Source organism: Sinohyriopsis cumingii, chromosome 10 (assembly GCF_028554795.1).
Source record: "Sinohyriopsis cumingii isolate HCF-2022 chromosome 10, ASM2855479v2, whole genome shotgun sequence".
NCBI lineage: Eukaryota > Metazoa > Mollusca > Bivalvia > Unionida > Unionidae > Sinohyriopsis > Sinohyriopsis cumingii.
In genome coordinates, this window is record NC_142970.1 from 82,131,820 (window position 1) to 82,275,998 (window position 144,179).

General features: G+C 33.4%; 1 long non-coding RNA gene across 3 annotated transcripts; it reads right to left on the minus strand.

Moving 5' to 3' along the window:
- Positions 1-34,104: 34,104 nt before the first annotated feature.
- On the minus strand, positions 34,105-80,426 carry LOC149790477 (uncharacterized). Of its 3 annotated transcripts, XR_016423618.1 has the most exons (5): positions 80,300-80,381; positions 78,612-78,679; positions 37,184-37,266; positions 34,770-34,797; positions 34,109-34,125 (listed from the first exon to the last, which is right to left on the minus strand). It is a non-coding gene; the product is annotated as an uncharacterized LOC149790477 (long non-coding RNA). The 3 variants fall into 3 exon arrangements; XR_016423617.1 differs by lacking the exon at positions 34,770-34,797 and having other exon boundaries at positions 34,105-34,125; XR_016423616.1 differs by lacking the exons at positions 34,770-34,797; positions 78,612-78,679 and having other exon boundaries at positions 34,105-34,125; positions 80,300-80,426.
- Positions 80,427-144,179: the final 63,753 nt, after the last annotated feature.

The window sequence follows — 144,179 nt, forward strand, 5'->3', positions numbered from 1 at the left end:
AATCTTTAAATTTCAAGTAAACCATTCTGTTCACCACTTATAACTTATGTCAGCAGCTCTCCTGTTCGTAACAACAAAATATTCAAGCACAATATCACAGTAGCGACGACCAAGCAATGACTGGCTTTATTTCTATTTCTAAAGATGTGTAAATATGTAATAAAAGAGTTCCAAAATATTAAACAGTGAATAACAAGAGACATTGATCAAATTTTCAATTTTTTTTGAGTGTGTCTCTGATGGCTATAGAAAGTATTAGAAAATGTGGATTCATAATACTTACGTTCTGTTTCTGTGAAAGTGGTAATGGAAAGAGAGAAAAGTAAAAATAATAGGATAGAACCAATTAATATGAATGCATAAAAGAATAAGGATGAAATAATATATTGTTCTTTGGAATGTATTTCAAAATTTCTTATTGAATTTTTTGACTATACAAAAAACAAATGTCCACTGCATGTATTGACAACCTATCTATGGTTATATATCTCACACAACATATATGTCTCTATGTATCATAACACGAACGTTGAAATCGACAGTTCGATACTCGTTTCGGTATGCATTTGTGGATTTATTCAAAACAAATGTGTTGAGGTAAGTGCTTTGGATATTAGTCACTTTCAGCAAGTTTATATGGTTAATGTTGGATATTAATCGCAAATGAATCGATATATTTGTAGTGACTTGTTATACTGCTGGAAATCATTCAAGGTTTGGAAATTATTTCAAAGTTATCAAAATAGACAAAGAAATTAAATTATACAATCAATCTTTAAATTTCAAGTAAACCATTCTGTTCACTACTTATAACTTATGTCAGCAGCTCTCCTGTTCGTAACGACAAAATATTCAAGCACAATATCACAGTAGCGACTACCAAGCAATGACTGGCTTTATTTCTATTTCTAAAGATGTGTAAATATGTAATAAAAGAAACTGATTACCATACACTGGGATCTTCCTATATCTTAACCGTATTTATGAATTCTTGTACCCAAAATATATGTATTGTGAGATCTTTATTTTATCTTATTTTATCTAACTTACTTATGATATTAGTATGTAAAATTATTCAGACATGAATCACTACATTTGCAAGGATTTCATATACTGCCCTATAGCACTCTCGTTTTGGAAATTGGTTCAAAGTTAGAAAAATGAAAGGGCAAATTGCATTTTGCAAAGAATCGTCATATGTGAACATAGTTTTCTTATTTGTGATAATGCCTTTACACCAGCTTAAAATTCTAATTCCAACAGTATTGCCCTAAAAGTTATCTATGATTTGTTTCTCATCTATTGCTTTTCTATCATTTCAAGTTTCGACCGCTACACGAGAGAGAGAGAGATATATAGTTCCAAAATGTTAAGCAGAATACCTAGTGATATTGATCACATTTTCAATTTTTTTGAGTGTCTCTCTGATGGCTATATAAAGTATTAGAAAATGTGGATTCATAATACTTACGTTCTGTGATAATGGAAAGAAAGAAAAGTAAAAATAATTAATACGATAGAAGCAATTATATGAATACATGAAAAGCAAAATGATGAAATAATATATTGTTCTTTGGGATGTATTTCAAAATACCTTATTGAATTTTTTGACTATACAGAAAACAAATGTCCACTGCATGTATTGACAAACTATCTATGGTTATATATCTCATACAAAATATATGTCTCTATGTATCATAACACGAACGTTGAAATCGACAATTCGATACTGGTTTCGGTATGCATTTGTGGATTTATTCAAAACTAAATGTGTTGAGGTAAGTGCTTTGGATATTAGTCACTTTCAGCAAGTTTATATGGTTAATGTTGGATATTAATCGCAAATGAATCGATATATTTGTAGTGACTTGTTATACTGCTGGAAAGCATTCAAGACTTGGAAATTATTTCAAAGTTATCAAAATAGACAAAGAAATTAATTTATACAATCAATCTTTAAATTTCAAGTAAACCATTCTGTTCACTACTTATAACTTATGTCAGCAGCTCTCCTGTTTGTAACGACAAAATATTCAAGCACAATGTCACAGTAGCGACGACCAAGCAATGACGGGCTTTATTTCTATTTCTAAAGATGTGTAAATATGTAATAAAAGAAACTGATTACCATAGACTGGGATCTTCCTATATCTTAACCGTATTTATGTATTCTTGTACCCAAATATATGTATTGTGAGATCTTTTTTTTATCTTATTTTATCTAACTTACTTATGATATAAATATGTAATATTATTCAGAAATGAATCACTACATTTGCAAGGATTTCATGTACTGCCATATAGCACTCTCGGTTTGGAAATTGGTTCAAAGTTAGAAAAATGAAAGGGCAAATTGCATTTTGCAAAGAATCGTCATATGTGAACAAAGTGTTCTTATTTGTGCTGCATACCAAATCATTCCGCAGATAAACACAAACAAAATTAGAGCAACAAGAAAACAAAATCCTTATACATTATTCGAGTGATATTTCACTGCATCATTCGGATCATCTTTACGTCATATTGTCAGACAGTGACATCCAATTCAGTGGACGATGCCGTTATTACTTTGCTTGACTATTATTGAAAAGAATTACATTAATGCCTTTACACCAGAAAAAAAGGTTAATTGCAACAGTATTGCCCGAAAGGTTATCTATGATTTGTTTTTCATCTATTGCTTTTCTATCATTTCACCTTTCGACCGCTACACGAGCGAGAGAGAGAGTTCCAAAATATTAAACAGTGAAAAACAAGAGACATTGATCAAATTTTCAATTTTTTTTCAGTGTGTCTCTGATGGCTATAGAAAGTATTAGAAAATGTGGATTCATAATACTTACGTTCTGTTTCTGTGAAAGTGGTAATGGAAAGAGAGAAAAGTAAAAATAATAGGATAGAACCAATAAATATGAATGCATAAAAGAATAAGGATGAAATAATATATTGTTCCTTGGAATGTATTTCAAAATTTCTTATTGAATTTTTTGACTATACAAAAAACAAATGTCCACTGCATGTATTGACAACCTATCTATGGTTATATATCTCATACAACATATATGTCTCTATGTATCATAACACGAACGTTGAAATCGACAGTTCGATACTCGTTTCGGTATGCATTTGTGGATTTATTCAAAACAAATGTGTTGAGGTAAGTGCTTTGGATATTAGTCACTTTCAGCAAGTTTATATGGTTAATGTTGGATATTAATCGCAAATGAATCGATATATTTGTAGTGACTTGTTATACTGCTGGAAATCATTCAAGGTTTGGAAATTATTTCAAAGTTATCAAAATAGACAAAGAAATTAAATTATACAATCAATCTTTAAATTTCAAGTAAACCATTCTGTTCACTACTTATAACTTATGTCAGCAGCTCTCCTGTTCGTAACGACAAAATATTCAAGCACAATATCACAGTAGCGACTACCAAGCAATGACTGGCTTTATTTCTATTTCTAAAGATGTGTAAATATGTAATAAAAGAAACTGATTACCATACACTGGGATCTTCCTATATCTTAACCGTATTTATGAATTCTTGTACCCAAAATATATGTATTGTGAGATCTTTATTTTATCTTATTTTATCTAACTTACTTATGATATTAGTATGTAAAATTATTCAGACATGAATCTACATTTGCAAGGATTTCATATACTGCCCTATAGCACTCTCGTTTTTGAAATTGGTTCAAAGTTAGAAAAATGAAAGGGCAAATTGCATTTTGCAAAGAATCGTCATATGTGAACAAAGTGTTCTTATTTGTGCTGCATACCAAATCATTCCGCAGATAGATACAAACAAAATTAGAGCAACAAGAAAACAAAAACCTTATACATTATTCGGGTTAAATTTCACTGCCTCATTCGGATCATCTTTACATCATATAGTCAGACACTGATATCCAATTCAGTGGACGATACCGTTATTACTTTACTTGACTATTATTGAAAATAATTACATTAATGCCTTTACACCAGCTTAAAATTCTAATTGCAACAGTATTGCCCCAAAAGTTATCTATGATTTGTTTTTCATCTATTGCTTTTCTATCATTTCAACTTTCGACCGCTACACGAGCGAGAGAGAGAGTTCCAAAATATTAAACAGGGAATTACAAGAGACATTGATCAAATTTTCAATTTTTTGTGTGTGTCTCTGATGGCTATATAAAGTATTATAAAATGTGGATTCATAATACTTACCACCTGTTATTGTGAAGGTGATAATGGAAGGAAAGGAAAGTAAAACTAATTAATTCGATAGAAGCATTCAATATGACTACATAAAAGAAAAATGATGAAATAATATATTGTTCTTTGGAATGTATTTCAAATTTCCTTATTGAATTTTTTGACTATACAAAAAGCAAATGTGCACTGCATGTATTAAGAAACTATCTATGGCTATATATGTCATACAACATATATGTCTCTACGTATCATAACACGAACGTTGAAATCGACAATTCGATACTCGTTTCGGTATGTATTTGTGGATTTATTCAAAACTAAATGTGTTGAGGTAAGTGCTTTGGATATTAGTCACTTTCAGCAAGTTTATATGCTTAATGTTGGATATTAATCGCAAATGAATCGATATATTTGTAGTGACTTGTTATACTGCTGGAAAGCATTCTAGATTTGGAAATTATTTCAAAGTTATCAAATTGACAAAGAAATTAAATTATACAATCAATCTTTAAATTTCAAGTAAACCATTCTGTTCACCACTTATAACTTATGTCAGCAGCTCTCCTGTTCGTAACAACAAAATATTCAAGCACAATATCACAGTAGCGACGACCAAGCAATGACTGGCTTTATTTCTATTTCTAAAGATGTGTAAATATGTAATAAAAGAGTTCCAAAATATTAAACAGTGAATAACAAGAGACATTGATCAAATTTTCAATTTTTTTTGAGTGTGTCTCTGATGGCTATAGAAAGTATTAGAAAATGTGGATTCATAATACTTACGTTCTGTTTCTGTGAAAGTGGTAATGGAAAGAGAGAAAAGTAAAAATAATAGGATAGAACCAATTAATATGAATGCATAAAAGAATAAGGATGAAATAATATATTGTTCTTTGGAATGTATTTCAAAATTTCTTATTGAATTTTTTGACTATACAAAAAACAAATGTCCACTGCATGTATTGACAACCTATCTATGGTTATATATCTCACACAACATATATGTCTCTATGTATCATAACACGAACGTTGAAATCGACAGTTCGATACTCGTTTCGGTATGCATTTGTGGATTTATTCAAAACAAATGTGTTGAGGTAAGTGCTTTGGATATTAGTCACTTTCAGCAAGTTTATATGGTTAATGTTGGATATTAATCGCAAATGAATCGATATATTTGTAGTGACTTGTTATACTGCTGGAAATCATTCAAGGTTTGGAAATTATTTCAAAGTTATCAAAATAGACAAAGAAATTAAATTATACAATCAATCTTTAAATTTCAAGTAAACCATTCTGTTCACTACTTATAACTTATGTCAGCAGCTCTCCTGTTCGTAACGACAAAATATTCAAGCACAATATCACAGTAGCGACTACCAAGCAATGACTGGCTTTATTTCTATTTCTAAAGATGTGTAAATATGTAATAAAAGAAACTGATTACCATACACTGGGATCTTCCTATATCTTAACCGTATTTATGAATTCTTGTACCCAAAATATATGTATTGTGAGATCTTTATTTTATCTTATTTTATCTAACTTACTTATGATATTAGTATGTAAAATTATTCAGACATGAATCACTACATTTGCAAGGATTTCATATACTGCCCTATAGCACTCTCGTTTTGGAAATTGGTTCAAAGTTAGAAAAATGAAAGGGCAAATTGCATTTTGCAAAGAATCGTCATATGTGAACATAGTTTTCTTATTTGTGATGATGCCTTTACACCAGCTTAAAATTCTAATTCCAACAGTATTGCCCTAAAAGTTATCTATGATTTGTTTCTCATCTATTGCTTTTCTATCATTTCAAGTTTCGACCGCTACACGAGAGAGAGAGAGATATATAGTTCCAAAATGTTAAGCAAAATACCTAGTGATATTGATCACATTTTCAATTTTTTTGAGTGTCTCTCTGATGGCTATATAAAGTATTAGAAAATGTGGATTCATAATACTTACGTTCTGTGATAATGGAAAGAAAGAAAAGTAAAAATAATTAATACGATAGAAGCAATTATATGAATACATGAAAAGAAAAATGATGAAATAATATATTGTTCTTTGGGATGTATTTCAAAATACCTTATTGAATTTTTTGACTATACAGAAAACAAATGTCCACTGCATGTATTGACAAACTATCTATGGTTATATATCTCATACAAAATATATGTCTCTATGTATCATAACACGAACGTTGAAATCGACAATTCGATACTCGTTTCGGTATGCATTTGTGGATTTATTCAAAACTAAATGTGTTGAGGTAAGTGCTTTGGATATTAGTCACTTTCAGCAAGTTTATATGGTTAATGTTGGATATTAATCGCAAATGAATCGATATATTTGTAGTGACTTGTTATACTGCTGGAAAGCATTCAAGACTTGGAAATTATTTCAAAGTTATCAAAATAGACAAAGAAATTAATTTATACAATCAATCTTTAAATTTCAAGTAAACCATTCTGTTCACTACTTATAACTTATGTCAGCAGCTCTCCTGTTTGTAACGACAAAATATTCAAGCACAATGTCACAGTAGCGACGACCAAGCAATGACGGGCTTTATTTCTATTTCTAAAGATGTGTAAATATGTAATAAAAGAAACTGATTACCATAGACTGGGATCTTCCTATATCTTAACCGTATTTATGTATTCTTGTACCCAAAATATATGTATTGTGAGATCTTTTTTTATCTTATTTTATCTAACTTACTTATGATATAAATATGTAATATTATTCAGAAATGAATCACTACATTTGCAAGGATTTCATGTACTGCCATATAGCACTCTCGGTTTGGAAATTGGTTCAAAGTTAGAAAAATGAAAGGGCAAATTGCATTTTGCAAAGAATCGTCATATGTGAACAAAGTGTTCTTATTTGTGCTGCATACCAAATCATTCCGCAGATAAACACAAACAAAATTAGAGCAACAAGAAAACAAAATCCTTATACATTATTCGAGTGATATTTCACTGCATCATTCGGATCATCTTTACGTCATATTGTCAGACAGTGACATCCAATTCAGTGGACGATGCCGTTATTACTTTGCTTGACTATTATTGAAAAGAATTACATTAATGCCTTTACACCAGAAAAAAAAGGTTAATTGCAACAGTATTGCCCGAAAGGTTATCTATGATTTGTTTTTCATCTATTGCTTTTCTATCATTTCACCTTTCGACCGCTACACGAGCGAGAGAGAGAGTTCCAAAATATTAAACAGTGAAAAACAAGAGACATTGATCAAATTTTCAATTTTTTTTCAGTGTGTCTCTGATGGCTATAGAAAGTATTAGAAAATGTGGATTCATAATACTTACGTTCTGTTTCTGTGAAAGTGGTAATGGAAAGAGAGAAAAGTAAAAATAATAGGATAGAACCAATAAATATGAATGCATAAAAGAATAAGGATGAAATAATATATTGTTCCTTGGAATGTATTTCAAAATTTCTTATTGAATTTTTTGACTATACAAAAAACAAATGTCCACTGCATGTATTGACAACCTATCTATGGTTATATATCTCATACAACATATATGTCTCTATGTATCATAACACGAACGTTGAAATCGACAGTTCGATACTCGTTTCGGTATGCATTTGTGGATTTATTCAAAACAAATGTGTTGAGGTAAGTGCTTTGGATATTAGTCACTTTCAGCAAGTTTATATGGTTAATGTTGGATATTAATCGCAAATGAATCGATATATTTGTAGTGACTTGTTATACTGCTGGAAATCATTCAAGGTTTGGAAATTATTTCAAAGTTATCAAAATAGACAAAGAAATTAAATTATACAATCAATCTTTAAATTTCAAGTAAACCATTCTGTTCACTACTTATAACTTATGTCAGCAGCTCTCCTGTTCGTAACGACAAAATATTCAAGCACAATATCACAGTAGCGACTACCAAGCAATGACTGGCTTTATTTCTATTTCTAAAGATGTGTAAATATGTAATAAAATAAACTGATTACCATACACTGGGATCTTCCTATATCTTAACCGTATTTATGAATTCTTGTACCCAAAATATATGTATTGTGAGATCTTTATTTTATCTTATTTTATCTAACTTACTTATGATATTAGTATGTAAAATTATTCAGACATGAATCTACATTTGCAAGGATTTCATATACTGCCCTATAGCACTCTCGTTTTTGAAATTGGTTCAAAGTTAGAAAAATGAAAGGGCAAATTGCATTTTGCAAAGAATCGTCATATGTGAACAAAGTGTTCTTATTTGTGCTGCATACCAAATCATTCCGCAGATAGATACAAACAAAATTAGAGCAACAAGAAAACAAAAACCTTATACATTATTCGGGTTAAATTTCACTGCCTCATTCGGATCATCTTTACATCATATAGTCAGACACTGATATCCAATTCAGTGGACGATACCGTTATTACTTTACTTGACTATTATTGAAAATAATTACATTAATGCCTTTACACCAGCTTAAAATTCTAATTGCAACAGTATTACCCCAAAAGTTATCTATGATTTGTTTTTCATCTATTGCTTTTCTATCATTTCAACTTTCGACCGCTACACGAGCGAGAGAGAGAGTTCCAAAATATTAAACAGGGAATTACAAGAGACATTGATCAAATTTTCAATTTTTTGTGTGTGTCTCTGATGGCTATATAAAGTATTATAAAATGTGGATTCATAATACTTACCACCTGTTATTGTGAAGGTGATAATGGAAGGAAAGGAAAGTAAAACTAATTAATTCGATAGAAGCATTCAATATGACTACATAAAAGAAAAATGATGAAATAATATATTGTTCTTTGGAATGTATTTCAAATTTCCTTATTGAATTTTTTGACTATACAAAAAGCAAATGTGCACTGCATGTATTAAGAAACTATCTATGGCTATATATGTCATACAACATATATGTCTCTACGTATCATAACACGAACGTTGAAATCGACAATTCGATACTCGTTTCGGTATGTATTTGTGGATTTATTCAAAACTAAATGTGTTGAGGTAAGTGCTTTGGATATTAGTCACTTTCAGCAAGTTTATATGCTTAATGTTGGATATTAATCGCAAATGAATCGATATATTTGTAGTGACTTGTTATACTGCTGGAAAGCATTCTAGATTTGGAAATTATTTCAAAGTTATCAAATTGACAAAGAAATTAAATTATACAATCAATCTTTAAATTTCAAGTAAACCATTCTGTTCACCACTTATAACTTATGTCAGCAGCTCTCCTGTTCGTAACAACAAAATATTCAAGCACAATATCACAGTAGCGACGACCAAGCAATGACTGGCTTTATTTCTATTTCTAAAGATGTGTAAATATGTAATAAAAGAGTTCCAAAATATTAAACAGTGAATAACAAGAGACATTGATCAAATTTTCAATTTTTTTTGAGTGTGTCTCTGATGGCTATAGAAAGTATTAGAAAATGTGGATTCATAATACTTACGTTCTGTTTCTGTGAAAGTGGTAATGGAAAGAGAGAAAAGTAAAAATAATAGGATAGAACCAATTAATATGAATGCATAAAAGAATAAGGATGAAATAATATATTGTTCTTTGGAATGTATTTCAAAATTTCTTATTGAATTTTTTGACTATACAAAAAACAAATGTCCACTGCATGTATTGACAACCTATCTATGGTTATATATCTCACACAACATATATGTCTCTATGTATCATAACACGAACGTTGAAATCGACAGTTCGATACTCGTTTCGGTATTCATTTGTGGATTTATTCAAAACAAATGTGTTGAGGTAAGTGCTTTGGATATTAGTCACTTTCAGCAAGTTTATATGGTTAATGTTGGATATTAATCGCAAATGAATCGATATATTTGTAGTGACTTGTTATACTGCTGGAAATCATTCAAGGTTTGGAAATTATTTCAAAGTTATCAAAATAGACAAAGAAATTAAATTATACAATCAATCTTTAAATTTCAAGTAAACCATTCTGTTCACTACTTATAACTTATGTCAGCAGCTCTCCTGTTCGTAACGACAAAATATTCAAGCACAATATCACAGTAGCGACTACCAAGCAATGACTGGCTTTATTTCTATTTCTAAAGATGTGTAAATATGTAATAAAAGAAACTGATTACCATACACTGGGATCTTCCTATATCTTAACCGTATTTATGAATTCTTGTACCCAAAATATATGTATTGTGAGATCTTTATTTTATCTTATTTTATCTAACTTACTTATGATATTAGTATGTAAAATTATTCAGACATGAATCACTACATTTGCAAGGATTTCATATACTGCCCTATAGCACTCTCGTTTTGGAAATTGGTTCAAAGTTAGAAAAATGAAAGGGCAAATTGCATTTTGCAAAGAATCGTCATATGTGAACATAGTTTTCTTATTTGTGATGATGCCTTTACACCAGCTTAAAATTCTAATTCCAACAGTATTGCCCTAAAAGTTATCTATGATTTGTTTCTCATCTATTGCTTTTCTATCATTTCAAGTTTCGACCGCTACACGAGAGAGAGAGAGAGATATAGTTCCAAAATGTTAAGCAGAATACCTAGTGATATTGATCACATTTTCAATTTTTTTGAGTGTCTCTCTGATGGCTATATAAAGTATTAGAAAATGTGGATTCATAATACTTACGTTCTGTGATAATGGAAAGAAAGAAAAGTAAAAATAATTAATACTATAGAAGCAATTATATGAATACATGAAAAGAAAAATGATGAAATAATATATTGTTCTTTGGGATGTATTTCAAAATACCTTATTGAATTTTTTGACTATACAGAAAACAAATGTCCACTGCATGTATTGACAAACTATCTATGGTTATATATCTCATACAAAATATATGTCTCTATGTATCATAACACGAACGTTGAAATCGACAATTCGATACTCGTTTCGGTATGCATTTGTGGATTTATTCAAAACTAAATGTGTTGAGGTAAGTGCTTTGGATATTAGTCACTTTCAGCAAGTTTATATGGTTAATGTTGGATATTAATCGCAAATGAATCGATATATTTGTAGTGACTTGTTATACTGCTGGAAAGCATTCAAGACTTGGAAATTATTTCAAAGTTATCAAAATAGACAAAGAAATTAATTTATACAATCAATCTTTAAATTTCAAGTAAACCATTCTGTTCACTACTTATAACTTATGTCAGCAGCTCTCCTGTTTGTAACGACAAAATATTCAAGCACAATGTCACAGTAGCGACGACCAAGCAATGACGGGCTTTATTTCTATTTCTAAAGATGTGTAAATATGTAATAAAAGAAACTGATTACCATAGACTGGGATCTTCCTATATCTTAACCGTATTTATGTATTCTTGTACCCAAAATATATGTATTGTGAGATCTTTTTTTATCTTATTTTATCTAACTTACTTATGATATAAATATGTAATATTATTCAGAAATGAATCACTACATTTGCAAGGATTTCATGTACTGCCATATAGCACTCTCGGTTTGGAAATTGGTTCAAAGTTAGAAAAATGAAAGGGCAAATTGCATTTTGCAAAGAATCGTCATATGTGAACAAAGTGTTCTTATTTGTGCTGCATACCAAATCATTCCGCAGATAAACACAAACAAAATTAGAGCAACAAGAAAACAAAATCCTTATACATTATTCGAGTGATATTTCACTGCATCATTCGGATCATCTTTACGTCATATTGTCAGACAGTGACATCCAATTCAGTGGACGATGCCGTTATTACTTTGCTTGACTATTATTGAAAAGAATTACATTAATGCCTTTACACCAGAAAAAAAAGGTTAATTGCAACAGTATTGCCCGAAAGGTTATCTATGATTTGTTTTTCATCTATTGCTTTTCTATCATTTCACCTTTCGACCGCTACACGAGCGAGAGAGAGAGTTCCAAAATATTAAACAGTGAAAAACAAGAGACATTGATCAAATTTTCAATTTTTTTTCAGTGTGTCTCTGATGGCTATAGAAAGTATTAGAAAATGTGGATTCATAATACTTACGTTCTGTTTCTGTGAAAGTGGTAATGGAAAGAGAGAAAAGTAAAAATAATAGGATAGAACCAATAAATATGAATGCATAAAAGAATAAGGATGAAATAATATATTGTTCCTTGGAATGTATTTCAAAATTTCTTATTGAATTTTTTGACTATACAAAAAACAAATGTCCACTGCATGTATTGACAACCTATCTATGGTTATATATCTCATACAACATATATGTCTCTATGTATCATAACACGAACGTTGAAATCGACAGTTCGATACTCGTTTCGGTATGCATTTGTGGATTTATTCAAAACAAATGTGTTGAGGTAAGTGCTTTGGATATTAGTCACTTTCAGCAAGTTTATATGGTTAATGTTGGATATTAATCGCAAATGAATCGATATATTTGTAGTGACTTGTTATACTGCTGGAAATCATTCAAGGTTTGGAAATTATTTCAAAGTTATCAAAATAGACAAAGAAATTAAATTATACAATCAATCTTTAAATTTCAAGTAAACCATTCTGTTCACTACTTATAACTTATGTCAGCAGCTCTCCTGTTCGTAACGACAAAATATTCAAGCACAATATCACAGTAGCGACTACCAAGCAATGACTGGCTTTATTTCTATTTCTAAAGATGTGTAAATATGTAATAAAAGAAACTGATTACCATACACTGGGATCTTCCTATATCTTAACCGTATTTATGAATTCTTGTACCCAAAATATATGTATTGTGAGATCTTTATTTTATCTTATTTTATCTAACTTACTTATGATATTAGTATGTAAAATTATTCAGACATGAATCTACATTTGCAAGGATTTCATATACTGCCCTATAGCACTCTCGTTTTTGAAATTGGTTCAAAGTTAGAAAAATGAAAGGGCAAATTGCATTTTGCAAAGAATCGTCATATGTGAACAAAGTGTTCTTATTTGTGCTGCATACCAAATCATTCCGCAGATAGATACAAACAAAATTAGAGCAACAAGAAAACAAAAACCTTATACATTATTCGGGTTAAATTTCACTGCCTCATTCGGATCATCTTTACATCATATAGTCAGACACTGATATCCAATTCAGTGGACGATACCGTTATTACTTTACTTGACTATTATTGAAAATAATTACATTAATGCCTTTACACCAGCTTAAAATTCTAATTGCAACAGTATTACCCCAAAAGTTATCTATGATTTGTTTTTCATCTATTGCTTTTCTATCATTTCAACTTTCGACCGCTACACGAGCGAGAGAGAGAGTTCCAAAATATTAAACAGGGAATTACAAGAGACATTGATCAAATTTTCAATTTTTTGTGTGTGTCTCTGATGGCTATATAAAGTATTATAAAATGTGGATTCATAATACTTACCACCTGTTATTGTGAAGGTGATAATGGAAGGAAAGGAAAGTAAAACTAATTAATTCGATAGAAGCATTCAATATGACTACATAAAAGAAAAATGATGAAATAATATATTGTTCTTTGGAATGTATTTCAAATTTCCTTATTGAATTTTTTGACTATACAAAAAGCAAATGTGCACTGCATGTATTAAGAAACTATCTATGGCTATATATGTCATACAACATATATGTCTCTACGTATCATAACACGAACGTTGAAATCGACAATTCGATACTCGTCTCGGTATGTATTTGTGCATTTATTCAAAACTAAATGTGTTGAGGTAAGTGCTTTGGATATTAGTCACTTTCAGCAAGTTTATATGCTTAATGTTGGATATTAATCGCAAATGAATCGATATATTTGTAGTGACTTGTTATACTGCTGGAAAGCATTCTAGATTTGGAAATTATTTCAAAGTTATCAAATTGACAAAGAAATTAAATTATACAATCAATCTTTAAATTTCAAGTAAACCATTCTGTTCACCACTTATAACTTATGTCAGCAGCTCTCCTGTTCGTAACAACAAAATATTCAAGCACAATATCACAGTAGCGACGACCAAGCAATGACTGGCTTTATTTCTATTTCTAAAGATGTGTAAATATGTAATAAAAGAGTTCCAAAATATTAAACAGTGAATAACAAGAGACATTGATCAAATTTTCAATTTTTTTTGAGTGTGTCTCTGATGGCTATAGAAAGTATTAGAAAATGTGGATTCATAATACTTACGTTCTGTTTCTGTGAAAGTGGTAATGGAAAGAGAGAAAAGTAAAAATAATAGGATAGAACCAATTAATATGAATGCATAAAAGAATAAGGATGAAATAATATATTGTTCTTTGGAATGTATTTCAAAATTTCTTATTGAATTTTTTGACTATACAAAAAACAAATGTCCACTGCATGTATTGACAACCTATCTATGGTTATATATCTCACACAACATATATGTCTCTATGTATCATAACACGAACGTTGAAATCGACAGTTCGATACTCGTTTCGGTATTCATTTGTGGATTTATTCAAAACAAATGTGTTGAGGTAAGTGCTTTGGATATTAGTCACTTTCAGCAAGTTTATATGGTTAATGTTGGATATTAATCGCAAATGAATCGATATATTTGTAGTGACTTGTTATACTGCTGGAAATCATTCAAGGTTTGGAAATTATTTCAAAGTTATCAAAATAGACAAAGAAATTAAATTATACAATCAATCTTTAAATTTCAAGTAAACCATTCTGTTCACTACTTATAACTTATGTCAGCAGCTCTCCTGTTCGTAACGACAAAATATTCAAGCACAATATCACAGTAGCGACTACCAAGCAATGACTGGCTTTATTTCTATTTCTAAAGATGTGTAAATATGTAATAAAAGAAACTGATTACCATACACTGGGATCTTCCTATATCTTAACCGTATTTATGAATTCTTGTACCCAAAATATATGTATTGTGAGATCTTTATTTTATCTTATTTTATCTAACTTACTTATGATATTAGTATGTAAAATTATTCAGACATGAATCACTACATTTGCAAGGATTTCATATACTGCCCTATAGCACTCTCGTTTTGGAAATTGGTTCAAAGTTAGAAAAATGAAAGGGCAAATTGCATTTTGCAAAGAATCGTCATATGTGAACATAGTTTTCTTATTTGTGATGATGCCTTTACACCAGCTTAAAATTCTAATTCCAACAGTATTGCCCTAAAAGTTATCTATGATTTGTTTCTCATCTATTGCTTTTCTATCATTTCAAGTTTCGACCGCTACACGAGAGAGAGAGAGAGATATAGTTCCAAAATGTTAAGCAGAATACCTAGTGATATTGATCACATTTTCAATTTTTTTGAGTGTCTCTCTGATGGCTATATAAAGTATTAGAAAATGTGGATTCATAATACTTACGTTCTGTGATAATGGAAAGAAAGAAAAGTAAAAATAATTAATACGATAGAAGCAATTATATGAATACATGAAAAGAAAAATGATGAAATAATATATTGTTCTTTGGGATGTATTTCAAAATACCTTATTGAATTTTTTGACTATACAGAAAACAAATGTCCACTGCATGTATTGACAAACTATCTATGGTTATATATCTCATACAAAATATATGTCTCTATGTATCATAACACGAACGTTGAAATCGACAATTCGATACTCGTTTCGGTATGCATTTGTGGATTTATTCAAAACTAAATGTGTTGAGGTAAGTGCTTTGGATATTAGTCACTTTCAGCAAGTTTATATGGTTAATGTTGGATATTAATCGCAAATGAATCGATATATTTGTAGTGACTTGTTATACTGCTGGAAAGCATTCAAGACTTGGAAATTATTTCAAAGTTATCAAAATAGACAAAGAAATTAATTTATACAATCAATCTTTAAATTTCAAGTAAACCATTCTGTTCACTACTTATAACTTATGTCAGCAGCTCTCCTGTTTGTAACGACAAAATATTCAAGCACAATGTCACAGTAGCGACGACCAAGCAATGACGGGCTTTATTTCTATTTCTAAAGATGTGTAAATATGTAATAAAAGAAACTGATTACCATAGACTGGGATCTTCCTATATCTTAACCGTATTTATGTATTCTTGTACCCAAAATATATGTATTGTGAGATCTTTTTTTTATCTTATTTTATCTAACTTACTTATGATATAAATATGTAATATTATTCAGAAATGAATCACTACATTTGCAAGGATTTCATGTACTGCCATATAGCACTCTCGGTTTGGAAATTGGTTCAAAGTTAGAAAAATGAAAGGGCAAATTGCATTTTGCAAAGAATCGTCATATGTGAACAAAGTGTTCTTATTTGTGCTGCATACCAAATCATTCCGCAGATAAACACAAACAAAATTAGAGCAACAAGAAAACAAAATCCTTATACATTATTCGAGTGATATTTCACTGCATCATTCGGATCATCTTTACGTCATATTGTCAGACAGTGACATCCAATTCAGTGGACGATGCCGTTATTACTTTGCTTGACTATTATTGAAAAGAATTACATTAATGCCTTTACACCAGAAAAAAAGGTTAATTGCAACAGTATTGCCCGAAAGGTTATCTATGATTTGTTTTTCATCTATTGCTTTTCTATCATTTCACCTTTCGACCGCTACACGAGCGAGAGAGAGAGTTCCAAAATATTAAACAGTGAAAAACAAGAGACATTGATCAAATTTTCAATTTTTTTTCAGTGTGTCTCTGATGGCTATAGAAAGTATTAGAAAATGTGGATTCATAATACTTACGTTCTGTTTCTGTGAAAGTGGTAATGGAAAGAGAGAAAAGTAAAAATAATAGGATAGAACCAATAAATATGAATGCATAAAAGAATAAGGATGAAATAATATATTGTTCCTTGGAATGTATTTCAAAATTTCTTATTGAATTTTTTGACTATACAAAAAACAAATGTCCACTGCATGTATTGACAACCTATCTATGGTTATATATCTCATACAACATATATGTCTCTATGTATCATAACACGAACGTTGAAATCGACAGTTCGATACTCGTTTCGGTATGCATTTGTGGATTTATTCAAAACAAATGTGTTGAGGTAAGTGCTTTGGATATTAGTCACTTTCAGCAAGTTTATATGGTTAATGTTGGATATTAATCGCAAATGAATCGATATATTTGTAGTGACTTGTTATACTGCTGGAAATCATTCAAGGTTTGGAAATTATTTCAAAGTTATCAAAATAGACAAAGAAATTAAATTATACAATCAATCTTTAAATTTCAAGTAAACCATTCTGTTCACTACTTATAACTTATGTCAGCAGCTCTCCTGTTCGTAACGACAAAATATTCAAGCACAATATCACAGTAGCGACTACCAAGCAATGACTGGCTTTATTTCTATTTCTAAAGATGTGTAAATATGTAATAAAAGAAACTGATTACCATACACTGGGATCTTCCTATATCTTAACCGTATTTATGAATTCTTGTACCCAAAATATATGTATTGTGAGATCTTTATTTTATCTTATTTTATCTAACTTACTTATGATATTAGTATGTAAAATTATTCAGACATGAATCACTACATTTGCAAGGATTTCATATACTGCCCTATAGCACTCTCGTTTTGGAAATTGGTTCAAAGTTAGAAAAATGAAAGGGCAAATTGCATTTTGCAAAGAATCGTCATATGTGAACATAGTTTTCTTATTTGTGATGATGCCTTTACACCAGCTTAAAATTCTAATTCCAACAGTATTGCCCTAAAAGTTATCTATGATTTGTTTCTCATCTATTGCTTTTCTATCATTTCAAGTTTCGACCGCTACACGAGAGAGAGAGAGAGAGATATAGTTCCAAAATGTTAAGCAGAATACCTAGTGATATTGATCACATTTTCAATTTTTTTGAGTGTCTCTCTGATGGCTATATAAAGTATTAGAAAATGTGGATTCATAATACTTACGTTCTGTGATAATGGAAAGAAAGAAAAGTAAAAATAATTAATACGATAGAAGCAATTATATGAATACATGAAAAGAAAAATGATGAAATAATATATTGTTCTTTGGGATGTATTTCAAAATACCTTATTGAATTTTTTGACTATACAGAAAACAAATGTCCACTGCATGTATTGACAAACTATCTATGGTTATATATCTCATACAAAATATATGTCTCTATGTATCATAACACGAACGTTGAAATCGACAATTCGATACTCGTTTCGGTATGCATTTGTGGATTTATTCAAAACTAAATGTGTTGAGGTAAGTGCTTTGGATATTAGTCACTTTCAGCAAGTTTATATGGTTAATGTTGGATATTAATCGCAGATGAATCGATATATTTGTAGTGACTTGTTATACTGCTGGAAAGCATTCAAGACTTGGAAATTATTTCAAAGTTATCAAAATAGACAAAGAAATTAATTTATACAATCAATCTTTAAATTTCAAGTAAACCATTCTGTTCACTACTTATAACTTATGTCAGCAGCTCTCCTGTTTGTAACGACAAAATATTCAAGCACAATGTCACAGTAGCGACGACCAAGCAATGACGGGCTTTATTTCTATTTCTAAAGATGTGTAAATATGTAATAAAAGAAACTGATTACCATAGACTGGGATCTTCCTATATCTTAACCGTATTTATGTATTCTTGTACCCAAAATATATGTATTGTGAGATCTTTTTTTATCTTATTTTATCTAACTTACTTATGATATAAATATGTAATATTATTCAGAAATGATTCACTACATTTGCAAGGATTTCATGTACTGCCATATAGCACTCTCGGTTTGGAAATTGGTTCAAAGTTAGAAAAATGAAAGGGCAAATTGCATTTTGCAAAGAATCGTCATATGTGAACAAAGTGTTCTTATTTGTGTTGCATACCAAATCATTCCGCAGATAAACACAAACAAAATTAGAGCAACAAGAAAACAAAATCCTTATACATTATTCGAGTGATATTTCACTCCCTCATTCGGATCATCTTTACGTCATATTGTCAGACAGTGACATCCAATTCAGTGGATGATGCCGTTATTACTTTGCTTGACTATTATTGAAAAGAATTACATTAATGCCTTTACACCAGAAAAAAAGGTTAATTGCAACAGTATTGCCCGAAAGGTTATCTATGATTTGTTTTTCATCTATTGCTTTTCTATCATTTCACCTTTCGACCGCTACACGAGCGAGAGAGAGAGTTCCAAAATATTAAACAGTGAAAAACAAGAGACATTGATCAAATTTTCAATTTTTTTTCAGTGTGTCTCTGATGGCTATAGAAAGTATTAGAAAATGTGGATTCATAATACTTACGTTCTGTTTCTGTGAAAGTGGTAATGGAAAGAGAGAAAAGTAAAAATAATAGGATAGAACCAATAAATATGAATGCATAAAAGAATAAGGATGAAATAATATATTGTTCCTTGGAATGTATTTCAAAATTTCTTATTGAATTTTTTGACTATACAAAAAACAAATGTCCACTGCATGTATTGACAACCTATCTATGGTTATATATCTCATACAACATATATGTCTCTATGTATCATAACACGAACGTTGAAATCGACAATTCGATACTCGTTTCGGTATGTATTTGTGGATTCATTCAAAACTAAATGTGTTGAGGTAAGTGCTTTGGATATTATTCACTTTCAGCGAATTTATATGGTTAATGTTGGATATTAATCGCAAATGAATCGATATATTTGTAGTGACTTGTTATATTGCTGGAAAACATTCAAGATATGGAAATTATTTCAAAGTTATAAAAATAGACAAAGAAATTAAATTATACAATCAATCTTTAAATTTCAAGTAAACCATTCTGTTCACTACTTATAACTTATGTCAGCAGCTCTCCTGTTCGTAACGACAAAATATTCAAGCACAATATCACAGTAGCGACTACCAAGCAATGACTGGCTTTATTTCTATTTCTAAAGATGTGTAAATATGTAATAAAAGAAACTGATTACCATACACTGGGATCTTCCTATATCTTAACCGTTTTATGTATTCTTGTACCCAAAATATATGTATTGTGAGATCTTTATTTTATCTTATTTTATCTAACTTACTTATGATATAAATATGTAATATTATTCAGACATGAATCACTACATTTGCAAGGATTTCATATACTGCCCTATAGCACTCTCGGTTTGGAAATTGGTTCAAAGTCAGAAAAATGAAATTGCAAATTTCATTTTGCAAAGAATCGTCATATGTGAACAAAGTGTTTTTATTTGTGCTGCATACCAAATCATTCCGCAGATAGATACAAACAAAATTAGAGCGACAAGGAAACAAAATCCTTATACATTATTCAGGTGAAATTTCACTGCTTCAATCGGATCATCTTTACGTCATATTGTCAGACAGTGACATCCAATTCAGTGGACGATGCCGTTATTACTTTACTTGACTATTATTGAAAATAATTACATTAATGCCTTTACACCAGCTAAAAATGGCTAATTGTAAGAGTATTTCCCAAAAAGTTATTTATGATTTGTTTTTCATCTATTGCTTTTCTATCATTTCAACTTTCCACCACTACACGAGAGAGAGAGAGAGAGGGAGAAAGTTCCTAAATAGTAAACAGGGAATTACAAGAGACATTGATCAAATTTTCAATTTGTTTTTTGTGCGTCTTTGATGGTTATATCAAGAAAGTATTAGAAAATATGTATTCATAATACTTACTCTCTGTTTCTGTGATGGTTATAATGGAAAGAAAGAAAAGTGAAAATAATTAATACGATGAAAGCAATTAATATGACAATAATATAAAAATGATGTAATATTATATTGTTCTTTGGAATGTATTTCTAAATTCCTTATTCAATGTTTCGACTATACAAAAAAGAATGTCCAGTGCATGTATTTACAAACTATCTATGGCTATATATCTCATCCAACATATATGTGTCATGGTATCATAGGAAGAACGTTGAAATCGACAATTCGATACTCGTTTCGGTATGGATTTGTGGATTTATACAAAACTATATGTATTGAGGTAATTGTTTTGGATATTAGTCACTTTCAACTTGTTTATATGGTTGATGTTGGATATTAATCGCAAATGAATCGATATGTTTGTAGTGACTTGTTATTCTGCTGGAAAGCAAACAAGGTTTGGAAATCTTTTTAATGTTATCAAAATAAACAAAGAAATTAAATCATACAATCCATCTTTATATTTGAAGAAAACCATTCTCTTTGCTATTTACAACTTATGTCAGCAGCTCTCTTGTTTGTATTGACATAATATTCAAGCAAAATATCACTGTAGCAACGACCAAGCAATGACTGGTTTTATTTCTATTTCTAAAGATGTGTAAATATGTAATAAAACAAGCTGATTACCATACACTGCGATCTTCCTATATCCTAACCGTATTTATGTATTCTTGTACCCGATATCTATGTATTGTGGTATATTTAATTTATCTAACTCACTTATGATAAAAATGTGTAATGCTATTCAGAAATGAATTATTACATTTGCAAGGATTTCATATACTGCCGTATATCACTCTCGTTTTGGAAATTCGTTCAAAGTTAGAGAAATGAAAGTGCAAAATACATTTTACAATGAATCGTCATATGTGAACAAAGTATTCCTATTTGTGCTGCATACGAAATCATTCCGCAGATAGATACAAACAAAATTAGAGCAACAAGAAAACAAAATCATTATACATTATTCATGTGAGATTGCACTGCCTCATTCGGATCATCTTTACATCATAAAATCAGAAACTGACATTCAATTCAGTGGATGATATCATTATTACTTTACTTGACTATGATTCAAAATAATCAATTTAATGCCTTTACAACAGGAAAAATGGCTAATTATTGTCTTTCCCTAAATGGAATCGATTACTTTTTTATCAATTCTTTCCTATCGTTTCAACTTTCTTCTTCTATACGAAAGAGAGAGAGTTCCAAAAACATTTAACAGGGAATTAATGGAGAAACTGATTAAATTTTCAACTTGTTTGTTTTTTGTCTTAAATTACTATTTAAAGAATGTTTAAGAAACTCAGGATGCATAGTACTTATTCCCTGCTTCTTCTGAAGGTGGTAATGGAAAGAAAGAAAAGTAAAAATTATTAACATGAGAGATGCGATTAATATGATTAATTAAAATAAAAATGATGAAATAATATATTGTTGTTTGAAATGTATTTCAAAATTACTTTTTCAATGTTTCGACTATACAAATAAAACAAAAGTCCACTGCGTGTATTGACAAACTATCTACGGCAATATATCTCATGCAACATATATGTCTCTATGTATCCTAACAAGAACGCTGAAATAGACCGTTCGATACTTGTATCGGTTTGCGTTTGTGGATTTATTCGAAACTATATGTATTGTGGTAAGTGTTTTTGATATTAGTCACGTTCAACTTGTTTATATGGAAATTGTTGGATATTAATCGCAAATGAATCGATATATTTGCAGAGACGTAATATACTTCTGGACAGCACTCATGGTTTGGAAATTGTTTCAAGGAAAGTTAGAAAAAGTAACAAAGAAATTAAATTATATAATCAGTCTTTATATTTGATGAAAACCATTCTCATTACTATTTACAACTTATGTCAGCAGCCCTCTTTCGTTTTATCGACATAATATTCAAGCAAAATGTCATTGTAGATTTGTCTAACAGGGTTATGATACAAATGTATAATATGATTCGCAAATTAATCGATATACTTGATAGGATTTCATATACTGCTACACAGTACTCACGTTTTTGAAATTCGTTCAAAGAAAGTTAGAAAAATGAAGGGCAAATTGCATTTACAATTCATTGTTATATGTGAACAAAGCTTTACTATTTGTGATTCATGCGAAATAATTCAGGAAATAGATGCAAAGAAAATTAGAGTAACAAGAAAACGAAATCAATATGATCCAAATATTTACTATGAGTAACAAATGAATAGCTGCATTTTCAAGTATTTCATATGATGCCCTATAGAACTCACGTTTTGAAAATTTGTTCAAAGTTAGTAAAATGAAACGGCAAATTCCATTTTACAATGAATCGTCATATGTGAACAAAGCGTTTTTATTTGTGCTGCATACCACATCATTCCAGAGATAAATGCAAACAAAATTAGAGCAACAAGAAATCAAAATCATTATACATTATTCAGGTGAGATTACACTGCCTCAATTGTATCATCTTTACATCATAAAATCAGAAACTGGCATTCATTTCAGTGCACAATACCATTATTACTTTACTTGACTATGATTTAAAATAATTACATTAATGCCTCTACAGCAGCAAAAAAGGCTAATTGCAACAGTATAGCCCAAAAAGTAATCTATGATTTGTTTTTCATCTATAGCTTTCCTATCATTTCAACTTTCTTCCTCTACACGAGAGAAAGAGAGAGAAAGAGTTCCAGGAGAATAAACAGAGAATTAGAAGAGAAATTGATCAAATTTTCAATTTTTTTGTTTTGTGTCTTAGATGATTATTTAAAGAAAGTATCTGGAACTATGGATTCATAATACTTACTCTCTGTTTTTCGTAAAGGTGATAATGGAAAGAAAGAAAAGTAAAAATTAATAAAATGGCAGAAACGATCAATATGACTAAATAAAATAAAAATGATTAAATAATATATTGTTGTTTTAAATGTATTTCAGAATTACTTATTTAATGTTTGGAGTATACAAATAAAACAAAAGTCCACTGCATGTATTGATGATTTTTTTTTTGCACAGACTTAATATTCTCCTGGATAACACTCAAGGTTTGGAAATTATTTCCAACTAAGTTATAAAAATAAGCAAAGAAATTAAATTATACAATCAATCTTGATATTTTTGAAGAATAACATTCCCATTACTATTTAGAACTGATGCCACGAGCTCTCTTTCATATATCGACCATAATATTAAACAAAATGACATTACAGCAAAGAACAAGCTATGAATGGCGATATTTTTCTTTCACCAGATGTGTAAATATATGATGAAAACAACCTGCTTACCATACACTGGTGTTTACCTATATCGTAATTATGTATTCATGTACGGAAGTATACGTTTTCAATATTTTTCCTGGACCTAACTTGTTTCTGATCCAAATGTTTAATATGATTCGTAAATAAATCTCTACACTTGTTAGGTTTTTATATACTACTGGATAGCACTCACGTTATGGAAACTCATTCAAAGAAAGTTAGAATAATGAAAGAAGAAATTGCATTATACAACCAATCGTTATATATGAACAAACCTTTCCTATTTGTTCTGCATACCATATAATTCCAGAAATAGATGCAAAGAAAATTTGAGCAACAAGAAAACAAAATCAATATATCTTATACAGGTGAGATTCCACTGGATCATTTGGATCTTCTTCATACGACAAAATGAGAATCTGACATTCAACTCAGTGGATGATACCCTTATTACATTACTTGACTATAATGTAATATATTTACGTTAATGCCTTCACAGCAGGAAACAAAGGTTAATTGCTACAGCCTTGAACGTAAATAATCTACAAGTGGTGTTTCAACTACTGCTTTCCTACAATTTCCACTTTCTTCGTCTACACGATAGAGAGGTCTCAAACATTATACAAGGAATTGGAAGAGAAACTGATCAGATTTTCAGCTGATTTTCAGCTCGTTTCTTATGCTTCTTAGATGATTCTTTTGAGAAAGTGTTAGAAAATATGAAGATATAACACTTACTGACTCGAAATTTATAAGTTCTTTGTCTGCGTCTATGTCACGACGTAATCTCAATTTTATAATTTATAAAAACTAATTACTGTTTACATCAATGTCAGAGCCTTTACCGAAGTTATTGAAGCTTTCATAGTAGTGATTCTAATTGTGAAAACTCTAAGTACTGAACGATATCCGCGACCTCCATTTTGGAGAGTGCAGAATACCACTCAGTTACTTTAAATAGCAGATTTCAACCAGAGCATAAACAGCGACCACGTGATTTGACGTAATGGTAATTCACATCAATGAATGTAGTATGTAATATGAGATTTTCCATGAAAGTGGCATACGAAAACACGCTCAAAATTGCTGATTTTCACAGCAGTCATCAAACGGCGCTTTTATGCGAATTGGGTAGAGGCGCCCAAAGGCACTTGTATGCGAATCGGGTAGAGGCGTCCAAAGGTGCTTGTATGTGAATGGAGTAGAAGCGCCAAAGGCGCTTGCATGAGGTAAAGGGTTAATGAGAAGGTGAGCATAAGAATCCAAGGTGCAAATGGATTATATGAAGATCTGCTCACCACTGTAACGAAACGAAAACTAAATAAGTTTGGTAATGTCTCACGCTCATTTGTCCTGTTAAAGACAATCGTGCATGACACAGTGAGAGGAAAGACGAAAGGAGGCAAACGGAAGAAGAGATGGGAACATGACTTCAAACTGGCAGGTATGGACTTTTCAAAGTCCCATAGAGCAGTGGAGAGCAGGAAAAATGGAAAGATATTGTCGCAGTCATCAGTGGTGCCCCTACGATCAGACAGAGTATGGGTGAACTGAAAATGGATGAATTGGTGATGTTGATTACTTTGAAAAGTTTGTGACCAAACAATCAACGGTTACGAGGTTTTAGTTCACCTCTGACAGAACGGTAAAGGGTCATATAGTAATCTCAATCTAAATTTATCACTAGATTCGTAGAATCTATGGGATGCTATAATCACTATAATCATGTAATTGGAGTTTTTACTTTTAACTATCTGCCAAAAAACATAGAGGGAGACATAGAAAAAGTTTAATAATTAAAGTAGGTAACCATATGTTAGCCTATGTTTATCGTAGCAGAGAAAGTTGCATTATGGACTATTATCATGCAATGCAAGCAGTTATACATTTTAGCCGATCCTTTTAAAATATTTTCGTAAATTGTTTATTATTTTTATTTACAATGTTCACATATATATGAATCCAATTAAAAACGAGTGACGATTGTAGTTTTTTTAGTTATAATTAAGAAATCGGTAATATATTCTGGCATGAAGATATTTTCTGGCTGCAATATAGTATCACATTCAACCATGGATTATGGGCCGAACAATTTGGGCCAGTCATACACTGTGTGTTCTTTCTTATTTAGTGTTGTTTGTGAAATTTTCACGTCACAACTACAGACGAGGACAGTTTGCATGTGTTCTGTTTATTAAAAAGACCATCTCAGATTACTCCATCTTTTTCTAACAAAACTACATGAAATAAATCAGTTTACTCTCTTCCTAATAATAAGCAAAAATACAAATTTTCTCCCCAGAGCAATAAATATTTTTAACATCTTCCTCACTTACCATAAAATGAACAGTGAAAATCAATTCAGTATTTCTAAAATAGAAATATGTATATTCAATAACTAACTGACATATCTCCCCAGAGCAATATCTATATGACATATCTACCTCACCTATCATAACATGAACAGTGAAAATGTATTTAGCATTTCTACAACATATATTTTCATATTCAAACACAAAGCCCTTCAAATCGACTCGTGATATAAAAGCCAGATGCATTTTCCTGCATGTCATTAAAAGTGACTAATGACGTACTTGTGGCTCAGGTTCGTACTCGACCACTGGATCAGCAAGGTTGGCTGCACTGGTTTGTGTTTGATCATGGTTTGCTTCTCAGATCACCTCCAAACTAAATACTTCGCGTTGATTTGCCATGAAATTCTTCCATTCAATGTGTACTCAGGGAACCATACTCCGCGAGCATGAGGATGCATCTATCATCCACTGTACAAGCTGGATGGCAATATAAAATCATGTGACAACCATCGGGACATCTTCTTAATGTCAACTCCGAGCCAGAATTATGCTGAATCCAACTGTGCATCACATCAATCAAAGGATCCTGTCAGAGAGTCATTGTGTCTTCTGGATAGGAAAAGGGACCAAAGACAATGTTTGCAGGTCGTCAATGCCGGAAAAAATGCCAGGAACAGAACTACAACCTATACAAAACATACATCTACCTGACGAAAGACTGACACATTCAACCGTGGAAGCATTTGAAAGATCATGGCAAAATTTGGTTGCCTAAAGAAATTAATTGCCGTGGTTCTGCAGCTCCATGAATGTATATTTGCTCGTGTTGTGGATGATTGTGACTTATCAGAGCCGTCCTCAGCCATGAATGAAGTAAACACAAAATGTGTTTGCCCAACCCTCTTTTGCATGATGGAATCCGCCATGCATACGGGTGCCATCCGTGACTATGACGCTGGAATCGACATCTGATACCGGACTGAGAAAAAGCTGTTCAGTATGAGAAACCTACCGGCAATAACAAAGTCACACTGTTTGTGATCTAATCTTTGATGACTAGTTCCTGAACGCTAAGTCTGAGTCTGACGTGAAAAACAGAATGACCTATTTGTCTTCAGCTTGTGACAACTACGTTATCATAATTAGCATCAGGTAGATACTGGTGATGCGCCAACCTGCACCAGGAATGGGTGTTTTATGAACACCATATCATCACAGTAAATGACCAAACTCTCGAGACAGTGGACAAGTTCACCTCGGCAGCAAGCTCTCACGTGCAGTCCATATTGATAAAGAAACCAACGCCAGAATTGATAAAGACTGGGTGTTCTTTATCAGATTAGGTGAACAAGTATGAGCGCAAAGAGTCATCATTCTACAAATACAACTTAAGGTCTACACAGCCTTCTGTTTTTGTCAACCCTATTGTGTGCTTGCGAAATTTGACCGTGTATAGACGCCATGCCAAGAAGCCGAACCATTTTCGGTTAGACATCCTGAAGAAACTGATGAGTATAAGATGGCTGGACAATGAAAACCTCAGAAAAAAAGTGCATCCTCCACTGATGAGGCAAATACAAGTCGCATCTACTATCAATTGAGCCACGGACAGCTCAGAGCTCAAATCGGCATGATCAGCCATTCACGCACTCACACAAACCAAACAAGTCAGTAAATGTTATCGTAATCTTCGAACTCAAAGAACACACAACATCAGGATGCATCTTAAGGGCTTAAAGAAAGTTTACATATCTAATTGCAAGAAGGGCCTAATATATATATATATATATATATATATATATATATATATATATATATATATATATATATATATATATATATATATATATATATCCGTGGTAGCTTCAACGGCCTAATAAAAGGTATATACTACTTACATTCACATCTAAAATGAAACATGTACTTTAAAGTTTAAGAAAATGATTTACTGCCACCATGACAGCCAGTATATGCTTTGATACTCTCGTTTGCTGGTACTACAGATGTAACCACATATTGAAAATTGATTGCAAAAATGAAGCACCACAGTTTGGTCTTGTCGGGTATCAATATATATATATATATATATATATATATATATATATATATATATATATATATATATATATATATATATAGCAATACAATAGCATACTCTGACTTGGTGGAATGCAACAATAAACTGTCGTGGTATTTATAATGGGAATGATAATGATAACATCAATTAAATTAGTATCTGTATGGTAGCAGGTGCTCAATAATAGACAGATATGTGGTAGTAGCAGGAGTTGAATATCTGGTAATGAAAAGTGACCTTAACCAGATGTATATGTTAACACTTTCAGTAAAGAGGTTATTTTACTATGCCAAACATTACAGCTGCTAGGGAAAAGGTTTAACAGATAAAGAAGTTGTAACAATAAAAATTGAACATGCCTTACCATAACTAGATTAAAAATTTTAGTTATGTATTTGCACCAAATTATAATAAAGATATAGCTTTCTAGCAAATACAGTAACAGGTTTAAGTTTCTGCAGCGAGGTAGGAATTTGTTTATATCTATATATATATATATATATATATATATATATATATATATATATATATATATATATATATATATATATATATATATATATATATATATATATATATATATATATATATATATAATATTTGCAGAAAGCCATGATATAATGCTGGATGACATTGAAATGAAGAAATCGTTTAAAACTAAATACACCATGATATTTGAAAAAGATAGTACACATTAACAAATTATTTGATGTTATTGAGATTCCCCCTCCTGATTCGGATACTTCTGAGTGGATATAATCTTAAATTTACATGAATATCAACAAACGAAGATGGCATTACCTTGCAGTAGACAATTTATGACAACATACCTTTTGAGGTGTTTTCTCCATAATAGCAAAGCTAAATGCATCCGTAATAACCAGAATAAATTTATGGTTATATCTCCTTCAATATATGTGCAACAAAAGACATGTTTCCATAGACTAGGACGTTCCAATATCTTTATGTAAGCATCAATGTATTAATGTATCCACCAGACATTTTTGTATGCATTATGTTGTTACTCATTATTATCTTGTGTGTGTTATAAATGTTTCTGATGTGTCGGAAATGAATAAATAAATTTGCAGAGAGCCTACGTATAACACTCATCTGTATAATTTATTTCAAACAAATAAGAAAAACAGACTAAGAAACTGAATAACACATTCTGCTGAATCTAACATATTTTTGCAACTAAAGACAAATACAATCAGATCAGATAAAGTCATCAAACTGTTTAAGACTAAGGAGATTTCAATACCTAATTTGAATAATCTTTCTGGATATAATCACAAATTGAAACATAATTCTGTGACAGATACATTACTGGAGGATTATTAAAAAAAGTCTTGTCATATTAATATTGGTACAAACAAAATACTAGACATAACAATAATGCTATTAAAGGCATATATACGTTGCTCTCTTCTGACACCAATTTAAAATTTGAGGTTACATCTTCAACAGCAGATTTAGATTTTGCTACCTCGTTAAAAGTATGTGCAGATTATTCTTCAGTTTGTGCCCAGGGCTTCTTCTAGACACTGAACAAAGTTATTGGAAGAGAAAAAAAAACATTTCTACGCAGCTGTTCAGTGTCTTAGAGGATTGTTTAGAGAAAGTATTAGAAAGTATTAAAAAATGTCATATTTTAACTTACCAGCTATTTTGTCAAGAATATAATGAAAAAGAAATAAAAATAAAAATCAGTAAAACTGCACCATTGATTATATCAGTGTAAATACATACATCATGAAACAGTTTACTGTAATCAAGAAAGTATGTCAATTTTGCATGTTAGATCTATTTTGCTTGTTAGATCTATTTTGCATACCAAAATGTTTACATTGCTTTGTAGAAAAGAACAATATATATATATATATATATATATATATATATATATATATATATATATATATATATATATATATATAAAACAATACCATTCCAATATAATAGGAGGTTCCAATATCTATTTGCGCAAGTGTGTATACATGTATCCATTAATATTTATTATTTATGTATTACTCGTTATTATTCTTTCTAAATGTGTTCATGGTAAACGCATTGGTTATGTGTCACAATTAATCGATTTCTTGGCACAAAATCTTCACAGACTGTTTGATAACAGTAAAGTTTGGAAATTATTTCAAACCAAATAAATATCATTATAATGTTACGAATCTAAATTTTAAAATATTTAACATAAAGAATGTAAAATCAACAAGCAATTGATTCCCCTGCAATACAAAAGAAAATTCAAAACGCAATAACAATATCGTGCATTAGATTGCAGCTAATCATACAAGTCCTATCACATATCCAGATATTAAGAATGTTCTAAATGAATTTCAGTGGTTTTGATTGTCCTGATAAATCATTGTATAAACCATAAAGTCAATGAATATTTTAGTAATTTCAATGAATATTTTAAACATATAATTCCCTTCGATTCAACATAACCAAAAACCTTATACAGAAGGAATAAAAAATAAACAGTAATGATTTATTTCTTCATCCAATCCCAATGTATACACATTTTGGCTTGACCTACATAATATGAACCAATCCAAATGAACAAGTGTGTCTCTATTTTATTATAACAAGCAAATTCTCATTGACATGTGCATGTGCTTGTACCCTCGTATCAATCAACATATGTATTTTGGTATGTATTCTTGTCTTGTGTCATTCATTGATTTTAATAATGCCAACGTGGGTTATATTTTCACAAATGAATCGATATAATAATAATAAGAATGAGGACTTTGTATAGCGCCTAATCTTTAGAAGCTCTAAGTGCTTTACAACATTAGACAACACCTATAAGATAAGAAAACATATAATGATATGATTACAAAAACAAAAACCATGAAATTAGAAAACATAAAATATAAAAAACATGCTGAGAATATTTAAGGTATTAAACATTTTTAGGTCTTTATATTTGTTCTTGTAGTCGAAATAAGTGAGTTTTGCTGCATCTTCATATTCTGCTGGAAAGCACGTATTTGTTGGAAATTCTTTCAAACAAAAATTAGACAAATGAGATCATGAAACTACCAATCACTCATATGTTCATATCCTGCTGGATATAATACAATTTTAAAAATACATTCCTACAAGATTTGGAGAGGAAATTATAAAATAATGCAATTATTGAAAGCTAATGAGATTCAGATGCCTGATGAAACTATAAATATTTGAAAACGACGTAAGATTCAGTGAAAGATGCAGAGATTGTCCCTCCGAAAGTAAATGAAAAAGTAATAAACATACTAATATCCTTAAAGAAAAGAAAGGTCCAAAAACATGATATTACTTTTAAAGTGTTTTATCAACTGACCCTTATTTACAATTCTAGCTTAAGTTCTCTACAGAACACTCATGTCTGTGCCATGTTTAATATAACATGACAACATTGCTGACAAGCACTTTTATAATTTGTTTTCCACCTAATTATTATCCATGATTCTAAATTAAATCCTAATAGATTTTCATGTTTCATTTACAGTTCTATATTTTGTTCTTTGCTTAACTGCTACGGACTATCATCCACACAAAAGAAGGTTATTGGAAGAACAAAAATGTGAATTTGTATTTTTGTTTTGTGTCTTTGACGACTTTTTGGAGAAAGTCTTATAAAAATGGAAATTTAAAACTTACCCACTGTTTTGTGAAGGTATAATACAAAAGAAGATGAAAAAATGTAATAATATGATGCCACTAATTAATATGAGTACAAATAATGCCACGACGATATAATGTGTTGTAACAAGCTTTAATATTTGAGTGAGTTTGCAAACCTGCATGTATCCAAAAATATCTGTAATGTTGTATGTAGTCCAACTTGTTCAGGATCAAAATACGTATTACGTGTTGGAAAATGAATTGATACATTTGAGTTAAATATGCAAATGATGATGGACAAGCCTCAGTTTTGGAAACAGTGTTATATGACATTAAAATGTAAAATAAGAAATTATTCAGTAAATCGCTTCATGTGACCATATTCACACTCCCTTGGATATCACATAATTTAGGAACTAAATTACAAAATATTTGAACAAAAAAAGACATGATCAAATTGTCTAATGTTGAGATTCCTCTGGCTTAGTCGGATCATCATTACTGGATATAATCTCCAATTGACATAAATATATATGAAAGTTATCGATATTACCTTGATGAACAATATTTCAAAATATATTAAATATATTAATCTTGTCAAACACATGAAAATAAACTAAATATAAAAAGGTAACCAATAACTTGTTTGTCATTTACCTCTTATCTGTAATTTAACTTATGTCTTCTAGATATTAGATTTAGTTTTGCACTTTAACTGTTTTTGCCTTTTTCCTTCATTTTCTCTTGGGGATTAGTTAAGACAAAAACAGTACAATGAAGAACAAGTAAGTTTTTCTCATCTTGTGTGTCTTATAGGACTGTTCAATAAAATATTAGAAAATGCGGATAGATAATACTTACTCTCTGTTTCGGAAAGGATGCAATTAAGAAGAAGCAAATTATGCAATGAATAATATGATACTACAGATTAATATCAGTAAAAATAGCAACATTATCTCATAATGTGTAGTAATGGAGAGCATATGTCATCTTTACTTGATATGTGTATCGTGCATACTAATATATATATATATGTATGTATTTCATCTTAAAAAATGACATGCTTCCTACGACTATATGTCTTCGACAATGTCTGAATACAGTAGGATATATATCTTTATCCATATGCGTTCATTCATATATTAACCAAGGTATTTTGATACATGTTCCTGGTAATTAGTCATAATGAACTTGTTTATGACGAAAATGTTGGCTAAATTTCGCAAATGAATTGACATGTTAGCAGTGAATCTTCTTATATTGCCGGATAGAACTCAGTCTTAGAAAATAATTCAAGCAACATTAGAGAAATAAAATAATAAATTAAATAATGCAATTAATCGTAATATGTGAACATAATACTAGCATTGTGTTGGATACAAAATAATTTACGAAATAAATTCAAGAAAAGCGAGAACCAGAAAAGAAAAATTCGGTATATTCGATGCTGATGATATATGACTTTCCAATTCAGGTCGTGTTTACTGAATATAATCACAAATTGACATAAACTTCAATGAAAGGTATGGATATTATTTTGAAGAAATATAATGAAAAGGCCTGAACACATTAATATTGTTACAGAAAAGGAAACATCCTGAAAACTCTATTGTCATAATTTGTTTGTCAACTTAATCTTATCTCTGATTCTAGTCTAAGCTTTCTACAACATAGTTGGATATTATCCGTGTTATTACACTCTTTTATACACGTTTTTTTCAGATTTCTATTGTGTCTTTTCGTACGCACAAGACAATGTTATTGTACAAAGATATCCGATTTTCTTTAATTTTCTTGAACCTGAACAGCTTTTAGATACCGTATTACAAAATGTAGTGATCTTACACTTACCCACTGTTTTGTGTAGGCTATCATGAAGAAGAAGAAAGAAAAAACAGTAATGTTATACTATGTTATACTTAATATCACATATATATTATTACAACTTTACTTGTCATAAGTGTGTCCTCTATAAAAGTATAATTAAATGTCTTCTTAACAGTCAACGTGCAATGTATGGCTATACACTTCTTGTATATTTGTCTGTATATAAAACTTGCTCCCATAGACGAGAATCTTCCAACATCGTTATACGTATTCCTCAATCTACGTAACCATCAATATCTGTATTGTATAATGTATTCCTGGTGACTATGAACTTGTTGAACATCAATCTGCACGGGTTTATTTGTTGCTTTTGTTGTGGATTCCTGTATTTCTTTATTTTTTCTATGATCAATATATTTGACTAAACTCTTTATATAATGCCAGATATTCCTCAAGTTTTAAAAAATGTCCAAACAAATTAGAAAAATAAAAATAAGAAATCGAATTCAACATTGAATCCTTATAAGACAATGCATTCATATTCTGCTGGATGCAACATATATTTGTACATAGACTGAAATAAATTTTGCAAAAGAGAAAAAACATAAAATTATTTAGTGCTGATGGGATTTCACTCCCTGATCCGAAACATCTAGACTGGATATAATCACAATATATCACTAACCTCAGTGAGAACTATCGACAGTTCTTTGCTGTAGGATAAGAGAAATAAACTTTTATAAATATTATTATAAATATTAAAGAAAATAAACCACAGATAACACTATTGCTTTCGAAAGAGTTTATAATTTGTATTTCGTCTGATTTGTGTCTGTAAATTCAAATTACATAATATTCGATATATTTAGATCCGTTACTTATTCTCAGAGTTTCTGCAGTTCTTTGTTGCGTCTTCTCAGGGATTCTTTTACACAGTAAATAAAGTTATTGGAGGAAAAAATCTCTCAGAAGTATGTATTTTAATGCCCATATAATTCCATCTCAGTGAAATGATTTAATGTCCATATTAGTGAGGTTCTTTAATATAGATGAGATGCTTTAAGCACCAATGTGTGTCATTTTGGAGAATTACAACATGCAGATTTAACACTCTAAATTGTTTGTGTTTATGACAATTAAAGCTTGTGAACCATAATCGGATACTTCCTAATTATATGTGAGCGTTATTGTCAAAATTCACATGCCGTATTTAGATCTTACTGATACGTTGCTTATCTAATACAGACACCCCCCATGTGGCAATCTTAGGAGAATCACTACCATGGCATTTGTATTGCAAGTACCTACCGAGGTAAATAAAACGTTTGGAACTTTTACGAACATTGCTTTAAGGTACCACATCTCTTGCGTGTGACCATGGGTTGAAATATGTTAATCAGCTGTCCAGTACATGTTTAAAGTATATGCATGCCTTAGGTCATTCAATTCGAATACCATGACAATAAAAATGTCCATCGTAGACTTGGCATTTTGTCTATTTGAACATCTCACTAAACAAAAGAGAGCCGGCATGTGATTTATAGTGACAGTACACGGTGACTCGTGGACCAAGTGATTTTTCATCTGAAAGTTTCTTTGCACTGGAACTTACAGTTGAAATGTGCAACATTTTACAACAGTAATTGTCATTTTGTCATTGCCTTTTGTATATCTAGTGGCATCTCATTTGCTTTAAAAAATACAGAAAATGGTCACTCTTATAAAATTGCTATAAGAACTATATATATGGCTGGGTTGAAAGCAAATATATCATAAATGTAATAAAAGCAAATGGATTATTCATGTTTTAGCCACTAAGACCATGGTACAAATGACAGATTAGATGCTTATATATGTCAGATTGTGAAAGACTGGTACCATTTTTATAGTTTGCTGTGACGTGCAGATCGGTCAGAAAAATAACTACTGCAAAACGGGCACAAAATTGACACAAACGAAAAACTCCTATATTAAGGGAGCACCATTAGCATTATGTAGCACTGTACTTAATTTGAAATAAGTTTGTTAATGGTAAGTTGCATTAAAGTGGCACATAACTGACAGCTCAACCAATCCACTTTGCTTTACTCGATTAGTGCATCATGGGCATTTGTATGTTGTTCTATGTTGTTCTATTTAATTTAACTAATATGAAATTGCTACTGGTGATTATTATACACATGGAAACGCTTACTCCTCAGACTGTTAATTCTTTTCTTTAATATGTTATACTAATGTCAATGTAGAGACAAAAACGATAATTATGTCAGTTCCCGGAAGTAAAATGTGTGATTATTTAAGAAGCATGAATGTTATGTACGAGTTATTTGTTGTGATTTTAGGTTTATTTGTGGCTTGCGAATTTCATAAGACCTTTGCAAAGCACTGCAATGTGAATGTGGACATTGCTTTAACAACTGTTTTCATGCTAAAGAGTTTGATCCGAGAGGAGTTTTACACATTTAAGGAGTTGTGAAATGGACTTCTTTGAGTTATAAAACCAGAATAAATGAAACGAAACTTTACATCTGATCAGAATCTCTATATTTGTGTTTGACTACTAATCAAACGATCATCAGGAATGTATTCCGAAATTTATTTTTTAAACTTTGTAAACATTATGTTAGACATATGAATAATTGTATGTAAAGGTTTTAATAATAAATTTTAGTTGATGCAATATACTAAGTTTAATTGACATGTATGTCTTTTCTTTTAATGAGATATTACAAAAAAAACAAATATTTGAATCATATTTTGATATATCAGAGGGGAAAAGTGTGCAAACGGCGGGTACATTAAATTAATAACCATAAAGGTCTCAATTCAATGGCAAAGGAATTATGTACAACTCCAGTATGTTTTTGACATTGTTCTTCCAAAATCATTTAAATTCGACTCGGATATAATGTTTTCTAAAACATATAAATATTTTTTAAAATATCCTGAGAGACGTTACAATATAGGTAATAATTAAATTGTAATCTTCACAAAAGGTTCCTTGGAAATATGGAAATCAAAACATTTAACATCCTGGCATATGGGTGAATGCAATGTATAAGCAAAACTTTCATCTACAAACTATTATAGATGACTTACCTATTTCACATTAATCATTCTTTAAGAACATCTGGTTCAACTTCATTTTCAACGGTTACAGTTAGCTTTTGAAAAGCAACAGTCTGAAAGAATAATTAATAATATATTTTAAATAAATAAAGTAAAATGCATAAATAAATATCACATAAATTAATTGAAATTATTTAATCTCAACCAACATCTGTTTGCTGTAACAGTTATTATTCACCTACTGACTTTAAGATCTCATGTTTTGTATGGAATATGTTCAACGGTATACTGGTATGCTAACCATGTAGGCAACTTCTTCATGGACGATGATGTACTGACTAGAAAACATTTGCTCAAAATCTGTAAACCTTTCGATGTTTGACATAATTTCTTACATTGGGATTAAGAGGTACTGAAAGAGTTTACACCTGATTACACATTATAAACAAAACCATATCAGTGATGCACAAAATAAGCTGACTTGTCTGCAGTGTGGCCATTTATAGTGGTGTATAGCACTGAGGCATAAGACGATTTTATTAACTAAGAAGTATTGCTGATTATGATAAACAGAGTTACTGTGAATGCAATAGGTCAAGGGAGACAACTTAGTATTTGATTATTTCTCATATTCACAAGCATTTGTGTCCCTGGACAAGACTCATGTACCTCTGGTGATTGAAGCAATGAATGGCATGACTGTGATGCATATGGGGGAATACTATCCTAACATATTATGATATCTAGTGGGGGAACATATATTAGCCGAACACACCCATGATATTGAGAGTGTAAGTATTACGTATGTCTGATTTAATATATATATATATATATATATATATATATATATATATATATATATATATATATATATATATATATATTATTTATTTGTTTGTCAGGTTAAAATTTCTCTTTTTCTTACATGCTATGGTAATGTAACTTTACTCAGTAGAGATGATACTTTTCAGAAAATTGTTTGACCTTGACTGTTAGTTTATAAACAAGAGCTGTTGATCTAAATTCTGACCTGGGTTCAGAATTAGTAAACAAAGTTCTATTTTATTTTAAAGTCATTGGTTGTTGTCAAGGTCATGATGGGATTACGTGGGTTAAGAAGTAAACGCTTTTTTAAAGTTTTATTTTGGGAATAAAATTATTGGTCTAATCAAGGCCATATTCTGTGTATGTGATATAAGCATGATCATGTGACCCCCTTCTAATTTCGCAACTTGGGGGAATTTCGAAACTGCGTCTTATGATACAGTATATTCTTTGTTTTGAGAGAGATTTCTCAGTTTTAGGCCTTTCTCACTAATGTCAAGTTAATTTGTTGTAGCCAGATTTAAGCTATAATACTTTTTCAGTCTATTTGGATTTCAAAAGGATTAATACTTTATTCTCTGGAAATATTTAGAGGAGTGCTCACACATAAATTTTGGTAAAACATTGCTTACAAATTTAATTTGGATTTCCAACACCGGAGTGCCATTATTTGTATTTCTACAAGGAACTGGATATAAGCAAAGTACAGACTACAGCATGCGTCATCGTTATCCATCTTGGATTTTACATCAGGATTCGAATGTGAAATTATTAGAACGTTTATTACTAGGACTTTTGCAATTTAATACTTGGATTATTCTTATATTATTTTGGATTTGATTCTTGAAACTAAGTTCTTCGCTTTTTTTTCTTCAGAATTTTCCAGGAAAATAAATTATTTGTTAAATTTCAAAATGCTTGTTGTTTTCAATCTTTCTGTGTTACTGTTTAATCGAACCTACACACGTAACAGTCAGTCTTGGAAAGTGTGATATTTGAAGAGAATAATATTTATTCAATGATAACACAACATTTAAAGAACAGAATAAATCTAATGTAGGGAGAGAAATATCCTAATGCAATGATCAGCAAGTTATAGTATGTCAAGAGAAAATGACTCTTTCAATGACTACACTCAAATTGATAAGGAAGAGGTGATATGTTGTGCGAAAACATCACCAATCATCACAAAAACAAAGCTTTGTAACTAGAACGTATCCCGACATCAAGGCAAACTCGTTTTGATTTCTATTCGTAAGACTTGCAAACGTGTCTTATTAGAGAAAAGAAACCACTTATTAAATAGATAAATATTTTAAACGCACGAAAATGAATCCAAGATACAAATTACAAAAATCAATTTATTATGTTCATAAAAGAAGAAATTTGAAATCCAATCGCTAAAATAATGGCTGAAATTACAGTTTGTATCAGCTAATTATTTTGCAATTGTCAGTAGGTTCCATTGCAATAACTAAAAAATAATTCCGTAATAAATACCAAGTAAATTACAGAAGCAACTAAAATCTGAAATTCAAAGTAAAACCCTATGCCTTTGCCATTTTGGGGTTGTATCTAAACTGTCTCTGTTTCATGTCGATGTCCACATTCGTTGATTCTGGATTTCAAATGAACTGGCATCTCGTTAGCTATGATCAATCTTTCAGTATACATATTCAAAAATTCCCAGGAATAATAAGAGCATAGTCGAAATTTAGCTGGAATACTGTTGGAAGTGTCAAGATTGTTGGATGAATGTTTGATATTGTAAAAATTAGAAATATTTTGAAAACTCTAAAGCACCATGAACACAGGGAGTCTCAAGGACGAAACAATTAAATATTGTTCTCTTGTACATGTGACAACACATCTTTGGACTCGAACTTTTCAATATTATGCTTTCTCACTGAATGTAGTTTCGTCTTCATATAATGCTTCAATGTTGAAAATTATTTTGTCTACTTTTTCAACATTATTAAAATACTTTTTTTCAACTGTGCATTCATATAAAAGTCTTAGTGACATGACAAACAACGAACACATACATGGAAAGAATACTTTACAATTTGACAATATGACGATGTTTTTGTCCTATTTATTCTCCCCGAATTCCTCTCTCAAGACCAGGACAAACAAATAGAAAACATAGTTATATGAGACACATTCTACACCTACCAATGACGGTTATGAACCAGTGACTAGTACATCATCTGATTAAGCTTATAACATCTGGCTTAAGTACATTTTCCTCTCCGCCCATGGCCTTTTATAATTAACTGCTACTGCAGGCTTCAACCATCGTTAGCTCACCCTCCATTAGCATTTAAGTGTTGTTTCAATCAGACCTTGTATGACACAAGGAGATACTAATGTTATCTTCTTGGACATGAGAAACAAATGAAAACATAACCTTTTGAGAACAACATATATCTTCCAGACCATATATATATATATATATATATATATATATATATATATATATATATATATATATATATATATATATATATACATATGTGTGTGTGTGTGTGTGTCTGTGTGTGCTTCAGCGAAACCGTCATTACGGTGACAGTTCATTGTCGCTGGGTAGCCATTACGGCGATAGTAGCATTACGGTGAAACAATCTGCGTCATCCTAATGTTTGCTATACGTATATAGATTAGCTTCCTGACTGGTTTACTTACAGAATTGCATACAAGTATCATAACATCATCGATAACTAGTATTTACAAGTAGCCTAATATCATCGATAACTAGTATTTACATATTTTGATGCAAGATATGCACGATTTTATTAAATAGTGTTATGCACAAATTCAATCGTGTGTTAATGTTGTGTTTTCTGCCACCGTCAGTGAATAACCATTAAGGCGACATTTCTAAAAATGCTTCCTATTTTTTCAAAGTTAATGCAAATTTTAAGAAGATGTATTGAATTGATTTAAATGGAAAAGATGCTCTTTTTCATTTCTTTTATCTCGAATCAAATTCCTTGTTAAGACATAACACGCTCAACTTTTCGAAAACAAACTGCCCTGTAATTAAAAATATCATTATCTTAAATTTGTGTTTGGTAAAGAATACATCAGCGAAACGAACTTAATAAATACATCATAAAATTAAAACAAAAAACGTATTTTTGATCAATAGATTTATAAAAATTATATAAATGTTTCACACATTCAAATATTTTATTTTGTTCTTAATTTATATAATAACCAATGTTTTTCGTTCCATCAAATATGCATATGTTGTCAACTAGGACGTAGAAATACAAAGGACCTACACCTATCCCTCGATAGCTCGCGCACAACGGGGTGCACAAACATAGAACACACTATAAGAGAGGCATCTCTTGCCCAGGGACCTCCAAAAATTGAAGAAAGAAAATTGCTTCTGACATCGAGAAAACCGTGGGGGGAGAGGCGTTAGGGAACTGGACTGTTTATTGACTGAATCCTTATTATACAATCACGTCGATAATAATTTTTAATAACGCACATTTTCTAAGGAAGTTGCTCGTTCATCTGTTTAAATAACATTTATTTTCAAAATGTCCAACATATGAAAGATCGTTCAACTGGTTTCAATAGCCATCGCTTAATAAACCTGTGCATTACGTCACTGCTTTTTGTTTTCTGGATGATTCTGGTTCCCGTAGTGCTGTTTAATATTATCCTGCCATATCGAGAATCCACTGAGCAGGGAACTATACTAACTGTTGATACACCACCAAACAAGATTCCTTTTTCTTCAAAGACATACGACATTTATTTCGTAAGACAATCATCTACGTTGAAACTCAAGTTTTTGTATTGCTCAATTAGTACAATATTGATGTAGTGAATTAATAAATTGGAATTTAGAGGATATCTCTAAGTGCCAGTTCAAGAATTCTCGGAAACTCGCTTGCCCACAATGGTCCGTAGCTGTGAAATCAAACTTTATTTCACAAAGTATACGTTTCGCTTGGCTGTCTTGTTATCTTTGATCAAAGTTATGAAAGAATCGATTAATTTAAGGTAGCTTATGTCACATACGCAATAACATTTCTAAGTGTTCGATTGATCAAATGAAGTGAGTTCACCCGACTTACGACCGGGGCCACTAGATTTTAAGTTTGTAAGACTTTCGTGCCTTTTAACTTTTCTTTAATTCCACCTCCTTTATTTGATTCAAAAGACAATTAACATGATAATACAAAGGAGGACAGCTTTTAATTCAGTGCAACAATACAAAAATACTTCCGCAAGTCAATTATCAAAACACAGTCGGCACTTAATTAGGTTCTCAGAGAAACGCTCGCAGACATAGCTGTTACGGTAGATTGACGAATTGTACGTTTAATTACAAGAGGACGCATTGCATTTATGACGATTACACTTACAAGGAACTAAACGATATAACTAGAACACAAATTTCAATTAATATAAAAATTATTTAATTTGTATTTATTTATTAAAGTACTGCCTCCACTCGGCGTGAGTGACATTTTCATTGATCGAAATTTCGTTACATATCGTTAATTGCGGTGTACTAGGAATGGTGTTTGGAAAGAAAATGTAAAAAAATGTATGACCTATTTTTAAATTTGATATTTCATAGTGTTGATTAAAATTTTCAGGTCTATTTTCGACAATAAAACGAGCCATGCATCAAAGTTTCCATTAGCAATTTTGATCGCGATTTACTTAAAATTCAACAAATAAGAATCAATTTTGGGGGTATTTTCTGGTTTAAAAAATGGGATCCACGCCCAAGCCCGCTTTATAAGCGGGTTAGCGAGTTATCAGGGCTCGAGTTATTGAGGGAGTGGTATACATGTAGAGAAGGTTGGTAAGATCGTTATATATTATTTGTGTAATAAATAAATGTTTGTTTTACTTATGAGATGACATTAAATAGTTCATGGAAACTTAATTTAAATAATGATGCCCAAATTGTTAAAAAGAGTCACTAACTTAAGTAATCAAGGGCAGGGTTTGAAACGGGATGTTGAACATAAAAGTTCATAATATTTCTACTGAAGTGTTATGGTATCACTGCTCTTAAATTTAGCATTGGTGAATAAGAAAATAAAGACATCGAACTTCAAGATATTATATGTCTGTTTTGGTGTTCTTTGCTCTATATTAACATACATTTCAGGGCCGGATCAGGTCAAGTGTTGGGGAGGTCCAAACTTTCAAAAGAATCATAACTTTCATCGAAAGGGCAAAGTCAGTTTGCTGAAGGTGTGTATAATACCAAATAAATGTGCGCAAGAAGAAAACAATGATCAAATTTCAAGTGACAAGTGACTGTGCATTTAATTTCCAGTTTACATGACACGATGGTGGCATAACTTTACTATAAAAAGCTAACTTTTATATTTCTCTGACCGCCATACTACCATCACGGGGCTCCAATCGTTACTTACAATGTACCTGTCATACATGCACTATGTAGCTATTGTATACTGCATGAATGACAGGTACATTGTAAGCAGTGATACAAGCCCCTGTGACTGCCATCTTGATTTCTTCTTTTTCCTGCACCTCCTAAAAAAATTATAAAAATTCTAATTATGGCTGTTTTATCCTGAATGAAAATGGTGCCAATTGTATGCCTGTTATTTTTGCTGGAGTGTATAAGTTCACATATGTTCGAGTTAAAAGAAATGATATTGTCTGGAAATTGTTTAGGCTAGTAGGATGCCAGTCAATTCAGTTTACGTATGTGTACAGAGAGCAAGATATCTGTTTAAACAGATAAAAAGGACCATTTAATTTTCACTCTGACAATTTCTCTCTCTCTCTCTCTTTCTATATATATATATATATATATGCTTTTATTTTGTTAACAGTGGAGCATCATTCTCTTCAGCTGACTCATATTCATTGACTGGATGCCAGGAGGGAAACTGGTCATTTCTGCCACAGGCATTTATTGTTGTAGTGGTCATAACTTGCGGGTTTAACACCATTTTATGCACACGATACACGACAGTACGTATATTAGGTGAAGTTAGACCCAGGAAGAATCAACAATGCACAGGAAGTTACTGGCTAGTTTTTTTTACAAATGCCTATGTTAGCTGAGCCTCGGTCTCGACCCCCATGTAGAGGTGAGATTTCAGTGATCTGTCTAGAGGAGTGCCTTTGGGATAATGGGTCACCCAAGGCTCTGCATTCATTGTATATGGCTCACTGATCAAAGATTGGCAGACTAGTAGCAAGATAGAGGTCAGCTCTTGGGCAAATATGGTTACATAATAAAAATATTAGTGTACTTTTTGGTACCATGTCATTGGTTGGATAAACTCACTAAATAGTTTATTGATTTTGTACCATATCATTAATAAACTAATTAACATTATGTGGCTTAAAACACTGCTCTTTTGGATTTTATATTATGCTTCCACTTCTCTATTCTTTCATAAATTAAGAAAAATATTTGTATAAAACATTTAATACAGCAGCAATATCAAGCATACGTAAGTTATGTATATTTTATTTACATTGTTAGTTTTTATTCACTTGTTTTTCTACTTTGTTATATAATGTAACAATATGCAATTGTGTGTTGTCCAAAATTAAGTTCATTTTCTACCTGCCTTGATTTGTTGATTTGGTTTCTCTAGTGCACATGTTTATCGCAATTCGAGTCCTGAACATTGGAAAGTCCTAATGAATTTTTGGGTCTACCTGCTGTTTACTACACATTTTATATTATAGTAACATACTCCTAATTATAACCAAGATTTTATTTTGTAAACATTATGAACCTTCAAGAAGGTTATTTTCCACGAGGTAAATGGTTTTTTTTTAGAAATTTTAATTGTGACCTGAGGTCAGGCAGAAGACTATAATTTTGTTGCTGAAAAATGTATTCATTTATGCTATAAGATCTTGCGGCAGAATCATTTGTATTATTTGAGTCCTTTAGTTCATTTGGGCTGGATTTGTTTCTTCAAACCATTTAATTCAAGTGATTCTTCTTAGGAAATATAGAGTTCGCTTCAAAAAATAACATTCTTGGAAATAGAGAATTTATACTGAAATTTCAAATAAGGATATAATCTTGGATTGTATTATTGTGATCTAACAAAAGATTGTTTGTACAGCAACATGACACGCTCACCACAGGCACAACAGAACTTCGATGTTTGATTTAATCTGAATTTCCACTAAAGTTTATTCAGAACTTTGTTTATTGGGACTTGTGTCTGTAATTCTAGAATTATTTGTGAATTAATTTGCAATACTTTAAGTTCCTTTTCTTTTACATTTTAAATTTGTATTCTTGGGAAATAAATTATTTATTGAATTTTACAAAGCTTGTTGCTCCTCACTCTTTTATATTATTTAAAACAAATAGAGTTGTACTAGATCGCATACCTTAAAATTGTTTTTACTTAATTTATAGAGTTCTGTATATCTGTTTTAAGCTGGATGACATTCATTCTGTTATTCGGCTTAATAATTTTAATATGTTGATAGTCTTTTAAATTTTATTTTTAATGTACTGTACAATATGACACATTTAAATATTTATCTTTTTACCAAAGAAGTAGGTTGATTTTGAATACAAATGGAGTTTTCCAGATTCTCTCCACATGAAGCACGTTGTACAGTTTACTGAAAGTCTATATGTATTTTTCAGTCAAGTTAGTAAAATGCATACCATGTTTGTTGTTTTCAAACAAATCAGGTACAGTCATTCCTCCTTGATAGCCGGAATTGATTGAATAGCATTTGTAGCAGTCCCATCTGTATGTCAGATGAAGAACAGCTGTATTATCAGACAGGTGTTCTGATAATAGTTCTAAACTTTACATGATTAATATCAGAGATTAAATTATTTTTTAATGGATGCATACTTTTTCAGAATTGTATCATGATTTACTTTTTCAAAATGAACAGAATAGATATGTAAAGCTTTAAATGATAATTTTGATAAATTATGTCATCTAGTTCCACTTTTCTTGTAATGTTGACTCAAAATCATTGTTGCAATAATTATATTAGTTTTTAATTTTTTTTTAAATATATGAATGTATTATCAAACTTTTATTTACATCCATATGCGCTACTATTAAAAGTGAAACTGAAATTAATGTAGATATATATTATTTCAAAAAAGACGAGTATAAACAGTCTGATTATTTATCTGACACGATCCTTTTTTTTCTTCTCATTGTTGTATTTTCAGCTTGTGTGATGTAAACAATCATTATATAAGTAGAATGTTAATAAAAACAGGTCTCTGAGGTCGGTAAGCATATATTGCAAGATCATTCACTCACACTTATAAATTTACTGCTTACTGTACTAATGCTTGTAACTGACAGGGTCCGAAATACTTTAGCATCATGAACAATAGGTAAGGGTGATCAAGTCCAAATAGTTAACCAAGTATATCATATAATACGTATATCATATAATGCACCTATAATAAATAATTTCAGTATATATTTCTTGTTCATAATACAAATAATACAAAATAGTTGTATTCTGCATCAATAAATATGAGTAGTTAAACAGAAATGATAAGCGTCAGCTGAAAACTTCCGTTTTCTAAACAGTTTAATATTTAATGGGGGAAGTTTTCGGCTAAAATTATTACAAAGTCCACAAGTCCTGCTTACTATTGATACCATCAAGGAGAAGATATTTTGGACCCTAACACAGGCATTTTGTTAGTGTAATTGTTATCATCTTTCATATTTTCATGGCATATAATGAACTTATTTTTCTTGCTTATCAGCATCATATGCATGTTTGTTTTCTCTACATATCTGCACTATTAATATGCTATTTGTTCCCTTTCTTGCGTAGGAAAGAGAGATGAGTGGATATTAAATACACATTTGTCCATCCAACTTTTGTTTCAAAACAATAACTCGTATACTGGGTTTCAAGCAGTTTCGTTATGGAGCTAGAAGTGGAGCAACCTTTTCATTTGATTGTGAGCATTGTTTGTCATTGTGACAAGAACTACGTTAATTATTACTGGATTTCATCCAAATTTGGTATTCGGTTTATTTATCCAGAATTGCCAGCCTCCGATTGTACGGCTTACAGGGCATGGTAATGTGCAAATAACAAACTTTTTACAAAGATCCACACTTGGAGAGCAGTCATGTGTGAGAACTTCAGCAGTTTAAAGTCATGCATATAAATGTTTAGTCCGAACAGTATACAATTTTTATTATTTAATTTTTAATGTTTAATGTACTTGTTCACATGCATCCTTTTTCACCGTTTTCGCTTCAGGGTTCATAGGCTGGACATGAATGGTTGTTAAGCTAAATTTAATTTTCAGATTGGGTCATGGACTAAGTATAGTGTCCTGTTCAGTCCTTGCATGAAGAACTTTTGCATATACTGTTTGAAATACAGACTCCCTAGAAAACCCTAAATGGATGATTGCCAACATGAGTCATCTTCACATGACGATTTTGTTTGTCAAATACTGGCTGACATTACAATGGTGATGATAAAGATTTTTGAAGTTGGGCATACCAGCCCACTCCCCCATTTTAGTGACATTAGAGGAGTTCCCAATTTAGATAAAATCGTGGCAGCATATCTGATTATGTATTGCAGTAAATGCACATAATAACAAAGACAGATGTGATATCACATAGTCCATGTATATTGATAGGCAAACACCATTAGTTTAATTAAAGGCATCAAGATTGTTTATCCTTCTGATACCTCTTTTTGAACATTAGGAATTTACAAAAGCAAACTTTAGAAAATGTTCAAAGGCTTTTACCTAATCAGCATATTTTATTTCTATGGTCGAATTGAATTTTCAGGATTTTTCAATATATACTTGCTTCATTCAATGAATGAAATGAAATTTGAAAGTTAATTGGCAATCTACTTCAAATTTGTTTGTCAGTACTAATTACTGCAATAATGAGATTTAAAAGTGCTTTTAATAATAACTTGGTAGGCAGTAGCAATTACTTCACTATGTAAAAGTTCAAACACAAGGACAGTTTCTTGCTGTAATGTTTTCCATCATTATTATTCCCTATCTTTTAAATCATACTTTCTTTCTCTTCAGCTCTCGTTTGATACACTCTTTGCTCCAATTTTATTTTTATCAAAACTTAAATATAACAATCACATTCAACTAATGTTGTTTCTATTCACATACACATATCATTTTCAAGGTCTTGAAGGTCTGAAATAGGTTATAACATATGGCATATAAGAACTACATGATTGTAATTGGAGGTTTTAACATTAAACTTAACAAATTCACCATACCATTATGCATTGTTCACAGAGAGAAAACGTTGATCATGTTCATGGATGGATGGATGGATGGATAAATAGAGAGATGAGATATATAGGTAGATAGATAGATATGGCCTCATATTTTGATATAGAGATTTAGTATTTTTAATATAAATTTAATTACAAACGTGTTGAATTGCACATCAGTTTTATATTTCAGGCACAAAGCAGGTACCCAAGCCAACATGCATGCTTACCACAGGCTTGCGACAAGCTAGTTGAAGTTACACAAGCTAGTAAGGCTGCTATCACAAGCCTGCAAAAGGAATTTCTCCAAGTCTGCAAGCTTGGAAAATCAAAAATGCAAGCTTGCAAAAGGACTTTTTCTCATTAAGTCTGCAAGATTGCAAAATCTAAAATTCTACATAAACCTGCACGCCAGCGTGCAGAATAATTTAATCAGTCATGAAAGTTGAAAGTTGGCAGCTAGCTATAGCTCCTGCCTGAGATTATGCAGTACCTGTTGAAATGTTGAATATATATTTTGATTATATATCATGTGCAGTAAGAAACAAGTTAAATTTGAATGTTATTTTGTTTCTAATTCATAGCATCTGATAATGCACACTAGTTAAATATATGTATATACATTTTCAATTCTTGCAGAAATACTAAACAGTCTTACTTGGCTGCTACATACATAAAATGTATTATTTCAACATTTCTCTGTCTGAACTTAAATAGGAACATTATTAATATATATTTCAAATTAAACTGATTTCTTGTCCTTGTTTAATATAAAATGTAATTTATTTCTACAAATATCATTTTTCCAGTTTAATGATGTATCTTGTTTAAAATATCAGCCAGGTTAGATAAACAGTTGAGTTTTATGCGTTTAAAATAAATTCTTCAAGTTATTGTACACTGAATCAGCTATTTTGTTAGTGAGTGACATGGATTATAATCATAAAATAACTATTTTTTGTCTTTAATCTGTTTATGTTCCTAAAAATACAAATATTTCAATCTACAAGTAAACCAGTTTTAAACTATACAACAACTTGTCCTTACAAACACACATAACCAGTATATTATCAAAGTCATCCCATACAATGTTTACTATAGAACCAATTCAATCACATTCCACAGTATTAGGTCTTAGCATGATACAGCTTTTATCTTTTAAAAAATTAATAAATAAACCCACACCAACGTTTTCAAGAGGTATGGCTTCAAAATGATCATACAATTTCCCAGGATAAATGTGAATCAGACATGCATGAACCAATTTATTTTCATCTACAAATGCACATTTTTCATATTTTGTGAATTTATTTACAATTGCAAGAGAATGAAGGAGTGCATCTGCAGTCATTCATCAAGCAGCAGCACAGTGGATAAACTTTAATGTAGAACATATATGAAAGACTGAATAAAGAATTCCATTTAGTAAAATCCTGTAAAATAGATAGTAATTGCTAATTGCAAAGTTATTTACAGACTAACTTAATACAGCAAGATATTTTATGTCAAATACTTGTAAATGCTATTTACCGACTGCACCATCAAATATAGTCTCAGTAACTCCTGTAATATTAACTTCTGACAATAAGTTTTTGAAAGAATTGTCATAGATTTGTTTCAATGACAATCTGTTGCCACAAGAAAAAAATAATTGTCAGTTATTTACTTACTAAATAAAAATTAAAAAAATATATACAATAATAACGACGTTGTAGGGCAATCAAATTTCTTTTGATTTAAAATAATGTGGATTTCTGATGAACAATTACAAAGCAATACTTATGTAAACAAAAATACAAGGACACTCACTTTGTTGTGCCGGTGCTACAAACAACCTATTAAGAAAAATATCGACACGCTGTTTTACGTTTTTAGGCAAGTTCATTTGCCAATTAGTAGCATCTCAAAAATACCGGTATCGTTTATTGTGGGTAGCCAATAAATCTAGAATGGCAGGTCATCTGGGTAAAGGATTCACTACCAGCAGAGAACTGACTGGTTCTATTGGCCTGGTGTAAATAGTGACGTTACTATGTGTTGTCGGTCTTGTGACGTATGTCATAAACTGTGTCTAAGAGGAGAGTTTCACATGTTCCCCTAGGCCAAATGCCCTTGATGAACACACATTTCAAAATAGTTGTTCTGGTTATTGTCTGGCACACACAACTTGTGACTGATAAGAAAGACGGGTTTATCCTTACACTTGTGAATTATGCTACCAGGTACCCTGAAGCCATATCATTGCCCATTACCGAAACAGAGAGGGTAACCGAAGCGCTAGTTGATATCTTCAGCAAGGTAGGGGTGTTGAAAGAAATTGTAACGGATTGTGGAACCCAATTCACTTCCGACCTCATGAGTGAAGTTAATAGGCTGTTAGCGATGAAACAACTGAATACGCTACCGTACAATCCCATGTGTAATGGACTGGTAGAAAAGTTCAATGGTAAATTGAAACAGATGTTAGGTCGAATGCGCGCCGAATGTCCGCAAGACTGTGTCCGTTATTTGAATGATGTTCTATTCACGTATCGCGAAGTGCCGCAAGATGGTTACCTAGGGTGAATAATTGTCTTTTCGAATTAAGTGATTAAGCTAACATGCATCTCGTCGTAGATCTGCCTGCCTTATGATATGGGGTTTAGGTCATCCTCCTCTAAAGTTACGAGAAATCTATTTCACGGTACACTTAAAGGAAATATACCGAAAGTATATTGAAACAAAATTCATCACAAGCGCATAGCGTTTAACGCGACAAAATAAGTTGAAATTTCTTGAATTTAACCAATCCCGCTAATTCCAGATATTGACCGGTGCATGCTTATTAACACGGAAAGTACATAACTTTCGATGTATGCAGTCAGTGATGATTTTGTTTATCTGACTACATCAGACGAATGATAAACTATGGTCTCTAATTTCCATAGTTAGATTGGGTATGACAAATCTGAATAGCTAAGCTAAGCTTCAGCAATATTTGGTTACTTTGGTAACTTTCATCCTTATGTTGAGTATTGTTTGCTTTCAAAACAAAGTAGTATCTAGAGCAAATGGTAGATACTTGTTTTCTTCCGGCGTCTTTAGAATACGAGTCCGACGCTCTACCAACGTAGTTATTGATACTCCCTTTGCTATTTAAAAGGAAACGTGTACAACAAAATTAATTTTCTTTAAAACTAACCAGCTTTTCAATCATGAAAATACTCATACCCTCAAACTGTCTTAGTCATTGTGATAATTTCAACTGATGAGTGTGTTTTTTTTTTTTTTTGTTGAAAATTTAGTTGCTTTTTGTCATTGTGTATTGCTTTTTGTGTTCTAATATCTCTCTTTCTCTCATAAGAGAGATACAACTGTCAGTTGTTTACCTGATTATTGTAATTGACAGTCTTTAATTGATTATGCTGATAACTAATTATATTGTTGCTGGTATTTCATAACTGTTTACTTTTTTAATTTTAAGACTACTGCTTTTCTTTAGGCTGTGATCTTCTCCTTCCACGAAACTGGTCTGGCAGAATTCAAAACTAAAGAAATATGAATAACATAGGATTGATGTAGAAATAAATACATTGTTTTGCTACAGCACACATCATTATATCGTTCTTGAAGTGACTGAAGTGAAATTCTCTCGCTGGACACATGACCAAATAATCTGGTTAGAAGCCCAACTCTGAAGGACCTATACAGCATACATTTATCAGTAAAGCTCATAGCCGACATGGCTCTGTATTATACATGCATGTTCCTGACTCGCCCAGTATTTGTTAACGACCTTACTTCAGCCATTCTGGTCTAGTGACATTTATCGATTTTCGACCCTTAATCTTTCCGCCTATTTCCATTTTTGATAGTATCCCCCTAACAAATATTGCCATTATAAATGGCCTGGTGAATGTTTAAGTTTGTACTTCACGTCTGTTGTACTAGTGTATAAGATATGGAAAAAACAAAAGTGCTCCAAAACTGACAATACTTTTTTCGGCAAAGCCATCAAACTGGACTCCACCGAAGTAACAAACAGCATGATTTTGATCTGATATAAAAAGTTTCTCTCTTTATATTTCTCACTCACTCACAGTTTCTCTTTAGCTATGTGCATACGTTGTTTACTTCCATCTGCGAATGTCACCAAAAGAAGTACGAGATATATTTTCTTTACTAAAAGACCTCAAAAATGAATCAGAATTATAATTAGAATTATTAAAAGAAATTAAGGTACTGCTTTTATTCGTTTGTTTGTTGTCTTTCAACCACCATAAGGATTAGTAGAATGATACCAATCACTCCACCTTATCCACCATAACGAATACGAATTTTTAGTCTTGTACGCTGGAACCTTTGGATACCTCTGATATCTGCATTAGTTTCTGATCCATGCACGCTTGGAAATAAATATTATTTATTACCGTCTGTAGAGTATTGAACTCAACAGGTACGGTCACCAATGTTGTTATACTATTGCTACGTTACTACAATAATTACTATTATTATATTGAGACCATGTTGAAACTTTAAACTTTATTTAATTTTACAGCAATTTACGTTCAGTTTATGCTTAGGACATTTCAAGGTTCACATGTTGGTGAACATTCACTTTTTTGTAAGGTGCAGGAAACAGAAGCACACAAACAACAACACTGACATTGGATGGGAAAACACTTTACCATCGAGCATGCTGAGACCGTTCAAAGAAATGGGGACCACTAAGGTGTAACGCCATTATTTTACCACTGAGCAACCCGCGATATTTTAAAGTTAAATTTGTTATATGGTTGATAAAGCGTTATTCCTTACTTGGAATTGTATTGCTTCCTAAAGTTCCTTAGATAAATATACTTCGCCACTTTTTCTACATTGGTTTATGTCCGTGTTGGTTTTGCGAGGATATCTATCTCTGCCTCAAACCCTTTCTTACGCACACACATACACGGATAAACACACATTCTTGTAAAACCTACCAAACGGGGCCATATGATTTGTACCATCAAAACGGGGACATTTCTATTAACAAATTATGAGCGATAAAGATCTAATTTAATATGCATTTGATACATACATGATTTGTGGTTGACTTCCAAGAAACACTGTATGATATTCTTTACCATCAGAACGGGGACTCACACACATATACACAGTACTGGAATTTATACAATCAAATAGGGGACATTCAATAAGTATGTATTTTGATTCTAAATCGAAACCAATTCAATCTAACTACCGCAGTAATCTCACCTGATTCACATAGTTCCCATCCATATCAATAAACTAAATTAAAATTATCATGTTGAATCTTTATATAATATTTGTTGTATATATAATTAAAAATGGTGTCCAGGAGTTTGAAGAAATTGAGTTGTCAAAATTGTGTGAAAATATAGAGAATGTGTCCCTTTTTCTAAAATGAAATAATCGAAGATCTGCATGCCAATCTCCAGTTAAAATACTTTTATTGGCAGGACTATGGTTTAGAATTTAAAAAGTCAAACACAATAACATATTTTTAACTTTTAGTGCAATTCCTTACATTAACAAGCCAATACATGATAAGATATATTCAATATGAAACACAGCAAAAGTTTATTTTGTATGATGGCATGGTTTGATTTTAGTGATCTCAGGTCAGAGCCGCATCAGTGACCATGGAGCCAAATAGTCCCTATTAAAATCTAATTGTGTGGATCAAATGTGTTACGCCATGTGCAGTATTAATGATAGTGACTGGTAAATCGTACAAATGAATCATCGAGAAGGAACTGTCCCGTTATCTGGAGACGCCTTTTATTCTTACTAAACGGTAAATATGGTGCAGAGTTACAAGCGAAATGAGGCTTAAAATCATCATTTGACTGACTTAAAGTAGCGTATGAAAAATAGTTCCCGGTATTTGGTGTTTGAGTTGTGATTTGTATTGTATGGTAGTTAAGTACGGACGCTACGTTACGGAAATGTATTCAGGAGAAACTATGCATTTGTGAGGTAGGGCGGCAATTGTATAGTTGTGATGTAAATATGTAGTTTTGATATTGGTGGTCATGTATTCATTAGAGGAAAATTATTATAATATATTTGATTCGTTCACTGATGAGATCTCTTGTATTTAACATTATTAATGTTCTGCATTTCGCTGAGTGAAGTCAGTTGTAAATTTAATGTTGCGTATTTGTGGTCATTTATTGATTAGAGAACAATTTACCACCGTCATCATCGGGTCCTTAGAAAAGGGAAAACAAGGGACTTATGGCCAGAAAGAAATGAAGCTGGCTAAAAGGAAGAACGGCAGACAGAAGTAACGAACCCGAGAGGGCGAGAGAAAGAGAGAGAGAGAGAATATAAAAGGTACTGACTAAACGAGATCAGAATGTGAAATATTTGATAATTTACCTCTGAGTCAAACAAAATTTATGATACATCGAGAAACCTTAACTTTGTATATAAAAGCTTGTATTTTCAGCGTCGTGACAGGTACAAGCACTTACAAAAGTTAGTTTTATTTCCTATTGGCTCAACCTTAACTTCTCGGATTTGCCTATAATGCGGTTGATTGGAGGAAAAGAAATGTTATTATGTTTGGTTACCATGTAGACTGTTCCTTATTATGCTTCTAACCACATTTGAATGAACTAAAATCAATGTTGATATTTTCCAGTGTATTTCTTATCCAAATGTGCATGGCTCAGAGTTAAATAGGAGATAAAATACACAAGCTCAGATGAAAACCGTGCTCAATAATTGCATGAAACCTTTTATTCAGTTTTTTTTTTGGTTCCCGATCTAATTTGGCGAAATGTGTTATGAACGTTGGACTACCCATTAATAAACATGTATATCGATATTGCTCTCTGTGTTAAAATAGAAAATATATCATATATATTTGTCTATGTTTCTACAAATGATTTAAATCCTGTTAGCTCTTCTTGATGCCGCCATTTTTGGTCAGTAATTCGGAAGCGACGTGCGCAAGCCCATAGCACAACAGTGTGAATTTTTACCGCGTAAACGGGGACGCAGTTTTCCGACTGATACACACGAGGTTTTGAGTCGAGTGGGATGTGTGTATTGTTGTGTATAGCATGATGTGAAAAAATACCAATAAAATGGGGACATGCTCAGATACGCTAATTGTATGGTTTGCATCATTAAATAAGGCCTTGGCATTCCATTTAAGCCGACATTACAAAACGGTATTTCCCCATTCCGAGTTGTGTCCCGGTCTGTTGGTGTGTATTCACACTGACGTCCCCGTTTCGCGCCCTTTACAAACGCACACAAACTCTCACACACAATTACACAGTATCTGATCAACAACTTCTTGTGACCAAGTAGAGAAAGAGAGATTAGCTTAACTTACGCGTTGATATACTCTTATAATAATAATAATAATAATAATAATGTTTATTTAACGATGATAACACATTTGTTCATGAGAGACATATATACCATGTGGTACGTAATTTGTGTCACAGATTACGGTATGTATGTTTGTTTTTAAATGTCACCTACACACACTGAAGTATCCTTGCACACATACTTACACATATTTAAAATGAACTAATATATGTAACAATAGTAGTCAACAGCTGCATATATACGAATACCTTGATATACACAGGTATACATATTTTGGAATGTCAGAAGTCATCTTTCCATAGCCTAAATAAAACATACGCATATTATTCTTGACCAAATTATAAAATTCTCTATTGGCTGGCTTTAATATTTCATTCCAGGTGGTCAATAAATAATTTCCTTAATTAGATTTTAAACCATGCAAGGGAATTTGAATGACGGATGCTCAGGAATTAGGTACTCATACAAAGAATATGATTTTGAAAAGGTTGGTTTTTGAACACGGAATATTAGTATCGTTGATAATTGTTGTCGGAGACTAAGCTAACTATTTAATGAGCTTAGTCGATTTAGGTTATTGATATAATCTGGGGCAAGATGGTTTAAGGATTTATATATCATGATTCCTTTAAAAAATAAAGAATGCGTTTTTTGTCTAGGCAGTCGTTGTAGACGTGAACACAATCGTTTGAGGGACTGATGCTAGAAAATATCAAAAGTATCCCCTCATTCCTTTTCTGGAGATTGTCAATGCTGTATAGTGTAATGGAATGCGTTTATCGATTTGGTACATTAGTCTATCAGTGCTAGTATAAATCCCGAAAAATAATGTTCAGGTGACTTGGCAATGTAGAAATTATGACAGCAATTTTTGAGAGCTAATATATTGACTATCATTGTGAACATATGATCGTTATGTTAAAACTAGACACGTCTAAAGAAATTGTATATTATAAGTCTGTAGTCTTTCCCGTTACATTTATAATCTTTTTGATTTCAATGCAATACTTGGAATACTTGCAATACTTGGAAAACATGTCTAAAGTATCTGGGTCGTGAATTCAAAAGCAATCTTTTTTATGTGAACAAATATAGAAAGCTTTCGTCCAACACTTCCAACATCGCTACTATCCAATTACTGCCATAAAGTGGTTCCATGCCCTAATTAATTAAACAAACGGTCGCTATTATTTTCTTTTCAAATGCCTTCAACAGCTTGCTGTCATTCATCATATGTGCTGGAAGCAATGCACTAGGATGTCAGATTTTGGTCATATGCATGCGCAAATTAATTTTCGACTAAAGTTAATAAATTTCAAAAGGAGGCATGTTTGGGTTTGGGTTTACTCTTTTAATCAAAACATATTTTTCAATTTTGTTTTAAATCCTCGACACAGTACATGTTTACGGCCAAGGCCAGTCCACCCGTACCGCTGGTGTCGATTCTAAGACGGATTGTTAATTGGATGCGTGGATAGAATTATAAATGCACTAAGGGGGTGAGTGAATATATGGACATATGGGGTTGGTGCATAGTTCATATATGAATCAGTATAATTAAATTTGGTATACAAGTAGTCATGGTACTGAATCTTAAGTGACTAAAGCCACGGCGCTGCATTTAACTGATTGGAAAGCATGTTATATTGTGTGTCTAATTATGTTTTTGATTTCTCAGTAGAGCCGTAAAAAGGGGAAGGTAAGAAGGACATGAATTCTTACGACATATATACCTTTATTTACACAGTATTTATGAGATAATCAAACATACAGTGGCAAATCTTGCCAGGCAGGAATAGAGCATGTTTTCTAAGATGACTACGTCTAATTCGAATCAAGATTTCTGCTTGTAATTATATTATAAGGACCGCACTGATAAAACGAGATAATGAACCCAAGAAATTGAATCAATGTCTAATGATATCCACTGGTTTTCTTCATACACTTTCAAAGATAATTTCTTCTGGAGGACACAAGAAGACACTGCCCAAAAGCTCGATGTAGTCAGCAGTTTGTGATGCATGATGGTGAGATTGCGGAATTGGGGTTTAATATTGCAAAAATATTGGTCAAATTTAAGTATTATATTTGACACGTCAACATGTGTAAACACTGAGAGCAGGCTTCATTTTAGATTGCTGCCCATGAATCATCACAAATTTATTCAGCTCTCCAAAACAAGTCAATTATATAAACGGACTGAAATGATAATCGTTTATGTCTAAACATAGAGGTAAAGATAATTATTGTTTGCTGGCATATGACCCTGAACGATTGTGATGTTCGCTCTTAGATTTAGAGCTTATTCAGCTATAATGTATTAGCAGGGATATATGTGATTACAGAACTAGTTGTTTACGTTTCCCTTGTATTTCTTAACTCCACTGAGGAACCCAAAAATTACAGGAACGAACATAAAAGTATGTTTTTCACTAAATAGTGAAGCCTCTCGACCTTAGTCACCATGTTTTGTTACAAAGAATACGTTTATACTGTCTAGGTTATGTCACATCAACTACCTATCGATCTATATATTCATCTACCCACTGACGCACCTGCAAGCACCATGGCTGTAACAAATCTCGTATTGAAAGCAAAATTTTAAATATAAGGAAAAGCCATGCCATAGCATGCCTCCCACTGAGCTGATTATCTTTAGCAGATAATTACAACATGCATACATACTAATGATATTTGCGATCCAAGTACGTTTTACTAACAACAATGCGCTCTAGGTATTTGAAAAAACGATAAGTTCAATTTAATTCAAATGAACTGGACGAACTGCTTTTACTAAATAGGACAAACCGTTTTAATCAAGGATTTTCACAAACTACACCTGAGTAACGCTGTCTATTTTGAAAGCGATTGACAAAAGCAGTCTATAATTTATCCACACAGGAACGCAGTTCATGTGTAACAACGACCCATATGTCAATGATGTATTTCAGGCGAATGTCTCAACTTTTATATTAGAGGAAATAATTAATGTTCGACACTCTTAACATATCGAAATAAAAATAAAAGGACATGTCTCAAAGAAAGATCTGAATGGTTTAAAATCAGTCAATTCTCACAAACTATTTAATAAATAAAGGAATAGATGAACACACATACACACGCATACAAATACATCATGGTCTAGAACAGAACTGTTAGGAAAATAACAAAAGTAAAAATATTTGGAGAATGCGCGTAAGCAACACAATTTCGTCAATATAATGTCTTTTATCAATGATAGAACAATGTTACGTTTGAGATATACGTGATCTGGATAACACAGAGGTAGCAAACTTCCTTCGTTCCACCGCGGTCTCTTATTCGTTCCTGACCTCAGCTTGCATGGTGGTAAGGTGGTCATCTCGCTATTGTTTGATATCTATTCCACCGTCAAATTTCTTAAGCCTATGTTGCTTTTGGTGCTTGACATTTTAAGGCACTTTTATCAATTTAATTGGACAATATAAAACAGACGAAATGAGTGCTAGGTGCCGTCCCCAAAAGCACTGAAGTAGCAGACTCTCTGTCTCTGGCCGGGACGGTTATCGAACTCCATGAGTAGCGAAAACCGTCGATCCTCCTCTTCCTTTGGGCCATTATTTAATGTATCTTGCTCCGGTAAACCCTTTTCCTTTTATGATGCTTGGTTTTATTTTGGGTATATACTATACTTGGCTACACATACACATCTGCCAATTTCAAACTAAATCAACACCTCCATATGAAGTAAAGAAAACCTGTAAAGTCGAGTGTCACTTGCCGTGTCATGTGGAACCACCAGCTTATTAATGGACTTAATTAATGTTGACCTTGACAATAATACGAACAGTTTTAACACCTGTCTTGCTATTAGAGGCCAGCAATATTTTGTATTGTAATGTACACGGTTTAACACTGAAAAGAGCTTTAAGCTTTTACTTGTTATAGTGCCCACGTCGAAGGCACACCCACCCGTCTCAATCAAGTTTATATAATATTTTTAATGTAGGACTTGCGATAGCAGCTACATGTTGTAAATCATTGTATTTTGTATGAGTACATGAATAAAGGATGTTATATGACAAGTGTTAAGCCCTGTCAGGTGTCTCTCGTAATTGTCACGTGGAAAGCATAGTGTTGCATGTGTGACGAATCTTTTTCGACTTATTACATCCCTCTGGCACAGTGTTTTAAGTCATAACATTAAAACCTGCTAACTCAATAATGAATCATGCATGAGAAATGTACCCTAGCCCATTCTACTGACACTTAATATTCAAAACAAGATTTGATTACTAAGTAGCCAGGCATGTATTCCCAGATTAAACATCAAGTAGTCAACTGTGTAATAGCTCGCTAATTTATAATGTGTTTATGTTGTGTGTACGCGCTTCGTCTGTCTTTGTAGAGAGAACGGTTTCTTAGTGTAAATAGCGTATCGAGATGCAATGAATCTGACTGGAAAGACAGCCATTTACATATGACAGGAAACGTAGGCTCTCAATAGAGATATACTGGAGATGGCCCACGCGTCACCATTTTCAATTCTCAACTTGCATATCAGCTAAATTTTATTACTGAGGAGTATATTTAAGTCTCTATTAGAAACTGAAGATATTATCGTGGAGCTAGATTTTGGCAGTGACAAACAGCAAATGCTGCAACAAACCTTTTGTTATATTGTTAAATATACCTCATCGTCGTTCAAATTTACTATGTTGACTTTACAAGGTAAGTGAGAAAACGAACATTTGAGTAAAAACAGGAAACCAGTTGGGAAAAATCTACGAAAGACGTACGAGAGCAATCATAGTGTTCTTTTCGAAGTGCAGCTGGGAATCACCATCGTACATACATGCAATACGTGAACATTAATGATCAAATTCAAAGTTTACCAATGTAGCAAAGCTAATACACACTCACGTAATCGGATGAAAAATACATTTAAAAGCAAAAGTAAGCTCTTTCTCATATCCGTAATTTACTGTTATTATTGTTGGATTTTTTATTTTATAAAATATTGGTATGATGACCCATTAAACGATTGCAATGTTGTGCAACTCTGTATACATGATGCATATTTTTCTATTTAAACTATCCCAGTAAGCCAATTAAAGTATCCTAATATGACCTAATTGTTGTTTATTGAGTCTAATCAGTCACATTTACTTTAATTGTGTTGCTTCCGAATCAACGAGACAGTGAAGCATACAAGCATGATTGCACAAAGGTTTTCAAGATAATATTTAATAACAACTGGCCAATAGATAGATAGATAGATAGATAGATAGATAGATAGATTAGATAGATAGATAGATAGATAGATAGATAGATAGATAGATAGATAGATAGATAGATACTAATGAACTTTAAGTTTCATTTTAGCTTCCTCGTTTGGCAATAATTTATATCGAGTCAAACACACACACACACACACACACACACACACACACACACACACACACATATATATATATATATATATATATATATATATATATATATATATATATATATATATATATATATATATATATATATATATATATATATATATATATATATATATATATATATATATATCTTATTATGGACGAAGTGAAAGAGAGAATCGTGTTAGAGATGTTGAGTCGATAATGGAACTTAGTGAAGATAGAAGAACGTGTGAACGTGTAGTGACTGTACAATAGTGACATTCAACTTCCGGATCAAGCTATGGGGAAATCCTACATGAGAAATATGGAACCATGTTTCTATCTCAAGCTTAAACATTCGTTTTTATTTTTTCTATACTGTTGAATATACCTCATTGTCGTTCAAATTTAATATGTTGACTTACAAGGTAAGTGCAAAAATCAACATGGGAGTATACACAGAAAACCAGTTTAGACAAATCTACGAAAGATGTAAGAGAGAAATCATATTGTTGTTTTCGGAGTGCCGCTGGGAATCACCATCGTACATGCATGTAATACGCGAACATTAATGATCAAATTCAAAGTTTACCAATGTAGCAAAGCTAATACACACAATCGGACGAAAACTAAATTTAAAAGCAAAATGAAGCTCTTTCTTATATCCGTAATTTACTGTTATTATTGCTGGATTTTTTATTTTATAAAATATTGCTACGATGACCAATTAAACGATTCAAATGTTATGCAACTCTGTATACATGATGCATATTTTTCTATTTAAACTATCCCAGTAAGCCAATTTAAGTATGAAAATTTATTACTCTTATCCTAATATGATCTAATTGTTGATTATCGAGTATAATCCGTCACACATGTTTAAGAAATTACACATATTTATTCATCAAACGTTCGGAATCATCGACACTATGAACCGTGGTTTGCACATGTCCAGTCAAAAGACTATCAGACTTATTAACACTATGAGACATGGATGGTACATATCCCGTCATCAAACATTTGGCGGTATCCATGCTATAGGTAGTGGCTTGACATAAACTTGTCAAATAACTATATTTTGAATTAAGACAAAGAATAAATTGAATGAAGTTTGCGATATCCTCACTCGCGACGGGGATCCCTTCTTCATGGAGTTCTAGCACGTACATGATAGTATTAACATGTGGAAAACATAAAAATGCCCAAAGAACACGCAGAGATCACGAGAGGGGCAGAACTAAGACTCTCCATTGTATTCACAACTGCTTGTATCAGGAACAATGCGACTGGGAAGAAGACACGATAAGTACCAATAAACATGTGTTCTTCTTGTAGACTGCTTTACATACTGACTTTTTCTGTTTTCGCCAAAACAAGAGTTGTTGATATGTGGTATGAGGTTTTGATACTTCTCTAGCTTCATTCCTCCAGAATGTACCGAGAACATTTCATAATTATAATGCGGAAATTATGTAGTATTTCATACAAAGATTAGGAGGGATAAATGTATGAGTCGAATGAACTAATCAAACCGTAATGGGCAGAAATAGATTCACGCATCTAACGTTAGGTCACTTTTACGGCATCCATTGACTAGACAAGAATATACGCTATGGTGAACCTGATATAATGAATAGGTCATATATTAACATTGCTATGGAATGGTAAATACATGTAATGGCAGCGATCTTCCGAGGTGAAAATGGTGGGTTCGAACTATAACTTAAGAATAATAATTTTTGCTCTGAAAAGGGACAACCCTGTGGCCTAAGCGTCTCTCTCTCTCTCTCTCTCTCTCTCTCTCTCTCAGCATATTAACCTTAATGTTATGGAATCGACTGAGATAAATGTCGTTTGTTTCACTGCTTATATCTGATAGTAACTAACATCTTTTACTTTGTTATTCTTTTGATTAATTACATTATTAGTGTCTGCTACAAAGTAAAGTTTACCTCTCTTTACTCATAGTAAGATAAGAAATTAGTTTGGGACATAAACAAAGAAATTGACCTAATATGCCCGATCCATCAAGATGTTCCAAGAGTAATGTGTATATAACTTGATGGAGAAGTTGTAATTTTATTCACGGTAACTCACGACTCGTATTTCTCCTTGTTCTATTAACATGTAAATTATTATCAAAAGCGCTTGGGGCAAGCAAATTTCTGGTTTCAAATAGTGTTGAACTGTTGCGGACAGTACACCAGTAGCAGAGCAGATGCACTCAGATTTTATGGCGAAATAATAAACAATTTCTAATGAAAACAAACAATATTTCCAAGCTGTTTCAAGCCAATGCCCTTGCGTTTGTCAAGAGTATTCATTCCCTAACCGCTTATCTTTATTGCGTTGAGATGCATGTTCCGGATGAATAGGTCTAAAGCGCGTCATGATATATTGGTGGAGGGTGCCTAAAATGTGTTTACAATGAAACATAAATAAACCATAGTTATAGGTTACTGCATTTGTATGGGACAATATTAACGAGTTTTTCGAATGGATATACTGCACGACCTTGGAAGTACAGTATATCCATCCGACAAAACGAGTTCATATTTTCCCATAAAAATGCAGTAACCTTTATATTACGTGCTATTCTTTTTTATTCTACCTAATGTTTAATTTTAACCAAATACACAACATGAAACAAAGTAACTGAATGTATGCAGTATTCAACTAAATACACAAGCGCAGATTCATCATTACACAATTAAACATTATTACTGCGCACATAACTCCGCCCAGATAAATTTGAACTTAATAGCGCGCTCGACATAACTTTCGAACGAAAATGGCGTGTCTAGTTAAAATTGAAAATTGGAGTCATATTGTGAATGAATGCGCATTGCAACAACTTTTCCATTTGATCTGGAATGAATAGATTTTGGTATATTTTTCGATTCTACAAAATTTCGTGATGATGGACTGGATTTATATGTGACAATTCCACATGAAATACAATGGATTGAAGAAGCGAGGGAGAAGCGTGTTGATATCTGCATATGTGTTTCTGTTTATGTCATTGAATGTTTGAAGTTATAATGTGGGAAAAATATGAAGTCTTTCAATTGCAATTTTCAAAACGATGCTATGGAATGCAATGCTTCTTTCATACTGAGTACAGTAAGGAGGATGTAGTTGCACTTGTATTCGAAATTACAGTACAATTTTGAAATGTGTAATCAAGATTGACAACCTATGACATGGCTCATGTAATTCGGATTTGCAGAACTAAGAAAGTACATTTTGATTCAATTATGTATGCAAAACTTCAAGTATATTTGTTTGCAAGTCTGATCACCAGCTAAAGAAGACAGTATCTGACTTGTCACTTGTAAGTTATTTGTCAGGACCCTTTCTTTCGTCTGTTGTATAGCCAGCCTAAATCCGAAACATTGTATCAACAAAATTAACGCGGAATGTTACAAAGCAGCTGGTATGTGGCAGTCCAAGAAACATCTGCTTTACTTCTTTCAGAAACAAATTTAAGCAACCACAACATAAAGCGCCTACTACGCGAGTGTGCATGATTTGTTTGCAAATCAAAAGTGCTGGCTTCTATGTCCATTGTTTGTTTACAATAGAAAGTAGTTCCCTTATGCACGTGAATGCAATATGTGTATTTGCGCTCTAGTTCAGTATCGGGTAATATTGCACGATTCTGACAACGTAAAGTTAACGGGAAAAAATGAGCATATAGCAAAATTTGTTTTGATATAATAATAATTCCGGTTCACAGTTAAGTGTTAATCTCTTGATCAGAATGGTGCGGGTTGGATTCTCACTGTCGTATCAATTTTCATGTTGGTACCGTAGAAGTCAAAGCACACTGAGTTAAAATTGTCCTTTAGTCTACGTAACACAAAATTAAGATTACACATATGGAATCATAAACAATCAGATGTATCGACACTATGAACAATTAGTTTGCATATGCATCTGTTCACGAAATGATAATTTGCCAGTCATCAAAGTCTCGGACGCTTTTTTCTTTTTTTGACCATGGGTTGCACACGTACAGTCATCAAACTGTCGAACGCATCGTTCCTTTGACCATGGTTTGCATATTTGCAGTTATCAAACAATTGACAATATCGATACTCAAAAGAATGGTTTCCAAATACACTTGTCCGATAAATAGATTGGATTACATAACAAAACTCGATATAAAATAAGTTTTTGATCGGCTTCTTCTTGGGAATTCAATATATTGCCTAATATAGTGCGCCTCTTCCAAACACAATTCTCTTGAATGTCACACTGGCGATGGGTGAATGAAGAATATCGAAGAGGCTATTCTGCATTACTCACATTGGTAAAAGGATAATATTCTGCGATTTTTGATTCCTGAAATTAGCTTCAGATATTGTTACCCACTTGTAGACTGTTAGTGCACAGTTTAGTTTTGAACACAACACAAATCAAATATTGTGAGCATTACTAACAGCTGGGTTTTGGGATGGTGAAGTTTTGTTTTTTAGATGATAATTAACCCAACTTCCATGTGTAAGCACACAGCAATGTCCATCATTTTACCAGTTATCAGAGACAATGCAACTCCACTTTCACATAGGCACGATAAGCAATACTGAGTCCATGCTAGGTTATCGTTGGGGGGGGGGGGCGGAGAAGGTAAAATGAACATTGCATGACGTAATTCATCCGAAACAATACACACGCAAATGAACAAGCCTTTTGTTATTGAAAATCGGACTATCTTCCTTTATATAACCATTGACGTGAAATCGGGGAGAGAGAGAGAGAAAAAGAGAGAGAAATAGAGAGAGAGACATAATTGTATTTATCTAAAGCTTTCAAACATTATGTCAGCTACGCCTCTCTATTTAGTCCATGGTCGCTCAGCAGGGATGATACAATTTTAAAAAAATCGGTTGAGACGACCAAAAATGAGCATTTCTGATAAGTGTATAACATACCGAACTTTTTTATTTTTATCAGAATACTGTTGATATGTGCATGAGATTGTGAAAATTGTCTATTCTTATTTCTCCAAGCGACATTAGCTAAGATTTATAATTGTTATGGCAAATATATCTAGTATTTAAATCAACGTTTATGACGAGAGAATGAATTAATACTATGTACCGGAAATCTCATATTTACTTAAACACAATACAATCAATTTCCTAGTGCTACGTTTTATTTGATGGATTCAACATTTTTCAAAGATGTCATAAAAATAATCCACGAGGTCCACATATATACAACAGTATATATAACAATTACTTTTAAAATAGTTAGATGGATAGAAGCGTGGTCTACGTTTGTGACGATATGAAATACCAGGCAACAAAATGTTAAACATCCGAGGAGAATATCACAAAGTCGAAAAGTTATATTCGACTGAAATTAAATTGATCGCTAAGCACACAATGAAAGCTAAAACAACAATTCATTGTAAAATACTACAACCAAGTCAAAACGATTTTGAGCAAGATAAATATTATTGAAAATTGATGTCCCCTTCCATTTCATTCACATAATCTACAGTAGTGATTCATACATATACTAAATCAACTATATATCTGTCCTTGAAAATTTTTTACTTTGAACAAAGTTTACTAATCAATAAAATCAAAAAATCAACTGAAGTTCATGTGGGAAGAATGTCTTTTTTTCTTCAGGATGAAATAACACCTAGCACACTTTCGCAGATATGTATTTGTCCATGGTTATAACTAAAATAGAACAATCGTTTTCAGACGGGAGAAGCTGTAAAACGTTACAATGACAAGAGATAACAGAGTGGAAGATCAATTTCGAAATACAAAATATAAATGATGCAAGCATTGTGTTAAATAAACTAGACTGATCTCAAGTTGCAAAGAAGGAATAAATATATCGTCGATAATAATCAGTAGATAATTATATCTTAATCTGGAAGAAAGATTAAATCGCCACAAAAGCAAATGGTAATCTCATACAGATGTACTCCATTTAAAAACTGGTTAGCGAAGTCTAAGATTGCATTGACTGTATTGACAATGAGTATATTTTTCATCCTAGTCCCACAAACCATACTGCTTTTGTAGATCCTAAAGCATCAGTTGACTCCAGTACAAAAGCAAAAGAATCTACTGTTTTTGTAACCTTGATTTAAGAAGCAGTGTTTGCAACAGATGGAAATTCCAGGGTCGTTACAGTTCCGGCAATCGATTTCAGATTAAAAATCAAAAATGAAAAACCACTAGTACAGAACCTTACCATCATTGTCCCGAAACTGAGTCTATCACATTAGTGGACAGAGTCAGAGATAAATAACAATAAAGTTATGCTCGGGGGTATTAATGAAATATGTCAAGAGTACGATGTGGTAGGGACAATGATATAGTGTTAAACTGCTAATACTACTTCTACTACTACTACCAATACTACTACTAATTATAATAAAGTGCCAAGCAGTATTTACTTGGGGAAACACTATCGCAAAAATGCGTACGACTCATTTATTGACGTTTGAATGTGGTTTCGATAAGATTGCATTAGGAAGGTTAGATAATTTTTTTTCGATAATTTCTTTTGGGCTTCAACTATTCATACGCTTTTACTGTAGTATCCAGTACAGACCACGCGTATGCTTTCCATATATGTCCACTACAACTTACATTCAATCGATAGTATCACATGGTCCTCGACTGAATGTCCGCATGAGTTGTAGAGGTTGACGAGCATATATTGAGAATTAACTTTGTGTTCGATAGATTGTTTTGGCATAATTAGCTAACGACACTAGTTATGCTCTGACATCATAACTTTGTAAAAAGTTTCGTTAGAGGTTGTGCCTAAAGAGTGTGAGCAGATGATATGTGTACTTGAACTTGGATAAAAATTTTCTTTCCACTTTTTAGAGACGAATAAGAATTGTAAATTATATGATAAAAGCTATATTTAAATTTTCCCTTTTCAAGTTATGTTTTACATGTCATTTGGAGGTCTGAGTCAAATTTAGTTTTTAAAAAATACAGATTTTACGAGGTGAGCATTTGTTCAAGGTACATACAGTCAGCATTTAGTGAAGGGATGTAAAGCATACAATTGGGTTGGAATACAATTGTGCGTCCCACGATGAGACTGTCTGAAAAGTGTCTGGACTTTGTATGTGAGTGTTATATAAACTATTTGATTGTATTTTAAGGGTCTCACCCATTTCGCCTGTATCTGTTTTGTTTGTATTAATATGATGAATGTACTCAGTATGATGTTGACTGAGGACATATGCACAATTTGTGGAACGTTTGCACGATACTTATGGCTCCTATCATTTTAGAAGGCGTATACTGTGTTGCATAATTATCAGGTGTGAACTCAACAATGTTGTACTTGATAGGACACACCAATGAATGCATACAACCAGTCCCTAATTCATCAACTAGACATGGGTATTTACGCAATCGTGAACACAATATGAATGTGTAATTGTTTTAGTAGATATTAATATACATGTATTTAGTTTATAATCATATATAGTAGACTCATACTTATAAAGTCTTTATAAATCCCGTAAAATGCAACCGTCCCGAGTGATCTTGCGTGTTATTTTCAATGTCAACTTCTCCAGGTAAACATTAGTTATTATAAACAAGCAAACCGATCAGAGCAAGCAAATTTGCAGCATGTGGCAACACGTTATGTAATTAATAGCCGATCTTTCCCGGCACAGATATGACCTTCCAGTGAAGTACTGCTAGTAATTTTCGAAAGAGTTCAAATATTACCATTTGCGAAAGGCATACCTCCTTAATTGAATTCGTTCAAACAAATGAAGATCATGAAAACGAAAAATATAAAAAAATCAGAAAGCCAAAATATTTCGATATTTGCAGAAAATTATTATCGCTTTTTAGTATAAGTCACTAACTCAGGTTATTTCGTCTATCTCTTTATATTTTGTTAGTTGTGATTGTTATGGTTGTAATATTAGTATAAATATGGATACACTTTATTTTACATGAAGGTACGAAGAATGAGCAATAGCAAAGGTAACGGTTTGATGTGTTCCATTTGATTTTTACTAACTAAAGCAGCAATGGTCCATATATATCGTTTGTCTCGCAGCATATAATTTCCTTCATTACTGTCCCTGCTGCTACCTAAACCGAATCAGAGAACAGCATCTAAAGAAGCACTGTTATCACTGCCAATACTACTATTAATTAAGTTTATACTATATCAATTAATTGATGCAACATTTCCTATCGCTGATGCAACTGTTAAAACATAGGTTATTACACAGGTGCCACAGCGTCTATTTTTTACACTGTCTAAATTATGTTATAGGGTCAAGGTCATCCTTCGACTAAGTTTCAAGAAAACTATTTTACGTTACACTTAAAGAAAATATTCTGAAAATATATTGAAATAAAGTACATCCCTAATGCATAATATTTATCGCGCCAAAAGAAGCTGAAATTTCTTGACTAATCCTAATCTCTCTGTCTCTCTCGTCCAAATGATTAGAGCGAGATAACTGTCATTTTTTGTCTTGTTTATTGTGGTCTGGTAGAATTCAGAACTAAAGAAACGTGTATAAGGCTAATTCCATGTAGAAATAAATACATGTTTTTGCTGCAGTAGGAATCATTCTATATTTCGTGAAATGATTGAAATGAAATACTTTCACTTGACACATGACCTGATAATTCGGTTAGGATCAAAACTCTAAAGATATTATACAGCATTCATTTACCTATAAAGCTCATAGCAGACGACACTGTATTGCACATGAATGTTTATGATGGTCTGGTACTTGTTAATGGCTTTACTTCAGTCGTTCAAGTCTACTAACATTCAATGACTTTCGGCACTCAATCTCTCTGCCTATGTCCATTCATAATGTTATCCCTCTTAACAAATGTTGCCATATTGATGGTTTAGTGAATGCATCATTCTGTTTCTTTACTATCAGTCTTCTACTATAATATTATACGAAATTTGAATCATAAAATGTTCTCCAATAGTGACAGTAATGTTTTGTCGCCAAAATAACAGTAGATCATAGCTATCAGATTGGACTCCACCGAAGTAACCAACAGCATGACCGTGATCTGACTTAAAAGTTTGTCTCTATATTTTTCTCTCACACACTTTCTCTCTAGATATGTGCATAGATTGTTTACTGTCTTCTCCATGCGCGAATGTCATTAAAGAAAAGCGGTTTCTTTAATAATCAACCTCACATTTAATTAGAAATACAACACGAAGTTAAAGGACTAATTTATGTTTGTGCTTCTTGTCTTTCCAACTTCATAATGATTACTAGCATGAGACCTGTTCCTCTACCTTCTCCAGCATAACGTATAATAAACTTGTTTCATACATATAGGGCATATTTAGACTTGTACGCTGGCAACCTTTGGATACCTCGGATTTCTGCAATAGTACCTGATCCTTTCATGCTTGGAAATAAATATTGTTAATCACCGCCTGTAGAGAACTGAACTCAAGATCTACAATCGCCAATGTTTTTATAGTGCTGATATGTTACTACTACTTATACTACTAATATATTAGGACCATGTAGAAAAACTTATGTCTTTATTAACGTTTACGACGATATACGTTCAGTGTATGCTTAGCACAAATATTGGCGAACATTAAACTTTTTATGTATGGTGGAGGAAACCGAAAAACACATATAACACCACTGACTTTGAATATGTAACCATCTCGCTCTCTAGTATGCCGAGACCGTTGAAAGAGCCGGCGACCACAAAGATGCAAAGCCAATGTTTTACCAATGTGCTATCTATGACCTTTTAATGTAAAACGTGTTATCTGGTTGATAAAACGTTATTCCCTACTTGAAACAGTATTACATCCTAACCATCCCTAGATATATATACTTCACTAATTTATATGCAATAGTTTCTTTTCTTGTTGGTGTTGCTAATCTCTCTCTCTCTCTCTCTCTCTCTCTCTCTCTCTCTCTCTCTCTCTCTCTCTCACAGACACACACACACACTCGTACTCACAATTACACAGTATCGAATCAACAAAGGCTGGTGATCAAATAGGAGACAGAGAAAGAGAGAAAGAGAGAGATTGACCAGTCACCCGCGTTAACATATCCATATCTTAATAATAATAATAATAATAATAATAATAATAATAATAGTAATAATCTGTATTTAACAATGATAACACATTTTTACATGAAAGACCCATTTGCCATCTAGTACTTAATATTTGTAACAGGTTATGTTATGTTTTATTTTTTATGTCACTTACGCACACTCAAATATTTCCGCACACGTACTCGCATATATTTTAAAAATGAACTAATATGTTTATCAATATTGGTCAGCAGATATATATATATATATATATATATATATATATATATATATATATATATATATATATATATATCTATCTGCGCTTACATAAATTTACGTAAAATAACAGATGTCGTTATGTCTCATCAATTTCTAGGTCAATACAAATAGTTTCCAGTATCAGCAAGACGCTGGAATAAACTAGTTGACGCATAATAGAGTTAAAAGGTTGAATTCCTGTAGAAACAGCCATATAAAGTTTCGCAAACATAACACTTTTTCTGTTTTTTTTTTTTTTTGTTTGTTTTGTCTATGTTTTGTATTTGCCTTGGAACAATACTCATTAAAGAGTCGAAAACACTCACGCTAGCTAGATACCAGTTTCGCACTATTCGTTGTCAGTTTATTGCATTTATTATAACCATTCCCTGACACAAGTGATCCCTTGCTGGATTCAGTGCACTAAAAAGTACTGTTATTTGCCACATGATTTGTATTCTTTATATATATATACTATAATGTACACATGTTTACATGTTTTGGCATGTCAGAATTAGTCATATATATTGCATAAAACATGGATATATTATTTCTGGACAAAATTTATAAAATTCTCTAATGGATGGCTTTAATATATCATCCCATCTGGTAAAGAAATAATGTTTTCAATTAGGTTTCAAACAATTCAAGGCAAATTTAATTAAATATCCTCAGGGGATAGGTATTCATACAGAAAATATGATTTTGAAAAGGTTGTTTTTCGACCATGGAATCTGGGTATCGTTGTTAGTTGATGATCGGAGAATGCGCTTGCTATTTAATGATCTTAGTTGATTTTGCTTAGAGATATGTTATTGGAAAATGAAGAAAACTTTTTTGGTATCGGTATACATTGTAGACGTGAAAACAAGCTTTCGTGGGAGTCGAAATAGAAACTTTCAAACTTATTCGGGTTTCTCTTTTCTGGAGATTGTCATTTCGGTGTAGATTAAAATTAGATGTTTTTCCCATATGGTTCATAATTCTATAAGTGGTGAATATCTCGAAAAATAATGCTTAGGCGACTGTTCAGGTAAACTTTTTGAGAGTAAATTTCAAGAGAGTTATTCTTTTGACTACCATTGCACATATGTGTTTTACAGATGAGATGTCGATTAATATAGATACCAAGAAGTTTTCTAATTGTAACACTAGACACGTCTAATCCATTTTAAGTTTGAATTATTTTGCTCGTTCTATTATAGTTTCATTCTTTTTTATTTCTTTGCATTCAAGCAGTTATGGGTAGCGTTATAGTGAGAAAATAGCTTTCGTTTTGTCAAAAATGGCATAATATTTGCAAAACACGTCTAACGTATTAGAGTCTCGAATTCAAATACCGTATGTTTTTATGGAGACAAATATAGAATTCGTTCGTCCAAATTTTTCAATATTGCTACTATCCAATTACTGCAATGAAATTGTTTCATACTGTCCTAAAATAAAAATACGAAGGTCGGTATTATTTTATCTTAAAGTGCCTTGAATCATTCGCTGTATTTAACCGTATATAACTGTAAGCGCTGTACTAGGATCTCAGTTATTGGTGTAATGTATGCACAACGGAATTGTCTACTACAGTTAATCATTTCTGCAGGAGGAAGTTTGGGTTTGGCTTCAAGTTTTTCCTGACTATTTTGTTTTTATTTTTAATGCATCTTCGAGACAGCGCATATTTACGGCCAATGCCAGTCCAGCTGAACCACTGTTATCACTTTTTAAATATATTAATAAATGGATGCGTTCATAGAATTATATATCCAGTGAGTAGGGTGAGTGGAAATAGGGGCAAATAGGGTTCGTTGGAAGTTTATATTTGAATCAGGATAATTACATTTTGTATAAAAGTAGTCATCGTACAGAATCTTAAGTGACCAAAGTCGTGGCGCTTCATCTGACTGATCCGAAAACATGTTATATGGTGCATACTATTATGTTTTTGTATGCTAAGTAGAGCTGGTAAAAGTGGAAGGTAAGCAAAAATAAATTATGACGCCAAATATAACTGGTTATACAGTATTTATGAGAAAAACAAACACATGGAGGTAAATCATGCCAGGAAAATAGTGTCTTTTCTAAGATGGCTACGTCTAATTCGAATCAAGATTTTGGTCGTAATTATATTATGGAGATCGTTCTGTGAAAATGATATAGTGTACCCATGAAACTATATCAGTGGCTAATTATTTCTACTGATAATCTTCACACACTTTCAACGACTATTTCATTTGGCTGCCACATGAAGCGATTGCGCAAAACTCGATTTAAAATCGCAAACATGTGATGTTTGAGTTTAAGAATTAAGATCAGGTTTCACTATAGATGTTCGCAAATAAATTTTCACAGCTTTATTTACCTATCCATAACTCGTGAAGTAAATAACGGCTTGAGACGCTAACTGCATATGGCTTACAACAGAGGTAAAGATAATTATTGTTTACTGGCACATGACCACGTCCGACTGAAAAGTTTACTTTTAGATTGAGAACTTATCTATACTGTATTAGCAGGACTATCTGTGATTTGTGAACAAATTTATTGTTTACGCTGATCTCATTATATTTAGTAGATAATTACAACAGACATACATCCAAATGATATATGCGATCTAAGTAGGCCTTATTACTAATAACGTGCTCTATGTATTTAAAAAGAACGATCAATTAAATTGTATTGAAAAGAACTCGACGAACTTCTTTTGCTAAGTAGGACAAACCGTTTTAATCAAGGACTTTAACAAACGACACTCAAGTAATAATGCCTATTTTAAAAGTACTTGACAAAAGCAAACTACAGTTTCTTCACACGGGAACAAGTTCATGTGTAATAACGACCAGGCGAATGTGTCAACTTTTATATTATATGAAATAATAATAAGGTTCGAAACTCTGAAAATATAAGGAAGAAAAACGAAAATGACTTAACGAAAGATCTGAATGGTTTAAATGCAGTCAATTTCTCTACAAATTGTGGAATATATAAAGGAATGGGTGAACACACAAACACAAACACACACATACACAACCACACATACACATCAATGTCTAGAAAAGAAAACAATGTGAGGAAAATAACAAAAATATAAATGCGAGAAAGAGATACAAGATCGATAATAGAATGCTTTTTAATCAACGATGCGAAAAAGTTTTTTTTTTACACACACGTGACCTGGATAACACCGTGGTAGCAAACTTTTTTCGTTTCTCTATGGTCTCGTGTTCTTTCCCTGACCAATCTTGCATGATGGTAGGTGGTGTCCTCTCCATTGTTTGAGGTCTCTACTCCACCATCGGCATTTTAAGGTACTTTTATCAATTTATATGGGCAATATGAAACCGATGAAATGGGAGCAAAGTGCCTTCTCCATAAGCACAGAAGCAGCAGACGCTGTCTTGCCTGGTTGGGTATCGAACCCCAAGTGAGAGGCAAAAACCACTCATCCACATCTTCAACTGTACCTTATTCATTGCATCTTGCTCCGGTAAACCCCTCCCTCTTTCGATGCTTGGTTTTATTATGGGTATAGACTATACTTGGCTACATATAAACATCTGCCAATTTCAAAATAAATCAATGCTTATATATGAAGTAAGGAATACATGTAGAGGTAAGTGGCAATATCTGTGTCAGGTGTAAAATCAACAGCCTATTAGCGGAATTACTGTAGGCCTCGATAAAAATAAGAACAGTCTTATAGCCAGTATTGATGTGGTTGTTACCCGCCAATATTTTGTATTGTGATGTACACTTATATACATTTAGGCAATGAAAACTGTTTTAAGGTGTTATTTGTTATAGTGCCCACGACGATGGCACACCCACCCTCCTTAATCTAGTCTCTGGAATTGATTTACTCTACGACTAGCGATAGCAATGTCAGTTTGTAAAGATCGTATGTTTGTTGATAAGTAAACTAATAAAGTATGTAAAATTACAGCAGCTATGCCATGTCTCTTGTCTATCATAATAGTCACATACAAAGCATTTCGTCGCATATGCGACCATTCATTTGTGACCTATTAAATCACTCAGGCAGCGGTTTGTAAGACAGAACATTAAAACGCTGCTAACTAAAGAGTGAAGAATGTATTTGCAATGTAACCTAGCCCGATTCTTCTGCCACTTAATATTAAAAACAAGATTTATTACTAAGCTACTACTAACACTGGTGATTGAAGAAATAATGCTGCCGACAAAACCGTACCACAGGATTTAAATTATATATGTAGCCTTACATTTCATTTTCAAGAGATGCTTGTTGTTTCATCTTCAGCCTTCACCCAAGAGTAATAATCGTCTCCAGACATTTATATAATCGTCCAGGAACGTCGACCGTTAGTTCATACCTCATATTTTGTACCAAGCTTAATGCGTCCGGCTGAAGTGGGACAGAGCTTTTGACAAGCAAGATATACAAATGTGTTCAATACTGTTGGTCTCTGTGCGTGTTCGGTGAGAGATCGTCAACATCTATGATTCCGAGGAAGCCGTGACCTATTTAAATGCGCGCTGTTGCACTACAGATTCTCTCTCTCTCTCTCCCAACTATGTTCACATTTATGGATTTCAATCTATTCAGTGGATTTTTAAGAATTTAAGATAAAAGTATTAGAATAGCAATGAAGGTGTGTCAATAGTTGGATCATTTAATTCAGTTCCTTAAGCAAACATGACATACTCGAGTTTGAATGGCCAAAAAACAATAGTCCCCGATTACTAACTGAAAATAGTGAGGCAACGATGAACTGTATGTCTCGTTGGAGGTCACATATACGCCTCGTGTACAAATATGTTTGTCCCCATGACAAAATTGTTTATTTACATAGCTGGTCCTCAGTTAAATCTAATATTTATTTTAATAATTGGTGCTTGTCGCCAGTGTCTTCAATGGCACATACGTGGTATATTGATAAAACAGACTGGTTTAGAGTAGTCTTATTAACATGACTATAAAACCGTAGTCATCTATATTGAGCAGCAAGTCATGAACAGGGATACGGGATATGACAAAATGGACGAATGAGCAGAATTACCTCCATATTGTTACATTATTCCTCATTCTCCCCTTGTTTTATTTGCTTTATATATATATATAAAACGATGATATTCATTGCTAAAAGATTACAGTTTAGATCAACAATTTATAATTTAATATTATCAACGACTCGTGGGCATTATCGTATACCTTAACACAGCATTTAACTATATTCGCAGTAACTAAAACATGCAACATTCCATGAATGAAAAATTCCTCAAACAAGGTGATAGCAGACAATCACGCAAATTTAAATCGCACATTATATTACAACGAACTCAAAGGAGGTGCTTTCTCAAGAAGAACAACTTGACAATAGCATAAAAATCAAGCAGCATATTATAATGTTGGAAATCAGATCATTTTAGCGTCAGTAAACAACCCACTTGGTCACCTTGATTGAGATAGCATGTCGTTTCACACTCGGACTTTATTGCCCATCCTTCCGTTCTGAATGCGTAGTGTTACGTCATTATTATAATAAACTAAGTCACATAAAAGAGGAGAAACCAACAGGTTGTGTAATATTCAACAATTGAATGCATTTTCCTAGGATACAAAATGACAATTTAAAAACTATTTAGTCTTAAACTTTCCATCACAAGTCAAAATGTACAGCGTTCTTAATAAATTCCAGTGGCGTTAGTAATGAATTCCAATCTTAGATCTGATGATAAACCAGTAGACTATAAATGTGGCAAAGTACAACCAGTCTCGTTGTATCATAAGATATAGTTCAAAATGCCTTCATATGAATTAACAAATATTCCAAATAAGTGATTTAGTCCGAAATACTGATCAATTTGTAATTCCGGTGATTAATTTAAATACATAAATCCTCAAACAATTCGCTTAAACTAAACTTGAATCCTCTAAGGATTCATGTTAAAATAGGACTGATAATTCTACCTACTTCTAATAAAATAAAGACCTAAGTCAAAAGATGAGGACGAAGGTCAAACATTCATTTCTAAAACATTCAAATTTGTCAACAAGATCAAGAATTTTCAAGTGAAGTCACTTGCTTGAAGATATTTGTACTGATAGGTAATAATGATCTTTACATATAACCTAAAATCAAAGAGAAATATTAGCCATGTAATATGTTGTTTACACAAAACAAGATTTGTATCAAGTAGACCCTACTCAAATATTGACCAAGGTCAGAAAAATATCACCAAGGTGAAACAACAACACATAATACAAACTAAATATACATTAAAATATATATGTCGTTTCTCTGCCCCCAAGACACATCCTCTGTTTTCTCTACTGACCATTAAAACGTCCTCTACAATTGGAATTGTGTTCTATTCATTTTAACTAATACTTTAGAAATATTGAACTGGTCCTATCTACATTGTATAGCGCCAGTATTTTACCCACAATGGTAGGCTTAATACGTTGATATCCATATGGTGGGGTGGGAGAATCTGTTCCAAAGAGGTCGAACTATAACAAATTTATTATAGCTCTATTTTATCTATGAAAAATCAAAACACTCATAATACACTAGTTTATAATCTTAGATATAAAATAATCAATGACTATAAACAGATTAATAAATCTTCCGTGGCAATTACGTCTATTAAACAACGTACCTGGAATGTAAAGTACCTCACTGTCAGTGAGAAATGTAGTTTTAACCATTTGGAAGGCCTGTATTACAGAATTGATTTTATCTCCTAGTTTAATTCAATCGAACCCTGTACTCTTTTCAAAATAACTACGGCAGTAGGTTTTGCCTTAATGGACAAGTACTGAAGACCAATTAGAATGCATTTTTCTAGAATACAAAATGACAACATAAAAACTATTTTGTCTTAAACGTTCCATGTATAGCATTCTTAATGAATTCCAATGGCGTTACGAATCAATTCCAATCTCAGATATGATGATAAACCAGCAGACTATAATGTGGTAATGTACAAACAGTCTCGTTGTATCACAAGATATAATTCAAACTGCCTTTGTATGAATTAACAGATATCCCAAATAAGTGATTTAGTCCGAAATACTGATCAATTTATAATTAAGGTAATTAATTTAAACACATGAATCCTCAAACAATTCGCTTAAACTAAACTTGAATCCTCTAAGTATTCATGTTAAAATTGGAATGATACACACGCAAATACACACACCTGTTATTATTGAAAATCGGACTATCTTCCTTTATATAACCATTGACGTGAAACTGGGCAGAGAGAGAGAGAGAGAGAGAGGGGGGGGGAGAGAGAAAGAGAGTGAGGGCATACTTGTATTTATCTAAAGCTTTCAAACATTATTTGAACTTCGCCTCTCTATTAAGTCCATGGTCGCTCAGCTGGGATGATACAATTAAAAAAAAATTAAATCGGTTGAGACGACCAAAAATGAACATTTCTGATAAGTGTCTAACATACCGAGTTTTTTATTTTCATCGGAATACTGTTGATATGTGTATGAAATTGTGAGAATTGTCTATTCTTATTTCTCCAAGCGACATTAGCTAAGATTTATAATTGTTATGGCAAATAGATCTAGTATTTAAATCAACGTTTATGTCGGGAGAGTGAATGAATACTATGTACCGGAAATCTCATATTTACTTAAACACAATACAGTCCATTTCCTAGTGCTACGTTTCATTTGATGGATTCAACATTTTTTTTTAAATCAACGAGGTCCACATATATGCAACAGTATATGTATCAAGAGATAACAATTACTTTTAAAACAGTTAGATGGATAGAAGCGTGGTCTACGTTTCTGGTGACATGAAGTACCAGGCAACATCAAAGAATAAAATGTTAAACATCCGAGGAGAATATCACAAAGTCGAAAAATTATATTCGACCGAAATTGAATTGATCACTGAAGCACACAATGAAAGCTAAAACAACAATTCATTGCAAATACTACAACCAAGTCAAAACGATTTTGAGCAAGATAAATATTATTGAAAACTGACGTTGATGCAATCGACGGACGCTGAAAGTCCCCTCCCATTTCATTACATAATGTACAGTAGTGATTCATACATATACTAAATCAACTATACACCTGTCCTTGAAAAATGTTTACTTTGAACAAAGTTTACTAATCTATAAAATCAAATAATCAACTGAAGTTCATATGGGAAGAATGCTTATTTCTTCAGGATGAAATAACACCCAGCACACTTTCGCAGATTATTTTTTGGCATAATTAACGAACTAAACTATTTATGCTCTGACATAATAACTTTGTAAAAAAAATTCTATAGGGAGTGTGCCTAAAGAATGTGGGAAGATGATATTTGTGCATCGACTTCGCTAACAATTTTTTCCACTTCTATGAGACGAATAGAACTTATATTTCAATTTTCCCTTTTTAAGTTATGCTTTGCATGTCATTTGGAGGTCTGAATCAAATTTAGTTTGAAAAAATAAACAGCTTTTACGAGGTGAGCATTTGTTCAATTTAAATACAGTCAGCATTTAGTGAAGGGATGTAAAACGTAAAACATAAATCGGGTTGGAATAAAATTGTGAGTCCCACGATGAGACCCTGTCTGAAAAGGGTCTGTACTTTATATGTGAGTGCATTTTATAAAAACTGTTTGATTGTATTTTAAGGGTCTCACCCATTTCGCCTGTATCTGTCTTGCATGTATTCATATGATTAATGTACTGAATATGATGTTGAGAGAGGACATATGCATATTTTGGGGAATGTTTGCACAATATTTATGGCTCCTATCATTTTAGAAGGCATATACTGTGCTGCAACAAAATCAGGTTTGAACTCAGCAATGTTGTACTTGATAGGACATACCAACGAATGTATACAATCAGTCCCTCATACATCAACTAGACATGGGTATTCAAGCAATGGTGAACACAGTATGAATGTGTAGTTGTTTTAGTAAATATTAATATACATGTATTTAGTTTATAATCATATATAGTAGACTCATACTTACGAAGGCTCTATAAATCCCATAAAATGAAACCGTCCCGAGTTATCTTGTGTGTTCTTTCCAATGCCAACTTCTCCAGGTAAACACTCCTTGTTATAAGCAAGCAAATCGATCAGGGCAAACACATTTGCAGCATGTGGTAACACGTTATGTTGTTAATAGCCGATATTTCCCGGCACGGATTTGTCCTTCCAATGAAGTACTGCTAGTAATTTTCGAACGAGTTCAAATGTTACCATTTGCGAAAGGCATACCTCCTTAATTTAATTCGCTCAAACAAATGAAGATGATAAAAACGAAAAATATTCAACACCAGACTATGCCAAAATATTTCGATATTTGCACAGAATTATTATCGTTATTTTAGTATAAGTCACTAACTCGGGTTATTTCGTCTATCTCTTTATCTTTTCTTAGTTGAGGCTGTTCTGGTTGTACTATTAGTGTAAATATGAATACACTGCATTTTAAATGAAGGTACGAAGAATGGGCAGTAGAAAAGGTAACGGTTTGATGTATTCCATTTGATTTCTACTATGTAAAACAGCAATGGTCCATCTCTCTCTCTCTCTCTCGTTTGTCTTGCTACACATAATCTCCTTCATTACTGTCCCTGCTGCTGCCTAAACCGAATCAGAGCACTGCATCTAAAGAAGCAATGTTATCACCACCAATGCTACTATTAATGATGTTTCTACTATATCAATTAATTGATGCAAAAGTTCCTATCGCTGACGCTACTATTAAACCATAGGTGTTTACACAGGTGCCACAGCGTCTATTTTTACACTGTCTACCTTATGTTATAGGGTCAAGGTCATCCTTCGCCAAAGTTGCAAGAAACCTATTTTACGTTAAACTTCAAGCAAATATACTGAAAATATATTGAAACAAAGTGCATCCCTAATGCATAATATTTATCGCGCCAAAATAAGCTGAAATTTCATGACTTTAATCCTAATCTGTCTGTCTCTCTCATTCAAATGATTAGAGCGAGATAACTGTCATTTGTTGTCTTGTTTATTGTGGTCTGGTAGAATTCAGAACTAAAGAAACGTGTAAAAGGCTAATTCCATGTACAAATAAATACACGTTGTTGCTGCAGTTGAAATCATGTTATCTTTCGTGAAATAATTGCAGTGAAATACTTTCACCTGACACATGACCTGATAATTCGGTTAGGATCAAAACTCAAAAGATACTATACAGTATTCATTTACCTGTAAAGCTCATAGCAGACGACACTGTATTGCACATGAATGTTTATGACTGGTCTAGTATTTGTTAATAGCTTTACTTCATTGGTTCCGGTCTAGTAACATTCAATGACTTTCGACGCTCAATCTCTCTGCCTATGTCCATTCTCGATGTTATCCCTCTAACAAATGTTGTCATATTGATGGTTTAGTGAATGCTTCATTTTTTTTAATTACAGTCTTCTACTATATTATTATATGAAATGTGAAACACAACATGTTCTCCAATAGTGACAATAATTTTTTGTTGCCAAAGCAACATTAGATCATAGCTATCAGATTGGACTCCACCGAGGAAACCAACAACATGACCGTGATCTGACTTAAAGGTTTATGTCTTTATATTTTTCTCTCATACACTTTCTCTCTACATCTGTGCATATATTGTTTACATTCATCTCTATGCGCGAATGTCATTAAAAAAGTGGTTTCTTTACTAATCAAATTCAAATTTAATTAGAAATATAATAAGAAGTTAAAGGACTAATTTAATTTTGTGTTTGTTGTTTTTCCAACATCATAAAGATTACTTGCATGGGACCCGTCCCTCCACCATCTGCAGCATAATGTATAATAAACTTGTTTTATACATATATGGCATATTTAGACTTGTACGATATCAGCCATTCGATACCGCAGATTTCTGCAATAGTACCTGATCCTTTTACTCTTAGAGATAAATATTGTTTATCAGTGCTTGTAGAGAACTCAACTCAAGATATACAATCACCAATGTTTTTATAGTGTTTTATATTACTACTACGAATACTACTAATATATTATGACCATGTTGAACAACTCTAGTCTTTATTAACGTTTACGACGAGATGCGTCCAGTGTATGCTTAGCGCACCCGAAGCCTCTAATACTGGCGAACATTAAGCTTTTTGTATGGTGGAGGAAACCGAAGAACACATATAACACTTCTGACTTTGAATATGTAACCATCTCGCCCTCTAGTATGCCGAGACCGTTTAAAGAGCCGGGGACCACAAGGGTGCAACGCCAATGTTTTACCATTGAGCTATCCTTTACCTTTTAATGTAAAACTTGTTATCTGGTTGATAAACCGTTATTCACTACTTGAAATAGTATTACATCCTACCTTCCCCAGATAGATCCACTTCACTAATTTCTATGCCATAGTTTCTTTTCTTGTTGGTTTTGCTAATTAATATATATATATATATATATATATATATATATATATATATATATATATATATATATATATATATATATATATATATATATCACACACACAAACTCACCCACATTTACACAGTATCGAATCAACAACGTATGGTGATCAAGTAGGAGAGTAAGATAGAGAGAGAGAAAGAGACACACAGAGAGAGAGAGATTGGCCGATCACCCGCGTTAACATATCCATATCTTAATAATGATAATAGTAATAATAATATAATAATAATGTGTATTTACATGAATATATTATTTCTGGACAATATTTATAAATTTCTCTAATGGAAGGCTTTAGTATATCATCCCAGCTGGTAATTTTTTTTTTCAATTAGGTTTAAAACAATGCAAGGGAATTTTTAATTTAGAATCCTCAGGGGATAGGTATTCATACCGAAAATATGATGTTGAAAAGGTTGTTTTGCGACCGCGGAATCTGGATATCGTTGTTAGTTGATGACCGGAGAATGCTCTCATTATTTAAGGATCTTTGTTGATTTTGGTTAAAGATATATTCTTGGAAAATAAAGAAAACGTTTTTGGTATCTGTATACATTGTAGACGTGAAAGTCGAAATAGAAACTTTCAAACTTATTCGGGTGTCCCTTTTCTGGAGATTGTCATTTCAGTGTAGATTAAAATTCGATGTTTTTCCCATATGGTTCATAATTCTATAAGTGGTGAATATCCCGAAAAATAATGTTTAAGTGACTGTTCAGGTAAACATTTTGAGAGTAAATTTCAAGAGAGTTATTCTTTTGACTACCATTGCACATATGTGTTTTACAGATGAGATGTCTATTAATATAGATGCCAAGAATATTTCTAATTGTAACACTAGACACGTCTAATCCATTTTAAGTTTGAATTATTTTGCTCTTTCTATTATAGTTTCATTCTTTTTTATTTCTTTGCATTCAAGCAGTTATGGGTAGCGTTATAGTGAGAAAATAGCTTTCGTTTTGTCAAAAATGACATAATATTTGCAAAACACGTCTAACGTATTTGAGTCTGGAATACAAATACCGTATGTTTTTATGGGAACAAATATAGAATTTGTTCGTCCAAAGTTTCCAATATCGCTACTATCCAATTACTGCAATGAAATTGTTTCATATTGTCCTGAAATGAAAATACGAAGGTCGGTATTATTTTATTTTCAAGTGCCTTGAATCATTCGGTGTCTTTAACCGTAAATGCTGTAAGCGATGTACTAGGATCTCGGTTATCGGTCTAATGTATGCGCAACGTAATTGTCTACTACAGTTCATCAGTTTTGCAGGAGGAAAGTTTGGGTTTGGCTTGAGGTTGTTCCTGAATCTTTTATTTTTATTTTTTAATGCATCTTCGAGACAGCGCATGTTTACGACCAAAGCCAGTCCAGCTGAACCGCTGTTGACGGTTTTTAGATAGATTACTAAATGGATGCGTGGATAGAATTATATATGCACTGAGTATAGTGAGTGGAAATAGGGGCAAATGGGGTTCGGGGGTAGTTTAAATTTGAATCAGGATAATTGCATTTTGTATAAAAGTAGTCATCGTACTGATTCTTAAGTGACCAAAGCCATGGCGCTTCATCTAACTGATCCGAAAACAAGTTATATGGTGCGTTTCATTATGTTTTTGTTTTCTCTATAGAGCAGGTAAAAGTGGAAGGTAAGCAAACATAAATTATGACGCCATATATAAATTTGGTTATGCAGTATTTATGAAAACAACAAACATATGGAGGTAAATCATGCCAGGAAAAGAGCTTGTTTTCTAAGATGGCTACGTCTAATTCGAAAAAGATTTTTGATCGTAATTACCGCTCCGGTGGCCTAGTGGTTAGAGCGTCTGCCTCGGATGCGGGAGGTCGTGGGTTCGATCCCCGGCCGAGTCATACCAGAGACTTAAAAAATGGTACTAACAGCTGCATCGCTTGGCGTTCAGCATTAAGAGGTTAGTGTTAGGACTGGTCGGCCTGGTGTCAGTATAATGTGATTGGGTGGGACATCATGTTACATGTCTGCGGCATGATGCCCCAGTGCTAGACATCACTATAAACTGCCACATTGCAGACATCGTAGCGATATGACTGAAAAATTGTTAAAGCTACATTAAAATAAAAAATCACATCACATCACATTTGGTCGTAATTATATTAAGGAGATCATTCTGTGAAAATGATACAGTGTATCCAAAAAACTATATCAGTGGCTAATTATCTCTACTGGTTATATTCATACACTTTCAACGACTATTTCAATTGTCTGTCACAAGAAGCCACTGCGCAAAACTCGATTTAAATTGCAAACATATTAGTCAAGTTTGAGTTTAAGAATTAAGATCAGACTTCACTATAGATGTATGCAAATAAATAATCACAACTTTATTTACCTATCCATAACTCGTGAATCAAATATCGGCTTGAGACGCTAATTGCATATGGCTTACAATAGAGGTAAAGATAATTATTGTTTACTGGCAGATGACCATGTCCGACTGAAAAGTTTGCTCTTAGATTGAGAACTTATCTATATTGTATCAGCAGGGATATCTGTGATTTCTGAACTAATTTCTTGGTTACGCTTATCTGATTATATTTAGTAGATAATTACAACAGACATACATCCAAATGATATATGCGATCTACGTAGTCCTTATTAATAATAACGTGCTCTATGTATTTGAAAAGAACGATCAATTAAATTGTATTGAAAAGAACTCGACGAACTGCTTTTGCTAAATAGGACAAACCGTTTTAATCAAGGACTTTAACAAACGACACTCAAGTAATAATGGCTATTTTAAAAGCACCTGACAAAAGCAAACTACAATTTATTCATACAGTAGCACAGTTCATGTGTAACAAAGACACATCTGTCAGCGAATGTCTCAACTTTTATATTATATGAAATACTTCTAAGGTTCGAAACTCTGAAAATATAAGGAAAAAGTCGAACATGACTTAACGAAAGATCTAAATGGTTTAAATGTAGTCAATTTCTCTACAAATTGTGGAATATATAAAGGAATGGATGAACACACAAACACATACACACACACATACACAACCACACATACACATCAATACCTAGAAAAGAAAACAATGTGAGGAAAATAACAAAAATATACATGCGAGAAAGTGATACAAGATCGATAATAGAATGCTTTTTAATCGACGATGCAACAAAGTTTCGTTTGACACACAGGTGACCTGGATAACACCGTGGTAGCAAACTTGCTTCGTTTATCTATGGTCTCGTGTTCTTTCCCTGACCAATCTTGCATGATGGTAGGTGGTATCCTCTCTATTGTTTCAGGTCTCTCCTCCACCATCGGCATTTTAAGGTACTTTGATCACTTTATTTGGACAATATGAAACCGATGAAATGGGAGCAAAGTACCTTCCTCAAAAGCACAGAAGTAGCAGACGCTGTCTCGCCGGGTTGGGTATCGAACCCCAAGTGAGAGGCAAAAACCACTCATCCACCTCTTCCACTGGACCTTATTCACTGTATCTTGCTCCGGTAAACCCCTCCCCCTTTCAACGCTTGGTTTAATTATGGGTATAGACTATACTTGGCTACATATAAACATCTGCCAATTTCAAAATAAATACCTATATATGAAGTAAAGAATACCTGTACAGGTAAGTGGCAATATCTGTGTCAGGTGTAAAATCACCAGCCTATTAGTGGAATTAATTACTCTAGGCCTCGAACATAATAAAAACAGTCTGAACGCCTGTCTTGCTGTAGTTGCTACCAGCCAACAATATTTTGTAATGTGATGTACATTGATATACATTTAGGCAATGAAAACTGTCTTATGCTGTTACTTGTTATAGTGCCCACGACGATTGCACACCCACCCTCCTTAATCTAGTCTCTGGAATTGGTTTACTCTACGACTAGCAATAGCAATGTCAGTTTGTAAAAATCGTATGTTTATTGATATGTAAACTAATAAAGTATGTAAAATTATAGCAGATAAGCCATGTCTCTTGTCTATCATAATAATCACTTGGAAAGCATTTTGTCGCATATGCGGCCATTCATTTTCGACCTATTAAATCACACAGGCAGCGGGTTGTAAGACAGAACATTAAAACGCTGCTAACTAAAGTATGAAGAATGTATATGCAATGTACCCTAGCCCGATTCTTCTGCCACTTAATATTATAAAAAAAAGATTTATTACTAAGCAGTCAATCATGTGTTTCTAATATGCCTAGTTTAGTCAAATAGTCAACAATGTAATAGACAGACAAATTATGATATGTTTATGTTGTCTACACGCGCTTCTGCTGTCTTTGTAATGATAACGATTTCTTAGTGTAAATAGCCGATTGCGTCTGGTTGAAAACGAGGCATTTACCTGCGACAGAAAAGGTAGGCTATTACTAGGGATATACGTGAGGCCGCCAACTTATATTATCGTGGTGTTGGAGTTTGGAAGTGACAAACAAAAAAATGCTACTACTAACACTGGTCATTCAAGAAATAATGCTGCAGACAAAACCGTACCACATTTGAAATTATATATGTAGCTTTACATTGCATTTTTAAGAGATGCTTGTTGTTAAGGCTTCAGCCTTCGCCCAAGAGTAATAATTGTCTCCATACATGTATATAATCGTTCTGGAATGTCGGCTGTTAGTGGATTCCACATATTTTGTAGAAAGCTTAATGCTTCGGGCTGAAGTGGAACAGAGCTTTTGACAAAAAAGATATACGAATATGTTTAATAATGTTGGTCTCTGTGCGAGTTTGGTGAACGATCGTCAACATCTACGATTCCGAAGAAGCCTTGACCTATTTAAATGTGCTCTGTTGCGCCTACAAATTCTCTCTCTCTCTCTCTCTCTCTCTCTCTCTCTCTCTCTCTCTCTCTCTCTCTCCATCCCCACTATGTTCACATTTATGTATTTCATTCTAGTCAGTGGATTTTTAAGAATTTAAGATAAAAGTATTAGAATACCATCATGTTTCATATTATCATTCATATCCTCTTAAATGAACATGTGTCGTCGTTTTTACATATTGTTTATTACACTTGTATTCAGATGCCTATGAAAAGAACTTCCAATGAATTCCACTATTAAACGCAGACAAAAAGACACCAAAATAATTTCAGCAGTTAACGCATTACCGAGGCAATACAACCATAAAATGAAGATAGTCTCCCTCACGAGGTGTACTTTATTGAATATATAATATCTTTTCTTTTCACACAGTCGATCTGTTATAGACAATGTAAGATCATATACAATCAACGGATTCTAACAATGAAGGTGTGTCAATAGTTGGTTCATTTAATTCAGTTCCTTAAGCAAACATGACATATTCGAGTTTGAATGACGAAAAAAAATAGACCAAGTTCACTAACTGAAAAAAAGTGAGGCAACGACAAAATATATGTTTTCTTGGAAGTCACATATATTCCTCGTGTAAAAATATGTTTATCCCAATGACAAAATGGTTTATTTAAATAGCTGGCCCCCCATTTAACTCTAATATTTATTTTGATATTTGGTGTTTGTCGCCAGTGTCTTCAATGGCACATACGTGGTATATTGATAAAACAGACTGGTTTAGAGTAGTCTTTTTAACATGACGTGGGCATTATCGTATACCTTAAGACAGCACTTAGCTATATTCGCAGTAACTAAAACATGCAACTTTCCATGAATGAAAAATTCCTCAAACAAGGTGATAGCAGACAATCCCGCAAATTTAAATCGCACATTATATTCAGCGAACTCAAAGGAGCTACTTTATCAAGCAGAACAACTTGACAATAGCATACAAATCAAGCAGTATATCATAATGTTGGAAATCAGAACATTTTAGCGTCAGTAAACAACCCACTTGGTCACCTTGATTGAGATAGTATGTCGTTTCACACTCGGACTTTATTGCTCATCCTTCCGTCCTGAGTGCGTAGTGTGACATGATTATTATATTAACCTAGGTCACACAAAAGAGGGGAAACCACCAGATTGTGTAACATTCAACAATTGAATGCATTTTTCTAGAATACAAAATGACAACTTAAAAACTATTTAGCCTTAAACTTTCCATCACAAGTCAAAATGTATAGCGTTCTTAATAACTTCCAGTGGCGTTAGTAATGAATTCCAATCTTAGATCTGATGATAAACCAGTAGACTATAAATGTGGCAAAGTACAACCAGTCTCGTTGTATCATAAGATATAGTTCAAAATGCCTTCATATGAATTAACAAATATTCCAAATAAGTGATTTAGTCCGAAATACTGATCAATTTGTAATTCCGGTGATTAATTTAAATACATAAATCCTCAAACAATTCGCTTAAACTAAACTTGAATCCTCTAAGGATTCATGTTAAAATAGGACTGATAATTCTACCTACTTCTAATAAAATAAAGACCTAAGTCAAAAGATGAGGACGAAGGTCAAACATTCATTTCTAAAACATTCAAATTTGTCAACAAGATCAAGAATTTTCAAGTGAAGTCACTTGCTTGAAGATATTTGTACTGATAGGTAATAATGATCTTTACATATAACCTAAAATCAAAGAGAAATATTAGCCATGTAATATGTTGTTTACACAAAACAAGATTTGTATCAAGTAGACCCTACTCAAATATTGACCAAGGTCAGAAAAATATCACCAAGGTGAAACAACAACACATAATACAAACTAAATATACATTAAAATATATATGTCGTTTCCCTGCCCCCAAGACACATCCCCTGTTTTCTCTACTGACCATTAAAACGTCCTCTACAATTGGAATTGTGTTCTATTCATTTTAACTAATACTTTAGAAATATTGAACTGGTCCTATCTACATTGTATAGCGCCAGTATTTTACCCACAATGGTAGGCTTAATACGTTGAAATCCATATGGTGGGGTGGGAGAATCTGTTCCAAAGAGGTCGAACTATAACAAATTTATTATAGCTCTATTTTATCTATGAAAAATCAAAACACTCATAATACACTAGTTTATAATCTTAGATATAAAATAATCAATGACTATAAACAGATTAATAAATCTTCCGTGGCAATTACCTCTATTAAACAACGTACCTGGAATGTGAAGTACCTCACTGTCAGTAAGAAATGTAGTTTTAACCATTTGGAAGGCCTGTATTACAGAATTGATTTTATCTCCTAGTTTAATTCAATCGAACCGTGTACTCTTTTCAAACTAACTGCGGCAGTAGGTTTTGCCTTAATGGACAAGTACTGAAGACCAATTAGAATGCATTTTTCTAGAATACAAAATGACAACTTAAAAACTATTTAGTCTTAAACGTTCCATGTATAGCATTCTTAATGAAGTCCAATGGCGTTACGAATCAATTCCAATCTCCGATATGATGATAAACCAGCAGACTATAATGTGGTAATGTACAAATAGTCTCGTTGTATCACAAGATATAATTCAAACTGCCTTTGTATGAATTAACAGATATCCCAAATAAGTGATTTAGTCCGAAATACTGATCAATTTATAATTAAGGTAATTAATTTAAACACATGAATCCTCAAACAATTCGCTTAAACTAAACTTGAATCCTCTAAGTATTCATGTTAACATAGGAATGATACACACGCAAATACACACACCTGTTATTATTGAAAATCGGACTATCTTCCTTTATATAACCATTGACGTGAAAGTGGGCAGAGAGAGAGAGAGAGAGAGAGAGAGAGTGAGAGAGAGAGAGAGAGAGAGAGAGAGAGAGAGAGAGAGAGAGGGAGAGAGAAAGAGAGTGAGGGCATACTTGTATTTATCTAAAGCTTTCAAACATTATTTGAACTTCGCCTCTCTATTAAGTCGATGGTCGCTCAGCTGGGATGATACAATTAAAAAAAATTAAATCGGTTGAGACGACCAAAAATGAGCATTTCTGATAAGTGTCTAACATACCGAGTTTTTTATTTTCATCGGAATACTGTTGATATGTGTATGAAATTGTGAGAATTGTCTATTCTTATTTCTCCAAGCGACATTAGCTAAGATTTATAATTGTTATGGCAAATAGATCTAGTATTTAAATCAACGTTTATGTCGGGAGAGTGAATGAATACTATGTACCGGAAATCTCATATTTACTTAAACACAATACAGTCCATTTCCTAGCGCTACGTTTTATTTGATGGATTCAACATTTTTTTAAATCAACGAGGTCCACATATATGCAAAAGTATATGTATCAAGAGATAACAATTACTTTTAAAACAGTTAGATGGATAGAAGCGTGGTCTACGTTTCTGGTGACATGAAGTACCAGGCAACATCAAAGAATAAAATGTTAAACATCCGAGGAGAATATCACAAAGTCGAAAAATTATATTCGACCGAAATTGAATTGATCACTGAAGCACACAATGAAAGCTAAAACAACAATTCATTGCAAATGCTACAACCAAGTCAAAACGATTTTGAGCAAGATAAATATTATTGAAAATTGATGTTGATACAATCGACGGACGCTGAAAGTCCCCTCCCATTTCATTACATAATGTACAGTAGTGATTCATACATATACTAAATCAACTATACACCTGTCCTTGAAAAATGTTTACTTTGAACAAAGTTTACTAATCAATAAAATCAAATAATCAACTGAAGTTCATATGGGAAGAATGCTTATTTCTTCAGGATGAAATAACACCCAGCACACTTTCGCAGATTATTTTTTGGCATAATTAACGAACTAAACTATTTATGCTCTGACATAATAACTTTGCAAACAAAATTACATAGGGAGTGTGCCTAAAGAATGTGGGAAGATGATATTTGTGCATCGACTTCGCTAACCATTTTTTCCACTTCTATGAGACGAATAGAACTTATATTTCAATTTTCCCTTTTTAAGTTATGCTTTGCATGTCATTTGGAGGTCTGAATCAAATTTAGTTTGAAAAAATAAACAGCTTTTACGAGGTGAGCATTTGTTCAATTTAAATACAGTCAGCATTTAGTGAAGGGATGTAAAACGTAAAACATAAATCGGGTTGGAATAAAATTGTGAGTCCCACGATGAGACTCTGTCTGAAAAGGGTCTGTACTTTATATGTGAGTGCATTTTATAAAAACTGTTTGATTGTATTTTAAGGGTCTCACCCATTTCGCCTGTATCTGTCTTGCATGTATTCATATGATTAATGTGCTCAATATGATGTTGACAGAGGACATATGCATAATTTGGGGAATGTTTGCACAATATTTATGGCTCCTATCATTTTAGAAGTCGTATATTGTGCTGCAACAAAATCAGGTTTGAACTCAGCAATGTTGTACTTGATAGGACATACCAACGAATGTATACAATCAGTCCCTCATACATCAACTAGACATGGGTATTCAAGCAATGGTGAACACAGTATGAATGTGTAGTTGTTTTAGTAAATATTAATATACATGTATTTAGTTTATAATCATATATAGTAGACTCATACTTACGAAGGCTCTATAAATCCCATAAAATGAAACCGTCCCGAGTTAACTTGTGTGTTCTTTCCAATGCCAACTTCTCCAGGTAAACATTCCTTGTTATAAACAAGCAAATCGATCAGGGCAAGCACATTTGCAGCATGTGGTAACACGTTATGTTGTTAATAGCCGATATTTCCCGGCACGGATTTGTCCTTCCAATGAAGTACTGCTAGTAATTTTCGAACGAGTTCAAATGTTACCATTTGCGAAAGGCATACCTCCTTAATTTAATTCGCTCAAACAAATGAAGATGATAAAAACGAAAAATATTCAACACCAGACTATGCCAAAATATTTCGATATTTGCACAGAATTATTATCGTTATTTTAGTATAAGTCACTAACTCGGGTTATTTCGTCTATCTCTTTATCTTTTCTTAGTTGAGGCTGTTCTGGTTATACTATTAGTGTAAATATGAATACACTGCATTTTAAATGAAGGTACGAAGAATGGGCAGTAGAAAAGGTAACGGTTTGATGTATTCCATTTGATTTCTACTATGTAAAACAGCAATGGTCCATCTCTCTCTCTCTCTCTCTCGTTTGTCTTGCTACACATAATCTCCTTCATTACTGTCCCTGCTGCTGCCTAAACCGAATCAGAGCACTGCATCTAAAGAAGCAATGTTATCACCACCAATGCTACTATTAATGATGTTTCTACTATATCAATTAATTGATGCAAAAGTTCCTATCGCTGACGCTACTATTAAACCATAGGTGTTTACACAGGTGCCACAGCGTCTATTTTTACACTGTCTACCTTATGTTATAGGGTCAAGGTCATCCTTCGCCAAAGTTGCAAGAAACCTATTTTACGTTAAACTTCAAGCAAATATACTGAAAATATATTGAAACAAAGTGCATCCCTAATGCATAATATTTATCGCGCCAAAATAAGCTGAAATTTCATGACTTTAATCCTAATCTGTCTGTCTCTCTCATTCAAATGATTAGAGCGAGATAACTGTCATTTGTTGTCTTGTTTATTGTGGTCTGGTAGAATTCAGAACTAAAGAAACGTGTAAAAGGCTAATTCCATGTACAAATAAATACACGTTGTTGCTGCAGTTGAAATCATGTTATCTTTCGTGAAATAATTGCAGTGAAATACTTTCACCTGACACATGACCTGATAATTCGGTTAGGATCAAAACTCAAAAGATACTATACAGTATTCATTTACCTGTAAAGCTCATAGCAGACGACACTGTATTGCACATGAATGTTTATGACTGGTCTAGTATTTGTTAATAGCTTTACTTCATTGGTTCCGGTCTAGTAACATTCAATGACTTTCGACGCTCAATCTCTCTGCCTATGTCCATTCTCGATGTTATCCCTCTAACAAATGTTGTCATATTGATGGTTTAGTGAATGCTTCATTTTTTTTAATTACAGTCTTCTACTATATTATTATATGAAATGTGAAACACAACATGTTCTCCAATAGTGACAATAATTTTTTGTTGCCAAAGCAACATTAGATCATAGCTATCAGATTGGACTCCACCGAGGAAACCAACAACATGACCGTGATCTGACTTAAAGGTTTATGTCTTTATATTTTTCTCTCATACACTTTCTCTCTACATCTGTGCATATATTGTTTACATTCATCTCTATGCGCGAATGTCATTAAAAAAGTGGTTTCTTTACTAATCAAATTCAAATTTAATTAGAAATATAATAAGAAGTTAAAGGACTAATTTAATTTTGTGTTTGTTGTTTTTCCAACATCATAAAGATTACTTGCATGGGACCCGTCCCTCCACCATCTGCAGCATAATGTATAATAAACTTGTTTTATACATATATGGCATATTTAGACTTGTACGATATCAGCCATTCGATACCGCAGATTTCTGCAATAGTACCTGATCCTTTTACTCTTAGAGATAAATATTGTTTATCAGTGCTTGTAGAGAACTCAACTCAAGATATACAATCACCAATGTTTTTATAGTGTTTTATATTACTACTACGAATACTACTAATATATTATGACCATGTTGAACAACTCTAGTCTTTATTAACGTTTACGACGAGATGCGTCCAGTGTATGCTTAGCGCACCCGAAGCCTCTAATACTGGCGAACATTAAGCTTTCTGTATGGTGGAGGAAACCGAAGAACACATATAACACTTCTGACTTTGAATATGTAACCATCTCGCCCTCTAGTATGCCGAGACCGTTTAAAGAGCCGGGGACCACAAGGGTGCAACGCCAATGTTTTACCATTGAGCTATCCTTTACCTTTTAATGTAAAACTTGTTATCTGGTTGATAAACCGTTATTCACTACATGAAATAGTATTACATCCTACCTTCCCCAGATAGATCTACTTCATTAATTTCTATGCCATAGTTTCTTTTCTTGTTGGTTTTGCTAATTAATATATATATATATATATATATATATATATATATATATATATATATATATATATATATATATATCACACACACAAACTCACCCACATTTACACAGTATCGAATCAACAACGTATGGTGATCAAGTAGGAGAGTAAGATAGAGAGAGAGAAAGAGACACAGAGAGAGAGAGAGATTGGCCGATCACCCGCGTTAACATATCCATATCTTAATAATGATAATAGTAATAATAATATAATAATAATGTGTATTTACATGAATATATTATTTCTGGACAATATTTATAAATTTCTCTAATGGAAGGCTTTAGTATATCATCCCAGCTGGTAATTTTTTTTTCAATTAGGTTTAAAACAATGCAAGGGAATTTTTAATTTAGAATCCTCAGGGGATAGGTATTCATACCGAAAATATGATGTTGAAAAGGTTGTTTTGCGACCGCGGAATCTGGATATCGTTGTTAGTTGATGACCGGAGAATGCTCTCATTATTTAAGGATCTTTGTTGATTTTGGTTAAAGATATATTCTTGGAAAATAAAGAAAACGTTTTTGGTATCTGTATACATTGTAGACGTGAAAGTCGAAATAGAAACTTTCAAACTTATTCGGGTGTCCCTTTTCTGGAGATTGTCATTTCAGTGTAGATTAAAATTCGATGTTTTTCCCATATGGTTCATAATTCTATAAGTGGTGAATATCCCGAAAAATAATGTTTAAGTGACTGTTCAGGTAAACATTTTGAGAGTAAATTTCAAGAGAGTTATTCTTTTGACTACCATTGCACATATGTGTTTTACAGATGAGATGTCTATTAATATAGATGCCAAGAATATTTCTAATTGTAACACTAGACACGTCTAATCCATTTTAAGTTTGAATTATTTTGCTCTTTCTATTATAGTTTCATTCTTTTTTATTTCTTTGCATTCAAGCAGTTATGGGTAGCGTTATAGTGAGAAAATAGCTTTCGTTTTGTCAAAAATGACATAATATTTGCAAAACACGTCTAACGTATTTGAGTCTGGAATACAAATACCGTATGTTTTTATGGGAACAAATATAGAATTTGTTCGTCCAAAGTTTCCAATATCGCTACTATCCAATTACTGCAATGAAATTGTTTCATATTGTCCTGAAATGAAAATACGAAGGTCGGTATTATTTTATTTTCAAGTGCCTTGAATCATTCGGTGTCTTTAACCGTAAATGCTGTAAGCGATGTACTAGGATCTCGGTTATCGGTCTAATGTATGCGCAACGTAATTGTCTACTACAGTTCATCAGTTTTGCAGGAGGAAAGTTTGGGTTTGGCTTGAGGTTGTTCCTGAATCTTTTATTTTTATTTTTTAATGCATCTTCGAGACAGCGCATGTTTACGACCAAAGCCAGTCCAGCTGAACCGCTGTTGACGGTTTTTAGATAGATTACTAAATGGATGCGTGGATAGAATTATATATGCACTGAGTATAGTGAGTGGAAATAGGGGCAAATGGGGTTCGGGGGTAGTTTAAATTTGAATCAGGATAATTGCATTTTGTATAAAAGTAGTCATCGTACTGATTCTTAAGTGACCAAAGCCATGGCGCTTCATCTAACTGATCCGAAAACAAGTTATATGGTGCGTTTCATTATGTTTTTGTTTTCTCTATAGAGCAGGTAAAAGTGGAAGGTAAGCAAACATAAATTATGACGCCATATATAAATTTGGTTATGCAGTATTTATGAAAACAACAAACATATGGAGGTAAATCATGCCAGGAAAAGAGCTTGTTTTCTAAGATGGCTACGTCTAATTCGAAAAAGATTTTTGATCGTAATTACCGCTCCGGTGGCCTAGTGGTTAGAGCGTCTGCCTCGGATGCGGGAGGTCGTGGGTTCGATCCCCGGCCGAGTCATACCAGAGACTTAAAAAATGGTACTAACAGCTGCATCGCTTGGCGTTCAGCATTAAGAGGTTAGTGTTAGGACTGGTCGGCCTGGTGTCAGTATAATGTGATTGGGTGGGACATCATGTTACATGTCTGCGGCATGATGCCCCAGTGCTAGACATCACTATAAACTGCCACATTGCAGACATCGTAGCGATATGACTGAAAAATTGTTAAAGCTACATTAAAATAAAAAATCACATCACATCACATTTGGTCGTAATTATATTAAGGAGATCATTCTGTGAAAATGATACAGTGTATCCAAAAAACTATATCAGTGGCTAATTATCTCTACTGGTTATATTCATACACTTTCAACGACTATTTCAATTGTCTGTCACAAGAAGCCACTGCGCAAAACTCGATTTAAATTGCAAACATATTAGTCAAGTTTGAGTTTAAGAATTAAGATCAGACTTCACTATAGATGTATGCAAATAAATAATCACAACTTTATTTACCTATCCATAACTCGTGAATCAAATATCGGCTTGAGACGCTAATTGCATATGGCTTACAATAGAGGTAAAGATAATTATTGTTTACTGGCAGATGACCATGTCCGACTGAAAAGTTTGCTCTTAGATTGAGAACTTATCTATATTGTATCAGCAGGGATATCTGTGATTTCTGAACTAATTTCTTGGTTACGCTTATCTGATTATATTTAGTAGATAATTACAACAGACATACATCCAAATGATATATGCGATCTACGTAGTCCTTATTAATAATAACGTGCTCTATGTATTTGAAAAGAACGATCAATTAAATTGTATTGAAAAGAACTCGACGAACTGCTTTTGCTAAATAGGACAAACCGTTTTAATCAAGGACTTTAACAAACGACACTCAAGTAATAATGGCTATTTTAAAAGCACCTGACAAAAGCAAACTACAATTTATTCATACAGTAGCACAGTTCATGTGTAACAAAGACACATCTGTCAGCGAATGTCTCAACTTTTATATTATATGAAATACTTCTAAGGTTCGAAACTCTGAAAATATAAGGAAAAAGTCGAACATGACTTAACGAAAGATCTAAATGGTTTAAATGTAGTCAATTTCTCTACAAATTGTGGAATATATAAAGGAATGGATGAACACACAAACACATACACACACACATACACAACCACACATACACATCAATACCTAGAAAAGAAAACAATGTGAGGAAAATAACAAAAATATACATGCGAGAAAGTGATACAAGATCGATAATAGAATGCTTTTTAATCGACGATGCAACAAAGTTTCGTTTGACACACAGGTGACCTGGATAACACCGTGGTAGCAAACTTGCTTCGTTTATCTATGGTCTCGTGTTCTTTCCCTGACCAATCTTGCATGATGGTAGGTGGTATCCTCTCTATTGTTTCAGGTCTCTCCTCCACCATCGGCATTTTAAGGTACTTTGATCACTTTATTTGGACAATATGAAACCGATGAAATGGGAGCAAAGTACCTTCCTCAAAAGCACAGAAGTAGCAGACGCTGTCTCGCCGGGTTGGGTATCGAACCCCAAGTGAGAGGCAAAAACCACTCATCCACCTCTTCCACTGGACCTTATTCACTGTATCTTGCTCCGGTAAACCCCTCCCCCTTTCAACGCTTGGTTTAATTATGGGTATAGACTATACTTGGCTACATATAAACATCTGCCAATTTCAAAATAAATACCTATATATGAAGTAAAGAATACCTGTACAGGTAAGTGGCAATATCTGTGTCAGGTGTAAAATCACCAGCCTATTAGTGGAATTAATTACTCTAGGCCTCGAACATAATAAAAACAGTCTGAACGCCTGTCTTGCTGTAGTTGCTACCAGCCAACAATATTTTGTAATGTGATGTACATTGATATACATTTAGGCAATGAAAACTGTCTTATGCTGTTACTTGTTATAGTGCCCACGACGATTGCACACCCACCCTCCTTAATCTAGTCTCTGGAATTGGTTTACTCTACGACTAGCAATAGCAATGTCAGTTTGTAAAAATCGTATGTTTATTGATATGTAAACTAATAAAGTATGTAAAATTATAGCAGATAAGCCATGTTTCTTGTCTATCATAATAATCACTTGGAAAGCATTTTGTCGCATATGCGGCCATTCATTTTCGACCTATTAAATCACACAGGCAGCGGGTTGTAAGACAGAACATTAAAACGCTGCTAACTAAAGTATGAAGAATGTATATGCAATGTACCCTAGCCCGATTCTTCTGCCACTTAATATTATAAAAAAAAGATTTATTACTAAGCAGTCAATCATGTGTTTCTAATATGCCTAGTTTAGTCAAATAGTCAACAATGTAATAGACAGACAAATTATGATATGTTTATGTTGTCTACACGCGCTTCTGCTGTCTTTGTAATGATAACGATTTCTTAGTGTAAATAGCCGATTGCGTCTGGTTGAAAACGAGGCATTTACCTGCGACAGAAAAGGTAGGCTATTACTAGGGATATACGTGAGGCCGCCAACTTATATTATCGTGGTGTTGGAGTTTGGAAGTGACAAACAAAAAAATGCTACTACTAACACTGGTCATTCAAGAAATAATGCTGCAGACAAAACCGTACCACATTTGAAATTATATATGTAGCTTTACATTGCATTTTTAAGAGATGCTTGTTGTTAAGGCTTCAGCCTTCGCCCAAGAGTAATAATTGTCTCCATACATGTATATAATCGTTCTGGAATGTCGGCTGTTAGTGGATTCCACATATTTTGTAGAAAGCTTAATGCTTCGGGCTGAAGTGGAACAGAGCTTTTGACAAAAAAGATATACGAATATGTTTAATAATGTTGGTCTCTGTGCGAGTTTGGTGAACGATCGTCAACATCTACGATTCCGAAGAAGCCTTGACCTATTTAAATGTGCTCTGTTGCGCCTACAAATTCTCTCTCTCTCTCTCTCTCTCTCTCTCTCTCTCCATCCCCACTATGTTCACATTTATGTATTTCATTCTAGTCAGTGGATTTTTAAGAATTTAAGATAAAAGTATTAGAATACCATCATGTTTCATATTATCATTCATATCCTCTTAAATGAACATGTGTCGTCGTTTTTACATATTGTTTATTACACTTGTATTCAGATGCCTATGAAAAGAACTTCCAATGAATTCCACTATTAAACGCAGACAAAAACACACCAAAATAATTTCAGCATTTAACGCATTACCGAGGCAATGCAACCATAAAATGAAGATAGTCTCCCTCACGAGGTGTACTTTATTGAATATATAATATCTTTTCTTTTCACACAGTCGATCTCTTTTAGACAATGTAAGATCATATACAATCAACGGATTCTAACAATGAAGGTGTGTCAATAGTTGGTTCATTTAATTCAGTTCCTTAAGCAAACATGACATATTCGAGTTTGAATGACGAAAAAAAATAGACCAAGTTCACTAACTGAAAATAGTGAGGCAACGACAAAATGTATATTTTCTTGGAAGTCACATATACGCCTCATGTAAAAATATGTTTATCCCAATGACAAAATGGTTTATTCAAATAGCTGGCCCCCCATTTAACTCTAATATTTATTTTGATATTTGGTGTTTGTCGCCAGTGTCTTCAATGGCACATATGTGGTATATTGATAAAACAGACTGGTTTAGAGTAGTCTTTTTAACATGACGTGGGCATTATCGTATACCTTAAGACAGCATTTAGCTATATTCGCAGTAACTAAAACATGCAACTTTCCATGAATGAAAAATTCCTCAAACAAGGTGATAGCAGACAATCCCGCAAATTTAAATCGCACATTATATTCAGCGAACTCAAAGGAGCTACTTTATCAAGCAGAACAACTTGACAATAGCATACAACTCAAGCAGTATATTATAATGTTGGAAATCAGAACATTTTAGCGTCAGTAAACAACCCACTTGGTCACCTTGATTGAGATAGTATGTCGTTTCACACTCTGACTTTATTGCTCATCCTTCCGTCCTGAGTGCGTAGTGTTACATGATTATTATATTAACCTAGGTCACATAAAAGAGGGGAAACCACCAGATTGTGTAACATTCAACAATTGAATGCATTTTTCTAGAATACAAAATGACAACTTAAAAACTATTTAGTCTTAAACTTTCCATCACAAGTCAAAATGTATAGCGTTCTTAATAAATTCCAGTGGCGTTAGTAATGAATTCCAATCTTAGATCTGATGATAAACCAGTAGACTATAAATGTGGCAAAGTACAACCAGTCTCGTTGTATCATAAGATATAATCCAAAATGCCTTTATATGAATTAACAAATATTCCAAGTAAGTGATTTAGTCCGAAATACTGATCAATTTGTAATTCCGGTGATTAATTTAAATACATAAATCCTCAAACAATTCGCTTAAACTAAACTTGAATCCTCTAAGGATTCATGTTAAAATAGGACTGATAATTCTACCTACTTCTAATAAAATAAAGACCTAAGTCAAAAGATGAGGATGAAGGTCAAACATTCATTTCTAAAACATTCAAATTTGTCAACAAGATCAAGAATTTTCAAGTGAAGTCACTTGCTTGAAAATATTTGTACTGATAGGTAATAATGATCTTTACATATAACCTAAAATCAAAAGAGAAATATTAGCCATGTAATATGTTGTTTACACAAAACAAGATTTGTATCAAGTAGACCCTACTCAAATATTGACCAAGGTCAGAAAAATATCACCAAGGTGAAACAACAACACATAATGCAAACTAAATATACATTAAAATATATATGTCGTTTCTCTGCCCCCTGTTTTCTCTACTGACCATTAAAACGTCCTCTACAATTGGAATTGTGTTCTATTCATTTTAACTAATACTTTAGAAATATTGAACTGGTCCTATCTACATTGTATAGCTCCAGTATTTTACCCACAATGGTAGGCTTAATACGTTAATATCCATATGGTGGGGTGGGAGAATCTGTTCCAAAGAGGTCGAACTATAACAAATTTATTATAGCTCTATTTTATCTATGAAAAATCAAAACACTCATAATACACTAGTTTATAAACTTAGATATAAAATAATCAATGACTATAAACAGATTAATAAATCTTCTGTGGCAATTACGTCTATTAAACAACGTACCTGGAATGTAAAGTACCTCACTGTCAGTGAGAAATGTAATTTTAACCATTTGGAAGGCCTGTATTACAGAATTGATTTTATCTCCTAGTTTAATTCAATCGAACCCTGTACTCTTTTCAAAATAACTACGGCAGTAGGTTTTGCCTTAATGGACAAGTACTGAAGACCAATTAGAATACATTTTTCTAGAATACAAAATGACAACATAAAAACTATTTAGTCTTAAACGTTCCATGTATAGCATTCTTAATGAATTCCAATGGCGTTACGAATCAATTCCAATCTCAGATATGATGATAAACCAGCAGACTATAATGTGGTAATGTACAAACAGTCTCGTTGTATCACAAGATATAATTCAAACTGCCTTTGTATGAATTAACAGATATCCCAAATAAGTGATTTAGTCCGAAATACTGATCAATTTATAATTAAGGTAATTAATTTAAACACATAAATCCTCAAACAATTCGCTTAAATTAAACTTGAATCCTCTAAGTATTCATGTTAAAATAGGAATGATACACACGCAAATACAAAAACCTGTTATTATTGAAAATCGGACTATCTTCCTTTATATAACCATTGACGTGAAAGTGGGCAGAGAGAGGGGGGGGGAGAGAGAAAGAGAGTGAGGGCATACTTGTATTTATCTAAAGCTTTCAAACATTATTTGAACTTCGCTTCTCTATTAAGTCCATGGTCGCTCAGCTGGGATGATACAATTAAAAAAAAAATTAAATCGGTTGAGACGACCAAAAATGAGCATTTATGATAAGTGTATAACATACCGAGTTTTTTATTTTCATCGGAATACTGTTGATATGTGTATGAAATTGTGAGAATTGTCTATTCTTATTTCTCCAAGCGACATTAGCTAAGATTTATAATTGTTATGGCAAATAGATCTAGTATTTAAATCAACGTTTATGTCGGGAGAGTGAATGAATACTATGTACCGGAAATCTCATATTTACTTAAACACAATACAGTCCATTTCCTAGTGCTACGTTTCATTTGATGGATTCAACATTTTTTTTTAAATCAACGAGGTCCACATATATGCAACAGTATATGTATCAAGAGATAACAATTACTTTTAAAACAGTTAGATGGATAGAAGCGTGGTCTACGTTTCTGGTGACATGAAGTACCAGGCAACATCAAAGAATAAAATGTTAAACATCCGAGGAGAATATCACAAAGTCGAAAAATTATATTCGACCGAAATTGAATTGATCACTGAAGCACACAATGAAAGCTAAAACAACAATTCATTGCAAATACTACAACCAAGTCAAAACGATTTTGAGCAAGATAAATGTTATTGAAAACTGATGTTGATGCAATCGACGGACGCTGAAAGTCCCCTCCCATTTCATTACATAATGTACAGTAGTGATTCATACATATACTAAATCAACTATACACCTGTCCTTGAAAAATGTTTACTTTGAACAAAGTTTACTAATCAATAAAATCAAATAATCAACTGAAGTTCATATGGGAAGAATGCTTATTTCTTCAGGATGAAATAACACCCAGCACACTTTCGCAGATTATTTTTTGGCATAATTAACGAACTAAACTATTTATGCTCTGACGTAATAACTTTGTAAAATAATTTCCATAGGGAGTGTGCCTAAAGAATGTGAGAATATGATATTTGTGCATCGACTTCGCTAACAATTTTTTCCACTTCTATGAGACGAATAGAACTTATATTTCAATTTTCCCTTTTTAAGTTATGCTTTGCATGTCATTTGGAGGTCTGAATCAAATTTAGTTTGAAAAAATAAACAGCTTTTACGAGGTGAGCATTTGTTCAATTCAAATACAGTCAGCATTTAGTGAAGGGATGTAAAACGTTAAACATAAATCGGGTTGGAATAAAATTGTGAGTCTCACGATGAGACTCTGTCTGAAAAGGGTCTGTACTTTATATGTGAGTGCATTTTATAAAAACTGTTTGATTGTATTTTAAGGGTCTCACCCATTTCGCCTGTATCTGTCTTGTATGTATTCATATGATTAATGTACTCAATATGATGTTGACAGAGGACATATGCATAATTTGGGGAATGTTTACACAATATTTATGGCTCCTATCATTTTAGAAGGCGTATACTGTGCTGCAACAAAATCAGGTTTGAACTCAGCAATGTTGTACTTGATAGGACATACCAACGAATGTATACAATCAGTCCCTCATACATCAACTAGACATGGGAATTCAAGCAATGGTGAACACAGTATGAATGTGTAGTTGTTTTAGTAGATATTAATATACATGTATTTAGTTTATAATCATATATAGTAGACTCATACTTACGAAGGCTCTATAAATCCCATAAAATGAAACCGTCCCGAGTTATCTTGTGTGTTCTTTCCAATGCCAACTTCTCCAGGTAAACATTCCTTGTTATAAACAAGCAAATCGATCAGGGCAAGCACATTTGCAGCATGTGGTAACAAGTTATGTTGTTAATCGCCGATATTTTCCGGCACGGATTTGTCCTTCCAATGAGGTACTGCTAGTAATTTTCGAACGAGTTCAAATGTTACCATTTGCGAAAGGCATACCTCCTTAATTTAATTCGCTCAAACAAATGAAGATGATAAAAACGAAAAATATACAACACCAGACTATGCCAAAATATTTCGATATTTGCACAGAATTATTATCGCTATTTTAGTATAAGTCACTAACTCGGGTTATTTCGTCTATCTCTTTATCTTTTCTTAGTTGAGGCTGTTCTGGTTGTACTATTAGTGTAAATATGAATACACTGCATTTTAAATGAAGGTACGAAGAATGGGCAGTAGAAAAGGTAACGGTTTGATGTATTCCATTTGATTTCTACTATGTAAAACAGCAATGGTCCATCTCTCTCTCTCTCGTTTGTCTTGCTACACATAATCTCCTTCATTGCTGTCCCTGCTGCTGCCTAAACCGAATCAGAGCACTGCATCTAAAGAAGCAATGTTATCACCACCAATGCTACTGTTAATGATGTTTCTACTATATCAATTAATTGATGCAAAAGTTCCTATCGCTGACGCTACTATTAAACCATAGGTGTTTACACAGGTGCCACAGCGTCTATTTTTACACTGTCTACCTTATGTTATAGGGTCAAGGTCATCCTTCGCCAAAGTTGCAAGAAACCTATTTTACGTTAAACTTCAAGCAAATATACTGAAAATATATTGAAACAAAGTGCATCCCTAATGCATAATATTTATCGCGCCAAAATAAGCTGAAATTTCATGACTTTAATCCTAATCTGTCTATCTCTCTCATTCAAATGATTAGAGCGAGATAACTGTCATTTGTTGTCTTGTTTATTGTGGTCTAGTAGAATTCAGAACTAAAGAAACGTGTAAAAGGCTAATTCCATGTACAAATAAATACACGTTGTTGCTGCAGTTGAAATCATGTTATCTTTCGTGAAATAATTGCAGTGAAATACTTTCACCTGACACATGACCTGATAATTCGGTTAGGATGAAAACTCAAAAGATACTATACAGTATTCATTTACCTGTAAAGCTCATAGCAGACGACACTGTATTGCACATGAATGTTTATGACTGGTCTAGTATTTGTTAATAGCTTTACTTCATTGGTTCCGGTCTAGTAACATTCAATGACTTTCGACGCTCAATCTCTCTGCCTATGTCCATTCTCGATGTTATCCCTCTAACAAATGTTGTCATATTGATGGTTTAGTGAATGCTTCATTTTTTTTAATTACAGTCTTCTACTATATTATTATATGAAATGTGAAACACAACATGTTCTCCAATAGTGACAATAATTTTTTGTTGCCAAAGCAACATTAGATCATAGCTATCAGATTGGACTCCACCGAGGAAACCAACAACATGACCGTGATCTGACTTAAAGGTTTATGTCTTTATATTTTTCTCTCATACACTTTCTCTCTACATCTGTGCATATATTGTTTACATTCATCTCTATGCGCGAATGTCATTAAAAAAGTGGTTTCTTTACTAATCAAATTCAAATTTAATTAGAAATATAATAAGAAGTTAAAGGACTAATTTAATTTTGTGTTTGTTGTTTTTCCAACATCATAAAGATTACTTGCATGGGACCCGTCCCTCCACCATCTGCAGCATAATGTATAATAAACTTGTTTTATACATATATGGCATATTTAGACTTGTACGATATCAGCCATTCGATACCGCAGATTTCTGCAATAGTACCTGATCCTTTTACTCTTAGAGATAAATATTGTTTATCAGTGCTTGTAGAGAACTCAACTCAAGATATACAATCACCAATGTTTTTATAGTGTTTTATATTACTACTACGAATACTACTAATATATTATGACCATGTTGAACAACTCTAGTCTTTATTGACGTTTACGACGAGATGCGTCCAGTGTATGCTTAGCGCACCCGAAGCCTCTAATACTGGCGAACATTAAGCTTTTTGTATGGTGGAGGAAACCGAAGAACACATATAACACTTCTGACTTTGAATATGTAACCATCTCGCCCTCTAGTATGCCGAGACCGTTTAAAGAGCCGGGGACCACAAGGGTGCAACGCCAATGTTTTACCATTGAGCTATCCTTTACCTTTTAATGTAAAACTTGTTATCTGGTTGATAAACCGTTATTCACTACATGAAATAGTATTACATCCTACCTTCCCCAGATAGATCTACTTCATTAATTTCTATGCCATAGTTTCTTTTCTTGTTGGTTTTGCTAATTAATATATATATATATATATATATATATATATATATATATATATATATATATATATATATATATCACACACACAAACTCACCCACATTTACACAGTATCGAATCAACAACGTATGGTGATCAAGTAGGAGAGTAAGATAGAGAGAGAGAAAGAGACACAGAGAGAGAGAGAGATTGGCCGATCACCCGCGTTAACATATCCATATCTTAATAATGATAATAGTAATAATAATATAATAATAATGTGTATTTACATGAATATATTATTTCTGGACAATATTTATAAATTTCTCTAATGGAAGGCTTTAGTATATCATCCCAGCTGGTAATTTTTTTTTCAATTAGGTTTAAAACAATGCAAGGGAATTTTTAATTTAGAATCCTCAGGGGATAGGTATTCATACCGAAAATATGATGTTGAAAAGGTTGTTTTGCGACCGCGGAATCTGGATATCGTTGTTAGTTGATGACCGGAGAATGCTCTCATTATTTAAGGATCTTTGTTGATTTTGGTTAAAGATATATTCTTGGAAAATAAAGAAAACGTTTTTGGTATCTGTATACATTGTAGACGTGAAAGTCGAAATAGAAACTTTCAAACTTATTCGGGTGTCCCTTTTCTGGAGATTGTCATTTCAGTGTAGATTAAAATTCGATGTTTTTCCCATATGGTTCATAATTCTATAAGTGGTGAATATCCCGAAAAATAATGTTTAAGTGACTGTTCAGGTAAACATTTTGAGAGTAAATTTCAAGAGAGTTATTCTTTTGACTACCATTGCACATATGTGTTTTACAGATGAGATGTCTATTAATATAGATGCCAAGAATATTTCTAATTGTAACACTAGACACGTCTAATCCATTTTAAGTTTGAATTATTTTGCTCTTTCTATTATAGTTTCATTCTTTTTTATTTCTTTGCATTCAAGCAGTTATGGGTAGCGTTATAGTGAGAAAATAGCTTTCGTTTTGTCAAAAATGACATAATATTTGCAAAACACGTCTAACGTATTTGAGTCTGGAATACAAATACCGTATGTTTTTATGGGAACAAATATAGAATTTGTTCGTCCAAAGTTTCCAATATCGCTACTATCAATGAAATTGTTTCATATTGTTCTGAAATGAAAATACGAAGGTCGGTATTATTTTATTTTCAAGTGCCTTGAATCATTCGGTGTCTTTAACCGTAAATGCTGTAAGCGATGTACTAGGATCTCGGTTATCGGTCTAATGTATGCGCAACGTAATTGTCTACTACAGTTCATCAGTTTTGCAGGAGGAAAGTTTGGGTTTGGCTTGAGGTTGTTCCTGAATCTTTTATTTTTATTTTTTAATGCATCTTCGAGACAGCGCATGTTTACGACCAAAGCCAGTCCAGCTGAACCGCTGTTGACGGTTTTTAGATAGATTACTAAATGGATGCGTGGATAGAATTATATATGCACTGAGTATAGTGAGTGGAAATAGGGGCAAATGGGGTTCGGGGGTAGTTTAAATTTGAATCAGGATAATTGCATTTTGTATAAAAGTAGTCATCGTACTGATTCTTAAGTGACCAAAGCCATGGCGCTTCATCTAACTGATCCGAAAACAAGTTATATGGTGCGTTTCATTATGTTTTTGTTTTCTCTATAGAGCAGGTAAAAGTGGAAGGTAAGCAAACATAAATTATGACGCCATATATAAATTTGGTTATGCAGTATTTATGAAAACAACAAACATATGGAGGTAAATCATGCCAGGAAAAGAGCTTGTTTTCTAAGATGGCTACGTCTAATTCGAAAAAGATTTTTGATCGTAATTACCGCTCCGGTGGCCTAGTGGTTAGAGCGTCTGCCTCGGATGCGGGAGGTCGTGGGTTCGATCCCCGGCCGAGTCATACCAGAGACTTAAAAAATGGTACTAACAGCTGCATCGCTTGGCGTTCAGCATTAAGAGGTTAGTGTTAGGACTGGTCGGCCTGGTGTCAGTATAATGTGATTGGGTGGGACATCATGTTACATGTCTGCGGCATGATGCCCCAGTGCTAGACATCACTATAAACTGCCATATTGCAGACATCGTAGCGATATGACTGAAAAATTGTTAAAGCTACATTAAAATAAAAAATCACATCACATCACATTTGGTCGTAATTATATTAAGGAGATCATTCTGTGAAAATGATACAGTGTACCCAAAAAACTATATCAGTGGCTAATTATCTCTACTGGTTATATTCATACACTTTCAACGACTATTTCAATTGTCTGTCACAAGAAGCCACTGCGCAAAACTCGATTTAAATTGCAAACATATTAGTCAAGTTTGAGTTTAAGAATTAAGATCAGACTTCACTATAGATGTATGCAAATAAATAATCACAACTTTATTTACCTATCCATAACTCGTGAATCAAATATCGGCTTGAGACGCTAATTGCATATGGCTTACAATAGAGGTAAAGATAATTATTGTTTACTGGCAGATGACCATGTCCGACTGAAAAGTTTGCTCTTAGATTGAGAACTTATCTATATTGTATCAGCAGGGATATCTGTGATTTCTGAACTAATTTCTTGGTTACGCTTATCTGATTATATTTAGTAGATAATTACAACAGACATACATCCAAATGATATATGCGATCTACGTAGTCCTTATTAATAATAACGTGCTCTATGTATTTGAAAAGAACGATCAAATAAATTGTATTGAAAAGAACTCGACGAACTGCTTTTGCTAAATAGGACAAACCGTTTTAATCAAGGACTTTAACAAACGACACTCAAGTAATAATGACTATTTTAAAAGCACCTGACAAAAGCAAACTACAATTTATTCATACAGTAGCACAGTTCATGTGTAACAAAGACACATCTGTCAGCGAATGTCTCAACTTTTATATTATATGAAATACTTCTAAGGTTCGAAACTCTGAAAATATAAGGAAAAAGTCGAACATGACTTAACGAAAGATCTAAATGGTTTAAATGTAGTCAATTTCTCTACAAATTGTTGAATATATAAAGGAATGGATGAACACACAAACATATACACACACACATACACAACCACACATACACATCAATACCTAGAAAAGAAAACAATGTGAGGAAAATAACAAAAATATACATGCGAGAAAGTGATACAAGATCGATAATAGAATGCTTTTTAATCGACGATGCAACAAAGTTTCGTTTGACACACAGGTGACCTGGATAACACCGTGGTAGCAAACTTGCTTCGTTTATCTATGGTCTCGTGTTCTTTCCCTGACCAATCTTGCATGATGGTAGGTGGTATCCTCTCTATTGTTTGAGGTCTCTCCTCCACCATCGGCATTTTAAGGTACTTTGATCAATTTATTTGGACAATATGAAACCGATGAAATGGGAGCAAAGTACCTTCCTCAAAAGCACAGAAGTAGCAGACGCTGTCTCGCCGGGTTGGGTATCGAACCCCAAGCGAGAGGCAAAAACCACTCATCCACCTCTTCCACTGGACCTTATTCACTGTATCTTGCTCCGGTAAACCCCTCCCCCTTTCAACGCTTGGTTTAATTATGGGTATAGACTATACTTGGCTACATATAAACATCTGCCAATTTCAAAATAAATACCTATATATGAAGTAAAGAATACCTGTACAGGTAAGTGGCAATATCTGTGTCAGGTGTAAAATCACCAGCCTATTAGTGGAATTAATTAATCTAGGCCTCGAACATAATAAAAACAGTCTGAACGCCTGTCTTGCTGTAGTTGCTACCAGCCAACAATATTTTGTAATGTGATGTACATTGATATACATTTAGGCAATGAAAACAGTCTTATGCTGTTACTTGTTATAGTGCCCACGACGATTGCACACCCACCCTCCTTAATCTAGTCTCTGGAATTGGTTTACTCTACGACTAGCAATAGCAATGTCAGTTTGTAAAAATCGTATGTTTATTGATATGTAAACTAATAAAGTATGTAAAATTATAGCAGATAAGCCATGTCTCTTGTCTATCATAATAATCACTTGGAAAGCATTTTGTCGCATATGCGGCCATTCATTTTCGACCTATTAAATCACACAGGCAGCGGGTTGTAAGACAGAACATTAAAACGCTGCTAACTAAAGTATGAAGAATGTATATGCAATGTACCCTAGCCCGATTCTTATGCCACTATATATTGTAAAAAAAAGATTTATTACTAAGCAGTCAATCATGTGTTTCTAATATGCCTAGTTTAGTCAAATAGTCAACAATGTAATAGACAGACAAATTATGGTATGTTTATGCTGTCTACACGCGCTTCTGCTGTCTTTGTAATGATAACGATTTCTTAGTGTAAATAGCCGATTGCGTCTGGTTGAAAACGAGGCATTTACCTGCGACAGAAAAGGTAAGCTATTACTAGGGATATACGTGAGGCCGCCAACTTATATTATCGTGGTGTTGGAGTTTGGAAGTGACAAACAAAAAAATGCTACTACTAACACTGGTCATTGAAGAAATAATGCTGCAGACAAAACCGTACCACAGATTTGAAATTATATATGTAGCTTTACATTGCATTTTTAAGAGATGCTTGTTGTTAAGGCTTCAGCCTTCGCCCAAGAGTAATAATTGTCTCCATACATGTATATAATCGTTCTGGAATGTCGGCTGTTAGTGGATACCACATATTTTGTAGAAAGCTTAATGCTTCGGGCTGAAGTGGAACAGAGCTTTTGACAAAAAAGATATACGAATATGTTTAATAATGTTGGTCTCTGTGCGAGTTTGGTGAACGATCGTCAACATCTACGATTCCGAAGAAGCCTTGACCTATTTAAATGTGCTCTGTTGCGCCTACAAATTCTCTCTCTCTCTCTCTCTCTCTCTCTCCATCCCCACTATGTTCACATTTATGTATTTCATTCTAGTCAGTGGATTTTTAAGAATTTAAGATAAAAGTATTAGAATACCATCATGTTTCATATTATCATTCATATCCTCTTAAATGAACATGTGTCGTCGTTTTTACATATTGTTTATTACACTTGTATTCAGATGCCTATGAAAAGAACTTCCAATGAATTCCACTATTAAACGCAGACAAAAACACACCAAAATAATTTCAGCATTTAACGCATTACCGAGGCAATGCAACCATAAAATGAAGATAGTCTCCCTCACGAGGTGTACTTTATTGAATATATAATATCTTTTCTTTTCACACAGTCGATCTCTTATAGACAATGTAAGATCATATACAATCAACGGATTCTAACAATGAAGGTGTGTCAATAGTTGGTTCATTTAATTCAGTTCCTTAAGCAAACATGACATATTCGAGTTTGAATGACGAAAAAAAATAGACCAAGTTCACTAACTGAAAATAGTGAGGCAACGACAAAATGTATATTTTCTTGGAAGTCACATATACGCCTCATGTAAAAATATGTTTATCCCAATGACAAAATGGTTTATTCAAATAGCTGGCCCCCCATTTAACTCTAATATTTATTTTGATATTTGGTGTTTGTCGCCAGTGTCTTCAATGGCACATATGTGGTATATTGATAAAACAGACTGGTTTAGAGTAGTCTTTTTAACATGACGTGGGCATTATCGTATACCTTAAGACAGCATTTAGCTATATTCGCAGTAACTAAAACATGCAACTTTCCATGAATGAAAAATTCCTCAAACAAGGTGATAGCAGACAATCCCGCAAATTTAAATCACACATTATATTCAGCGAACTCAAAGGAGCTACTTTATCAAGCAGAACAACTTGACAATAGCATACAAATCAAGCAGTATATTATAATGTTGGAAATCAGAACATTTTAGCGTCAGTAAACAACCCACTTGGTCACCTTGATTGAGATAGTATGTCGTTTCACACTCTGACTTTATTGCTCATCCTTCCGTCCTGAGTGCGTAGTGTTACATGATTATTATATTAACCTAGGTCACATAAAAGAGGGGAAACCACCAGATTGTGTAACATTCAACAATTGAATGCATTTTTCTAGAATACAAAATGACAACTTAAAAACTATTTAGTCTTAAACTTTCCATCACAAGTCAAAATGTATAGCGTTCTTAATAAATTCCAGTGGCGTTAGTAATGAATTCCAATCTTAGATCTGATGATAAACCAGTAGACTATAAATGTGGCAAAGTACAACCAGTCTCGTTGTATCATAAGATATAATCCAAAATGCCTTTATATGAATTAACAAATATTCCAAGTAAGTGATTTAGTCCGAAATACTGATCAATTTGTAATTCCGGTGATTAATTTAAATACATAAATCCTCAAACAATTCGCTTAAACTAAACTTGAATCCTCTAAGGATTCATGTTAAAATAGGACTGATAATTCTACCTACTTCTAATAAAATAAAGACCTAAGTCAAAAGATGAGGATGAAGGTCAAACATTCATTTCTAAAACATTCAAATTTGTCAACAAGATCAAGAATTTTCAAATGAAGTCACTTGCTTGAAAATATTTGTACTGATAGGTAATAATGATCTTTACATATAACCTAAAATCAAAAGAGAAATATTAGCCATGTAATATGTTGTTTACACAAAACAAGATTTGTATCAAGTAGACCCTACTCAAATATTGATCAAGGTCAGAAAAATATCACCAAGGTGAAACAACAACACATAATGCAAACTAAATATACATTAAAATATATATGTCGTTTCTCTGCCCCCTGTTTTCTCTACTGACCATTAAAACGTCCTCTACAATTGGAATTGTGTTCTATTCATTTTAACTAATACTTTAGAAATATTGAACTGGTCCTATCTACATTGTATAGCTCCAGTATTTTACCCACAATGGTAGGCTTAATACGTTAATATCCATATGGTGGGGTGGGAGAATCTGTTCCAAAGAGGTCGAACTATAACAAATTTATTATAGCTCTATTTTATCTATGAAAAATCAAAACACTCATAATACACTAGTTTATAAACTTAGATATAAAATAATCAATGACTATAAACAGATTAATAAATCTTCTGTGGCAATTACGTCTATTAAACAACGTACCTGGAATGTAAAGTACCTCACTGTCAGTGAGAAATGTAATTTTAACCATTTGGAAGGCCTGTATTACAGAATTGATTTTATCTCCTAGTTTAATTCAATCGAACCCTGTACTCTTTTCAAAATAACTACGGCAGTAGGTTTTGCCTTAATGGACAAGTACTGAAGACCAATTAGAATACATTTTTCTAGAATACAAAATGACAACATAAAAACTATTTAGTCTTAAACGTTCCATGTATAGCATTCTTAATGAATTCCAATGGCGTTACGAATCAATTCCAATCTCAGATATGATGATAAACCAGCAGACTATAATGTGGTAATGTACAAACAGTCTCGTTGTATCACAAGATATAATTCAAACTGCCTTTGTATGAATTAACAGATATCCCAAATAAGTGATTTAGTCCGAAATACTGATCAATTTATAATTAAGGTAATTAATTTAAACACATAAATCCTCAAACAATTCGCTTAAATTAAACTTGAATCCTCTAAGTATTCATGTTAAAATAGGAATGATACACACGCAAATACAAAAACCTGTTATTATTGAAAATCGGACTATCTTCCTTTATATAACCATTGACGTGAAAGTGGGCAGAGAGGGGGGGGGAGAGAGAAAGAGAGTGAGGGCATACTTGTATTTATCTAAAGCTTTCAAACATTATTTGAACTTCGCCTCTCTATTAAGTCCATGGTCGCTCAGCTGGGATGATACAATTAAAAAAAAAATTAAATCGGTTGAGACGACCAAAAATGAGCATTTATGATAAGTGTATAACATACCGAGTTTTTTATTTTCATCGGAATACTGTTGATATGTGTATGAAATTGTGAGAATTGTCTATTCTTATTTCTCCAAGCGACATTAGCTAAGATTTATAATTGTTATGGCAAATAGATCTAGTATTTAAATCAACGTTTATGTCGGGAGAGTGAATGAATACTATGTACCGGAAATCTCATATTTACTTAAACACAATACAGTCCATTTCCTAGTGCTACGTTTCATTTGATGGATTCAACATTTTTTTTTAAATCAACGAGGTCCACATATATGCAACAGTATATGTATCAAGAGATAACAATTACTTTTAAAACAGTTAGATGGATAGAAGCGTGGTCTACGTTTCTGGTGACATGAAGTACCAGGCAACATCAAAGAATAAAATGTTAAACATCCGAGGAGAATATCACAAAGTCGAAAAATTATATTCGACCGAAATTGAATTGATCACTGAAGCACACAATGAAAGCTAAAACAACAATTCATTGCAAATACTACAACCAAGTCAAAACGATTTTGAGCAAGATAAATGTTATTGAAAACTGATGTTGATGCAATCGACGGACGCTGAAAGTCCCCTCCCATTTCATTACATAATGTACAGTAGTGATTCATACATATACTAAATCAACTATACACCTGTCCTTGAAAAATGTTTACTTTGAACAAAGTTTACTAATCAATAAAATCAAATAATCAACTGAAGTTCATATGGGAAGAATGCTTATTTCTTCAGGATGAAATAACACCCAGCACACTTTCGCAGATTATTTTTTGGCATAATTAACGAACTAAACTATTTATGCTCTGACGTAATAACTTTGTAAAAAAAATTCCATAGGGAGTGTGCCTAAAGAATGTGAGAAGATGATATTTGTGCATCGACTTCGCTAACAATTTTTTCCACTTCTTTGAGACGAATAAAAGTTATATTTCAATTTTCCCTTTTTAAGTGGGGCCCCGAGTGGCCGAGTGGTCTAAAGCGCTCTTCGTTACGGATCACTGCCATCTCACCTCTGTCTGCGGCGGTTCGAGTCTAAGATTCAGCCAATGTGGGTATGTGAGAAAGCTTGCCAGTAGCTTCTCGAGGGTCGGTGGTTCTTTTTGGGGCTTTCCCGGGTTCTTCCTCCACCATTAATACTGGCCACCATGTATAGCCTATCGTGTGCTGAAAAATGGCGTTAAACCCCACAACAACAACAACAACAATCCCTTTTTATGTTATGCTTTGCATGTCATTTGGAGGTCTGAATCAAATTTAGTTTGAAAAAATAAACAGCTTTTACGCGGTGAACATTTGTTCAATTTAAATACAGTCAGCATTTAGTGAAGGGATGTAAAAGGTAAAGCATAAATCGGGTTGGAATAAAATTGTGAGTCCCACGATGAGACTCTGTCTGAAAAGGGTCTGTACTTTACATGTGAGTCCATTTTATACAAACTGTTTGATTGTATTTTAAGGTTCTCACCCATTTCGCCTGCATCTGTCTTGTGTGTATTCATATGATTAATGTACTCAATATCATGTTGACGGAGGACATATGCATAATTTGGAGAATGTTTGCACAATATTTATGGCTCCTATCATTTTAGAAGGCGTATACTGTGCTGCAACAAAATCAGGTTTGAACTCAACAGTGTTGTACTTGATAGGACATACCAACGAATGTATACAACCAGTCCCTCATACATCAACTAGACATGGGTATTCACGCAATGGTGAACACAGTATGAATGTGTAGTTGTTTTAGTAGATATTAATATACATGTATTTAGTTTATAATCATATATAGTAGACTCATACTTACGAAGGCTCTATAAATCCTGTAAAATGAAACCGTCCTGAGTTATCTTGTGTGTTCTTTCCAATGCAAACTTCTTGAGGTAAACATTCCTTGTTATAAACAAGCAAACCAATCAGGGCAAGCACATTTGCAGCATGTGATAACAAGGTATGTTATTAATAGCCGATCTTTCCCGGCACGGATTTGTCCTTCCAATGAAGTACTGCTTGTAATTTTCGAAAGAGTTCAAATGTTACCATTTGCGAAATGCATACCTACTTAATTTAATTTGCTCAAACAAATGAAGATCATAAAAACGAAAAATATACAAAACCAGACTATGCCAAAATATTTCGATATTTGCACAAATTATTATCGCTTTTTTAGCATAAGTCACTAACTCAGGTTCTTTGGTCTATCTCTTTATCTTTTCTTAGTTGTGACTGTTCTGGTTGTGCTGTTAATGTAAATATGAATACACCGCATTTTAAATGAAGGTACGAAGAATGGGCAGTAGAAAAGGTAACGGTTTGATATATTCCATTTGATTTCTACTAAGTAAAACAGCAATGGTCCATTTATCTCTCTCTCTCTCTCTCTCTCTCTCTCTCTCTCTCTCTCTCTCGTTTGTCTTGCTACACATAATCTCCTTCATTACTGTCCCTGCTGCTGCCTAAACCGAATCAGAGCACAACATCTAAAGAAGCACTGTTTTCACCACCAATACTACTATTAATGATGTTTCTACTATATCAATTAATTGATGCAACATTTCCTATAGCTGACGCTACTATTAAAACATAGGTGTTTACATAGGTGCCACAGCGTCTATTTTTACACTGACTACCTTATGTTATAGGGTCAAGGTCATCCTTCGCCAAAGTTGCAAGAAACCTATTTTACGGTACGCTTAAAGCAAATATACTAAAAATATATTGAAACAAGTTACATCCCTAATGCATGATATTTATCTCGCCAAGATAAGCTAAAATGTCTTGACTTTAATCCAAATCTCTCTATCTCTCTCATCCAGATGATTAGAGCGAGATAACTGCCATTTGTTGTCCTGTTTATTGTGGTCTGGTAGAATTCAGAAGTAAAGAAACGTGTATAAGACTAACTCCATGTAGAAGTAAATAAATTTTGTTGCTGCAGTAGAAATCATGTTATCCTTCGTGAAATGACTGAAGTGAAATACTTTCACTTGACACATGACCTCATAATCCGGTTAGGATCCCAACTCTAAAGATACTATACAGTATTCATTTACCTGTAAATCTCATAGCAGACGACACTGTATTGCACATGAATGTTTATGACTGGTCTAGTATTTGTTAATAGCTTTACTTTATCCGTTCCGGTCTCGTAACATTCAATGACTTTCGACACTCAATCTCTCTTCCTATGTCCATTCTCGATGTTATCCCTCTACCAAATGTTGCCATATTGATGGTTTAGTGAATGCTTCATTCTTTTTTTTTTAATTACAGTCTTCTACTTATTATTATACGAAATGTGAAATACAAAATGTTTTCCAATAGTGACAGTAATTTTTGTTGCCAAAGCAACATTAGATCATAGCTATCAGATTGGACTCCACCAAAGTAACCAACAACATGACCGTGATCTGACTTAAAGGTTTGTCTCTTTATATTTTTCTCTCACACACTTTCTCTCTACATCTGTTCAAAGATTGTTTCATCTCTATGCGCGAATGTCATTAAAAAAGTGGTTTATTTACTAATCAACCTCAAATTTAATTAGAAATATAATAAGAAGTTAAAGGACTAATTTAATTTTGTGTTTATTGTCTTTCCAACATCATAATGATTACTTGCAAGGGACCCGTTCCTCCACCTACTCCAGCATAATGTATAATAAACTTGTTTTAAGCATATATGGCATATTTAGACTTGTACGCTGGAAGCCATTCGATACCGCAGATTTCTGCAATAGTACCTGATCCTTTTACGCTTAGAGATAAATATTGTTTATCAGTGCTTGTAGAGAACTCAACTCAAGATATACAATCACCAATGTTTTTATAGTGTTTTATATTACTACTACAGTATACTACTAATATATTATGACCCTGTTGAACAACTCTAGTCTTTATTAATGTTTACGACGAGATGCGTCCAGTGTATGCTTAGCACACCCGAAGCCTCAAATATTGGCGAACATTAAGCTTTTTTGTATAGTGGAGGAAACCGAAGAATACATATAACACCACAGACTTTGAATATGCAACCATCTCGCCCTCGAGTATGCCGAGACCGTTTAAAGAGCCGGGGACAACAAAGGTGCAACGCCAATGTTTTACCATTGAGCTATCCATTAACTTTTAATGTAAAACTTGTTATCTGGTTGATAAAGCGTTATTCCCTACTTGAAATAGTATTACATCCTAACCTTCCCCAGATAGATCCACTTCACTATTTTATATGCCAGAGTTTCTTTTCTTGTTGGTTCTGCTAATTAATATATATATATATATATATATATATATATATATATATATATATATATATATATATATATATATATATCACACACAAACTCACCCACATTTACACACTATCGAATCAACAACGTCTGGTGATCAAGTAGGAGAGTAAGATAGAGAGAGAGAAAGAGACACAGAGAGATATTGGCCGGTCACCCGCGTTAACATATCCATATCTTAATAATGGTAATAATAATAATAATAATAATAATAATAATAAAGTGTATTTACATGAATATATTATTTCTGGACAATATTTATAAATTTATCTAATGGAAGGCTTTAATATATCATCCCAGCTCGTAAAGATTTTTTTTTTCAATTAGGTTTAAAGCAATGCAAGGGAATTTGAATTTAGTATTCTCAGGGGATAGGTATTCATATCGAAAATATGATTTTGAATAGGTTGTTTTGCGACCACTGAATCTGGATATCGTTGTTAGTTGATGACCGGAGAATGCGCTCACTATTTAAGGATCTTTGTTGACATTGGTTAAATATGTATTCTTGGAAAATAAAGAAAATGTTTTTGGTATCTGTATACATTGTAGACGTGAAAGTCGAAATAGAAACTTTCAAACTTATTCTGGTGTCCCTTTTCTGGAGATTGTCATTTCAGTGTAGATTAAAATTCGATGTTTTTCCCATATGGTTCATAATTCTATAAGTGGTGAATATCCCGAAAAATAATGTTTAGGTGACTGTTCAGGTAAACATTTTGAGAGTAAATTTCAAGAGAGTTATTCTTTTGACTACCATTGCACATAAGTGTTTTACAGATGAGATGTCGATTTATATAGATACGAAGAAGTTTTCTAATTGTAACACTAGACACGTCTAAGCCATTTTAAGTTAGAAGTATTTTGCTTTTTCTATTATAGTTTCATTCTTTTTTATTTCTTTGCATTCAAGCAGTTATGGGTAACGTTATAGTGAGAAAATAGCTTTCGTTTTGTCAAAAATGACATAATATTTGCAAAACACGTCTAACGTATTTGAGTCTGGAATTCAATACCGTATGTTTTTATGGGGACATATATAGAATTTGTTCGTCCAAAGTTTTCAATATCGCAACAATTCAATCACTGCAATAAAATTGTTTCATACTGTCCTGAAATAGAAATACGAAGGTCGGTATTATTTTATTTTCAAGTGCCTTGAATCATTCGCTGTCTTTAACCGTAAATGCTGCAAGCGATGTACTAGGATCTCGGTTATCGGTCTAATGCATGCGCAACGCAATTGTCTACTACAGTTAATCAGTTTTGCAGGAGGAAAGTTTAGGTTTGGCTTGAACTTTTTCCTGAATATTTTATTTTTATTTTTTAATGCATCTTCGAGACAGCGCATGTTTACGGCCAAAGCCAGTCCAGCTGAACCGCTGGTGACGGTTTTTAGATAGATTACTAAATTTAATGCGTGGATAGAATTATGTATGCACTGAGTAGGGTAAGTGGAAATAGGGGCAAATGGGGTTCGGGGATAGATTATATTTGAATCAGGATAATTACATTTTGTATAAAAGTAGTCATCGTACTGATTCTTAAGTGTCCAAAGCCATGGCGCTTCGTCTAACTGATCCGAAAACAAGTTATATGGTGCGTTTCATTATGTTTTTGTTTCCTCTGTAGAGCTGGTAAAAGTGGAAGATATGCAAACATAAATTATAACGCCATATATAAATTTGGTTATACAGTATTTATGAAAGAAACAAACATTTGGAGGTAAATCGTGCAAGGAAAAGAGTTTGTTTTCTAAGATGGATACGTCTAATTCGAATCAAGATTTTTGGTCGTAATTATATTAAGGAGATCATTCTGTGAAAATGATACAGTGTACCCAAAAAACTATATCAGTGACTAATTATCTCTACTGGTTATATTCATACACTTTCAACGACTATTTCAATTGGCTGTCAGAGGAAGCCACTGCGCAAAACTCGATTTAAATTGCAAACATATTAGTCAAGTTTGAGTTTAAGAATTAAGATCAGGCTTCACTATGGATGTTTGCAAATAAATAATCACAACTTTATTTACCTCTCCATAACTCGTGAAGCAAATATCGGCTTGAGACGCTAACTGGATATGGCTTACAATAGAGGTAAAGATAATTATTGTTTGCTGGCAGATGACCATGTCCGACTGAAAAGTTTGCTCTTAGATTGAGAACTTATCTATATTGTGTCAGCAGGGATATCTGTGATTTCTGAACTAATTTCTTGTTTCCGCTGATCTGATTATATTTAGTAGATAATTACAACAGACATACATCTAAAATGATATATGCGATCTACGTAGTCCTTATTAATAACAACGTGCCCTAGGTATTTGAAAAGAACGATCAATTAAATTGTATTGAAAAGAACTTGACGAACTGCTTTTGCTAAATAGGACAAACCGTTTTAATCAAGGACTTTAACAAACGACACTCAAGTAATAATGCCTATCTTAAAAGTACCTGACAAAAGCAAACTACAATGTATTCATACAGTAGCACAGTTCATGTGTAACAAAGACCCATCTGTCAGCGAATGTCTCAACTTTTATATTATATGAAATAATTCTAAGTTTCGAAACTCTGAAAATCTAAGGAAAAAGTCGAAAATGACTTAACGAAAGATCTGAATGGTTTAAATGCAGTCAATTTCTCTACAAATTGTTGAATATATAAAGGAATGGATGAACATGACGTACTCGAGTTTGAATTGCCGAAAAACAATAGTCCCCGATTACTAACTGAACATAGTAAGGCAACGACAAAATGTATGTTTTCTTGGAAGTCACATATACGCCTCAGGTAAAAAAATGTTTATCACAATGACAAAATGGTTTATTTAGATAGCTGGCACGAATTTAAATCTAATATTTATTTTGATGTTTGGTGTTTGTCGCCAGTGTCTTCAATGGCACATACGTGGTATATTGATAAAACAGACTGGCTTAGAGTAGTCTTTCTAACATGACTATAAAACCGTATTCATCCATACTGGGCAGCAAGTCAAGAAAAGGGATGCGGGAAAAAACAAAATGGACGAATGACCATAATTACCTTCATATTTTTAGATTACTCCTCATTTTCCCTTTCTTTTATTTGCTTTATATATATATATATATATATATATATATATATATATATATATATATATATATATATATATATATATATATATATATATATATATATATGTATATATATATATATATATATGTATATATATATATATATATATATATATATATATATATATATATATATATATATATATATATATATATATATATAATGTAATATATTGTTTACACAAAACAAGATTTGTATCAAGTAGACCCTGCTCAATTACTGACCAAGCTCAGAAACATAATATACGAATGCATAACATATCATCAAGGAGAGACAACAACACATAATACAAACTAAATATATATTACAATATATGTGTCGTTTATCTGTCGTTTACATAGCTGGCACGGATTTAAATCTAATATTTAATACTTGGTGCTTGTCGCCAGTGTCTTGAATGGCACATACGTGGTATATTGATAAAACAGACTGGCTTAGAGTAGTCTTTTTAACATGACTATAAAACCGTATTCATCAATACTGGGCAGCAAGTCAAGAACAGGGATGAGGGAAACGACAAAATGGACGAATGACCATAATTACCTTCATATTGTTACATTATTCGTCATTCTCCCCTTGTTTTATTTGATATATATATATATATATATATATATATATATATATATATATATATATATATATATATATATAAACGATGATATTCATTGTTAAAAGATTACAGTTTAGATCAACAATTTATAATTTAATATTATCAACGACTCATGGGCATTATCGTATACCTTAAGATAGCATTTAACTATATTCGCAGTAACTAAAACATGCAACTTTCCATGAATGAAAAATTCCTCAAACAAGGTGATAGCAGACAATCCCGCAAATTTAAATCGGACATTATATTCAGCGAACTCAAAGGAGGTGCTTTATCAAGAAGAACAACTTGACAATGGCATACAAATCAAGCAGTATATTATTGGAAATCAGAACATTTTAGCGTCAGTAAACAACCCACTTGGTCACCTTGATTGAGATAGTATGTCGTTTCACACTCGGACTTTATTGCCCATCCTTCCGTCCTGAGTGCGTAGTGTGACATGATTATTATATTAACCTAGGTCACACAAAAGAGGGGAAACCACCAGATTGTGTAACATTCAACAATTGAATGCATTTTTCTAGAATACAAAATGACAACTTAAAAACTATTTAGCCTTAAACTTTCCATCACAAGTCAAAATGTATAGCGTTCTTAATATCTTCCAGTGGCGTTAGTAATGAATTCCAATCTTAGATCTGATGATAAACCAGTAGACTATAAATGTGGCAAAGTACAACCAGTCTCGTTGTATCATAAGATATAATCCAAAATGCCTTCATATGAATTAACAAATATTCCAAATAAGTGATTTAGTCCGAAATACTGATCAATTTGTAATTCCGGTGATTAATTTAAATACATAAGTCCTCAAACAATTCGCTTAAACTAAACTTGAATCCTCTAAGGATTCATGTTAAAATAGGACTGATAATTCTACCTACTTCTAATAAAATAAAGACCTAAGTCAAACGATGAGGACGAAGGTCAAACATTCATTTCTAAAACATTCAAATTTGTCAACAAGATCAAGAATTTTCAAGTGAAGTCACTTGCTTGAAGATATTTGTACTGATAGGTAATAATGATATTTACATATAACCTAAAATCAAAGAGAAATATTAGCCATGTAATATGTTGTTTGCACAAAACAAGATTTGTATCAAGTAGACCCTACTCAAATATTGACCAAGGTCAGAAAAATATCACCAAGGTGAAACAACAACACATAATACAAACTAAATATACATTAAAATATATATGTCGTTTCTCTGCCCCCAAGACACATCCCCTGTTTTCTCTACTGACCATTAAAACGTCCTCTACAATTGGAATTGTGTTCTATTCATTTTAACTAATACTTTAGAAATATTGAACTGGTCCTATCTACATTGTATAGCGCCAGTATTTTACCCACAATGGTAGGCTTAATACGTTGAAATCCATATGGTGGGGTGGGAGAATCTGTTCCAAAGAGGTCGAACTATAACAAATTTATTATAGCTCTATTTTATCTATGAAAAATCAAAACACTCATAATACACTAGTTTATAATCTTAGATATAAAATAATCAATGACTATAAACAGATTAATAAATCTTCCGTGGCAATTACGTCTATTAAACAACGTACCTGGAATGTGAAGTACCTCACTGTCAGTAAGAAATGTAGTTTTAACCATTTGGAAGGCCTGTATTACAGAATTGATTTTATCTCCTAGTTTAATTCAATCGAACCGTGTACTCTTTTCAAACTAACTGCGGCAGTAGGTTTTGCCTTAATGGACAAGTACTGAAGACCAATTAAAACTTTGCCAGACCGCAGATAGGCCTGTCTAGTCATTATCATAGCAAGGCATATATCTCAATGTACATCTGTCATTCTCAGTTTCTGTCTCCATCCCTCTCTCTCTCCCTCGCACTCTGTAGATAGATAGATAGATAGATAGATAGATAGATAGATAGATAGATAGATAGATAGATAGATAGATACAAGTGAAAGCATTTGTTTATATCCTAGCTGTACTTAGAAATTTCCTTGATGAACTGTTTCACACAATTTGTTTTAGAAAGGTACACTAGAGGAATATTTAAAACATCCTATTGTAATGTGACAATCAAAGAGTCAGAACAGCTCTGACAGGTCAGGTGATGATATTGGCTGTGATGATGTAGCACTCATACATAAGCAATGATGTGTGTGTATATTTGAGTGTGTGTCATGTGGTTGTGATGGTAGTAAGTGAGTGATATTGGCTAAAACAGTTTAGCCATATGATTTGCAAGCAAGTATTTGCATTCGGGGGGCAAATACTGACACTACAAATCTAAACTGAAGCAATTGCCGCTTCACTATTTGAAAAGTTAACAAAGAGCGCTGCTCAATTTATTTCAAGCAATGGACTTAGCCTCGAAGTTATTGGGACTGTTCCCAATGTGTATATATGCATATCGTTTAACGGCACATATTGAATATAATGTACCTATTAAAATAAAGCATTATTATTTTAATAATATAAACTAAAATAACATATATTAACACATCAATATTCCGTATATATATCTGTACGCACATAAGGGCTTTTCTAGTTAGGAAATGCTAACGGTAAATTATATGAGATACTTTAATATGACACATTGGTTTGGCTCTGGTTGATGCTTATCATAAAGTAAGGTAAATATGTCAATGAACTGAACACTCTCTCTCTCTCTCTCTCTCTCTCTCTCTCTCTCTCTCTATATATATATATATATATATATATATTAATGTATATATATATATATATATATATATAGAGAGAGAGAGAGAGAGAGAAGGAGAGAGACAGACAGACAGACAGACATACAGGCAGACAGAGAGAGAGAAAAATAGATAGATAGACCTAGATCTACAACATCGTTCCCGTTTACACATTTATGTGTTTCTAATTTCTTCAAAGGATTTGTGGGAATTGAAAATAAAATAATTAGGATACAATCATATACAAACGTGTCATTTTATGAACGTTAATAGTGTTTAGTAGTCATTATTGATTATATCTTTATTCAGAAACCTAATAAAAAAATTCCGATCAACTCCACAATTAAACATGTAAACACAACCGATATAATTATATCATTTAACTCAATATCCCCAAACTGCAACAAGATAATAGTTGTCCTACACGAGTTCTTTTGTATTCACCGTCTAAGATCTTTTCTTTTCCCACCTGTACACTCATACATACAATGTAAATGGTATGCATTCAATGGGTCCTAATAAAGACAGTTTAGTCAATGTTTGGTCCATTTCATCCAGTTCACTAAGCAAACATGACAGAACAAGGCTTGATGTATAATAATGATAAAAGTCCCTCTTAAGTAATTGATAACAATGAGATAATGACGAAGTTTGTAATTTGTTGAAGGCATTTATATAGGCTTTGAAAATGTATTAATCCACATGCTATACATGGTATATTAAAATGCAAAGCTTCAATGGAATCTACTTTTTATATTGATATTATTTATTTGTCTCCAGAGTGTTCACCAGCGTATAAGTGGTATTATCAAAACGATATGCTACTTTAGAGTGGACTTGACAAAATCAATATAAAACGTTTTCATTAACACGCAAAGGCCAGAAGGAGGGCTGGGGGAGTACATGAACGAATGAGCATAATTACCTTGTCAACTATAAATTTTTATACTTTCTCCATGGTTTAGTTGCGTAATAAACATAAATCAAAAGAAGAGTATATGTATTGCTAATAAGAATGGAGGTGGTCTGTCGTCATCGTCATGGTGTTTTATCCATCGACGTTATGTTGAATTGAACATTGAATGCCGGGAATAAATATATTAGGTTCTGCCCTTATAGTTCTAACTAGTCTTATATGTACGAATCTCCTTTAGATGATTAATATAGCGCTTTACTGGTTTATGCATTCCATCGACATGCATTTTTAAAACAGAGATTCCTATGTTTTCGTATTCCTCATTTGCTATTTACAACTGACCTTTTACCTGTTAGAGATATCGGTGCCTGATTGATTATATTTTGGATATAATGAAAAACACGGTCTTGCACCAGATGTCCATCTATCAAATGATTGCTAGCTATACTTAGTTATTTTTCACTTCCTGTAATTTGTTCGCTTCGATATATTTTGTAATTCAATGACTGCATCGTCAGAATCTTGTATTGCCTAAGCTCGCTAAGTTTGTTTTTCCTGTTTTAATAACTGCTAAATTTAGTGCTCTGTGGAAACATTTATGATGACTTTTAGAGTACATGGGAACGTTCAATGTAATTAACTGTGCGTTTAGATGATGCACAATATCAACAACTACAACATGTAAAGAATTTTAGCCCAAGTCGCAAAAGCAGCATAGAGGTATGCCAACATTATTTCCGCTGTGTCATATCTCAAGTTATGATGCTTTTTTCTTGTTGCTTTCATTCTTTATGTATCGTCTATATGTTTAGCTCCCAGCAATTGTTTCTGGGAGCAACAGTGACCTTAGCTTTTGTCTGGATTGGTTGTGATGGCACCGATTGTGGAAGCCACTAAAGAACCAGTAACGATCAGACTAAGGTAAAACTAGTATAGTTTTACAGTTTAGATCAACAATTTATACTTTCGGCTCGTGGGCATTATCGTATATCTTAAGACAGTATTTAACTATATTCGCAGTAATGAAAACAAGCAACTTTCTATGAAGGGAAAAATCCTGAAAAAAGATGATAACTGACATCTATATGATATCAATCCAGCAAATATAAATATCATATTGTATTTAGAGTACTGAAAGGAAGTGCTTTTTTCAAGAAGAGAACATTCCTATACCAAGCGATATTAGATATCTACATAATATTTGTTCACAAAATTGAAAAAAGTATTAATGGCATAAAAATCAAGCAGGATACTAAAATGCTGGAAAATAGAACGTTCTAGCATCAGTAAATATCCCAGTTGGTCACCTTGATAGCGATAGTATGTCGTTCCGCCCTCGGACTTTATGGGGGAGGGGGAGATTGTGTTCCAAGGAGGTCGAACTATAACACATTTATTATAGCTCTATTTTATCTATGAACAAATCAAAACACTCATAATACACTATTGTATAATCTTAGATATAAAATGATCAATGATTATAAACACATGTATAAATCTTCCATGGCAATTACATCTATCAACGTACCTGTAATTCAAAGTACCATACTATCAGTCAGAAATGTAGTTTTAACCCTTTGGAAGGTCTGCATTACAGGCATAATTATATCCCGAGTTTAAATCAATCGAACCGTGTAATGGTTCTAAAATAACAAAATAACTACAGCGGTATGTTTTCTCCTAATGGACAAGTACTGAAGACCGTCTTAGAACCTCGCCAGAGCAGAGATAAGTGTCTCTAGTCATTATCATATCAATGCATTTGTCTCAGTATATATATATATATATATATATATATATATATATATATATATATATATATATATATATATATATATATGCCTTGAATTCTTTCATATGAATCAGGAATGACTGTGTAGATAGATACATACTGAACTGCTACGTCGCCATGCGACTTTGCCTGCTACACATGAGTGCATATAACAACGACTTATCTGTGCAGGCAAGGTAATGGGTTCCGCTTACCCGTGGACCTGCGGTGGAATCTCCGTAGAGTACGAATGAAATATTGTCTAACCTGTATGCTGGTATTATTTTTATTATGTATATATATATATATATATATATATATATATATATATATATATATATATATAACTTCAAATGAAAGTGTGTGTTTATGTTAGCGCCGTTTTTTTTTTTGAAATTACAATGATTATTATTAAAATTGGAAGCGAAACGATGACAGCAGGAATATTGGAATCTTCCTATCATAAAGTGAAAGTTATCAAGGTGTCAGAACAGCTTTGACAGGTGAATATGTAATACTCACTCATAATGAATGATATGGGTGTATGTTTGTTTTTGTTTTGTGTGTGTGTGTGTGTGTGTGTGTGTGTGTGTACGTATGGCTATGAAGGCAATAATTAAGTATAAAGCTTCATTTATGAGGATGATATTTGCTGATACATTTTATCCTTATATGATTTGCAGACATAGTACTTACATTCAAGAGACAAATAGAGACAATGCAATATAAAGTGTAACAACTGCCGTTTTAATACTTAAAACGTTAAGAAAGAGCGCTGATCAGTGTATTACAAGCAATGTACTTCGTCTCAAAGGTATTGGGACTGTTCACAGTGTGTAGATATGTATATGGCCAAACGGCACATCAGTACAATATTGAATGTAATGTGTCTGTCAAACTAAAAGATTCGCACAGTAATAATATCAGCTAAAAGGAAGAATGTAAACGCATCATTGAACTGAGTCTACTCTGTAAATCTCTCGCTGCGCAATTAAGCCTTTTTCTGCACGTGAATTGTTGACAATAAATTATATGTGATAGTTCAAACTGGTAATTTTGTTTGGTTCTTGGTTGATGCGATATAATGTAAGTAAAACATATAAACGATCTCTGACCCCCCACCCCCGGCATCGAATTCTACGCGTGTCATTTTATTAAAGTTATCATTATTTAGTGCATATTATTAATTGTATATTTATTTAGGTGCCTAAGAAAAGAAATCCCGATCAAATCCTCAATTAATCATTTACACGCTACAGACATAAGTGTAACATTTAACTCATTATCTCAAAACTGTAGCAATAAGATAACAAAGGTCCTACACGACGCTTATTGTATTCACCATCTAAGATATTTTCTTGTTACACATATTCACCCATACAGACCACGTAAAGGATGAAAAATTACATGGTTATAATAAAGACGGTTTAGAAATTCGTTGGTCCATTTTATCCAGTTCATTAACACATTAACCCCTAGCGACGAGTTAACGTGGAGGAGGTAGTAACCTACTGCCGAGCTCTGTAGCGTCATACTCATGCATGATATACTAAAGTGGGTGGTATTATAGAAAGGAAGACAGATGTAGCTCTACAATGATACCAAATAATCTGGAATATCTAGTTGCACTATAAAATATAGATAAAAAGCTTATTTTTTGGACCCGACATTTTTCTACCCAAAATTCGCCCGTGGTCGGAATCCGATTTTGTGTCCGGATTGTAGAATTTTTGGTCTGAGATCTAAGGCAAACCGGTATGAGCTGCATACAGATAGATGTACCTTTACAAAAAGTATGATAATATGGGCATTTGGAATAAAGAGTGGTCTCAATACAAAAATAATGGCTCTGTTTAGCACAAAAAAAAGAACTCCAACTTGTACCCTTCTGCTCATGCGCGAGCCAAATAGCCAATGAAAAACGATGTTTCTAACACAACTAGGCAGTATCACCTGGGATTTGATGTTTTGAGATCTATTCAGAAATAGCATTCAAAATGTGTTTCCTACTCGATTTTCAGGCTAAAATGACAAAAACCTAAAGGGATTAATGTGTTAAGCAAACCAGAGAGAATAATTGTTTGATAAACAATGATGATACTAGTTCCAGTTCAGTAGTTGACAACAATGAGACAATGAAGAAGTTTGTAATTTACTGAAGGCAACTTATATATGCTCTAAAAAATCTATTAATACACATACTATACATGATATATTGGAATGAATGGCTTCAGTAAAACTATTTTTTTTATTTTGATATATAGTCTTTGCCATCATAGTGTTCAATAGATGGTATATTAACAGAAAAGCTGGTTTAGAGTGGACTTGATAAGGGGAATAAAGTATGTGTTCATTCATGGGGGAAAATATGGCATTTTTTGCGAGAATAATTTAGGTCTTGTAGCGGACAAGTCCTGACTTTTTTTTCCAACGTCTTTATGTTCAGTTGAAAATTGATTGACAGGAAGGTGGATTGTAAAATCTGCCGTTATAGTTCACTCTAAGGTTATAATTACGACTATACGTTTAGTGAATAATACTGTGCTCGACAGGTTCGTAATTTTAATAAAAGGTGTATGTTTTAATGACAACTAATTTATTTTTATTTCTGCTCTGATTATCCATTTAAAACAAGACCTTATATATATATATATATATATATATATATATATATATATATATATATATATATATATATGGGTGATGTTAAAAGACCTTACAATTAGGATTGTTTTGTTGTATGACTGAATTGTTAGAGTGTCTGCCTCCGTTGTCGGAGGTCACGGGTTCGAACCCCCTTAAGAGCCACAATAAAGACTTATAAAAAATGGTAATATCAGCTTCCTTGCACGGCACACAGTGCTAAGAGTTTAGGGTTAGGACTGGTCGGCCTGGTGTCGGGATAATGTGAATGGGTGGGAAAATGATGTCTCATGACTGCGGCATAATGCCACAGTGGTAGGCATCGCCTTAAGCTGCCACTCTTCAAAAAGCGTAACCATATGACTGAACAAGTTGTTAAAGCTACGTTAAAGATCCAATTCACACACACACGCGCGTTTTTTGTGATTGATGAAATGTATTTAGGATATTTAACATTCATTGGCATTACTTCAGATGTATATATATTAAAAACTGCTAGCACCGGTTGGGTATTTTTACTTTATTGACTTCAAGGTAAGCAGCAAACAAATCGAGCCTCAAACGTTTTCACTTTTGATGTATTTTGTACTTCATTCATTTCACTGTCAGAAGCTGATATTACCTGCGCTGATGAAATTCTATCTTCCTTCCTTGGATGCCATTGAGCGATGTTAGAACGTAGGGTAGCATCCATTTTGTTCAAAAGTGTGCTTACACCGTGCCTGACTTCCATAACTGCAACATAATAAACTTTAAGCCATTCAGCTTGAAAGCAGCATACAAATATGCAAACATTTTCTCCAGCTTGCAACATGCAACTGATATCAACTACAGTGTATCCGTTTCACTTTCTCAGAAGTACATAATATCGGTGCAGTTACACCTATAATAGGAAACGGAACGTAAGGAATCAGTTTGACAAATTTATTTCATGATCAAGATTATCGATAGCACACCGTCACTATCGTTTCACCCTCAAGAAACCCACAGTTCAGTTGTCTGTATAAAGGGGATACTTTGCATTACGGTTAAGCATTGTAACTGGAATAGCACAAAACGTGATCATTTGGACGCGATTTGTTCTATGTCATTTGTCCTATGGGTGTCCAGCATTTATTTCAGACGTTCTTGCGAACAGCTGTATGTAGTGAATTAAACAAGAAAATAATGCAAATATGATATCCATTCATTGTTTAATCATCATTTTCACAATGCGCTTACATTATTGGTGTACTTGTACTGTTTCCTAGTTTGTGTAAGATCTGAACCACTTTTAACTGCTACGGATCCCTACGATGTGTAGAGAACATTAACTAAGTATCACTTTTAGCTGTTTATAATAATGAGTTGTACATAGGGTATAAAATGTTCGTTAGGTATAATAAAACTGCAACAACAACATAAGTTGATTAAAAATTTCACATGTTAAAGATTATAATACGTATTACTAGAAATTGTAGAAAGCTCTTTCCACCTTTTCCATAATGTTGCATACACATGTCTATATTTTTCAAAGCAAATTTGAACCACGCAAGAGGACTTAATGAAACAGATATGTAAATGACTGAGGATATTATTGTGTCGCAAAAGCCAAACTTTCCGGAATAGGCTTTCAAGCACCTTTTCCAAGTGCAGAAGATAATAACGTTGTTCCTTATGCATCTTAAGCTTATATATATATATATATATATATATATATATATATATAGAGAGAGAGAGAGAGAGAGAGAGAGAGAGAGAGAGAGAGAGAGAGAGAGAGAGAGAGAGAATAGTTGACGATGTGTTCAGGGATGAAGAATATGTGCAAAGTTACATCAAACATTGGGGGCCCCGAGTGGCCGAGTGGTCTAAAGTGCTCTCCGTTACGGATCACTGCCATCTCACCTCTGTCTGCGGCGGTTCGAGTCTCGGATTCAGCCAATGTGGGTATGTTAGATGTATGTTTCGTGTGCTGAAAAAATGGCGTTAAACCCAACAACAACAAGATCAAACATGAGAGAGCGGGATGGTACTTTGATAACGAAATCTTGTATTGGACAAAGTGGGACCCCAAGTGGATGAGTGGTCTAAAGCGCTCTCCGTTACGGATCCCTGTCATCTCACCTTTGTCTGCGTGGGTTCTAGTCTCGGATTCGGCTAATGTGGGTATGTAAGAAAGCTTGCCAGTAGCTTCTCGTATGTCGGTGGTTCTTTCCGAGGTTTTTCTAGGTTCTTCCTTCACCATTAATACTGGCCGTCATGTATAACCTATCGTGTGCTGAAAATGGCGTTAAACCCTACAACAACAATTATTGGACAAAGTAAGAGAGTCTCAGGAAGTCGTTCAGGAAGCAAGACATGGTTAGAAATGCACCACGTTTGGAGAAATGCTTCTCATGTTTAATTCCCAAGAGAAAGTCCAGAAAGTAAACTTAATAAAGTACCATACATAACATAAATCCATTTCACCTTCAGAGTTTCAGAAATACTATCTGCAGAAGTATCTTTATAAGAGGGAAGTTTGACCCGAAGGACTTCCAATGTATCTACTATACTTACATACGAATGAAATTGGTTTAAATCTGGGGTTAAAACTAGTGAACATTTGTAGCATATATATATATATATATATATATATATATATATATATATATATATATATATATATATATCACAGACAGCAACACATGTTTTGCTTATGACTTAAATTTAGAAAATTGCATCTTGTGACAATTTAGACGAGACATTTTTAAAGGGGTACGTGAAGTGAAATATATATTTACATTTTAAATTCTTGTGACTGTTCAAATGGATAGAAAATTACAAAACCTAACATTATCACAACTTATTTAGAATGTGTGTTGTTCAAACATATCTGAAAATGAATGTTATAACTCTTGTCCGCATGTCAGATAGAGAAAAAATCTTCGATATCTTAAACCATAAATTATCACTTTATGCTCAATGCATCGATTATTTCTCGTAGTAAATGAACGAATACAAATAGAGAGCTTGAATGTAGCTCTAAATAATAAGACTTCTGTATAATATTTAAGGTACTAATTTATTGTTATTATGTCAAATTTGTCCTGAAATTTTCTTGGAAATCTAATTCTATTCAGTATCTAAAATGTCTGAAAAAGGGCCATTTAGTGATCCACAAAAAGGAACATACGTCTCCGCCTAATGAATTCGACATCATTACGACAAAACAAAATCGCTCTTTCCGCGCACTGGAACAAACAAATGTGTAGTTTTGTCTATATATCAAACATCTTTCCCATAGAAAGCGTTGGGCATATATTAGGAATGTAGGATGGATACAATATCAAATGAGTTTCAGTTAACATAGTATATCGTCTAGCGTTGGTATAGAGTTTTGCACACAATTGCCAGAGACGTGTTTAACTCTTTGGAGAAGACTGGAAGGTAGACTGGCTATAGTGTCTGTGATTCTTAATGCAATGTGAGGGGATTCAGCCTCCAATAATTGGCCATCTTCATCAACCTATTGCTAACATACACCCTTGGCACCCTTAAACTATTCAGAAGATGGACATGGCACAGTTTAGACTTAACATATCACAACCATATTGACTACATTATGGTTGGAAGCACTTACGGTCAAACATAACATTCCCAGAGCACGAGGATTCCCAGATGGTATTCTTTGCTAGAATGGGTTTAACTTATAAAGAAAATTATTGTTAACTGATTTACTAAAGAGAGAAAAAGAGAAAGATAGAGATCTTGATCTTAACTATGTGATTCTGTATCTCACAACTAAACTTTTCGTAACGCACTCCTAGCCAGGAACTACATTTACAACTTTAAATATTCAATAATAATCCATTACTTTAAAAATCGGATTAATTTCTTGCTCTACAGTTTAAATTTTTCAAAAATGTCAAACTTGTAATTTTAAAAGATGCAGTAAGAGAAGTTACAGTGGCTGCCTCTCCCTCTGGTGATAATGGGAGAGTACTGTAAGTAGCGACAAGCAGTTTAAGTGCTTTTCCTGGTTTCAAGACCGACAAAGCTGAGTTAGTTAATGTGTCTTGTTGTAATTTAGTCGAGACTTCTGAGAAATATATGTTTACATTTTAAATGTATGCGACTGTACAAGTAGAAAATAAAGAGAAGAAAACAGAACGAAACTACTATACTTTTAGAACTCACTTGTTCAATGATGTCCAAAAGAATATCTTGTTAAATAATGAGTTTTATGTGTAAATACATTTCGCTCTGCAGACAATGCAGAAGGGGTCCTTGATAAAATGCATCTAAGGGTTTCTATACAGAGTCCCATGTTGCTGAAAAGTCCTGGATTAATTAGACCATGGACTATCACGAGCATGGGATGCAAAATATATTTTCAAAGAAGACAGTAAGACAAATTGTTTGATAGGCCTCAAATATTGGATGGTGTTAAGACCAGACTGTTCGCTTTACAACATACCGAGCCCAAAAAGATGAAACAAATAAATAAGGATTTTATACAACTTCAGGAGAAACAGTTTTGAAAACAGAGGAAAAGGAAGAAGATGAGCTTAAAGTCATTTAAAGTAAGGAAGAAATTAGTTAGAATAATGTCTCTATTGTTACGATTTACGTCTCAAACTATATAACGAACAAAGCATATCAAACAGGTGTAGTAAAGTTAGCAAGAAATATTCTTTAAGTTTCAAAGTTAATATTTAAGAGGAACTTACGCTATTGTGATTTAAACCCCTAAAAAGTATTATTGGTCTATCACAAGTTTAACATATATAGCATTCCAAATGAATTTCAATATTTATAAATGTTTTGGTTCTACCTATAGTACTGAGTTAGTTAAAATAACAACAGTCATGATGTATCACAATTATATAATCCAGATTGTCTTTGAATGAGTCCTCAATAATCCTAACATAGTATATTAGTTCAGAAAGTCAATGCGCATTTTGTTACCCAATGAATAATTTAAATAAATAATTAATCTCAAAGTAAAACTGAACACAACTAAATGTTATTCCAAAGATTGCTAATTAAATAGAAATTAATAATCATGTACCCCGTCTCCTTTATATACAGAGTGTCGCCTGACCTACGGCACAACAAAATGCCCTGGACGGGAATCATTTTCATTAGAATGTTCTGTCACATATATTCAACCATTTCTCTTTGAGAACACTCCAGAGTCATATTCAAGGTTAAATCATGATCTGAAATTCAAATAAACATATTTTTAAAACTTGCAATAGTCAGGTAGGCCAGAACTCAACACTCAACCTCGGACAAAGGTCAAGCACATGACACATATTACAGAGCAATATCAAGCCTTATACTATTTATTGCTATCGGCTATATCATTTCTAAACTGATTCTATATCGATTGCTGGATGATAAAGTTGAGTCCTTGGAAAACACAACTGGTCTCGTGTTTTATTGATGAAATTCTGTGGCTGATACGTTACTATTTTTGTAACAAAGTATTTGTATGTGTACAACTACATCAATATGTAATAAAAGCTACCTAGCATATTTTCAACATTTTATCTTGTGTGACTAAGGCAATAACTTGCATTATATTTTATAGAAGCTGTATACCTTATATGAGTGATGTGAGAATATCATATGCGATAGTAATGTTTAAACTAATTTGTGATCTTCTACAGCAGATGGCGATTCTCGAAAAGAATGTCATCGTCTGACGGAATACTCATTTAGAACACTTAGTTGAACAGAGATAGTTCTGTCTACTCATTATTCTCTCTCTGTCTCTCTCGTCCTCTCTCACACACACTCTCTCTCTCTCTCTCTCTCTCTCTCTCTCTCTCTCTCTCTCTCTCTATATATATATATATATATATATATATATATATATATATATATATATATATATATATATATATATTATATATATATTACCATTGTCATTATTATTATTATTATTATTATTATTATTATTATTATTATTATTATTGTTATCATTATTATAAACATTTACCAAAATAGATAAGAGCCCATATACGCAACGAGAGAGAGAGAGAGAGAGAGAGAGTCAGTTCATTCATGTTTTATCATACCTCACAAGTCTAAAGAGTTATTTTCATATGCGCATTGCGAAGTTTATTGACTTTAATGCATATATAGGAGTAGTAAAGGGGGCCACTATAGCCTCAATGGAAATTAACATTACAAGACCCCCCTGGGCCACTATAGCCTCAATGGAAATTTAACATGGAGAAAAACCCTGGGCCACTATAGCCTCAAGGGAAATTTAACATGGAGAAAAGTCTTGGGCCACTCTAGCCTCAAGGGGATTGAACATGGGGAAAAAAGCATGGGCAACTCCAGCGACAAGGGAAATTGAACATGGGGAATTGTAACAGGGTCCAGACCTGATGGGTCTATGGAAAGGGAACAGGGGGGGAGGGACATAACACACACACACACACACACACACACACACACACACACACACACACACATATATAAAATAATAATTCGGGGGTAGGCAATTGAAAGTCATTCTCTTTTCGAGAAATAGGAGTGGCCCTGAAAAGGGCCTTTGTGTTTCTTCTTCTTCTTCTATTTCCTCCACTTCTTCCACCAAGATCTCACTTTTCCATTATTCCTTTCTTCTTCTTCTTCTTCTTCTTCTTCTTCTTCTTCTTCTTCTTCTTCTCCTCCTCTGTTATCCAGTCAGGATGACCCATGGCTCTGAACTTTTCCTGGACTTTGATCCAATTGTTGTTTAGCCGCTCAAACTCTGCCTCTTTCTTTTTGTTTTCCTGATCTTTTCTTTCTTTATTCCATCTCTCTTTAATCTTCTTGACCTCTACCTCCATCACTTTTCTCATCAACTCCTCTCGTTTCTTCAGTCTGTCCAGACCTCTCTCCACAAAAGAGCACTCTGTCCCATGTGACATATTTCCAAGAAAGCACCTGACTTTGCTTGCATTGTCAAATGCTTCCTTTAGGCTTCCCACTCTGACATAGGTGGGATTTATCATACCTCTCAATCTCTTTTCCTCCTCTTCTATCATTCCTGCTATCACTTCTTTTGCTACGTTCAGGCATTTAGCGTAGTACAGGTACTCTGCTATCTTCCATTCTTTTTCTAGTCTCTCCACTACATAGATACCATCCATTATCCAATAGTATATATGTACCAAGTTGTTAAACAACTGACTTACAACCACCATCTTCGTTTTTATTATTCCGTAGAATGGTTCGAACATCAAACTCTGTGGGTTCTTATACTGAAAGCGCGGACGTGATGGAAAACATCCTCCTAAGACTTAAAAGTGGTATTACCTAGATCATCACTTAAAACGCACGGCCGTGAAGGAAAACATCCCCCTACTTTTCTCATTTCATATAATATACTATCCACATAAGTTAAATCAGCAATAAACTAACCTCAAATCTACTATCCACACACACACACACACACACACGCGCGCAAAGCAATAAAATTAAACCCAAATTTACTATCCCCACAAACGTACTTGAGCGCTTACAAACAAACACACACACACACACACACACACACACACACAAAGAGTCAGTGTTTATATACATACTACTCTACCTACACACATTGGCAAATCGATGGTTATTTCTTTTCTAGAGTATTGTGTAGCCCTGAAAAAGGCTGTTTGTTTTAGAACTTCAGATGCACCTATCTAATGCTGGCACCTTCCTGGTCTGGCACCACACACCATCTTCGACTCCAGTCTCTTTTTACTTTTTGTCTTGAGAGTGCAGAGGCGGGATGATTCGCTTCAGCACCCCAATCCTCTGTCTCTGGTATCTTGTAAGTCATCCTCTCTCCTATTTTCTTTTCCTCCTCTTCCCTCTCTCTTCTCTCCTCCTCTTCCTTCTTTATTCTTGCTTCTTCTACGATAGTCTCCGCGGACAGTTCATTTACTATGCGCCTGGCATATTCCAGGTGCATCTGGAGTTCTAGCAGTTTCACAATCCTTGTATTCATTGTCTTGCTGTTAACAGGTCGACGATGGGTAGCCCAACTGACGATTAGTTTTTAAGTTATACTAAAAGCGCGGACGTGAAGGAAAACATCCCCAAGACACAAAATTGATATTACCTAGATCATAACCCAACAACGCGCGGACCTAAAAGAAACACTCACTCACTTTTTTATACTACCCACCACTATTCTAAAAATGTTCATTAATCACTTCAATATACTATCCACATACTCAAAGCAATCTAACCCTAAATCTACTCTCCCCACACGTCAAGCAGCAAAAAAAAAAACAAAAAAAACAAAACAAAACAAAACTTGATCTTAATATACTATCCACACCAACGTACTTGAGCACTTACAAGCACACAATCATATACACAAACACAAACACTCACACTATAAAAGAGTCAGTGTTTATATACACACTATTCTACCTAAACATATTGGCAATTGGATTGTTATTTCTTTTCTAGAGTACTGGGTAGCCCTGAAAAGGGCTTTTTTTTTGTTTGCTATGGCAATCTTTTAGTTTCTAAGAATGCTACGTCCTCTCAGGATGGACTTTCTGGCGATAGGTCTGCTTCTTCGGAGAGAGAAGAAGAACTCTTTGGTGTCGATACGACAATCGACAAAGCCTTTGTCAGGTTCAGGTTGCTGCTGCTGCTGCTGCTGTTGCTGCTGTCTCTGAAGTCTGTACTTCTCTGTCCATTCTTCTTTCTCCCTGTTCACTTCTTCTCTGAAGAGCTCTTCGATCAGGTCTTCAGTGACTTTTAGCATTCTCACGTTCTCTATTTCTTCTGGCTTCGGTATCAAACTGTGTCTGACCCTATGCAAATTCACGTAGGCTTCGTTTAGCTTAGCTAGTTTGGAGCACATCTTCGTAGGAGGATGAGTCAACAATGGATGGTTAGACTGGAGGCTACCCCGGTTCTTAAAGTCAAAGCATCCCTCCACGGTTTTCGATCCGCAACGTTTAATGAGTGTCATGAGAAAGATAGAGAGAAGTCAAAGTGCATGAATCAACATTCTTATAGTCAAACAAAAGACAAAGGCATTTTTTTTCAAAACACAACATTTTTTTATTCAAAATCACTTAACACTAACCAACAACTCTAACATTTTTAACAATAATCCAACAATATAACATCAAACATTTTTTTCAAATGACAAACATTTTTTTTCAATTTACACTCTACTTTAAACAGGGTTGGCAACGTTGTGAATGAAATTGTGATTTCCACTGTTGCAAGTCATTGAGTCATGGATGGGCACTACGTTTCCTAGCTGAAGACAACAAAATAAGCATACTAGTCACAAAATCAACGATTTACTTTCTCATCGTTTCTAGAAAAACCATGATCAAAATAAGTCACTAAATGTTCTTTTGCTGATAATAAGTGATCAATTTTGATCTCGACTTTCTCTTTGAATTTGTCAAAGAGGGCTTTGATGTAATGGATTTCTTGAGTCGTTAATGGATGACAGAAATGTTCACGCAAGTCTTTATACCACCAACGTAACACGTCTTTTTTAAACAGACTCCAAGCTTCGTCCAGATATTCTTTGAATTTTTCTTCTTGACTGATGTTTTGACATTCATAGTAATCATGCTTCATCCATATCGTAACTGTGTCTGCCAGGTATGTAGCACAGTAGGAGACCAATTGCTGTTCTTGTTCTGGACATCTCGACTTGATCATGATGTCCTTTTCGTCTTTGTCTTGGGATTCTCCTTCCACGGTCTCCTCACATTTCATGTCTAAAGTTTCTCCACTAGGCAACGAGGGATAACAGTCTTCCATGGCTTCTAATAGTCTAGAATGACTTCTCTCAAACTGTTGATTTCTATAGTATTGTCGAATTCTGCATACAGGAGGACGTTCACTGTGTGATCTGGAGGTGGATTTGCAAACTGAAGTTCCACACGAATCTGGCCCGATTTTATAGGGTGGAAATGTCCCTCGTCGCTGCCTTGGTCTGAAGTGAAATCAAAACCCCACAAGGCATAGCCTCCTGCATAATCGTCGTACGAAATACCGTGACTGGTGTTGGTTCCTAACTGTCCCGTGGCTTCGTACAGGGACAAGTACGATCTCAAATAATTCTTTGCGACACCAAAGTTGGGCTCAAAGGGTCGGGTACACAAGGTCTTGCCGTCGCGACTGACTTCGATCTTGGACACATTGTAATGTTGAAACTCAAAAGGATTTTGATCGTGGGTTCCGTTGAAGGCTGAATTCCTGACGATACCAACAATCAAACGCTTGGGTAACTGTCCTTGGAACAGATGATCTTCGATCATAGATCGCTGTCCAGCGGGAATGGTGAACGTTTTCACTTCTACGCGTCGTATCGGATACTTGGCGGTCGTTCTGCTCAACGTCTGACTGACGTCGTTTCCTACTTTAGGTAACACTTCCACACGACGCACGTAAAGTCGGGCTTCTTGAATGATAGTTTTGTATTCGTTGGCATGGGCCATCAAATGGAAAGCGGCACTGCTACGATTCAGTCTCAGACGGATATCCACCCCGTTCAGCAAATACTTTTCTTGTAACCACATGTCCAAATGCAAACGATCCATCAGTTCTAAGCTTCGCCCTTGCAGAATTTTCTTACGACGGTCGTTAAACCCCACATTGTGAGGATTGTCATCTTCTGTCAGGACTGTGTCGCTAAACGTGCCTACACCTGCCGTGTCAGGTTTCCATACCACGCAAGCATCCAGATGAGTATTCTTGGCTTCTTTTCCGTACGTCAAGAGATTTTCCAAGTAGGCACGATATGGGTAAGTATCCATGCTGCTGCTGACCAGTTTGTTATTCAAGTACAAGTCCACTTCGCTGAACAAGGAATGCATGAAATTGTTGACAGGAGCTACTCTAGCATCGCCTACTGGATTGGTGTTGTCCGTTTTGATCACTTTCACTTTCAAATACAGGTTTTCTTGTCATATTTGCCATAGGTATCCAAGTACTGTTGCAATTGATCGTCATGAACTTCTACATCAAAAATATTTTGATTGGGAAGGACATTGAGGAATTGGGTCGGGTGAATGATTTCTACTAAAGCCACTTCTCAATGGGCTTCGTGATCTAAGGGGATGGTCTGAGGTAATTTGGCCGTGTAACAGTACAACGTGTTCTTGGGAAACACCTCCATGGAACTGTCACTGGGTAAGGTTAAGTAAAATTGGTTTTGGTGACTCATAATTCCAGAGTTCTGTGGCTGTCCGAGGGGTTACTGGACGTCAGAGGCGTGCCTCCGCTCAAAATGGGGTTGTTGTTGGAGTAGTGGCTGGCACTGGCACTGGACGCAAGGTTTCCGTGGTTCCCGTTCGATGTGAATTTCAGGGAGGGATTAGGAAGCAGGTAACCGATGCAACTGCTCAAGAAAATGGTCCACAATTGTTTGTCTCCTTGTTGCAAACTCAAATTGGCAATGGCTGCCCCGATGACACAATACACCACGAAGATTTGGCAGAAAAAGACGATTTGCGTTTTAGGCACTCGTTCTCCGCACCACACCCACAAGGGTTGTTTTTGTAAATCTTGCAGAGAAGAACTGGGTGAAGGAGTGGTCGACGTAGCTGCGTCTGTGTGAAAGGGCATGATGGTCACTTCTTTTTATAGTCGATGATTTGCGAAGCGTCGATCCAAGAATCGAAACTGGGTGGATATCCTTTCCAACGTACTTTGACTTCTTTGACACGTCGTTTGCCTACTTTTCGGGTTCTGCGTTCGAGAATCCGTTCGATGTCGTACACGTCGTCTTCTTTTTTGGTGACACGTTGTAACTCGGGCAAATAAAACGTTCCTTTGAGCACTTCTCCGTTCATGTCTTCCAATTTATAGACGGCAGGATGACGGCCATGCACTCGTCCAGTGACACGAAACAATTCGGTCGTCCAGTTAGGTAAGTAACCTTTGTCGAAAGTGCGTTTGGTTTTGCCAATGCGCACCCAATCTCCTACGGTCAACTCTCCACTTTTCTTGGGGACAGCCCTCGTCGGGGACGTACCAAACAGGCGCTCAAACACCAACACTTCGTTGTCGGGAGTCACTTCTTGCGGGGCACGTCCGATGCTTCGATGGTAAGATTGGTTGTACGCTTGCACCAGGTGCGGTAAGATGTCGATGTACTTCAGAGTGTGGTGATGCGTAAAATATTTCCACATGCGTTCTTTCAAAGTGCGTTGAAAACGTTCCACGATGCTGGCTTTGGTTTCGGGATTCTCGGTGGTAAAAAAATGAATGTCACGTTTCTTTAATTCTTTTTGGAAAGCTTGGTTCAGAAATTCGGTACCTTTGTCCGTTTGCCATCGAAGAGGGTGACGACCACTTTGTTTCAACACTCGTTGCAGGGCTCGCACTAACTCGCTGCTCGATTTGGAAGTCAAGGGCACGACCCAGGCAAATTTGGAAAAGACGTCGATGACACAAAACAAATATTTGTAGCCACGATTGTAGCTGGCCAAATGAGAGACATCGGCTAAATCGGCTTGCCATTGATGATCGATGCCTTCCACTCGGGTGCGACTTCTGGTAAACTTGCGTCGAATGGGTTTGTGTAAAGTGTAGGTAGCTTGTTCTTGTAACCATCGTTGCACTTGAGGTAAACGGAGACTTTTCAATCGAGTTTTGGCAGCACGATACAATTTTTGAACTCCTGCGTAACCTGCAGGATGAGAGGGATCGTAGTAAATGCTGGCTAAGACTTTTTCCATTTTTTTTTGTGTTTGTGTGTTAATAAGACACCCACTCTTGGAGGATGCTACTCTTTTTCTCTTGGGGTACTTTCTTGGATTGCAATGCTTTGCGTGTGCGACCGGAAATAGGTGTTGAAGAGGAGGATGTCGGAACAGGGGATATCGGTTCTTGTTTCACTTCTGTTTTCACTTCTGTCTTCACTTTCTTTTTCTCTTGTGATGAAGAAGGGGTGGCCATCATCTTTTTAATCCATCCAATTCTGGAGGTAGGTGGTGTTGTTAACTTGCGTACTTTTTCTGGTGGAGTTTGAAATCCTTCTTCTTCTTCTTCTCCTTTTTCTGTCTTGGTCACTGGTAGTGGTGGTACTGGTACTGGTACTGGTGATGGTGCTGGACTTTCATCAAGGTCTTAAAATCTTTCAGAGTGGGTAGAGCTGTTTCGTCTAAAGCTTTCTGGTGAAAGAGTTGCAGTCGTTGCAAGAGTTGACCGTACTTTTGCGATTTTTCTGTTTCGGACAAATCTTGGCGATCCATCAAGGACTGCAATTCGTGTTGCAACTGGGACATCTCGCTCAAATGGGGATTGGGAGGTAAATGCGGAGTGCGTTGTTCTTGCCAACGATGGTATTCCATCCATCGTTTGTAAGGCACTAAAGCTAGTTTTCGTCCTTCCATGGGGTTGTCAGGGGTCAATTCTGAGATCTTGGGACTTCCGAGGGCCTTTTTATCTTGCTCCCATCAGCCCTCCCAACATGGTTCCCAAGACTCCTTTCAGTAAGGGACCTAACAAGAGGGGTAAAATGCCTCCACGTTGGACCAACATCTTCTTCTTTTGACGAATGGGAATTTTCCTTTGAACCATTTGGCGAAGAACGTGACGATGTTTACCTAAGCATTGTTTCTGGTGTTTGGACAAAGGGATCGTGCCTTTCAAGACGTTGAAACAACATTCGCACACGGTATCGATGACCTCTTTGGAGGCTGTTTGAATGAGTTTTTTCGTAGGGGTGGAGAAGCTTTGGACAGGACAGATAACATGTCCCCATGTTTGACTAAACGAGGAGGCAGTCCTTTCCTTTTCTTTCCTTGGGGTTTAAAAGAGGGATGCTTTCTGGAGGGTGACATCTTTGAGTCTTCAGCACCAAAAACACTGATACCCCTACTTAGTCACAGACCTTTTTTATACTGGAACGCGTCGCCACTGATTGTCTT